The following is a 144,179-nucleotide window of genomic DNA, read 5'->3' as shown; positions in this document are numbered from 1 at the left end:
TGGTCCTCAACCATAATCCTGAAGGCTCCCGAAAGTATTTTTTAGTGTATTGGACAGATGATACAAGATAACATATGTCCATTTGTTATCCTTGTTGTGCTAAGCTCAGAGAACTAAGTATTTGTCTTGTCTCACAGCAACAATTTTTAAACTACCTGATTAGAGATTCTCATCAGTTCAGTTATAGTTTGTAGTATCAATGTACAACTAGTCTGTTTGAAAGATACAAGAACCTTGTGCATCAAACCTCCTTGAACGTAATGTACAAGTCCCTTCAGTATGCACAGGAAATAGTGCTTTGAGCTTAATGACATTTAAAACCTGGGACTCCCCTGGCTTCCTTTATAAATAAAGGCTGTAAAAATTAAACTGTTTTATATGCCAATAAAACAGCTTCACATGTAGGCAATGAAAAATGAAATGTGTCTGTTTATAAGCGCTCCAGGCCTGTGACCGAGAACAAAGGTCTGGGGAAAGAAAAATACAGCAGCTGATTTTGTATCTCTTTGCTAAGTGAAAGTCCTCACATAAGATTTAATAGAATCTGTTTAAAATAAGCACACAAATGTGGCCAACCTCAGTGGCAATGTAATGGACTGAATGAAAGTGGGTCTGCTTCAGAGGGTAGTTATTGGACCTACTAGAAGGCATTTCCTTAGCATAGGTGGAGGACTCTGTTTCTTGAGCGAAAGCACCTGGGTTCTAGTCTGTGCTCCTCATGTGTATGTGATCTATGTAGTGATTTTATCTGTGTGCAGCACATGAATTCGTTATAGTAGTTCTCTTCCCAGAAGGAGATCCAGGATTCAGTTTTCCCTTCCCGACATCAGCACGAGTATCATCCCTTGCTCAGGAAATATTGCTTTAAGTTGCTACACAGTGAGCCCTTTGTCCAATACCCTTCCAAGAGGCTCTGTTCAGTCATTCTCAACCAAGGGAGTTGGCAGCTGTCATGTGGGAACTTAAGCTGGAGGAAAATGGTAATCTTAGCACTCTCTTGGTAATACATTTGCCAACCCAGAGAGGAAGGAAGGATAGCCATATAGTGACGAATGTCTCCTTTCTATTTCTTTAGCTCCTTTTGTGGAAGTCACATATGGAGAAAATCATTACAATGATGCTGAGTGAAAAAACTAGATACAACCACAGAGTAGCATAAAATAATCTCCAGTGTCCTTCCTGAATATTTCCACAAAATGTCTTAACTAAATTGTTTATTGATAGATTATTCTTTCCAATATAGTGCCTGTTGATAACCCAGATGAGACTGGTTTGTCAGCCCTTCCCCTGCACAAACACTGTAGGAGATTCCTTGCCGTTTAGAATAGCAGCACAAGTTCTACTATTGATTACAAAGTCATATCGAGTGAAGTATGAAATACTCCCAGAGGTTACCCACCTAGAAAACATTGACACCACATAGAAAAGCTTTCTGTCACATTGCTAAAAGAAAAAGCTAAATTAACTGAAATCAGTTGCTGAGTTTAAAGAGGAAATATATAATCTATAGAATTTAATACATATGTTTAGATGCATGTCCTGTATGTGTGTGTAATAAAAAACATATCAGAAAATAAATTTATACAGCAAAGTCCTTCCAGTACAAATGTTGAACCCTAAAAGATCACCACCAGATGATCCAAAGCTTGCTATTTCAAATGCATAATACCACAATGGTTTTTAGGGTCTGATCCAAAGACAGCTGAAGTTAATTAGAATCTGCATTGACTTTGAAGGACTTGGAACCATCCCCTTTAAACATGATTACCAAGTTGGTTTAGTTTAATGAATGACACACTACAGTCACAAACACTCTGTGATTATATTAATGTATGCAACTTCCACTCACAGCATGTACATGTGAAAGTGATGGAGAGAGAGAAAGACATTTCCTTGTGGTTACATTGTGTAGTGATTATTAATGTAAATTGCTGTTATCTCCACATAAGAAGATGCAAGACAGTTTCCAGGCTTTCCATGCACAAAAGCAGCCAAACATGAGGGGATATTAACAAAGCCTTTTATCTCCTGCATATATCAGGCACCTACCATGTGGTTTTCCTTTATTAGCATACTCCTCACAATGGTACCAGAATGTGGAAAGAATTAAATACTTTTTTCAGTCTGTGTGTTTGCTGAGCTTTGGTAAACTGGAAAGTTTTATACACAAAAGACCTAATCCCTCAAATGCAAGCTATGAATGAGCTTTGAAGTTTTCAAAAGGCTCAGATTCTCTGTTGAGCTGGTTTTCTCTACCTATGCAAAAATAAAATATTATAGTTAGTCACTAACCGACAGCACCTACTGTGCTGTGTAAATTGCTGAACCTCAGGAGTGATTTAGAACAAATCATATGAAAATAAGTTATATACATAACACACTTCATTCTACAGGACAGTCAACGTGGCAAGAAATATGATGTAAAAAGTAGTTGAAGTGTTGACATTCATTATTTAAAACTCTGAAAAGTTTCTCACAGAGAAAACAAATTTTAAAATATTGAAACTATGTGGAACACACACAGATGGGAGATGTAAAAAAAAAGCAAATGCACCATGGATGAGCAAACCTAAAATCTGCAATAAAATTGAAAGTGAAACTCCTAACTGCATCCCTGCAGCTGAATTGAATTTCTATATATGTCTCCCTTAAAACAGTTTCCCATTGTTTCCTCATTTCTCTTCATCTGTTGTCATTGTTTGTTTATGAATACAGATGAGTACGAACCAAAACTCTACAACTATGTGCACCCAAATGTTGGGAAATCTGGATCCAGGTCTGAATTTAGGACTTGGACCCAAATCAGGTTATGCTCATCTACCTGGGTCCACAGCTCCCTTTCCCCTTCTAAAAGCAGGAGAGAGGACCCAGTCCCCTCCCTGATGAATACTACCCCCCAATTGCTCCTCATTCTTCTTAGCCAATCCACCTCCTGCATCAGTCTACTTTAACCACTGATCTGCCTAATGCAAGCTGCAATCCTTCAGTGGGACTTTAAATAAGCATCCTGTTGAAACTGATGCGTCAGACTGCAAGATTCTTAGGTTTGAGACAGTTTGTTCTCAGTTACATGGCTGTAAATCCAGAGTAACTACTTTAACTTCAGTGGAAGAGGTGTAGCCAAGAAAAAAGGGTAGATAAGAAAGGAGAGTGGCAGAGATGAGCCATAGGTACCATAGTGTCCCAAGGTGGGAGTACAGCACAGGTGGCAGCATGAAGAAAAGAGAAGGAAGGGGAGGGAAATGTGACACAGCAGGTAGAGAAGGAGAATGTAAATTCTGAGCAGCTGCTGTTTCTACTGCACCCCACCTAAAAGAGATAAAGCAGTGAGGGGCAAGAGTATGAATTCCAACAATGATAATAAGTTCAAAGCCTCCTTATGTGTATTTCCTTAGAAATAAGAAACAGTGGGATTTCTAGAGTGATCCTATAAAACACAACATTGATCCAGTGGTAACTAAAGAATCATAGCATGTAATGTATGCATCAAGAAAAACCTAGTACAAATAACTAAATAAAGCTAAATAAAAAAAATTCAAAGACCAAAACCCCTTAAACATGACACAAAAGGGTTAAATTATGATGAAAAGTCAGATGTGTGTGAGCTGGCACATAGGTTTATGAATGGGATACTAGCTTTTTATCTCCAAGCACCAAATCCTGGCCTATCCTTCTGTGCAACAGGGCGTCAGTCAGAATCATGTAACTCGGTCAGGGTCTGCCACCGCACAGCCTGTGTGAAGTCTGTGGGAGGGGAGAAATCTCTGGGGAGTGAAGGCCGTAATTCCACCCCTCACACACACTTCTACAGGCCATATATGGCTGTGAGGATGCTGGAGAACATCATGCCAAGCAGAGAGGTAGGGTACAGCGTGGGTAATTGACATATAGGACCATGGGGACCAGAGCTAACGTCTTATTGGAGCTGTCCACCAGGAAGAAGAATGGGCTCCCTGGGACAGAGATCAACCACCTCCCATCATGGCAATGGCGAACAGAAATAGACAGCCTCCCACATGGCCCTGCTACCCTCTGCCCAAAAGACACATTTTAAAAAAATATGCCGTGGGCCCCAGTCCTGGATTCTCTTGCTCCCCTCCTGTCAGTGACATTCGGGAGAGAGGGGAACCAGAATGTGCAAACAAGGAGAACTTCTGTGGGACTAAGCCCTTCTACTTAGGAGCAGGTGCTGGGCCTCTCTCTGCTGCTTTCTGATAAAGGTTCAAGTGCCCTCTGGATAAGGAGAGCCAGACTGCAGTCTGTAGACCTGGTGTCCCACGCTCCTTAGGGTCTCAGTAGCAGCCCTCCTGGTTTGGTCCTAAGGAACAGTTCAAATCTGGCTCAGTTTAGTAGTGGCTGGAAATCATTAACCTCTTATGAGTGTTAGGTGGCCTCTGTCAGATAAACTAATTTCTTAGTCTGGCTTCAATTTCTTAGTCTGGTGGGCCTAAGTACAGCTGGGATCTAGGACAGGAGTCTTAGATGTGAGGCCATGGACACAGAAATGATGACAAGGTTATTGCTTTTCCTTTACAGGGCTCCTCTATGTTAGGATCAACTTCCATTGAAATCAATAGTTGTCTTCCTATTGAGTTAACGAAGAGGTCTTAGAGTGAAAGGCCATTGATACAGCAATGTGGGCAGCTTTCACAGCCATTGCTTGTGCCCTCCCCATTCTGTGAATATATAAAAGACCTCATTCTCCAAAGCTGTCAAATTTGAGCTTTACTCTTTCAAAAAGTAACATAAGTTTGTGCAATACTTAGGCTAAGCTATGGTGCATGACTGGAATGAAATTACAACCTCTATTTTGAACATCCTCAATGTTATATTAGAGCGTTGTTTTGCTTTTGAACTGCCAATTACTCCTCTTCCCACACCCAAGACTAGAACACTTGCATCTGGAATCCATTATATCCAGAGTACTTTGAAGTGACTGAAGTAAGCTCAGTTTGTTTTGGCTCTCAAGGGCTCCTGGGCTCAGTTAGCTATGCAAAACTGCTGTAAGCTGCAAGGTGTTTTATTAATCAAAAACTGAAAGATAAAATATGAACAGCACAATTTATGTGCAGAACATAGTTTGTTTCTCTAGCCTCTCTTCCTTTATTTATATTAGTTCCAAGTCTAACCTTTCCTCCTGGTGAAAAATTCCAATTACACCTACAAAAAAAAATAACCCTTTTAAGTTTAATTGAATTGAAATAAACTGAATTATTTTGACATGTTCCCAAAAATAATTTTAATATGACCTTGACATGAGATCTTTGCCTTAAATTGCATTAAAATCAAACTGCAAACTGCAGCAGAACACTTATCTCAAACGGGTAATTCAAGGCAGGAATGGCAAGCAGCACTGCTGTGTTCAGATAACTTATTCCAGTACTGGCTTTGCTCCAGTATGAATTTATCTCTATGGACTCGATTCTTTAATGAATGCTGCATCCACTAGGAGGATGCATCCACCGCCTCTACAGCTCCTATTGGCCGCAGTTCCCAGCCAATGATAGCATTGGAGTGAGCGCTTGGGGCGGGGGCAGCACACAGAAACCCCCTCCCCGGGGCAGCAGCAATGTGCCAGCTGCTTGCAGGAGCAGTGCGGAGCAAGGGCTGCCAGGAAGCCTGCCTTAGCCCTGTTGCGCTGCCAGTGACTGCACTGGCTGGGGACCCCTGGGACCTTTTATACTCCCCAGTCTCCTGGGCAATTGCCCCCTCCTCCCCGTCAGCAAGCCTGCTTTCAGCAATGGGGACTGTGACACAGAAAGATGGAAAGTACTGCAGAAGTGCATTTATACAATGGCATTTAGCTATTTAATTATCTGCAGTATCTCTGACGAATCTAACAAGTTGGGTAGCGCAGTCTAAATGCCCAAACTGAACTTGAAGTAATAGCACATATCTTTTGTGAAGACCCTCCCTTGCCTTTTCCTTGTCAAACTCTATTTAAAATCACTATAAAACCTGAGAGCAATCAGTTTGGATAATCTGTAAGTTAAATGGACAACAGTGGGAGTTCAGCACCTAGGTGCTTTTGAAAATCTGCCTCTTTAGGCACCAAAATACCTTTGAATACATTTCCCCTAAGTGCCTAAGCCACTTTTGAAAATAGGACTTAGCTGTCTAAGTCACTTAGGCCTTGCAATTCTCAGCAGAGAAACACCTACATGACTTTAAAAATCAGGGCTTCTGTGCCTCTATTCCCCACCTGTACAATGGGGATAATACTTCCCTACCTCACATATGTGTTGTCATTGAAAGATTGATATGTGCTCAGATATTATGGTAAGGGGAGCCAACGGTCCCAGCTCCATTGAAGTCAATGGATGTACGTTAATTTACAGAAGCTGAGGATCTGACTCTGTGTTTATAGTAGCAGGTGGAATGAAACGGAGCAAATAAAATATCTACACAAGTTGAAAGTTGTTTTATGTCTTAAATTAAAGAGACATAATCTGGTTACATTTGGCCCAACTGTTAGCTGTTGTAAAAACAAACTTTTACTAAATCTTTCGAAATGTTTTCAAGCTTTTTTTTGTTTTACAAAATATAATGGAAGCATTTTTTTTAAACAAAGTCTCATTCAGCATTTGGAACCCAAACATTACAGCACAGTGCTACCCCCTGAGAACAGACAGATTGGATTAGTTAGAACAGGGGTAGGCAACCTATGGCATGTGTGCCGAAGGCGGCACGCGAGCTGATTTTCAGTGGCACTCACACTGCCCGGGTCCTGGCCACAAGTCCGGGGGGGTCTGCATTTTAATTTAATTTTAAATGAAGCTTCTTAAACATTTTTAAAACCTTATTTATTTTACATACAACAATAGGTTAGTTATATATTATAGACATTGGAAGAGACCTTCTAAAACGTTAAAATATATTACTGGCACGTGAAACCTTAAATTAGAGTGAATAAATGAAGACTCGGCACACCACTTCTGAAAGGTTGCTGACCCCTGAGTTAGAAGTTGATCAAAGTAAACACCAGAGTCTATTTTTGTTTGAGAAATGCAAAATGAGAAGAGAAATAGTATAAATGGTAAAAGTTAAAGTAGAATTTTAAGAGAGTACCCTAATAACCAGAATGGTTATCTGTTATGATAGCTGATCAAATATTATTTCAACAATATATTGCTGAATAAATTATTTGAGAAACATTTATTAACTAGCTCTATTTGTTGTAGCACATAAGGAATTATTTTCTCATATCTCCTTTTTTAACCTAGCAGTATCCTTTAAGCAGTAGGCACTTTAGAATAGCCCTGCAGCAAAATACTGGGGAGTTATTAGAATGAAAGCAAAAAGCTTTTAGATTGCAGGTGTGTGCTGAACTTGCATTGTGCTTAATATGCTGATAAATGTATCTTGTTAGGTATAGTTTTCTCTAGATAGATATTGACCTTTCCTTGGTTTTTTTAGCAGTAGCTTCAGAGTTAAAGCACAAGATAATTAATGGCACAACTAATCACACAAGACATTGCATGGGAAGTATAGAGGATAAAGGAATTAGGGCTAGAGTAAGTACAAATAAGTACCCTGTAGCCTTGTATATTACAAACATTGTGCTGGACTGACAGTAAAATTTGAACTATCCTTAGTGGAAAAAGACAACTTTGTTTCAAAACCAGATGTAATTACAGAGTTATTTCAGCAGAGTGCCCAATCCAGAAAGACCTATAGTGAGTGACCCCCTAGGGAGGCTCCTACAAGTTGGATTTGAGATGCTCACAGGACAGTATGATCAGCGTTGTTTGTACTGATGTTGCCCATGTTGTGGCTCTAGCTCTTGGGTTTCCAGGATACCCGTCTGTCACCTTCTTACTAAATTCACTTAAAATTAGAGCTGGTCAAAAACTGCAGGAAAAAAACATGAACTTTTTTTTTTTAAAGTTTCCGTGTCTATAAGTTCCTAGGGGACTGTGTGAGAAGTCATCAATTCTTTTCATGGGCAGTTTTGAAAAACTTTTGCAAACAATTTTAGTTGAAATTTCAAAAACTTTTGACCAGCTCTATTTAAAAATGTTTTCTTTCAGACCTAGTTAAATGTATGTTAAACAAGATTTGGTCATCAAAAATCTATCACTTAAAAAGACCAAGCTATGAATCTTCAACTCAAATGTTATTACTAGAGCTGGTTGGGAATTTTCCATTGGAATGGTTTTCCAGAGGAAAATGCCTTTTTCATAAAAAATTTTTAAAAAGTAAAATTTCTGTGGAAAATTAATTTTGCCTGAAAATTTTGATTTTCCCATGGGAAAATTGAAATGAAAGCTCCCTGGCTGCCTACCTGCAAGGCTTTTATCAATTTCAATTTCTGCCTACAAAGAGAGAGTGAAATTGACAAGATTCTTCCAGGCTGGCCAGCTGAAAAATTCCATTTCTGTTCTCCCCAAAGTGACATTTTCTAGAAATCTCTTTCCATGAAAATTTTTGCATTTTTGACTTTTCATCATGATCTGAGATGAATAAATTTAAAAAAAAAATTCTCGGAAGGGATTTCCATTTTCTGGCCAGCACTAGTTATTTCCATTATAACATGTAGATGTGAAAACTGGATATCCAGAAAAGGTGTAGACAGGCATCTACATATCTTTGAAAGCAAATGCCTCATGAAAATAACTAGCTATTAAACTGAATACATGTATAACAAATGCTGAGATCCAAGGTATCTCAAAAGTTGAAAATAAGATGAAACTATCTGGACCTCATGTTAAAAATAAAGCTAGAGCACTTCTCATGGCAGAGATGCCATTGGGCAGCTGGAGAAATACATAGAAGGGACCAGCCAAAAGAATCTCTCCATAAAACAGAAAGGGAAAACTTATGGGACTTGACATAGAACACATGCGAACAGTGGCCTAGGATAGACAGGGATGGAAGAGTCTTGTTTGTGAAGGAAGGATTCAAAAACATGTTGCCAGTATTTTAGCCAGGGTCTTCCAAAAAAAAAAGACCATATCATTCTCCTCCACCGTCAATAACAACAACTTAGCCTGTGATAAGCCTGTGTACAAACAAAAAACAAAAGAAATACAGATAACCAAGGAAAGATGCAACACTACTTGGCCAAATAACCTATATTATCCAGCAGTTTACTTGACTTATTTATGCTTTGTTGCTGGGTATATTAATAATGTTTCTGCTGAAAAATATGCTGGTTACATTACCAGTGGTGCAACTCCTGTTCCTTAGTGCAAAGCTGGGGGCAAAGAGGTATTTTACAGAGGTATCTTCACAGGTTTCATTTTAAAAAAAATCTGTCATTTAGTGCAACAACTTCATTGGAAAATATTTGCTCTTCTGAAATATTTTTAAAATCCCCCGAGGATAAGTTCTCTCTAGCAAGGAAGATTTAGCAACATCCAGAGAGGGGAGGACTCTAACAGAGGAAGAGAAATCGGACCAATGGTCTTCTCTTGGGTCGGAAAATTTTAACAAGGATCTTCCACCTGCCGCCTCCAGCACTTCAGTGAGTTAAAATTAAATTAAAAACTTGAGGCTAAATTCTCTGCTAGCATATAATGATGTAGCTCCATTGACGTTTGTGGAGCTGTACCAATTTACACCAACAGTGAATATGGACCTTGCATTCTTTCTGGCAATACTCTCCCTCAGCTTTCCGTCCAAACCTTTAATGTGAGAATATTGTACCTGGAGATTCAGCAGTATTATTGATTCAGTTAACCTGTCATTGTTAATATACACAAGAGATTGACTGGCAATCATTGCTAAAAGCAAACTCAGCATAATGACAAGACTGCTTGTCATTCACACAAGTTCATTGCCACAGTTTACCAAAAAAGGGCCCTTATACTGAAAATGCTCAGGAATATGCTGACTTCTCGAGTTTAGTGGGACTATTTCCAGAAGCAAAGTGTAGCTCACTGGATTGCACCCAATGCATTTCAAAACCAAAAGTCATATTCTGAACTCTATGGAATAAATCCCATTCTCCTTTATAAACAATAACTGCATCTATGGAATAAGCCCTTATCAAAAACAATTAGTTGCATGTGTGAAAAGCTGTGAGGCTCAATCAGTATTATTACTATATTATGCCTGTCAAATAGAGAGATTTGATGATTATATTACTGCATAATGTTTCTCTAAACAAAAAAATAAGTTCACTGTTGTAATTATTACAGATTTGTTTCTGATATTTATATATGATCTATAAACCTTATAAAACTTCCTAACTAAAAAGCTATTTTAAAAAAATCTCAGCTAATGATTGAGAAGTTAGGGGCTGCCCCTGCAAATGTGGCCTAGCCAAAGCATGTGTATCCCCACCGAATTCCCCACCCGGGATTCACTCAGAGTAGTGAGCTATCACCCACTAAGAAGTGACGGAAGGATTTGGCCCTTAGTCATTTGGTGATGAAGAGAGATTTGCAGGCATATATAATCTGGAATATTTTTTTTGCTTCTTAAAGATACCTGGGCAATTAGCCGTCATGTCAGTCATCACTGATGACTGAGAGAAAAGGTGGTCAGTGACAGGGAGTAGCTATTTATTTTCCCCCATGCCCCCCAACAGAAACAAAGTGACAAGTCCATAAAGGAGAAATGGGAAAGTCACATCTGGTCAGTCTGTGCAAAGAATCTCATTAAGAATCTCATGCAAAGTAGGGAAATATTTCTCTGAAAATGTTATGCAACTTTCCCAGCCTGTATTATATATAGGTGGCTTTCCAAAAGGAAGAGAAATACATACTGCAATTATGCATTTCCCTCTGTTATGTGTTATTTATCATGCATCTGCTTTGTTGCAAAATGGTGGGAGGGGATAATTTGATGCAGAACGTCAATCAAGCATAAGGAAATAATTAGTAGGAAATAAGTGCAGCTATAAGACTCAGACTCCAAAATACAGTTACAGATACAGAAATACAGAACAGGCTCTGAAACAAAGCTGAAAGACTAAATGGCCAGATTCTCAGCTGGTGTAAATTACACCAGTTTACTGGAACCAAGACCCTCCTTCACTGTCTGTCCTATTTTTCTTTGTACAAAATAAAAGATGGCAGTTCCTTGCCCACTTTATCAGCACCTTTTCTTTGCATGCAGCAAACACAGCAAAAAGGGGAAGCTGTATGCAGTCCGTCACCAGTCTGATTAGGTGGCTTACAAAGGTGCCATTTAGTACAACTGTGATAAGATGAATAGAAAAAGGGTGTTCAAAAGGCTTGTGTTTTTTTCTGACTGTAGGGTTGGCATTCTTTCCAAGACCTTTTCCCTGCTGCTTATCCAGAACACCTCCGGCAGCTCTGGGAGATCACTTCATCCAGGTGTCTGAAATCTCTGGGAAAACTCTGTTTAGCTCCAGCTCATCACTCATATTAGGCATGTCACAGCTCTCTGCCCACACTGGCCAGGCCCACACCAGGAGGATCTGGTCCAAGGTGATATCATCAGAATTCCAAACCATGTCAACAGCAGAGGTGCTGGGACAGGAGGGTCATGGCCCTCCCACTTTTAACTAGCCATAAGGGCGAACGATGATAGAGTGGGGAGGGAAGGAGCAAGCAGGGGGTGGAGTCTCAGGGAGAAGGGGCAGGGTAGGGGCTTGGAGAGAAGGGACAGATCCTCAGGGGGAAGGGGTGGCAAAGGGTGGTGGGGCCATGGTTTGGGCACCAGTGGCCCCTGCACTTTTAGGGACCTTCTTTCACACACCACATAGTTTTTATACATTTTTTCAAGCTCCTAACATCTATACTTCTTGAATCTAATGGCTCTGGACATCATATGGACCATGTAAAGACCAATTGCTTATGTCCTCAACTTAGCTACATTTCAAGTTTTTCAGTTCAGTGTGTTCCCACTAATCTCAACCAGCCTGAAAATACTGTCTCCAGCATCTAGCCGGTCACACACTTGTTTACAGTTTAACTTTGCATTCAAATCCAGTTATATACAAGTTTCCTCATTCCTAGCAAGATCTATGCCTACCTTCAGAAATAATTGTGAATGATAAATTCTTAGGCTCTTCTTTAGGCCATCTCACATATGAAAGTGGGAAAAGAGTTTATCTGATATACTAATATTTATTGGCAGAATGTTAACCAAGGGAAGGAACAAAGGAACTAGGATAAAACAATACCTGTAACAAAGAAATGATTTACTAATTAAATGCATAAAGTCATAACATCAAACATGCCTCTCTCACCACAGAAGTTATCTCTGAGAGCTGCTGTAATGCTCTTGGTAAAACAGTAAACAAAGATAAGAACATTCAGACATAGACATTTTTAACTAATTATAAACCTGTTGGGTTGAGAGTGAGATCCTGCTTTCTCGTTCACTGCCGTGTTGGCCTATTTCATGCACGATGAGCACAAACCAAAATCCCAGATCCAAACAACCCGAAACCCTGGAAGGTTCAGATCCAGACCCAGCTCTGCACTTTGCAGTTCAGCCACATCTGTGATTTTTGGCTGTTTATCACTACAATCACCTCTGGGGTGGGTTTTTTCTAGCAGTTAGTGATCAGCTGAGTGAATGACCCCCTAAGTCAGCCTGGTCCTCGAGGTGGTCATCGCCCTCTGCAGCCTGGCATTGCTAGGTCCTTCGCAGCTCTTGTTCATTTCTGTGGTCACTGTCACACCTTGATGTGGCTGGAGTCTGGTATAGTTGAAGCCAGACCTGGGCTTAGATTCTTTCCTTTCTAGGCAGCAGGCTGGAGGAATGAAGTGTGGGTCCAGCTTAGTCCCACATTCTAAGCGATGCAGTTCATTTTCATGAGAAATCATTTGTTTGGGAGAGAACTTCTCTCCTCCAGAGTCACTGATAGTGATGTTTCTAGGTCCAAGGAGCTTAGAGGTTTCTTTTCTCCCTAATAGCACTGGGCTGGATCTCCACACAAAAGAGCCATGGGAAGGAAAAGTCTGTGAAGCTCCCCTAGTGGAGATCATTCCACTGTGGCAGGAATGGGGAAGCTGTTTCCTCCTCCTCCTCAGCCAAGAACTAGTAGGTGCTTCCCCATGCAGAACTCTTATTTCTCAGGGCATCCAGGTGAAGCGCAGGACCACCCACTCCACCTTTGAGAGCCAACTTCCAGCTCCTTGGCAGCAAGGCCCTAGAGGAACCCTCTAAAACCTCTCCTCCCTGCCACTGACCCAGAACCCCCTTCGCAGGGAAGAAAGGTTCCATAGGTCATTGGGGAGTCTATAGACCAAGCAAAGCTCAGAGTGAATTAACTTTTCAGTGGATTCCCCACATGGGGGAGCAAGGGATGTTACAACTGGTGTCTCCCTGGTGGGAGGAGAGAGGGATGTTACAACTGGTTTCTCCCCATACTGGAGGGGCACAAGCTAAAAGGTAGGTGTGACACTGCACCCCATATTCTTCATAACTGTATGATTCTAATGTAATTACGATGCATCTGATACAAGATATGTCTTTTGAGGTGTCATTGGAAAAGTTATGATGTACTGAATATGGTTATCCTATTTGTATGCATGTATCAGTTTTGCATCTGAAGTTATAAATACTGACTGTGTATTTGTATTTCAAATGTGCTTACTCTGGAAAACACCCAGATCTAGCCTTTCAGGTACAACAATGAAGAAGCCAGACAGTGCTGATGATCCATCAGCAAAGACAATGGACCATGGAAGAACTTAGCCTTCCTGTAAAGATTTCAGCCAGCCTGTAAGTAATGGCTGTATGACTCGGCGGGACATTCAAGGGCATGTGAGCAGAGCACACAACACCAAACTCCATTTTGGTATCTGTATTTTTGCACAACCTGGACAGGGAACTAAGCTAGGAACAAAGGGTTCCTGCCATATGGAGAAGTTATATAAGGTGAGGTGTAACACCATCTCAGGGCCTCACTCCCACACAAGAGAACTCCTGGAAACACCTGAGGAACAAAGACTGAACTGGGAGAAGTGCTGGTCCAGGCTAAAGGGATTTCTAGCCTGTGTATGGAAACTTGGTGGACTGCTTGTATCATCAGTCAGGGTGATAGATAGGCTTTGAATTAACAATTTATCTAATATGTTACACTTAATTTGCGGTTCTTTTTGTTTATTTGCTAGGTAATCTGCTTCGATCTGCTTGCTATCACTTATAATCACTTAAAATCTATCTTTTTGTAGTCAATAAACTTATTGCTTTATCTTAATCAGTGTATTTTGAGTGAAAAATCTCAGCTCAGCTAACAAGGGCTGGTCTGCATATTCCTCTCCACATCGAGGAAGGGGAGAACGGGGTAATAAATTCATACTGGGTTTTTGCTCGGGGCAGGACAGTACAGCAATGGGATCCTAGGCTGGAGAACTGGGGATATTTTGGCTACAGTTTCTCTATTGTTGGTTCATGCAACTGCAACTGGGTGTGTGTCTGCCTGTGTGGATGCTGGTGGAAGTTTAGGACTAGGAGCAGTCTTCAGTTTGTCACGTCAGCACTGTGTGAGAAGGAACCCAGGCTGGTGAATCAGAGGGTTCAGTGGTATCCCAGTTCCAGGTGGTACCCCAGGGGTACAACCCATCACTGCAGGACACATGATCTCCCCAAATCTCCTCTCCTCCCAGCCTAGGACCCTGTGCTTTCCCAGCCCCCACCCCACATTACCAGTGAGGACGGGTTCTATCCTTCTGCTGCGCTGGCTCTTCCCCTTCTCCCCCCGACACATTCAGCAACTCTCCCTGGCAGCCAGGCCTGGGCAGGGAGCAAGACCCAGTCACTGCTCTGTGCAGCATAGCCAGCTGCCTAGGAGAGAGCCTGGGTGGGGAGAGGCAGCGGCTGGATCCCTGCCTGACCTTGGTTTCCAGGGACAGAGGCTGAGCATACTGGGGTTGGGGAGGACTGTAGCTCACTCGGCTGCTGTCCCCAGAAGCCAAGCCTGGGAGGGAGGCAGCCCACCACCACCGCAGCCAAGCGCTCTGGCAAGCAACTTCTCCCAGCAGCTGGAAGAGGCCCTGGTCCCGCCCATTCCACTGCCCACCTAGGCCAGCCTCTGGATGATATACATCTGCCTACATCCTGCCTCTTCTCTGCACATGGACTCTCAAAAGGCAATCCAAGTATGGTCCTAAAGAGGTAGCTGACAGCCCCCCACTCTTCTCCCAGCCCTCCTCTCTCACACATGTATCCGGGGGGAAGGGCAAGGTTACCATGGAAAGGGTCCTTTCCATGGGCAGCTCTCAGAGGGATGATCTGGCCCAATGATTCTAATGTGCAGAGTTGTCAGGAAGAGCCCAATAAGGTCTCAATTAGCTTTTGTTCCTTTTTCTAGTGGCTGTTCAAAGAACATGATGGCATTAGCCATAACACCACCACATGACACTGTCTTCCCCAGCACAGGGAAATAAGCTGTGCAACCTCGCAGTCTGACAGAGCTTGAGTTTATTGATTTACAGGGTGAGTATAAGGCCTGCATGTTCATTAGGCTTTTCCTAGTGGGGTAGGTTGAGTGGAGAGAGTCTTAGTCTGTGGTGTTGGTGGAGCTGGATGGGCCCAGTGTGTAGTATGACTGTTGAAACTGATTTTGTTTGTGCTGTATGTGTGCTTTAATTTTTAGTGTGAGAGTTAAACTGCCATAAGAATACTGAAGAAATAGAAGATATTAATCCGAATAAATGTGGGTGGATAACAATGGTCACAGGCCTCTTGTCATAGAGCTTTATGGGTTTGTGAGAGTCCACGTGAAGAACCCTTCTGATACTTCCTGTAGCCCTACGCAGCCCTCTTTTGATGCAGAAGAGAGAGAGCCCTTGACAGAAATCTTTCACCTATGAGCATCCATTTTGTAGTGCAATATCTCTTTGAATGCTCTGCATTAGTTTTGGAAATAAAATGTCCCCATGGCCTGTCCAGCCTTCCATGTCTAAATTGACATCAGACCATTTTTTTGTTCCCATCAAGCTGCACAGAAACAAGGAAAGGAAAAGCAAGAACCATGCCAAAATGCAATTCACTCATCCCGCTTGTCAACCCTGTGCAACCAGGATCTCTCACATTTCTGTAGGCAGCATGACAGCCATTTTATCCCTCGAAAGAAAAAGGTGATGAGCCAGAAAATGGATGAATTATAAGCAGGTGCCGACAATCCATGGGAGAACAATAGATGTGGTTCCTGCCATCCAATTGCATGTGTATGTGATGAGAAAAATATCAAACTTTTTGGCTGATATTTTTCTTCCCCTTCACTTTGAACTCCAAAAAAGAAAGAGCTCCAAGTTCAGAATTAATTAAAAATGGCCTATTTAGGGGTAGCCTTCCACAGCCGACCCTCTGAGCACACACAGCATCCATTAACATTTTACAAGGAAACAGGCCTGAAGTAATGTTAAGAAAATTAAATATGATCTTCCAGGTTGACTTTAAAAAAATGGTGGCACTCATGCGACTTTTGCTGCCATCGCATTGTTTGTCTGTTAACCCCCCCTTTCCTACTTGTGTCTGTCTTGTCTATTGTAAATTGCCTACTGCTCTGTGTTTGTATAATGCTTAGTGCAATGGGATGCCATTCTTGGTCATTCCCTAGGCACCACTGTAATAAATATGATTATCAAGAATAATTTAGGCTGCACTTTTCAAAAGACCATAAAAAAGTGAGGCACCTATTGAAATTCAATAGGAGTTGAATACCTCATACCTATCAACTCCATTGAAAATCCCATCCTTCATTTGGTAGCCATAATAGTCCATATTTTCAATGCTGTGTGTGTATTCATCAGATACTTATAAATACCAAATGTGCTCATACAGTTCAAACCACTGCACATGGCTAGTTTGATGATTAAGGGCTCAATCCTGCAGCTGGATTCACTTCACCGGACCCTATTGGCCAGGCAGTATAGCACTGAAGTTAGGGGTCTACCCATGTAGATCTGATTCCAAAATCAGAGTCTATCTTGCTACGTGTGCCATAAATATTTATTACCACGTAGATTGCATATTTTCACACATAACATAGGCACACGCAATTGAATGGACATAATTGCAAATGCTAAACTGTGATCATCCAACCTAATATACGGGCCATTTGATTGACTAAAATCCTATTACCGAATCATGATTTTAAAAGATCTATTTGTCTACCATTCACCAATTATATTTATTTAGGAACATTGCATTTCTTAAAGAACTAAAAGTAATCATTACTAAAAGCATGCATCAATGTTTTAAAAGAATTTTTTATATATACAGGATGCATGTAATGATATAAAACATATAGCAGAATAATTGATTTGACACTTGGATATACTGGCGTTTGTCTACACAGAGAAATTTACTGGCATAATTATACTGCTATAATTACACCGATATAAACCGCCCTTTGTGGATATTTTTACTCCAGAATAAGAGTCTCTATATGGGGAATTATATCCATATAATTATAGCAGTGTTTTTTTGCTGGTATGCTTCTCTGCATTGACAAACTCTTACTAAATATTGTTGGTTTTTTGTTTGGTTTGGTTTTGTTAGAGATTAACCAGATTGCTTTGGTTTGGAATATAAAATGAGGCCAGCAGATGTCAATATTATGCACTTGTTGTGGGCACCACTCTGTTATGAGTTTCTTACAGCGATCCACTGGATAAGTGTCAGGTTTTAAGAGATAAGAAATAACTGACTATCTGGTTTACAGATACATGTGGAAGTGCTTGGAGGTGTTATTTAGGCATTGGCACATAAACATTTTCTTTTGTGCCCATCTAAAGTTCTAGTATACTGTGTGATAAGATATTATAGCATCATGCTTGTGATGCCATCAGACCTTCCTATAAAACCCATTTTTTAAGTGTTTGCCTCTCAAACTTTTCAAATTGGCTCCACTGAATTGTAAATTGTAAGTGGTCCTTAAAGGGACCCTAACAGCTCATTTAAGTTTTCTGAAAACACCTGATTTACACCTTTCATTGAAAACTCTTTTCTGTTTGGACTTCAAATGCCCCTTCCACTTCTGCAACCCAAATATTGCAACACTCTGCTAATGCAGGCAACCAGAAAGTGAAACTGACTATGGTTATTTTTATTATCCAAGACAAAGAATGTGTGATAAAATTATTTCGGATTTAGTAACGTAGGGTATTAACAACAGTATATGTAAGGATGTTGTTTTAATGAGATTTTTCACCTGACAGTTAAAAAACAATTTACAGATAGGAAATTAAATTTTCTGTTTGAAATAATACATATTTCATTTTTAGACCCATCCTTAGTAATGCTTAATTCAAACAAACATTCTTGTCTTGATTACAACTTATCAGTTAACCATAAAATATTTCCCCTTCATGAATCTGAGACTCTTTTGTCATGTTGCGTAACTGCTATTATTCACTGAAAACTCAGCACAGTTACATGCCCATCAATCACTGCTTTTTATTCTTGATTTCCCCCCCTTCCTTCTCCAGGGTTATTGGTTTCTTAGTGGATGTGGAATATTGCATGACAGTTTCGTTTATATCTGTGTAACAATGTGAAACATAAAAATGTGAAATTTTTATTGTCTTGTAAAGCTTAAGGTACAGTACTTGCTACATATTCTTGCAGGACCAATACAACTAAACCCAGCTTCTTTCCAAACACTTATATGGAAAAAATGTAGATGACCTAATTAAGAGAACAAATTGAATTAATCTTAAAATTTGATGAATGTATTAGATTTTAGCTAGAAAATCTTGAGCAAAATCCTCAAACCACCCAAACTGTTCACCAATATACCATTGCTGTGATGAGCCAACCACGATATGTCTACACTATGAAATTAGGTTGATTTTATAGAAGTCGATTTTTAGAAATCAATTTTATATAGTCAATTGCATGTCCCCCCACAAAGCACATTAAGTCGGCGGAGTGCATCCACAGTACTGAGGTAGCATCGACTTTCAGAGCGTTGCACTGTGGGTAGTTATCCCACAGTCACTGCAGTTTTCGCCGCCCATTGGAATTATGAGTTGAGCTCCCAATGCCTGATGGGGCAAAAATATTGTCGCAGGTGGTTCTGGGTATATGTCTTCAGGCCCCCCTCCATGAAAGCAACAGCAAAAAATCATTTCTCGCCTTTTTTCCTGGGTTACCCATGCAGATGGCATACTACAGCAAGCACGGAGCCCGCTCAGCTCATCATCACCATACGTCTCCTGAGTGCTACTGACAGACACAGATCTGCATTGCTACACAGCAGCAGCTCCTTGCCTTTGCAAGTTAGCAGAGATAGTTAACAGTCTTACTGCACCGTCTGCCGCCATCTCCTGGTTGCTCCTGGCCGACCTCGGTGAGGTTAGTCGGGTGCGCCTAGACAAAAAAAGGAAATGATTCCAGGTCATTCTCTTCTTTAAGTTTCGTCTAATGGAAATTCAGTCCTGCCTGGAATATCATGGCAGCTGGAGGCTTCTGCCTCAGGCTGCTCTTCCAGATGGCAGCACTACGCGGTCGCACCTACCCCAGCCTATCCTTTGATCTCATGGTTCATGAAGCCTGGACAGTAGTAAGGGGCAGTTCAACTATAGGCTGAACAAGTGCAGAATGGTGGTAGAATGTGCCTTTGGATGTTTAAAAGCTCGCTGGCACTGTTTGCTGACTAGACTGTTTGCGATTAGATTAGAAGAGCACAGCAAGGTGCACTGCGCATTGCAGAGGCTTTGAAAACCAGTTTCATGACTGGCCAGGCTTTGGTGCGACAGTTGTGTGTGTTTCTCCTTGATGCAAACCCGCCCCCTTTGTTGATTTTAATTCCCTGTAAGCCAACCCCGTAAGCCATGTCGTGAGTCGCCCTCCCTCCATGAAAGCAATGGCAGACAATCGTTTCGTGCCTTTTTTGCACAGAAAACATACCAAGGCAAGCATACAGCCCACTCAGATCACCGCAGCAGTTATGAGGACTGTAAACACAACGCGCATTATCCTGAAGTATATGCAGCACCAGAAACTTCAAAAGCAGGTGAGGATGTGACAGCAGCGTGGCGACAAGAGCGATGAGGACACGGACACAGAGTTCTCTCAAAGCATGAGCCCTGGCAATTTTGGACACCATGGTGCTAATGGAGCAGGTTCATGCCATGGAATCCCAATTCTGGGCCTGGGAAACAAGCACAGACTGGTGGGACTGCATAGTGTTGCAGGTGTGAGATGATTCCCAGTGGCTGTGAAACTTTCGTATGCATAAGGGCACTTTCATGGAACTTTGTGACTTGCTTTCCCCTGCCCTGAAGCACAAGAATACCAAGATGAGAGCAGCCCTCATAGTTCATAAGTGAGTGGCGATAGCCCTTTGAAAGCTTGCAATGCCAGACAGCTACCAATCAGTCAGGAATCAATTTGGAGTGGGCAAATCTACTGTGGGGGCTGCTGTGATCCAAGTAGCCAATGCAATCACTGAACTTCTGCTATCAAGGACAGTGACTCTGAGAAATGTGCAGGTCATAGTGGATGGCTTTGTTGCAATGGGATTCCCTAACTGTGGTGGTTGGGCGATAGACGGAATGCGTATCCCTATCTTGGGACTGGATCACCAAGGTAGCCAGTACACAAACTGAAAGGGGTACTTTTCAATGGTACTGCAAGCACTGCAGGATCACAAGGGACGTTTCACCAACATCAACGTAGGATGGCCAGGAAAGGTACATGACACTAGCATCTTTAGGAACTCAGACTTATAGACTAAGGTCAGAAGGGACCAATATGATCATCTAGTCTGACCTCCTGCACAACGCAGGCCACAGAATCTCACCCACCCACTCCTGTAACAAACCCCTAACCTATATCTGAGTTACTGAAGTCCTCAAATTGTGGTTTGAAGACCTCAAGCTGGAGAAAATCCTCCAGCAAGTGACCCGTGCCTTTGTCTGTGTGAACAGCTGCAGCAAGGGACTTACTTTCCAGACCAGAAAATAACCGTTGGGGATGTTGAAATGCCTATAATTATCCTTGGGGACCGAGCCTACCCCTTAATGCCATGGCTCATGCAGCCATACACAGGGACCCTGGACAGTAGTCAGGAGCTGTTCAACTATAGGCTGAGCAAGTGCAGAATGGTGATAGAATGTGCACTGGGATGTTTAAAAGCACGCTGGTGCAGTTTACTGACTGAGTTAGACCTCAGCGAAACCAATATTCCCATCATTATTACTGCTTGCTGTGTGCTCCACAATATCTCTGAGAGTAAGGGGGAGACATTTATGGCAGGGTGGGAGGTTGAGGCAAATTGCCTGGCCACTGATTACATGCAGCCAGACACCAGGGCAGTTAGAAGAGCACAGCAGGGCATGCTGCGCATCAGAGAAACTTTTAAAACCAGTTTTATCTCTGGCCAGGCTACGGTGTGAAAGTTCTGTTTGTTTCTCTTTGATGAAAACCCAACCACTTGGTTCACTATACTTCCCTGTAAGCCAACCGCCCTCCCCTCCTGCCTTTGATCTCCGCTTGCTGAGACAATAAAGTCATTGTTGTTTCAAATTCACGGATTCTTTATTAACTCATCACACAAATAAGGGGATAACTGCCAAGGTAGCCCGGGAGGGGCAGGGAAGGAGGAAAGCACCAGGTGGTGTGACAGAGGAGGGAAGGACAAGGCCACATTATATTTCAAAACTTACTGAATGCCAGATTTCTGTTGCTTTGGAGTCCTTCGGAGTGGAGTGGTTGGGTGGCTGGAGCCCCCCCCCCACCGCCCAGTGTTCTTGGGCATCTGGGTGAAGAGGCTATGGAACTTGGGGAAGAGTGCAGTTGCTCACACAGGGGCTGCAGCGATGGTCTGTGCTCTGGTTGCCTTTCCTGCACCTCAGAAATACGCTGGAGAATATCAGTTTGATCTTCCAGTAGCTTAAGCATTGCTTCCTGTCTCCTCTCATCATGCTAACACCACTGATCATCTTGATCCCACCATCTCTCCTCTTGCTCCCACCATCTGTCCTCACATTCATTTTGTGCTTTCCTGCACTCTGACAGTGTCTGCCTCCAGGGATTCTCCTGGGCTCTTTCAGTGTGGGAGGACTGCATGAGCTCAGAGAACATTTAGTCACGAGTGAAATTCTTTTTGCCTTCTAATCTTCGCCAGCCTCTGGGACAGAGATGATACAGGGAGCACTGAAACATTTGCAGCTGCAGGAGGAATAAAAGGGAGAGTAGTATTTTAAAAGACATTTTAGAGACCAATGGTTAGACTCTTTCATGGTGAACCAAGATGTTAAAGTTACATAGCACATGTGGTTTCTTTGCAAGGTCGCATTTTGCCTCTTATATTGGAGGGCTTGCCAGTTTGGCATGAAGAGATCACACATGCAGGGCTGGCAGGCAACAGAATTTGGCTTGAAGGCAGACATGGTAAGCCACAGTCTTTTGGCTTCTTTAACCTTCATAATATGTGAGGATGGTTTCAAACAGCAGTGCCCTCATTTCCCATACCAAGCACCCGTTAGGTTGGCCATTTAAAAGGAGGATCTGCAGTTTTCAGGTTAACTTGCAGCACAAACCTAACTAAACCCCGCCCCCCCACACACACACCCAATTCTCTGGGATGATTGCTTCACCCCTCTCCCCACAGCATGGCTAACAGCGGGGATGATTTCTGTTGAGCCATGGGCAAACGGCCCAGCAAGAACGACCACCTCTGAATGTCCCCTTAATAAAATTCCCCTATTTCAACTAGGCATCCTCATACATGTTAACAGACTTTTCCAGTAGCTGTTATGGCCGCCAATGCATCCCAAGTCTTCAGGACAAATTAATCATTAAACACGCTTGCTTTTAAACCACGTATTATATTTACAAAAGGTACACTCACCAGAGGTCCCTTCTCTGCCTTAAAGGTCCGGGAGCCCACCTTGGGTGAGTTGGGAGGGTACTAGATCCAGGGTGAAACACAGTTCCTGGCCATTGGGGAAAATGGTTTCTCCGTTTGCTTGCTGTGCGCTATCTTCCTCATCCCCGAAATCCGCATCCCTGTTGCATGAGAATCCATTGACAGAGTCCATGCACAGGGGTGGGGTAGTTGGAGGGGCACCCCCTAGAACGGCATTCAGCTCATCATAGAAGTGAAATGTCAGGGCTCTGACCCAGAACGGCCGTTTGCCTCTCTGATTCTTTGGTAGCCTTGCCTGAGCTCCTTAAGTTTCACATGGCACTGTTGCAGGTCCCTGTTATAGCCTCTGTCCTTCACGCCCTTGGAGATTTTTTCAAATATTCCGGCATTTCATCTTTTAGAACAGAGTTCTGATAGCACGGATTCATCTCCCCATACAGCGATCAGATCCAGTACCTCCCATTTGATCCATGCTGGAGCTCTTTTGCAATTCTAGGATTCCATGGTCACCTGTGCTGATCAACTCACCACGTTGGCCAAACAGGAAATGAAATTCAAAAGTTCGCGGGGCTTTTCCTGTCTACCTGGCCAGTGCATCCGAGTTGAGAGTGCTGTCCAGAGCAGTCACAATGGAGCACTCTGGGATAGCTCCCGGAGGCCAATACCGTCGAATTGCATCCACACTACCACAAATTCAACCCAGCAAGGTTGATTTCAGTGCTAATCTCTTCGTTGGAGAGGAGTACAGAAATCTATTTTAAGAGCCCTTTAAGTCAACAAAAATGGCTTCGTCTTTTGGACAGGTGCAGTGTTAAATCGATTGAACCTACATTCGACCTAAACTCGTAGTGTAGATCAGGGCACAGATTCTACTAGTACCAACAAGGTCAGTAAATTTTCACTCTACTACTGGTTGGCTCATACCTATCAACTTCTCTGAGCTAACTAACTATGACAAAACTCACTTTCCAAACTGTCCAAATATTGTGATTGGATCTAGAAAATGGCTAGGTAATTTTATCATTAATAGCAAAATGTGTAGTAAATCAAGCTCCAGTAATAAGGGCTAACCAAAATGCATTCTTCAATTAAGTCAACTGCCTATAAGGGATTGGGGGATCAGGAAGGAATTGTTTCCTGTTGCATGTTCAGTATTGAACTACTGACTAGATGTGTTGGAGTGGGATGCTGGACGGGATGGACCAGTGGTCTGACCCACCACAGAAATGTCTTTTAAAAGCAGAATAGTATCAGTGTAGAATGGGTAGGTTAGAGCCAAAGACAGCTGTTTGTGCAAGCTATGTAAATGTTCTTTTCTAATGAATGGGTCACCATTAGAACTGGCCAAATAGTTAAAAGCATCAGGTATTTAAGTTAGGAGCACCTTTGTCTTGCAAATCAAACGGCCAAACAAGATAGCTAAACAGGTCAGACAAAGTCCTCAAGCTGGTCTTTGCAAAAAACAAAACCAAAAACCATCACTATCATCCCCCTTAATATCAATAACCTGTTCCTTTATTTTCTCTCTGGTTTTCAGCTGCATGAAAATTATCAAGGACTAAACTACAGTCCATTATGCTCTTAAATTATTAGGACTGGCAGGAATTTTCTTGCAAAATCTTAAAAGTTAGTAAAAGATCTTCATCAAGCTGAAATAATGAGAACCTTGACCCTGCATCTTCTGTCTCCTGTGTTAGCAACCTTCCGCAATGTTAGAGAAAGCTGGTTGGCAGAGCTGCTATGGTGCTTTCAGGGTAATTGTGTATTCTGTGGCTATCTTTACAGCTACAGCTGGGATACTTTTTTTTGTCCTTTTGCTCTCAATTAATGTAACAAAATCATCTTTCTGACTCTCATCTGATCATTCATGTCCTTGCTATAACTATTAAAAGTTGAAACCTCTCATCATTGTCTCCATGGTATAGGCAGAATTCCTGGTAGAAAAGAGGTAAAAAACAGGTATGGATCTACTGGAATCTGTCTTATTCTCCCTTCTTCCTCCCTCTGCTTTTGAATATGGCTGAAATATATTAAAATTCTACTAATATGCTTATATCCTCATTTCTGCTTTTCTAGACGAGAAATATATAATGGACTAAATCTTCAGCTGGTGTAAATCAGTGTAACTCACAGAGCTACACTGATTTACACCAGATGAAGGATCCTGACCTAGATAGTAAGAGAACAAACCTCCTAACTCCACCTGCATTCTTACAGCAAGTTTCCTTTTCTCCCAGAAAATGCAGTCTAAGATCCTTTAACCAGCAATACGCTATTCTTCCAGCACTGCTCTATTCATTAAGATGCTGTGAAAAAAAGCCATCTATTTCAATGGCTAGAGTGAATATTTTAGCATAATTGATACCCTTGAGTGTATTTACACAAGGCCCATAGAGCTAGGCAATATGGCCTAGTGGATAGAGCACTGGACAAGGACTCAGGATGCCTGAGTTCTACTGCTGGACTGCTGGGTGACCTTGGCAAGTCATTTCACCTCCCCATGCCTCAGTTTCCAGGTCTTTATGAAGGGAATAATAACGCTGGCCTCCTCTGTAAAGCACTTTGAGATCTATGTATGACAAGCACTATATGAGAGCTATGTATTTTTATTGTTATTATCCAAACCTTAGACTCAAGAGAGACCAGTTTGATAGCACTACTATTTGAAAATACCCACTTGGCAATTAAAGCCTCACTAATGAATGAGGTATTGACAGAATCTCTCACCACTGACAGCAAAATAAGGAGCCTAAATCCTAGATTGGGTTGGCCAATCTGAGCCTGAGAAGGATCCAGAATTTACCAAAGTTCATTGCCAAAGAGCCACACTAATATGTCAGCAGCCCCCCATCAACTACCCCGCCTCCAACCTGCAGGGCCTCCTGCCCACTGGCAGCCCCACCAATCAATGCCTCCCACTCCCGCTCCCTCCCCATACCTCTCACCTGCTGTGATCAGCTGTTATGCGGTGTGCAGGAAGCTCTGGTTGGGTAGGGGAAAGAGCAAGGGCATGGCAGGCTTGGAGGAAGGGGTGGAGTGGGGGCAGGGCCTGGGGCAGAGCAGGGGTTGAGTACTGAGCACTCCCTGGCACATTGGAAAGTTAGTATCTATAGGTTCAGCCCTGAAGTCAGCACCCGTGCAAGGAGCTGCATATTAACCTATGAAGAGCCACAGGCGGCTCCAGAGCCACAGATTGGCCACCGTGTCCTAGATTTTACCAACAAATTAATCCTAGCCTAATTCCAACATAAATAATAACCAGGAGCTAGAATATGCCTAGCCATAGAGGAAGACACTGTCAAAAGCAGGAAACACCGTGAGTGTCACCTGGCATAGCTTCAGGCTCCTAAAGGAAGGTGTTTGGGGACTTGCAGATCCCAAAGGAGCCTTAAGTGACACCCAGATCTATGAAGGCTGAAACCATCCTACAGAGACAGATCTCCTCTGTGCTTTGACCCACCTCACCCTTGGCATCACAGCTCCTTCAGCAGGACGGAGCCTCCCAGCCTGCATGGGGTCGGCAGGGGACAATGCCATGGAGAACACTGGTGCTCTGTTTCTGGCCCACCCCTACAGCTCTGCAACGAAAGATTCCATGGAGCACCAGTGCAGAGGCTTCCCCAATGGGAATGATGCTGCTCAAGAGATCCTGTCCTCCACAGAGGGTTCTGCCTAACTAGGATTCCTCCCTTGTGCAAGTCCCAGGCAGGATCAAAGCCCATGTAATGATTATGAACCTTCATCATTCACTGTGAACCAGACTGTGATACCCTTACACACAATAGGCAGGATCTTCCTCCACACGTAGCCCTGTTGATTCAGTGGAATTGCTTGTGGTGTAAAATAGTATTCCTCACGAGTACAGATGCTACAAACTGGTCCTGCTAGTGTGTTTTTCCTGTGTCCATTTCTCTTCCTAAACCTGGCACCCTTGTAAGGAAGCACTGAGAAATATCATATCCATGCAGTATCAGGGCTAATGAGCATGATGCACTGAGATATATAAGTAACTGCACTCCAACCATTTCTTTAATCTATGTAGCACCTGTCCCAAAATTGGCTCCCAGTAAAGTCAGTGGCAAAAACTCCCATCAACTTTGGCAGGGATAGCATTTTCCTCAGTGTTGGGAACTCTTTCCACTTCTCATTTCAAAGATCCCTATTATACTGCTGTAGCTGCTTTTGTGCAGCTACTTTAGATACAATTCCCAGAATGTATGAGCATTAGAAAATGCAGAAATGTTGAGCATTAGAAAAAGCATAAAAGTGTCAAAACCCATGAAGCTACTCCAATGGCTGGTGATACCAGAAGAGATTAAAACCAAGCAGAACATCCTGGGTAAATATGCTGTTGCATCATCATGTCAATAAAACTGAAAAAAATGTAGGAGGCTAGCAAATTGCTAAAGGCATGTTTGTCACATCCGCAACAACACACACCATCAGTGACGGCTCATTTTAAGTTCAATCTCTAAAATTCCTTCTAAACTCATCATAAAGTATACACTCTCTTGCTGACATTTAAACCAGAGCAGCATACTAATAAGTCCACGAAAAGACACAAGTTTTCAGTATCAGATTTGAAGCTTCTGTAGATTTAGTAAGAGAAACAACACCGATTTAATAGCAAGCTGCTTTGCCAACCTGTAATCATAGAAAAATCTAGCAATCTGATTACTGGCACGGAGTTTGAGAAACTGTGTGGTGGCTCAGTTCCAAAATCATTTCATGTTTGGTTTTTTTTGCTATTGCTTCCTTTAACAAAATTGGCTATTAGGCAAATAATACAAGATTAAAAACAGATTGGGCCAGATTCTCAGCTAATTTAAGTCAGTATAACTCCAGTGAAGTCAAAGCAGCTACACTAATTTGCACCTGACTCAGAATCTCCAGTTAGTTCATTTGCCTTATTTATTGACAATTCCACACACACGCATGGCAAAGCATGCAGAATTGTAATTTCCCTGAGCAGGTGGTTTCTGTGTCTCCTCCAAGCCCACAAATGCAATGTCTCATTTGCAACAATTAAACTACCTAAGCCAAATCTAATGTTCCTTAACAGCTGAAACTAATACAGGGTCTGGTGCAGGCTACGTATTACCACACTGCTTAAATAGAATATATAAATGGGTCTCTGTTGTGCCATGTAGGTCCAGCCCTACAAAGGAAGTTGGTTGGAGCTACACCACCACAGGAAGAGTTTTGCCTCCACCTCACCCCGACGTGGGACAGTGGGGCTCAGGCTGGCTCAGGCTTCGGTCCCCCCTCCTGGGGTCATGAAGTAATTTTTGTCAGAAGGGGGTCGCGGTGCAATGAAGTTAGAGAACCCCTGTGCAAGACACTATACAAACATGGAACAAAAGGGATGTTAATAGAGATGATACCCTCGATCACATTCCCTTCCTTGCACCACACTACTGATAACTACAACAGACTCCAAAACTATACTAAGCTCCCTCAATCAACCACACACCCACCACCAAATAATGCTTCACTCCCAGGAAAAGCCTGGGAGACCATACAGGTCTTGCAGTGTGAACAGATGTGGACTCCGGAGGAAGCAAATTCTGCAGTTGAAGGTCCTTCACTCTTCAAAAATTCCCTGGATCCATCAATCTCATGATTAAACTAGTAGAGTTAAAGGGACTGCACAAGAACATTCAAAATGATTTCAACTGCTGCAGAAGCAGCCAGGCCATCCCTGGGGTAACCATAGACCAAACCCACTCAATGGCCTAGAGGGTAGCACCAAATCCATGGCCCTCTGAACTTGAGGAAGTTTCATGTATGGATGTGGGGTAGTAGCTCAAGCCATTTTCTCATGTTAAACACCTGGTCTCAGTGTTGGCCAGATTAGCTCTTGTTTCTGGATATCAAGATTGTAGACGCATGGGCCTCATTAAAATATCAGCACGTACCATAACTTGACTTTAACATAGTATTTGTGATATTCCTTATATTTAGAATGAGTAATACCACAAATATATTGTTGGTAAGTTTAACTACCACAGTTGGCAAATATTGATTTTTATAGTAGCCACTACAACTGTTGTTCATTTTAAAAATATGATACATCTTTGTTTTCTAAAAAGACTTAGTCATGGGGCATTTGGTTCCCCAGCACAAGTGATTCAGGACCACGGAAGTAAACATTAAGTATGGATGTGGAAAATGGACTTTGCACATAGGAAACGCAGCAGAAGCAGCTATGTATAAAATTATTATCTTCATGGTTTGCAGGAAAGTGCCAAAAATCAAGTATAAATGGAGCAAATGAAAAAAGTGCTGATACCAAACTCTACAGCTCCACCAACAAAATAGATTAGAAGTCCAGACCTGAATTTTGACTTTAATGAGTTTCTCTATTTTGCACTGAAATGCCTTTTTACCCTGTTTCCCCCTAAAACAGAAATAATGTCCCTCACTATAGTTATATAGACCCACGAGCCTAAAGTTGAATGCTGTATTTACCCAAACAATCATAGGGTTTTTATCTGGGAAATTAGCCAAAAGCCAAATGTCTAGTGTTATTTCTAAATTGCATATAAATAACTCCTATAACTGCTTTAATAATGTTAATATTGCTGCCCCTGCTAGGATATGTTGTTATTTCAAAGTTGGTGTTTGATTGGATATGTTTCGATGTAAATCAGGAGCATCTGCCTTGTAGTTACTGGAGGCACTATAAATTTACACTCCCATAAGTGAGATCAGAATCCTGCCCCTTACATTTTTGTAATTTACAGAGTTCTCTGCAAATTACTTCCATTACCTTATCAAGACCCAGGAACCAAAATTCACAAACCATCCACTCTTATCATTATATCAGAAACTAGGTAATTCTTATCATTATAAAAGTGAATAAAGCAAAATTAACATTCTAATTCTGGGGCTACAGCCAATCACAAAAATAATTACCATGCACCTGTGTCCAATTTGTGAGGAACAAGAAAGGATTTAAAACTATATGCGCCAGCGTCCTAAATCCCAGAGTAAGATACTGTTATGAGATTCCTCACATTCCTCTGCTTTTTTACATTTTCTTATTAACTTCCAATTTTCCTTCCAGTATGTTCCTCTTTATGCCAGCCTTGCACTTAGGGGACCCCTGTTGCAGGAAGAAAAGAGTGTATTTAATTCTATGGGTTTCTAATTGCCAGCCTACAAACAGTGCAATGGATGGAAGTACACTGGCCTCCGGGTAGATAAACCCATTTTTTACTCAGATGTGGCACTAAACTATTAATCTTTCTAACCACAGAGCATAAAACACTCATCAACTGAGACTAATCTCTCTTGACTGTATTCAGGGCACCTCAGCTACTTGTGCTCAGGCTTCAGGATCAAAAACTGGTATGTTGTAGCTGCCAAGTTGGGATGTTAGCAGTGACTCTTCGCTGCTTAAATCATCCCTCTGTCTGCTCTGGGGCCTCCATCTGTCCTTTCACTCATGAGATCTCGCTGCAGAATTCTGAGACAGAACAGTGTAAGATTCTAGAGCAAGCAGCTCAGCGGCAATCTACAGGAATGAAGGGGAATGGGGACTGAGACCACTGCTGACGCTTGGGGAATCTCGCCCTAAACATCTGCAAAGCTACCTCAATATCCTCCTTCAAAACCCTCTTTAAAAAACTGTCCTTTGCCATGATACCTACAAAAAATTTGACAATGGTGAGGCTGCCTATGCTGTGAGGCCATTGCCCTATCATTCTGACCAATAATGTTTCATTGTTTTCTCGTTTTCCCCCATCTTTCTGTCTGCATCCATTGGTTTTCTCGTCTTATATTTAGATTTAAGCTCTTTAGGGCAGGGACTATGTTTTTGTACATCACCTAGCACAGTGGGGTCCTTAGTCCATAGTGGGGCTCCTAGGCACTGTGGTAACACAACTACAAAATAATAATAATGAGACTTACACAAGAACAAAAGCACAGCAAGGTGACAGAGACAGGAGACAAAAGTAATAGTTTGTGTGTGTTCATACACCAGTAGGGGCCCCACACTCCCCGTTATACAAGCAGGTCTGCATGCTGAGTAGCACTATTTTACAAGAAGTGCACAGGGCAGTGGTAGAACTAAAATCGGAGTCCTCAGCCGTCCCAGATACTTCACCTTACAAGGTGCCAGGTGCCCTCAAATGTCGCTGAAGTCAGGAGCTGCATCTTGTAAAATTCAGCTCTCAGTCTGCCAGGGAGACAATTCTTACACATTGGCTGAGGAAAAGGAGCATGGGCTTCACTAAGGTAAACACAACTGAGTGGCAGCTGTTACAAGGTCATTTCGGTTAGTATCCAGTAAAAGTCCAGGAGCCAAGAATTTCAGCTGGGGCAGCACAAACACTAATGAAATCCAGGCAAAACTTGCTCTGCTTAGTTAATATAGGGAGTAAGCCCACAGGAGAAACTATTAGAAGTATCCAAGGAGTTGGATATACATATTTAATGATAAAAACAGGGTGAAAATGCACTTATTCTATTAAAAAAGGGGTGTACCCATCTGGGTCTTCTGAGCTTCCTTCAGTTCAGTGGGCCTAAGCTAAAACCCATTAAATTTAATAAGATACTTTCCATTGACTTTAGTGGAGCTGGACTGAACCACACATTCCTTGGATGAAAGGTTTGTACAGTAATTTAGGCAGAGTTTGTTATGAAGCCTCATGTCTATTTTTCCCCCTTTAAAAAAATTAGTTGTTTTCTTCTTAATCAAATTCTTATTCTTGTATGGAAATTATTCACACTTGGAGGAACACACGTACACCTCTCCTAATCAAAAGACGCAAGCACACAGCAAACCAATATCTTGGCCCTTCTTCTATGGCTACATGTCCGTTTCTATAGCTTAAAATGAATATACGATGATGTGTCCTTTTTGTGCCAATGGGCTTGCCCTTAGTTGTGTCCTCTTGTGATTGCTCTCAGGAGAATGAGGGAATTCCTGCCAGCGTGGCTTCATATTTATTAGCACTGAAAAACAGCCACTTTCAATAAACATTCAAAGTATCTGGTCTTTGATGCACTTTAAATGGAGAGCTAATTAAGAAGTTCTTTAGCAGACAGTGTTGGTGATAGTCAATCTCCATATACTTTAAAATGCCCTTTTTTAGTATAGTCTTTTGCAAATGCTGAATTGATTTAATTTGTTTTATCTTGTTTTTTGCTTGCAGAGTAAACCCATTTAGACATTTTTAAAGGTAGAGTGACACCTTCGACAATGCTGTGCACCTGAGCTTTACTACTGAATGGCAACTTTGCTTGGAGGGGGGAAAGAATCTTTATTGCACATCCTTTTAACATTCACTATTTTATAAAAGGTGCATAAAAAAGTTAATGTCATTTTTACTTTGAGTTGCTAGCTCAGAGAGATGGGCCCAATTTACAAAGCTCAGATCCAGAACCAACACCGATGGTGTTCAGGTCTACGGTTTTGGTTTGGGCCCTTCATCTCTAGGATGTTTTGATTGAAAATATATTTATTTTACACATCTAGCTGATGAAGATCTTGGGGAGGGATTGTCTCTGCCTATTTTTCAGTCATTAAAAAATTAAGGTTAACTTTGTGTCATAAATACTACGTATTCCTCCTCTATTTCACCTGTGGGCACATTCAACATTAGCTATTTGGACCAACTCCTGCAAAGTGCTGCTGAATGAATGACTTATTCCAGGTGCTATTGACTTCCTGTGACCCTCCAGTCTGAAATGAGGGTGCTTGGTATCTTGTAGGTTCAGGGCTTTGTAGCTTCATTGAGGGGGCATGATTCTGGCCTCACTTGCACTGGTTTTACTCCATTGTCATCATTGAAGTTAGTCCTGATTTACATCAGCATCAGTGTGATCGGAATCAGGCAAGTCCTATGCTTTTTTTTTCTTCCTTCAGACGCTTAAAGAAAGGGTCTATTGTAGCAATTTACATTTTAAATCCCTATGCTTCAGGGTTACCCTAATTGATTCCAAAGATCTCACTAACAGAAAGCTCGACTCCCACATCAGACTGGGAAAACTTTGGTGCGCACTCTCTTTCATTATTTTCTTTGTGACAAGACTCTTATGCAACTTTTGCCTGGCTACTGGGTCAAGAGAGAGAGGAGTGACTATACAGAGAGCAAAGACAAAACATTCATGGAATAGGAAAATGACTAATAGGGAAATAGAAAACCACTCAAGATGACAAGAAAATAACTACCACAGCCCCTGAAGCCTAACTGAAAAGAAACAAGAGATGAAGTGTATAAGTTATTGTTCTGATTATGGCAGGGAACACTGGTATTTAGCAACTAAACTATTTTTAATTATGTTTACATAACTAACACAGGGCCAGTGCAACCATTTAGGTGACCTAGGCGGTCACCTAGGGCACTAGGATTTGGGGGGCACCATTTTCTTCAGCAGCGACCGCGGCGACCAGATCTTCAGCCACCCCGGTCACCACTGGCATTTAGGCGGAGCAAGGGAGTGCGGGGAGGGCCACCTGCAGCAAGTAAGGGGAGGGGGACATGCAGGGGAACTCCCCACCCCAGCTCACCTCTTCCCTGCCTCCTCCCCGAGCACACCATGGCTGCTTCACTTCTCCCACCTCCCAGGCTTGCAGTGCCTAAGCTGATTGGCACCACAAGCCTGGGAGACGGGAGAAGTGAAGCAGCCACAGCGTCCTTGGGGAGGATGTGGGACAGGGGTGAGCTCCTTCATTTCTTCCGCCTCCCAGGCTTGCAGCGCCAATGAGCTTAGGTGCCGCAAGCCTGGGAGGTGGGACAAGTGAAGCAGCGACAGCGTGCTTGGAGTGCTCGTGCACGGAGCAGGGGTGAGCTGGGGCGGGGGAGGTGCCTCAGGGCAGAGGGTGGGGGGATGGGGAGCTGCCGCAGGGTGGGCGCCTCAGGGCAGGGTCTTGGGGATGGGGGAGGGCGCAAGGTGGAAATTTCGCCTAGGGCATGAAACATCCTTGCACCGGCCCTGAACTAACATAATAGCAACCAGCTCCCCAGTTCAGAAGCCTGGCTTACAAAATGAAGAGTGATCTTTGGCCTCTGTAGCTGCTACCTCCTTCCTTATATAACAATAATAGCAGGCCTCAAATACATATCAGCAACAGCATCTCCTTTTTCTATTAACAGACAGCTTTCTTATTTTCCTTTCCCTTTTGAACAACGATTATTTACTGGTCTTATTGTGGGAGCCTGTAGATGCTGCCCTGAGAGTGGAGCCCCACTGTGCTCGGCACAGCACAAACACACAGTAGGAGACAGTACCTGACCCCAATAATTTTACCATCTCAATAGACGAGGCAAAGGCTGGGAGGGGAGAGAGAGGCACAGAGAAGTGAGGTATCTTATCCAGTCAGAGAGAAGGGCAATTGCTGAGTCAGGAATATAACGCATTTTCCTGAGTCCCAATCTAGTGTTCTATACACTAGACCACACTGCCTCTCATAAGTAATTTCACTACCAATCATCAAAAAGGTGAAGGAGAAACTCAACCATTTAGCTATGCCCAAGGTGAATTTAGTGGTCACACTGCGCAGCAGTGAACTGCTGGGGTAAAGTGGAATGACTTGCAAGCACCACCAACATAATGTCTTAGCCTTGCTGTACAAACTTGTGTTGATATTACTATGCTGCTCAGGGATCTGGAAAATCCACACCCCTGAGTGACACAAGTATACCGAAATCCCAGCATAGATAGCGCTGTCACCACTGTGTCAACGGGAGGGCTTCTCCGATTGACAAAGCTGCCGCCTCTCGGGGATGTGGAGTACCTACACTGATGGAAAAACCTCTCCTATCAGCATACGTAGTGTCTTCACTAAGCACTAGAGCACCTTAGAGAAGGTGACCAGCTATATTTATGTCTAAGGTTCTCCTTTTCTCTTCAAGGTGCCCGAGTACCAAGGAGGAAGAGAACAACAAAGATCTCAATACCCTACACGCTTCCGATTCAAAAGCAATCGGTCAGTAAGGCCAGTGAAATCCATACTGTGACACTGACCACAGCAGAGCCACATGGAGAAGGCAAGTAAGCAAACCTCAGAGAGAAGACAAAATTCTATAAAAGCCTCATTCTTGTATAACACCTTGTGTCCTCTCACAGGGTGGAAGCTAGTGTAAAATTATGTACAAGTGATGCCTGTATAAACAGTTTTTTCTGTGACCACGAAAATGTTTAGTTTCTCTTCATCTGGAAGCTCTCAGTGCTGGCTTACCAAGCAACGGGGTATGACTCACTTTACAGAGGTAAGCAGCCCTAACAGCCACCCTGACAGTACAAGATGGGAAAGGTACTCATCCTGCATTCGGGTTGACAGGCGGTTCTGCTGAATTCAGTTTGAATTCAAACAGTTTCCAATAGGCTGTTACCTTTTAGAATCCCCTTAGGCTTTAAAGGGCACTAATATCACCTTGATCATTTGCTTCAACTCATTTTCCCTTCTTGCCATGCCAGCCTTGGGCTGACCTCCTGTCATGGGTTCAAGATTCCACACTAAGAGCTGCTCGCTATTTATTGCGTGGGTGAGCTTAAAATGTTAAAGCTTATTTCACTACTTAACTTTGAAACAATGCCTTCTTATTCGTCTCAGGATGCTTTGCTTTTCTTCATAAATAATCAAAAGGGAATATTTCTGGTCTCTACAAGGAATTGTTTGACATGCCCGGTCAGACTTCAGTAACTTTGTGTCAGGTTCTTACTTGGGAGCTTTCCAACTCTAATAGACAAGATTCAGATGCGGCTTTGTGACCTTCCAAACACAAAAGCCCAGACTTCTCTGAGCTTCTCTCCCTGGGTCGGGTTTAATTGGTCTCTACAGTAGCTGTCACTGAATGCAGCTGGGAGGGCTACCATGGAGATTACTCATATGCGTTCATTAGCATGTGTGGAGAAAAAATCCTTTAGATACAAAAATAACAAATAGACACACTTGAAACATTTAGTACACATGCCTTCTGAGGGCCTGATTTTTTTAGCCTGTTGAAATCAATGGGCATCCTTCCATTGACTTGGATGGATGCTGGATCAGGTCATTGTTTCCTTACTATATGCTCAGCTAGCTCTGCATAGTTTAAAAAAATAAATGAGTGTGACCCTAAAAATCCCTCAATGTCAACTGGCAATAGGTTCACTCTTTTGTAACAGTAACTCCTGATAGTCCTAACACACTACTCCCAATACATTGGATAAATACTATGAAAGCAAAGAGGATCAAGTGACATCTCAAATGAAAGCTTATGTTGTTACCCAGCTCTGGAAATGCATCTTTGGAGATCAAAGTCAAGCTGTGCTCTTCATGACTTATGCAGAAACCAAAGCAGTGGTAATGTCACTGTTTTTCTCCAGGTGGTGTTAGGAATAAATCAATGGGCAGATAGTTCCTCCGTCTGATATATGATTGACACAAACCAGAGTGCTCTTACCTAAAATTACTTTTTATTAGATCTTAAGCACACACACAATCACAGTAGGTTCAGAGCACCTTATACCTTTATATTTACCAATGTTAAGATGGTTTCAAGGAGTCAACAGCCAGGCTTCCGGGGGACCCCTTCTTCCATCTAGCTGCTAGGGAACGTAGGGGTATGTCTACACTACGGAATTATTCCGATTTTACATAAACCAGTTTTGTAAAACAGATTGTATAAAGTCAAATGCACGCGGCCACACCAGGCACATTACTTTGGCGGTGTGCATCCATGGTCCGAGGCTAGCATCGATTTCTGGAGCGTTGCACTGTGGGTAGCTATCCCGTAGCTATCCCATAGTTCCCACAGTCTCCCTCGTGCCTTGGAATTCTGGGTTGAGATCCCAGTGCCTGATAGGGCAATAATCATTGTTGCGGGTGATTCTGAGTACAGCCTCACCCCTTCCTCCGAGAAAGCAGCAGACAACCGTTTCGCGCCTTTTTTCCTGGCTGAACTGTGCAGACGCCATAGCACGGCAAGCATGGATCCTGCTCAGATCAATACCGCAATTGTGGACGTTGTAAACACCTCACGAATTCTCGTGCAGTCTATGCTGAACTGGGACCTGCAAAGCCAGGTGAGGAAGAGGCAGCGGCTATGGCAGCGCGGCGACGAGAGTGATGAGGACATGGACACAGAATTCTCTCAAACCGCGGACCCCTGCACTTTGGAGATCCTGCTGGTAATGGGGCAGATTTTAGCCATTAAACACTGATTTTTTGCCTGGGAAACAAGTACAGATTGGTGGCACCGCATAGTTTTGCAGGTTTGGGATGATTCGCAGTGGCTGCGAAACTTTTCGCATGCGTAAGGGCACTTTCATGGAACTTTGTGACTTGCTTTCCCTTGCCCTGAAACGCCAGAATACCAAGATGAGAGCAGCCCTCACAGTGGAGAAGTGAGTGGCAATAGCCCTCTGGAAGTTTGCAATGCCAGACAGCTACCAGTCAGTTGGAAATCAATTTGGAGTGGGAAAATCTACTGTGGGGGCTGCTGTGATGCAAGTAGCCAAAGCAATCATTAAGCTGCTGCTAAGAAAGGTTGTGACTCTGGGAAACATGCAGGTCATAGTGGATGGCTTTGCTGCAATGGGATTCCCTAACTGTGGGGGAGCAACAGATGGAACCCATATCCTTATTTTGGGACCGGAGCACCAGGGCACCCACTACATAAACCGCAAGGGGTATTTTTCAGTGGTGCTGCAAGCACTGGTGGATCACAAGGGACGTTTCACCAACATCCACGTGGGATGGCCAGGAAAGGTTCATGACGTTCGCGTCTTCAGGAACACTACTCTGTTTAAACAGCTGTAGCAAGGGAATTACTTCCCAGACCAGAAAATAACAGTTGGGGATGTTGAAATGCCTATAGTTATTCTGGGTGACCCAGCCTACCCCTTGATGCCATGGCTCATGAAGCCATACACAGGCAACCTGGACAGTAGTCAGGAGCTGTTCAACTATAGGCTGAGCAAGTGCAGAATGGTGGTAGAATGTGCATTTGGCTGTTTAAAGGCTCGCTGGCGCACATTACTGACTCGCTCAGACCTCAGCCAAACCAATGTCCCCTTTGTTATTGCTGCTTGCTGTGTGCTCCACAATCTCTGTGAGAGTAAGGGGGGACCTTTATGGCAGGGTGGGAGGCTGAAGCAAATCACCTGGCCGCTGATTACGTGCAGCCAGACACCAGGGCGATTAGAAGAGCACACCACGAAGCGGTGCACATCAGAGAAGCTTTGAAAACGAGTTTCATCACGGGCCAGGGTACGGTGTAACTGTTGTGTTTGTTTCCCCTTAATGAGCCCCCCCCCCATTGACTCATTCCCTGTAAGCAACCCACCCTCCCCCTTCGATTACAGCTTGCTTAAGGCAATAAAGTCACTATCGTTTAAAAATCATGTATTCTTTATTAAAAAGTCATTATAAAAAGAGGGAGAGAACTGACAAGGTATCCCGGGTGAGATTTGGGAGGAGGATAGGAGGGAAGGAAAAGGCCACTAAAAACATTTCAATGTAATGACAGGCTTTTGGTTGGGCTATCCACAGGGGTGGAGTGGGTGGGTGCACGAAGCCTTCCCTCACGCGTTCTTACATGTCTGGGTGAGGAAGATATGGAACATGGTGAGTGGTGAGGGTAGTTACACAGGAGCTGCAGCGGCACTCTGTGACCCTGCTGCTCTTCCTGAACTCCACCAGACCTCGGAGGATGTCAGTTTGATCACGCAGCAGTCCCAGCGTTGCATCCCGCCACTGCTGATCTTCCTGCCTACACCTCTGATCTTCCTGCCGCCACCTCTCATCTCGAGCGTCTCTTCTATCCTCACGTTGGTCCCTCCTATCCTCACTTTGGTCCCTCCTATCCTCACGTTCATTGACATCTTTCCTGTAATTTGATACTACGTCCTTCTACTCATTCAGATGAGCTCTTTCATTGCGGGTCACTTCCATGATTTCCAAGAACATTTCGTCTCGCGTCTTCTTTTTCCTCTGCCTTATCTGAGATAGCCTTCGGGATGGAGTAGGGAGGCTTGAAAAATGTGCAGCTGCATGAGGGAGAGAAAAAAGGGAGAGAAAGTATTTAAAAAGATACATTTTACAGAACAATGGTTATACTCTTTCACAGTGAACAACATTATTCACCTTACCTAGCACATGTGATTTCACTACAAGGTCGCATTTTGCATCTTAATATTGAGTGCCTGTGGCTCTGGTGTTACAGATCTCACAGACACAGGCCTGGGCATCAGAATTCAGCTTGCATGCAGCCATGGTAAGCCATTGTCCTTCGGTTTCTGCAGCCTTCATATACCCAGTGCCCTCCTTTCCCAAATACCAAGCAAATCCCGTTCAATGATGCTTCTTTCCTGTTAATATGCAGCAGCAGAAGACACATCCCCCCTCCAATTCTGTGGGATGATGCTTTACCCCTCCCCTACCGCATCGCTGGTATCATGGAAGATCACTGCTAATCACCCCCCTTCCGCCCCCCCCATTGCATGGCTGGTAGCAGGGAAGATCCCTGATAGCCAAACGCGAAAAAGCTCAGCGTTATTCCCCTCCTCCCCTCCCCCCGCTTGACTATGTGCAAGGAAGGATTTCTTTTAAGCAACAGGCAAACAGCCCAGTAGGAATGGCCATCTCTGTCCCCTTACTTAAATTCCTGAATTTCAACCAGGTTGCCATGAACGATATCACTCTCCTGAGGATAACACAGCGAGATAAAGAACGGATGTTTCTTGAATGCCAGCAATCACCGGGACAATACGCAGTTAGGCTTTGCCATGCAATGATACCCGATTACTTGCTACATGCATGGCATGGTAAAGTGTCCTACCATGGTGGACGGAATAAGGCTGCCTTGCCCAGAAACCTTCTGCCAAGGCTTTTGGAGCACCTCCAGGAGCACTTCATGGAGATGTCCCTGGAGGATTTCCGCTCCATCCCCAGACATGTTAACAAACTTTTCCAATAACTGTACTGGCCGCGAATGCATCCCAAGTCTTCAGGGCAAATCAATCATTAAAAAACTCTTGCTTTTAAACCATGTTTTATATTTACAAAGGTACACTCACCAGAGGTCACTTCCATGGCTTCACTGTCTGGGCAATTCCGTCTAGGTGAGAAAAAGCTCCTGGCTGTTAGGGCCAACAGAGTGCTGTGTTCTCTCTGCAAGCTCGTCCTCCTCTTCCTCCTCGCCATCTTCCCCATCCACAGAATCCTCAGCCATGGCTGAGGTTACCACCCCCACCTCGGAATCCAGGGACAGGGGTGGGGTAGTGGTGGTGGACTCCCCTAGACTTGCATGCAGCTCAGCGTAGAAGCGGCATGTTTTCGGCCATGCCCCGGACCGTCCGTTTGCTTCTTTGGTTTTCTGGTAGGCTTGTCTGAGCAACTTAACTTTCACTCTGCACTGCACTGAGTCCCTGGTGTGGTCTTTCTCCATCATAGCCTTGGAAATTTTTTCAAATATTTTTTCATTTCGTCTTTTGGAACAGAATCCTCTCCCCATATAGTGATCAGATCCAGTACCTCCCGTGCGGTCCATGCTGGAGTTCTTTTTCAATTCTCAGGAGACTGCATTGTTACCTGCGCTGATGAGCTCTGCGTGGTCACCTGTGCTGATCAGAGCTCCACGCTGACCAAACAGGAAATGAAATTCAAAAGTTTGCGGGGCTTTTCCTGTATACCTGGCCAGTGCATCCGAGTTCAGATTGCTGTCCAGAGCGGTCACAGTGGTGCACTGTAGGATACCGCCCGGGGGCCAATACCGTCGATTTGCGGCCACATTAACCCTAATCCGATATGGTAATACCGATTTTAGCGCTACTTCTCTCGTTGAGGAGCAGTACAGAAACCGATTTAAAGAGCCCTTTATATCGATATAAAGGGCCTCGTTGTGTGGACGGGTACAGCATTAAATCGGTTTAACACTGCTAAAATCGGTTGAAACGCGTAGTGTAGACCAGGCCTAGGTGTTAAATCCCTGCCCAAGGAAAGCTTCCTCGGACTGCTCCAAAACACGTTCTAACTAAACTTTTTATAAATTTTCTCCAAACAAAGTGCATAAAACTCATAAAATCCCCTAATAGGCTAACAATTTCCCTAGCAACATACAATAACGATTCATTATTTTACTTATCAGCAAAGCATTTCTAGTCATAACAATAGTGAAACTTACATGTCAAAGGCACTTAAAACCAAGGCTGTGCAAATATTCTCTCTGTTTTCATGAAACCTTAATTGCCTATCCTAACCTCCCATTCTGATAGCAAAACTGAAAACATGCAGTTGCCTGCCCTTGCCTTCTCGGGGTCCTAAAAAGATTTCGAGCTTTGTGATATTTGACTTTCAGCTGGCTGTGACTGAACATACAAAATGGCTGACTGCAGCACTGTCAAATTCTGGGGTACATGCAGGGATGTCAAATTCAGGGGTGAAAATGTCCCGCTGATCCTCATGATCATTGTGAGATGGATGGATGGATATTTAAGCAGTTGTGTAAATACTTGTTAGGGGGCTTATTCCTTCACCCTCTCACTTTCCTGGTCCTTCTCGCATGAACAGGGAGCAACAACACCCGAAGTCCAGAGGTGCAAACAATTCGATGTTTATTGGGGTGAACTTTTAGCAAGCATGTTTCCGGTTTCCTTAGTGAACCCCCCTCCCAGCTCTGACACCACAGAGCCTTGCCTGTGTCCTTGTTTCTGTTCCCATTCCCTGTTCCCATTCCCCCCTTTAGCAAAACATGATCCGAATTCCCACACTCCCTTCCCTCAGTCCCTGTTCCCATCTCCCCTTACTTCCTGATTAACTGCGGACTATATAGTAAAACTTGAGTTCTGCTTAGCTATACCATAATCAATCATTTTACTGAAATTTAACTAACTAATCCTAACATATTGTAACGTGGTTATTTAATCAGTTATAACCCACAACCTTAATTGGTTTACAACCAACAAAATTAATTATACAGCAGACAGAAACAATCACAGAACCAGACAGAAATTTATACAACCAAACAATAGGGAAGTGGAGACTACAGTGATAGAACAATACAGAAATGAGAATTTCACATCCCAGCTATTGATAAGTGAGTGCCAGACAGAATGCTATTAAACTAAGTTTCCTTTTACATCTTTCAGCCTCTTCTCTTTCTTTGGAGGTGATAGGAATATCAGAACAGGATTGTATTCCTAATAGCACCTTATTTCAATGTGACTAGTTTGGAATGTGAGGATGTGACCGTTCACTTCCCAGTAAGCCTTTTGACTTGGTACCCCACCACATTTTGATTAAAAAACTAAAATGATACAAAAATTAACACGGCACATATTAAACAGATTAAAAACTGGCTAAATGATAGATCTCTAAAGGTAACTGCAAACAAAGAATCATCAAACAGATGCATTTCTAGTAGGGTCCCACAGGGATTGGTTCTTGACCCTATGTTAGTTAACATTTTTATCAATGACCTGGAAGAAAATATAAAACCATCACTGATTAAGTTTGCAGATGGTACAAAGATTGGGAGAGTGATAAATAATGAAGAGGACAGGTCATTAATACAGAGCAATCTGAATTGCTTGGTGAGCTTGGTGCAAGCAGATAAAATGTGTTTTAATATGGCCAAATGTAAAACCAGACATCTAGGAGCAAAGAATAATTACAGGATGGAGGACTCTAGTGACTGAAAAAAAAAGTGGGCATCATGGTGAATAATCAGCTGTGCTCCCATTGCGACACTGTGGCCAACACAGCTAATGCAATCCTTGGGGGATTAAATAGGGAAATCTTGAGTAGGAGTAGAGAGGTTATTTTACCTCTGTATTTGGCACTGGTGTGACCTCTGCTGGAATGCCATATCCAGTTCAGGTGTCTCAACAAGGATATTTTAAAATGGAAGAGGGTTCAGAGAAGAACCTCAAGAATGAATGACTAAAGGATTAGAAAATATGCCTCATACTGATAGCTTCAGCTCCTTGAGTCATTCTAGTTTAACAAAGAGATCACAGTCCATATGTACCCTTCTTGGGGAGCAGAAATTTGATAATAGAGGGCCCTTCAGCTAGCAGATAAAGGTACAGCAAGATCCAATGGCTGAAAGTTGAAGGTAGACAACTTAGACTATCAGTAAGGCACACATTTTTAACAGTGAGGGTAATTAACCATTAGAACTATTTCAGGAAATTCTATGGCCTGTGTTATGCAGGAGGTCAGACTAAATGATCACCATGGTCCCCCTCGTCTTATAAACTGTCTTACAAATTGGTTGTAAATACTTGCAAGACATAAAATTCCTTTGGTATTTTATTTTAAAGAGAAGGCATAAATCTCACTCATCCAGCAACATCATAAATTCTTATAGACCCTTTTGAGGGTCTCAAAAAATTCATGTTAATAAATTAAGTCTCAGAACACACGTGTGGTTAAGTATTATCCACAGTTTATAGGGGAAAAAATTGAAGCTGGAGCTTTGGGTGACTTAACCAAGATGACCTAGTCTGTTGCAGCGCAGAGAACATAGCCAGCTCCTGGTGAGTCCCTCGTAAGAACGCTTGTCTTCCCCTTCCTCTTTATTAACACTTAATAGTAATAGTCAACTTAATAGTAATTCCAGATAAACAGCACTATTTGTTATGTCTTTGTACAGTGCATAACCCAATGGGGTCCTGGCCTACGGCTGGGGGTCCCATACACTATCGTAAAACAAATAATACCTGTATTTGTATTTATTATTTGTTTCTGATGTTATACCGTGCTGACCTCATCACCTGATAGGGGTTGTCAGGGTTTCCTCCCCACTCTGAACTCTGGGGTACAGATGTGGGGACCTGCTTGAAAGATCCCCTAAGATTATATTCCACCAGTTTAGGTTAAAAACTTCCCCAAGGCACAAATTCCTTGCCCTGGGATGGTATCGCTGCCAACACCAAGTGAGTTAGACAAAGATTCAGGAAAAGGACCACTTGGAGTTCATGTTTCCCCAAAAATATCCCCCAAGCCCCTTCACCTCCCTTTCTAGGGAGGCTTGAGAATAATATACCAACCAAATAGCACAGACCAGACCCTTGGGCTTTTAGGACACTAACAATCCAATCAGATTCTTAAAAAGAGAAGTTTGTAATAAAGAAAAAAGTAAAAGAAACACCTCTGTAAAATCAGGATAGAAGGAAATTTTACAGGGTAATCAGATTCAAAACACAGAGAATTCCCTTCTAGGCAAAATTTTAAAGTTACCAAAAAACAAACAAACAAACAAAGGAATAAACCTCCCTCTTAGCCTAAGGAAAATTCACAAGCTAAAATACGAGATAATCTAATGCATTTCCTTCCTATTACTTACAATTTGTAATCCTAGATGCTTAGTTCAGGCATGTTATGGCTTTAGGAGATATATTTTCGCTGCCCTGGTTCCTCGCTGACCCAGAGGGAACAACAAAGAGAGACAAAACAAAAACCTTCCCCCACAGATTTAAAAGTATCTTCTCCCCTCATTGGTCCTTTTGGTCAGGTGCCGACCAGGTTATTTGAGCTTCTTAACCCTTTACAGGTAAAGGAGGGATTTTATGCTACCCTTAGTTGTATGTTTATGACAGGGGTAGAAATTAGTATTTAACGAGTATTTAGGAGGCTCCCAACTTCCACTGAAATCCCTGGAAGTATTTAGACTCCTGAGGATCTGGGCCCTTGGCACTATTTCTGCCATCATTACCTCTTTCATTTCTCTCATCACAAGACAATGAAAATCAGTTAAAGTCAGCTTCACCTTTGACATTATTCAGTTTTACTTTCAGGTTTTCTGCCCTGCCATCCTTAGATTATAGATCTGACAAGGAGAAGCCAGTTTAGAATTAAAATGCATCAGCACATTTCTATTGAGCTATGGTTTTGTAAAAACTTGTTAAGGGCACGTTTAAAGAAACGATGTTCCCTGAACTCCGTAATGTGAAGAGAGCAAAATAGAGAGACATGACAAATCTTTGAGGCATTTAGTTATATAACCTTCACTAGCTTTTTATTTATCTAGAACAGTGAGACTCAGACTGAGACTCACGAGCAACAAGTGGCTCTTTGCAGCACATGATATTAAAACACTGTGTGATTTAATTATTAACCAATCTAAGTGATTAAAAAATTCAGATGCTTTTACTATGTTATTAACCAATTACAGTTGATAAAATAATGATGCTTGGACAGTCATTTTGCTGTGAGAATAATATATACACACACTAAATATTTCCCCTGTTGTATTGTTTAAGTATGAATATATAGTACTATAGTAGAAACAATGAATTCACACTACTGCAGCTTTTTGGGGTAATGTGGTTCACTAATTAGGCTCCTGGACCATGGAGTGTGAGTAAAACACTCACTCTGTATTGCCCTCTTCACCTAAACAAAATGCAGATAGCTTTACTGTGGCTATTGTACTGTTCGGGGATACTTAGCACTACTGGAATTAAATAAAGTAGAAAAATGTCCATTTATTAAAGACAAAAGAATTTCTCATTCTTCAACTTCAAAAGGCATGCCACTTAGAGAACTTAAAATTGGCTCCCTGATCAATAGAGAGGAGTAAACCTGCTGTCTAACCAAAGAAACCAATTACACAGTGGCTGTGCAGAAGCCACAGGAAGAACTGGGAATGACACACACTAATCAGCTCATTTCCCCTCTACTATTTACCTGCCAATCAAGAGGAGTTAGTGTTGCTAATTCTGAGAACCCATCCTCTGCAAAAGGCCAAGTCGGTTGAGAACTATGGCACAAATGATATCTGTACACAGCAATAATGAGCAAAGCAGAGAAAGAAAAGAAAAGAAAGAGGCAATTAGTTTTAATAGTACCAAAGGTGTAGGAGGAACTTCAACCCCAGCAGCTATTAGTGCAATTAGTAAATTAAAGCTTCAAGAGGCAGCATGAGCAAATAGAGTACTGGACTGGGACCCAGGATTGCTGGTTCCATTCTCTGTTCTACTACAGACTTCTTGGCTAGCCTTGGGCACCTCACTGTCCCTTTCTGTGCCCATTTTCTCTCCCACCTATTCTCTGTCTTTTTCATTCAGACTGTAAGCTCTTAAGGGCAGGGGTGTGCTCTCGCTCTCTGGGTTTGTACCGTGCTTAGCATCACGGGGAGGGCGGGAGGGAGAGAGAGAGAGGTTGATTTATTCTACAGCCTTAGCTAACAGCCCGGGGCAATTGACTTTTAGTTCATGCATTAAGCTCCAGATGCCCCACGTACCACTTACTAACAACCTTACTCTGAATATTTTGATTATTCCATTGTATGGCCAAGATTTCATCAGAGCAGACAAATAATAAATTATAAATTGATGCATAGTATTTTGGCATCTACTGTAAATTCAGATGGGATCTTCCATGATGGGTTTTCCAAAAGGCTGTTGCACCAATACAATTAGACAGGATGCCAGCCATTAACAATATGTTGCACTGATTGAGGGGATCAGAACTATATTCCTAATTCAAGTGAAACCATATCAACAGCTATTGCTGAGGCAGTACAACAGCACATCTCATAGGAAAAAGTTATTCTGAGACTTTCATTGAATTTCAATTTGATTGTGTGCACAACCCTTATTGGTGGCTTCCTAGGCTGAATAATCAAATTTTACTTGCATGAATTGTCATGAAATGCAGATTTACGTCTGATGACTCAAATATTCAACACAAATAAATGTTGAACTGTGCATTCAGTTGGGATATTTGAAATGTATGCTGTGCTGATTAGTTATGTATGTCATCTGGAAACAAAACCTAATACCGTTGCTACAATGTTACTAACCAACAGTGCAAATATCAAAATCTAAATCCTGAATATCTAATTAAGTAAATAAATACTTACATTACAGGAATGCCCAAATCTTCAGACTACAAACTATTTCCAAACTATTTTTATTGGGGATGGGGTAGAAGGGAGGAAGATACCATCAAACGTTAGAAAATTATTTTAATGAATAGATTCCAGAATTTCACAGGCTGCTCACAAACTTTTCAGGAACTGGAAAAGATGAAATTAGAGAGCAGCTTTTTTAGTGTGAGTTCTTAGCTCTAACCAATAGTTGCTCTTAATACTAAAAATCCTTGAAGAATTCCAGCCGTGCATACCGAGAAAAACTGGCGGAATCTTACTGTCATTAAAAGTGTTTAGCTTGTAAACTTCTTGGTTCAGGGACCTTCTTTACCAACTTCTCTTTAAACCATCATTCACATGCTTAGCACTATAGGCTACCAACTGTTCCACATCTGGTTGTTCTCCCCTCTCCTCCCCTCCAACATTGTCATTTCACATAGTCATTTGCCAGTTATTTTGTTCCAGTTGTGTCTTTTCTGGAACTGAAAATAAAGTTGGTTATACCTCCAGTGAACATTTTCAGCAATTTCTCCTTTCAGTTCAAGTTACAGACTTAAGTTCACTGAATTATTTTTGGTTAGTCTTCTGCATTTCATTCCTTTTTAAAAATATTCTCTCACCTTCCCTGCTTAAATTCTTTATTGCTGAATGCCAACATCATCCATATGGTAGCAGTCTCTGAAATCATCCCTTTATTTCCGTACTGGCTTTCTTACATTGAATGCACTAATTGGCTTTTTACCATCCGACTTTCAACTCTGCCTGATAAGATCTTGCTCCACTAAACCATCTTCTTCACTTTCTCCCCTTTCCCCATTACTTCTGCCTAATATATTCCCTTCTCATTAGCTTTTTTCCCCTTTTTGGTTTACCCTAGGCTGCCCATATAGATGGGAAGACTATTTTAAAGTAACATTTCACCCAACTTTACTTGCTATCTGGGGAAGCACCTTTCAAGACTAGCTGCCAGATCCTCAATTGCTGTAAATTTGCTCTTAACACCAAATGAGCTAAGCAGATTTACAGCACATGAGGATTTGGCCCATGAATGCAGTTTCAGTTAGCTCTGTGCTTGCTGTACACTTCCCGCATTTATTTAGCATCTATCCTATTCACAGCCATTAACGTCCACTCAGGCTATTTTTTTAAAGCATGAGCACATAAGTAATAATCTGTCTAAGAGCAACTGTAGGAATTTTTCAGCTGCTGAAAAAAAGCATCAGAGGTTTCATAAACAGTCTCCTTTCAATGATAAAACACACTTGCAAAGGAAATAAGTGCCACTTTCAAATTAGTCACGTCATACCTTGCACGTTTGAGACTTACGTATTGGGGGTAAAGACATAACCCTTTTCTGAATATTTGTGAGCAATGATTCATTAGTGATTTAGCCCTACTCCCATCTCCCAGTTTACTGAAGTAAGATCTGCATTTCATAGTGAGCATTTCAGACTATATAGTCTGTTGATAGAAAGTAACATCATATGGATCTCACTCTATTTTTAAAGTACATATCCATTTCCCTGGGTGCTTTCACAATAATTTAAAATGCAGAATATTAAAAAAAAATCAAGTTAATAATATAAGGAAACATCCACACTTAATAATTGTGGCATATTGGCTAGATCCTGCAACATCTGGAACAAATCTTATGGAATTAACTTTACTGAATTAAGTTAAATCTTATTGAATTTGGATTACATTGTATTAAAGATGCAGTTGTGTATGTGTTATTCTGACATTGTATGCATCCTCTCTAGGAGAGGAATGCTAATGTACTTCAGCCCTTTACAGCCATTGAAAGCCATCCCCCTGGAGAAGTACACAGGTACTAGTTCAAAATGGATTCTCCAGAGACCGACAGACAAAGAAAGGGTTTTTTGGATAAAATAGCCTGGTTTTAAATTGGCTCAATGTTTTCTTCCTGTTCCAGCAAACAGACAGGACTTCTGGTCCACAGAGGGCCCAATCCATAGGGTAGGGTCAGAAGAACTGGACCTGCTGAGGCCCCATAAGACTGGATGCTTTATGTGAGCTGAAGTTGTGATAAACTTGTGACCATAAAGGAACCTTTGGGTTTCAAGGACTGCTTCTGCTGAGCTGTTAGATTTGGGGTGATCTCTGGTAAGGTTAAGTAGCATGTGTGTAGGTTATTTTATTTTTAATATGTTTTCACCTTAATAAACTAGGCTTGCACAGAAAGAACTGTGTGCTAACTTATAACTGTTGACAATCACTTTCTCAGTCTCTGAAGGGAAAGCAAGTAGGTATGCTTGGGCAACCTCTCTCTGCTGGGAAGAACATAGTGAAGGCAGAGAACTGTGCAGTCTGGAAATCTCAGTCAGAAGGGAGTGAGACATGGGTCTCCACCCAAGGAAGGCAACATCTGGAGCTGGAAGCCTGAAAGTGGGTGCCCTAGCTGGACCACAGAGAGGGGAAACAGGTGCAGATGCCCTGAATTCTGATAATAGTATTAAACCTAAAATCCAGATCTCTTACTATCCACTTACCTTTAACTCAACTCCTTCCTCAAATGCCTGAATAAAAATACAGGCAGACTTGACGGTTAACAAATCTGGGTTTCATCCCACTCTCCAAAGCATCCTTCTTTTCAATCCCCTTGGGGGAAATAAAACAAACCACCACACACATTGCTATTTACCATTACCCTTTATTAAAGGCTTAAACTGGGTTTCAGTCCAGACTACTGTTGCTACTCAACTAAATCTGAATTAATTTTCCCCATCTAGGATTGTAATACAGTTAAATCTGCATATAATACATCAACTGCATTCATCCCAACCACTAGTTTTGCAAATCAATCAGAAAAAGCAATGCAGTTTTCCTCGTTATTGATTTTTGAAAATCAGGATCGCATGCGTTTCCCCTCAGTCTTCTGGTTTCTTCTCCAGTTTTCAGAGACTTTTCCTCAGAATATTTGTCAGCAGTTCAATAAATGTATTAGCCAACACCCTTAACAATATGCCCTTTTTCTTTGTAGCTATTTTAAAAAGATTTTCTAATTTTTCAGATTTCTATTGTTTTTCTGATCAAGCACAGGCCAAAGTGAGGGTGGCTGAACCTATGAACTGTGTGTTTGGGTGGGTTTTGTAGAACCAGGAGACTTACGGTTTGTGATTTTGCACTGGAGATGTCACATGTGGTTTGACATAATGAAATTGGTGGTAGATAGCCAACCCATTGCTGCAAAGATAAAGTTGTCTGTGGAACCTTACCTATGCATTTCCTGGCATTCAAATGTTTATTTTAAAAGTAACTACAATATTCTTAGCTACACACTTGGTTACTATGGTAATCAGCGACAATAAAAAACCCTACAGTAGAGTCTATTTTTCTTCCTTAAATTGATAAGACTTTACAAACTTAAAATTTGCCAGGGAACTCCCATAAAATTAATTATTTCTATTTTCCCCCCCAACACTATTTTTTAATAATAATAATAAAAATTTGGTTACTTTTGAAATAGTACTCACTCAGAAGCCAGCACCACCCTAATCTGGGTGAAGGAAAAAAACCCCATTAATGATTAAGCTTAGACACAAGTATATACTGTAGGAATGTGCTGGTGCAGAACAAAGACAGGATATGCCCGTAGCATTTTAGTAAACTTTTATAACAAGTCATATCTCTATTTTTTTAAATTTATCTTACACTTGCCTTATTCTATTATTCCAGCTCAATACTCAAAATTCTAACTTGGCAGCACAGCCAATGAGGAACGTATGACATTGAGTGAGTATGTGTGTGTGTGTCTCTGTGTCTCTCTGTCACTTTAGGTTTTTAAAAAGAAAGCTAGTTGCAACCTTTACTATTAAGTTGCTACCTCTCCATGGCTTCATGGTAGTATAAGTCATTGAAAGCATATTATACCAGTTCATCGGGGTAGTGATTTCCTATTCACTTCTAGGTGCAATAGGTGTTGACTTGTAATCTCTTAGGTAGCCAGGAAGGCTAAGTAGACCACTATCTCCTGTGTGCTGCCAGGATTATTGAGGGCACATGAAATGCTTAAGGTATCAAACCTCCCTTTTAAAAAATTTGAGGGGGTGGTGACCAGATATTCATTGTGGAATGAATTCAATTCCTCCAGCAGTTTGACAGCATTAAAAAAAAAAAAACAGCTATAAGAGTGTTGCCTAAGGACTCAAGAGACCTTGGTTCCTTCCTAGCTCTGCCAATGGCCTGCTGGGTGATCTTGGGAAAGTCACATCACCACTGTGCCTCAGTTTCCCCATCTATAACAACAGGGATACTGCCACTGACCTCCTTTGTAAAGCACTTTGAAATCTTCCAATGAAAAGCACATTATAAGTGCTAGATATTAAGTTTTGTACTTTCATTCACAACTTTGTTAATGGACAAATTTAAAATAAAAGAATCTAGGGCTTACGGGCCAGATTTTCAAATAAATTACGTATGCAAATTTGTCACACTTGCATGGACAAGTTACCATGACTGAGCATGCCAGTGTGAATACTGCTTGATTTGCATGCAACATTAAATGCCTAACTTGTTGGAAAATCTGGACTAAGAACTCTAACAAAGTTTATCACAGCAAGGCACCTGCTGTAGTGTTTTGGCCAAGATTTTAGCACTGTAAACCCCTGTGATTTAGAACCTACAGCTATACAGATTGGCCTATTTAATCCATTAGATTGATATTTATATTAAAAAAAGACTCAAAAAGGGTCAGGTGATAGGAGGGATTGAAGAAATCCACCATATGCTGTTTGTAACAGCAGAGAAACATAGTCAAGGTCACTGATAATGGATAAGTAAACAAGAATATCATCCCTCAAATGCTGAATATTTGTGCATTGTGAGGAGGAGGTTAATCAGAAAGTGTTTTTGTAGATAAAGAAGGCCCAAAATAAATAGAAGATTGATCATAGTATATTTAAATTATTTAGACATGTAATGCAATAATAATGGACAGAGTTTTTAAAGAAGGAAACTACTTGAGAGTGGCAGAGAGCTGGATTTCTTAATCTGTTGATCAATGCACAAGATCAGAAGATGTTTTAAATTTAAGCTCAAGAAAGAACAGGAAGAAATAAGTGTAAATTTTCAGTACTATGGGAGACTCAGTAGTAATTCTCTGTTAGAGTTTAGCTACAGGGACACTAATCCAAGTTACAGTGTTAGCTCCTTCCACTACTTGCCCTGGCAGTGGATTCTGTATGCTGTGAACAGGTGGGACTGAGTGAATAGAGTATCGCACAAATGGAACCTTTCTGCAGGTGCATTTAAAATAGTAGCAAATGGTGAATACAAGACACCAGAGTAAAGGAACGTTACATACTACGTATGAAAAGAAATTGATTGAAATTGACTATTTTTAAAAAACAAATCTATTAAAAAGTGGTGTTAAAGAAATATATCTGAATACAGAGCAGAGCTGTTCAGCAAAGATAGCAAAAATAACAGAGAAGCAGCATGCATTACCTGGAAACTTGAAAAAAAAATTGAGAATGGAATCTTAGCATTCCTTGTATCCTTTTCCTTGGGATTTTCAGAGTAAAAATTGGGGATTTAAAAAAATATGTGCTGCAAAACGAGTGATTTTTGCATTTTTGCTCCATTTTTCAACATCTTTGGAGACTGGAAATTATACAATTATATCATCACTTCAACATTAGGGCTCATATCCTCTATACTTACATTCAAATTATTAAAGCTAATTTTTCCTCCCTTTTCTTTTTGCAAAAATCCATGTCACCTTTTGTATTTTTAAACAAGTGCCTCGATGATCTTTAGTCCACCCTCTATTTTCAATGTCCCCTTGCCAACACACTCAGCATTCAGGACCAATTTTAAGAAAATAAAACATGGACACACAGTAAGGAAAAAAAATAAAAGGAAACTTTACGGGTCCTGCTTCCATATGAAAAGATATGTTAGTATCATCAGAAAAGCCTCAAAAGTCAATAAGTCACCAAAATCAGACCACCTACATCCAAGTCTCTTAGCAGCATTAAGGTTATTTCTAAGGAAAATTGCAACAGGCAAGTTCATACAGGTCAGATGATATAGCTGAAAACTATACAGAGACCAACAGGCTTCATATGACCCCAGAGGACTGTCAAGAAATTAAAGCCCAATTAGTTATAAAGCCTTTTTCTCCAACTTTCTGTTTGACATCAAATGCTGTAATAAGTACAGAGGCAGGGCAAGAAAAAAAAACCCATAATTTAGAAGGGCTGACATCATACCTTACTTAGTAAAATTCAGACACAGTACAGCCATAGAGAAGGGCCTTAATGAACTAAACACTAGGAAACTAAACGCAGAGAAACAGAGAAATAAAGTAAAAATAAGCAATTAATTTTAAAGGCTTAGGGATTACTATCAAGTATTCTAATATTAAAGTTTCAATATTACACGCTATTGTGCCCTTTCTTGGAGCTAAATTATTTCTAAATTTAAGTAATGGTGCCCAAATACTTTGGTGATGGCCAGCTTAGAAGTGTGTGTGATTTCTGTATCCTTGTCAGAAGCAAATGGTGCTTTCATCAGAGGACAATGGATACAGAATTAGGGAAACATTACTGAACTAGGTTATTAGCTTAAATAATACTTTCAGATTACAATGACAACCTTTGAATTATTAGATGGGTAGTTCAGTTCAAAGCTCATAACAGGATTTGAAGAAGTGAGAGAATAGGAATCTAGTTCAGACTGACAAAACAAGTGATGTAATATGCTGAACTGGAGAATATTAGGAAGGGATTATGGAGGTGGCAGATGTGTGTGTGAGCCGACTATGTAGGTATAAAAAAGCAGTGAGGTGGTATAGTAGCCGTGCACTAGGCTGCACAAAAGAAAAGAAAATCAATATTACAAGGTGAAGATGAATTTTATTCCATTGGGTAAAATATTTTGGAACAATAGTAGTGGAAAAGCAAATGGATTTTTATTTAAAGAAAAGTACATGGAGCCCAATCCCTATCTCCATTTAAGTCCATGGAGTTTTGCCCTAGATGTAAATGGAGCAGGATGAAGCCCATAATATAGAGTGCACCAAATATATTGTCTTGAGGATAACACTTTTATAATAAACTTTTTAAGTGGTTATATGTTTATTATTATTCTGAAGGAGATTTTCTACTTCAGCAACAACAACAACTAGAGGTCCCAATCAGGAACAAGGCCTCCACTGTGGTAAGCACCATACACAGTCCCCACAAAAAAGCCTCAGAAAGCTTACAGCCTATGTAGCTAATAATCCAGAGTTCTAAAGGAAAAACAAATATTACAGGAGTCAGTTATAAGGTAATATAACGCACTCTCTTGCCAGTGCCCTTTGCTTCCCATAGTGCATTTTCTAGTGCTCTGTTTCTGCCTAGATTTAAATGGCTGTTCTTCTCTGACATTATGGGGTTCCATGTTTATTGTGTCTCTGACTTGCAGATCTTTGTCCTTCGTTTACGAGAAAGGATATTTTTGCCTCTAGAGAGTAACTCTGAAAATTGGATTGGAAAAATCAATCTGGGTTTTCTCTCTTCTTCTACATGATTAAAGTTTCTGCTGGCCAAATTATATCCCACTCCCTCCAAAGGTCTGTACTGTTGTGCATCACCAACATAAATGTTTACTAAGACAAGTTACAACATGGAACAGAATCCAGCTTGCTATTTCAGCAAAGCCAACAGGATTTAAAAGCAGAAACTTCTGTCACTGCAGTAAGCAGAAATGACTGAATGCATACAGAAGAAAGCATACATACAAGATGATTAATGTGCAACTTTTAAAACAGTCACTTTTCAGAATATAATTCACATTTTAGGTGGTTCAAATGGTGGTGATTCCACATAAGTCTAAGATTCCAGTCAGAATTTTTTACCCTGAAATAATTGCTTATCTCAGACTATCAAGACAAAAGTCTTACATTGCTTGGAATTAAAAATAGTTAATGGATTTAAAATATCCAAGTTCAAAAAATAACATATCTGTTTTAAGTGACTAACTGCTTAATCTGTTTTCAACAGTAATTTCCTTTCACAGTAATGAACAAATAATACACAAGCAAAAAGCAAGCTGAATTCCCAAAAGCATATTCCCTTAGATTCAGAGTGATAAGTCATATCAAACACTCTCTGGACATTTTTTCATTAAATTTATTTAGTTTGCCTTTATGTACTCACTTCTACACAAAGTACACATTCATCATTGTTGTAGATTTTTGAAAACCGATACATCTTTCATTCTTTGGTATTTTATCCAGCACTATAGGCTACATGATCTGAATACCAATTATAGGGGTCTGAAATCTGTTGGGAAACTTATCTTTAATACAGGATTTACTGAAGGGCTTGGGCTTTTCCACTCATTGTGCCATCAGCCAAGAGCCTGGTCCATCTGACATATCTTCGCAAAATTTATTCTACCTTAACAAAAAAAAATTGAAGGGAAACTACTGTACTAAGTGTAATCCTGAATATTCAGAATGGGAGAAGTGACACCAAAAGCAAACAAGATCCTTCTCATTAAGTGAGAGAAGGAAACATTCACTGTTGAGATAAGTACAAAAGCTTGCAGTAAAGATTCATTGGTATTGCAGTATCTTTTAATTATACTAACCAAAAATATACACCCAAAAATGTGCATTTTACATATACTCAAAAAAGTCACTGTGTTCCATAAGAACTTAGTATGTAAACATTAGCAAAATGTCCTTACTGCAGTAACAGAAGCAAATGTTGTCAGCACTATAGGTTAAGTAATTGCATTAAAGATGCTGCCAGAAGAAAGCTACAGAAGCCCAGCGTTCAGAGACACTAATCCAGAAGACCTCACCCCATACAACTCCATTGATTTCACTAGATGAAAATAGAATACGGATCACAGACCTTGGCATTGGCTGTTACATTTAGCTCCAACAAGCTTGAAAGAGGCTCTACATTCACATGCCTGAGTGAGAGAACTTAATTTTCCGAGGTCAATGTCATGATTTTAGTTCTCAGGTAGAGCAGACACCAGGCTGCATGAACAGTTAATTACCAAAATGAAATGTTGTTTGACTCATCCCTCTTTGTTCGCTACATCAGTTACATTCCAAGAGATGTGAATGCTGAACTAGCTGTAACAAATCTCTATGTTTTCTACAACAAAAGATCATTTTATCTCCAATGCAAAGAAGTCAGAGAGTTAAAAAGCTTTTATAAAATCTCAGCATTGAACCCACAGTAGTAAGAAAGTCATTCTGGCTGCTGGTTTTAGCAAATACAAAAGGCTTGATGTAAAGCAGCTTATAACTAAAATTCACATTTTGTTTTTAAAAGTGGAAACGCATTTTTAAAAAAAAGCAAATTATTGCTGTCTCTCAACAAGTCCTTTCTTTAATAAAGAACATACTGCCTTCATAGAAAATACATGTTTGACACCTACAGACAAGGTAGCTCAAGAAGAAAAATAATAATTTGCATGCCATGAATATTTCTTCATTGGTCAAAGTTTGGCAACAGTACAACTAAATGGTGTCATTCCAATTATGCTTCCCAAACTGTGGTGCTGATAATTTTAAAACCGTGAAACAATCTTGAGTGAAACAAGAAGGCATTATTTAAATCAAAGAGCTCTGGCCTGAAGAAAAAAATGCCGTTGTAATTCAGATTCTTGTCATGTGTGACTAGAGAAATACTGGAGGTTCCTCAAAATGTGTTGTCAGCAAGCCTGTTGGAACATTAGGTATGCTGTGCAGAGAAAAACAAAAACAAAAACAGGAAAGGTGAAACTGAACTTCCTTGTCTTGCAGTAGTACTACTATGTTAAAACTAAACACACTAACGTTCATTTTCAAAGAGAAAAAGATTAACCCCCCCCACTCACCTCTCATTTTTTTATAAAAATGTAATATCCTAAGGTCTATTTCCCCATTCCCCTCCCCCCCAAAGAACACCACCACGAACAGGATTCATTCTGATGACGGGAGTTATGATTGCAAATTGGGGTGATGGGAGTACTGCAACGTTGCACTAATGGGAGATTTATGTTAATCCCCCACAATGATGATTGAATTTATTCCTAAATATCAACAAAATTGAGCCCTTGATACTGGATCTTGATTTCTGATCATGGGATCACTGTACAGTTGGACGAGCTACTGTGCCCATATGTGTAAGCATACCCTTTAACTCATTTTATAGGATGTGCGGGGGAACTGAATACAAAGTTATATTAGCTTAAGTATTGTGCACTTTGGAGGACCCATTCTAAAGTACTAAAAATACAAGTAGGGCATAAAGTTGCCTGCAAGAACTCTCTGATTACAAATATTTAGAGGGCACAAAAATGACAAGCAAGTGCAAATAAACACCAAGCATACAAAGTAACATATTATGTAAAAATGATTAAATCTTAATGCAACATACATTTCTATTCAACTAGGCCATACCGGCTATACTTCTGTTATTCTAAGCATGCAAACATCCTACAAAAAATCCTGTGAATTTTACAATATTGTTTACCAAAGAGTAACTTCAAGATGACAAAGCAGAATACTCATGTTAGATGAGAGGGCTGGAAGATATTTTCCCATGGTATAAATACCTTTGGTCACAGCTGACTGCCAGATCTTGGAAGCTACTCACTGATTATTATGGCAACCAATCCCAAGGATAGCTAATATTTTTATTTATTTATTTATTTAATCACCAGCCCAGATGAAAAAACAAACAAACAAAAACAAAAAAAGCTCCACCACTGGCCCAGCCTTGTCAAATAACATCACACAACTACACTCACGCACTCACGCCTCCTTGGACACTTCATACCAATTGCTCTCTTTCCACTCTCACACTTCACCATCAGCTTCTGTATTGCACTGATCATTCCGTAATTCACTCAATAATCACCTCCTACCTCAATTACCAGCCTCCTAAATTTAACTCACCCCCATTCATCCCTCTACCCACTGAGCAGCATTTCACTTAATTCACCACTCTTTGCTCTCTCCATCTCTAGCAGTATCTTCTCTAATTTTACCACACCACAATTCAGTTTCCCAAATCTACTGTCATTCAGCAGAGACTTTTCAAAACTATACTGGCCATCTCAGCCCCTCAGGCTTCTCACAGCTGCCTCAGCATGTTTCCCTAACATAGCAGCTACAGCACCAGTTGCACTCATCAGTACCTGTTTTAAAGAGGGTTGTTTTTTGGTTTTTGAGTTTTTTGGGGGTTTTTTTGCAACTATGGGAAGAATAACTGCCTAGATTCTGCAGAATATGACTGGTCATGCTGGCCTGGGAAAAATGCTTACTTTTCCTAGAGGAGCAGGATTTCGCAAAGACTTTTTAGATAGTACAAGCAGAGAGATATTTCTTGTCTCTGAAATAAAAATAACAAATGTACCAAAGGGCCTGGATTGTTTTGCCATCCAGGACATTACTATTTGAAATGTGGTTTCACATGTTTGCTGGCTAGCCAAGCAAGGGATGGGAGAGCTCTCAGCAACTCCTGAAGCTGCTGCAACTGTACAGACACTCTTGACTTGCTCATTAGCAAACAGCAATAGACTGTGATATATTCTACATCCGTGCTCTTTCCCATGAGTGTTACTGTGCGTGCATCTTAATGAAAGAGTGTTCCAGCCTGCACACCAGAAACTAGGAATGAGTTTGTTGCAGAATGATTTGCCACGAAACAAACAAAAAATTATGTAGGGTTTAAAAACAGCCATTCTGTAGTGAGAACAGGTGAGTAAGGATTTTAACCTATAAGGATATACTATAAGAGACAAAAGCCAAGAGTGCAACATTACAACTATGATGATGTGAGATGCTGTAGATGGCATTTAACGATTGATATAAGCAGTTGTGTTGCTAGGCAATAGTTTCAAGTGTGTTTTTCCTTTTTACTTTGATACACTTAAAGTGCAGTCAATCAGCAATGACATACTTCAGTGGAGCAGGACTGACACTAGGCTGGTACAGTAGCCAGTTTAACTGATTGCCAATGGGGGTATTTAGTACACTAGCAGCAGGAACATTCTGTAACAAAAATCTATTAAGATTGTCTAGCAGCAGTACAGGCATCTGGGATACTCCTATAAAAATTCATATACTCTCCCACAGATTGAGTATTTTGACCCCCATCTGTGCTTTTAATAAGGAAGGATACTGTCCTCTCTTGATTTTCATGCACTTCTGAGAATGAGGAAAACATCAATAACTGCTGTCTAAAGGGGATAACTTTCCAGAACATTCACACAGAATGTCAGCAAGTTTTCTGGGAGCAAAGATGATTTCTCTCTCTCTATTTTAATACCTCCACGTCCATAATAGTCAGTGCCTGACAATGGTAGCATGTACTGCTACAGCTGCGTCGCCGTAAGGTCTCCTGTGTAGCCGCTCTATGCTGACGGGAGAATGTTCTCCTGTTGGCATAATTATACTATCTCCAACGACCAGCGGTAGCTATATTGGCAGGAGAGCGTCACCCACCAACATCGCACTGTCCACACTGGTGCTTTTGTCAGTGAAACGTATGTCAGTAAGGGGAGTGGTTTTTTTCACAACGTTGACCAAAAAAAGCTTTTCCGACAAAAGTGCCAGTGTAGACAGTCTGAGTCACTGCCAAAGAGAAAAACTATTTGTTTCATTAATTTCTACAGCTTGGTTATGTCTTGGTTGCTTTGATTTTAACAATTAACACAAAACCCAGGAACAACAACAGGATGGTAACCAAAATGATATTTCCATTATCACCTTGAATTCAGACTCTGGCTCCTAGTGCTCAGTGGCAGAAACTCTCAGAATGAGGACCCTCATTTGGGATACTTACTACTTTAAAACTGCCATGTACTGAAGATATTTTTATTCTGAGATGCAGTTTATTATTTTGGTTCCTTTTAAAATGAGCTAGTGTCTTTTGGGGCAATTATTTATGCTGCAATTCTCAAGCTGTATTGCCTGTATGTCTATATTATGTATTTGCCTGGGCAGAACACTTTAGAACATAAGTAATTCTACTCTTCCTATCCTCTCCGTACTACACACATGCATAACTTTCATCAGTTGGTGGAGGATCATTATAGCCAGAACCACAATTCACACATTGCAACAACATTACACACTTTGTAACCGCTTTCTTTACACTGTAAGCTTTGATGGGAAAAGAAAAAGAAAATGGTCTCCAAAATCATGTTCACCAAATTATACTAGGATTTAAGTGCATGCAGTTTATATGAGGGCAAAACTTACAAATTCAGATATCTACACATCAGTGTTGCGGCTGTTCTGGACTGATATTCATAGTTCTATAGATTTCTTTGAGAAGTAGCAAAGCTGTGTCTTCAGATTCCCTATGAATAAAAAGGGTCTGTTAGTTGTTTTTTATAAGCAACATTCTGTTGCTTGAGGCAAGTCCTAGGAGTTGTTCAAATATTGCACAAGCCCCTCTCATATCTTTTCAAACATGCCAGGAGGCAACTGAGTGAGAGAGAGGTGTAATTATGACTGATTATGATCTATATTAAAGGATGTTGCACTCTAAAAAATGCTGTCTATACATTGCCAATACACAGTTAAAAATGCAACAGAAATGATGTGGTTGCTCAAATATTTACAAAGAGATCCAGCATACAGGTAATCACCACATTATACCATGATAAAATAAGCAGCAAACTTTCAAGCAAATGGATCAATGCCAGGGTTTCCTCCTCCTGAAGGTCTGGCTCATTTCACTGATGTCTTCCTGAGAAAACTTTTTAATATGAATTTTTGGGTATTACCCACTATATGCTGCACTGATTAGGTACTTTAATATGGTTTAGTCTATTAGAGTAAAAAATCTTTAGATAGAAAAAGTAACTACAGACTGCCACCTTGTGGAGAACATAAACTACACATAAATATTAATAAACATAAAGATAAAAAAAATCCAGATAATGGGGGCTTGTGCAAAAGAACTCACCACAGGAATTTATTATTGATTAGATTAGGGAAACTGAACCACCAGAGCAAACTGTTGATACAACACCTCCTATGCAATCAACTATCAATTCACCACCATGTAAACATTATCGACATTAAAAAGCCCCATGAGATATTACTTCAAGTCCTCTGGTTTAACCACTCGACAACATTGCCTATTTCTAGACATAATTTCCATTATTTCTACAGAGGTTTTACTTTCCAATAGTCAGAAGACATTTCAGTGTAGGGTGACCAGATGTCCCAATTTTATAGGGACAGTCCCGATTTTGGGTCTTTTTCTTATATAGGCTCTTTTTATCCCCCACCCCCATCCGAATTTTTCATTTGCTGTCTGGTCACCCTATTTCAATGGCACCTGATAACTAGTGCAGTAAGCTACTTGTGCTTCTATTATTATAAAAATTATAGTAAAACCAAACAGTACTAGTTTCACTCAGCAAAAAAAAGGCCAATGTTTTGAAGGAACAATTTTAGTTTACTTTTGTTTTTCCAAATACCAACTGGTCTTTGCAACAAGAGAAAAAGATACAGTTAACTAATCATTTGGCAGTTTGAGGATCAGTTGTTGTTCATGTCGTACACAAGTCATGTTAGCTATCACATGCCATTTACATACATGTCAATGTCATCCCACACCCCATGTCTATTCAAACGTACTGTTTGTACTGTGGTAATAAAATGCACAAATCTAAGATACACAAAAGTGAGAAATTAAGTATGCATAAGAGGGAACATAGATTGGCACCTTTTTCCTTTCAACGGGTTATTGCTTCTCATGCAAGTCACTCTATATCCTGTACCATCTGAAATGCATGAAATTAGTTTTTGGGTTTGTTTTTTTTTTTAACTATTTTTTAAAATTCAAAATCCAGATAATGTAACAGTGTTTTGCATGGCCAATCACATGATGGGGGAATTGAAATTTCCCTTTTTATATCCTAAAACCAGCTTTGAAACCATTGTGTATGTCAGCAGTAAAAATCATAACAAATATCAAAGCTTTGAAGGAAGATTCATTTGTGGCAATTCTTTTTCTTTATGTTAAAATTTGATGACTGAGCATTAATATCCTGCAGTTTTTCATTCTCACACAATAAAGTTTTGCTACTTATAGTGCTCTTTCATCATCTCTTCAGGAATGGTTTCATATGAAAAGCTGTAGCTGTCAAAACAAACATGGTGTCCTTGCCTACCCTTGAAAATGATCTTTGCTACATTTATCTTTTTTGTGTACCAAGTTCAGAATAGGGAGAAAGTCAAGGCAAAGCATCATACGAGAGATAAGAATGTACATTTGTTTCTTCACAGAAAAATAGCAGTTATTTCAGAAAAAAAGGATAATGCTACCAAGATAGGTGCATACACTTCTGAGAGTGACATTCCAAGATAACCCCAAAGAAAAAGACTGGTTTCTAAAGAACTGGCTGATTTCAGAATACCAGGGATCTCACACACATTCTAAAATATCAGCTGAAACTCTAAATGTAGTCAGTGCAAAACATGTCACCTGAAAAATAAGTCATACTAGAAATAGTACTATTCATCCAGGTACAACATGATGTCCAGAAAGAGAAGTGTTGGCCATTTAAATAGCAATGAAAATCATTCTCGGCTTGTGCAGGAGCAGAGGTGAGTGGAGGCTCATGGTGGCAGATGATTAAGGATGCTGTTATAAAAGGTTGAAGCTAAATTCATAACATGAGATTCAATTGAAGTAGTAATGTCTTCAGAGAGACTAGCCAGATGACCTAGCAGTTGGATAACCTAAGTAGAACGTCTCTGAGTGATGTGTACAGAACTTCATGTGGCTGAACAAAGCCAATACTCTAGGTTAGAAGAGTCTGAGGCTTGAAACAGAGGCTGATGTATCTTTGCTAAGGTGCTGATTAATAGGACCTGGAAGTTGTGGGTCAGCCAAGAAGTAGCATTTAGACATGGCTCTCTTGGACGCAGCCTGATCTAACACCAGTGCCAAAAGAAACAAGCAGCTGACATGAACGGTGGTTTAGCCAGCTTTAGGTAAAATCCAAAGGACCTTTTAATATTGAATTTGATACAAAAGATCTTGCTAGTCACAAGAAGAGAGAGTGGCAGATGGTTTGATTAAATGTGGAATACTATGAGTGACCAACTTATACTTCCAAGAGAGTGTAAGGGGTGGAAGTTATTCTGAGTCTCACTCAGAGAGAGTCAGTGCTCCTCAGGAATACAATTTCTCAGTGCTAGTTGCCCACACACGATAAACTCTGTCTCCTTCACATAACAAGCAAAGAACATGTTCACTGTAATGGTTTTCTTTTCCACAAGGCTGCAAAATTTGGAGAATTAGAGGAATATTTCTTCCAAAAAGACAAGCTGATCTACATTACATAGCTGCTACTCATTGGCTATCTTAGGTACTAAAATGACCCCAATGTAAGAGGGCAAATATAGTGCCAATCTATAAAAAGGGGAATAACAATACCCCAGGGAATTACAGACTACTCAGTTTAACTTCAGAACCTGGAGAGATAATGGAGCAAATAATCAAGCAATCAATTTGCAAGCACCTAGAAGACAATACAGTAGAAACTCAGAATTATGAACATCTCAGGAATGAAAGTTGTTCATAATTCTGAAATGTTTGCAACTCTGAACAACGTGTTATGATTATTCTTTCAATAGTTTACAACTGAACACTGACTTAATACAGCTTTGTATGTATTTGTATGTATAATACAGCTTTGTATGCTGCTTTCCGCCTTTTTTTTTTTTTTTAAGTTGTTTACTTTTAACAAAGTACTGTACTCTTTATATTTTGGTCTCTGCTGCTGCCTGATTGCATACTTCCGGTTCCAAATGAGGTGTGTGGTTGACCGGTCAATTCATAACTCTGAGGTTCTCCTGTAAAGTGATAAGTAAGAGTCAACACTGATTTGCAAAGAACAAATCACGTGAAAGCAACCTAACAGCTTTCTTTGAAAGGATAACAAGCTTGTGGATGGGATAAAGTGGTAGATGTGATATATCTTAACTTAGTAAGACTTTTGATACTGTCCTACATGAACTCCTCATAAAATAGGGGAATACAGCCTAGATAAGGCGACTATAAAGTGGGTGCATAACTGGTTGGAAAACCATTCCCAGAAAGTAATCATCAGTGGTTGACAATCAAGTTGGAAGGGCATATTGAATGGGGTTCTGCAGGGATTGGTCCTGGGTCTGTTCAATACCTTCATAAAGGATTTAGATAATGGCACAGAGAGCACACTTACAAAGTCTGCAGGTGATACCAAGCTGGGACAAGTTGCAAGTGCTTTGGGGGATAGGTTTAAAATTCAAAATAATCTGGACAAACTGGAGACATGGTCTGAAGTAAACAGAACAAAATTCAATAAGGACACATGCAAAGAATTCCACTTAGGATGGACCACATTGCACACATACAAAATGGGAAATGACTCCCTAGAAAGGATTAAAGATATAGAAAATATGACCTACGAGGAAAGATTGAAAAATCTAGGTTTGTTTCATCTGGAGAAGAGAAAACAGAGGGGACATAACAATTTAAGTACATAAAAGATTGTTACAAGGAGGAGGGAGAAAAATTGTTCTCCTTAACCTCTCAGGCTAGGACAAGAAACAATGAGCCTAAAATTGCAGCAAGGGAGGTTTAGGTTGGACATTAGGAAAAACTTCTGTCAGGGTAGCTAAGTGCTGGAACAAACTGCCTAGGGAGGTTATAGAGTCTTCGTCACTGGAGGATTTTAAGAACAGATTAGACAAAAACATCTGTGAGGAATAGTTTAGTTATTACTTAGTCCTGCCTTGACATCAGGGGACTGGACTAGATGACCTACTGAGGTCCTTTCCAGTCCTTCACTTCTACAATTTTACCGTGTTATCTGAGCACTGCATAATCTTTATTCCTCTTCACAACACTCCCTATAAGGCACGGAAATGCTATTATCTCCATTTGACAAATGAGGAACTGAGGCAGAGACTAAGGGTAAAAATTTTAAAAGCACTTAGCTGACTTCAGAGCCTAAGCTAATTTGTAAGAATCCCTTTGAGTTTGGTTTTGAAAATGGTTCTTTGGGACTTGCCCAGGCTGACAGTAGCCTGTATAGATTCACCAAACCCAGGTCCTCCCAAGTGCCAGGTTAGATTCTTAACAACTGGGCCATTCCTCCTCTTTGTAGTACTGTATCAAAGGCAACCTTTCTTTAAACCATTGTGCACCAGCAAACCCATGCCAAAATTGAAGGTACGTACTCATTAGTAAAAATCCAGCATAGCTTGTATTGTTTCTAACCTACTCCAACAGATATCCCCCTTTCTACTACACCTGATCAGGATTTTTCTTCGGTATGATACTGTGCAGAACACTGCTATTTCTATCAAAATTAAAAAATAAAATAAAATTAAAAAAAGCCTGGAAAATTAAGCTCTATAGCATGACATTTGTCAGAGTGATCCTCCGAATTTTCATAAAGAAAATGCTAGAAACAAACAGCAGCATTCTTGTTATTGTCACGCTGGTCGCAGATAAAACTATACAAAATAAGAGGAAGAGAACTGGTAATTAAGTAAATTGAATTAAATATATATAACTACATTGGAAAAGCAAAATTTATGGAATAACAAAAGAATATGTAATTCTTACCAATAACACAAGTGACTCTGTAGAGCAAAAAGGTATTCATTGAAACTTTCTATTGGTTTTTCCTGTAGAACATAGTCAATACGGCGTCCTCCATTTAGCATCCCGACCTTTCCTAAGAAATCCTCATCCTTCGAAAGATCTGGACTTTCGGCACTCTTTTCAGCTAGAATTGATAGTTTTAATGTTGAAGTCAGTCATAAGCTCAACCCTTTATTACTGCTTGATTCTATGACTATAAATGGATGTCACCATTTTCTACATTAGTTTCTGGGAAGACAGTAGTAGCCTCAACTCAACTGTGGAATAAAACACAAATAAGTCCTTTGCTGTTTTCTGTGTGGCTTATTATTACAAATGGGGGCCTCGGTTTCTTTTTATTATAAATTTAAATAATAGTGCAACCTTGAAGCCCAGAGTCTCTGCAAGACATTAGATAGGTAATTAAGAACTACGTCTCACTATCCATTCATATGGTTTCATTCTATCATGCAGCAGTATGGCTAATAACCATAAAAATGAATTGTTTCAATCTGTTTCTGCAGCAGCAATGACCATCCTTAATTGATTGTGAGAGACCAAGGAAGCATTTCTTTATTCTACTCAGAAATAAAAAAGCATACAGTGGTAAATAATACCTGTCAGAAAAGTGATAGCAGGCAGGAATCAAGCCCCCAACCTCCCAAGAGATTAATGTTTGTAGAAGGCAATATCTAATACTTAGACACAGTGTTCATTTCAGTTTCACCACATCCACTCTTTCTGACTCTTGTCTTATTACTCAGCTTGGCCTTCTAGGCAGTAGAGCTTAATTAAAAAGCAGAAATCCCACAGATGTTAAATATTTGTTTACTCATTTTTCTTACAAAAGAGTGAAGGCAAGACATTTAGAAACTTGCTCTTGACATCAAGCTCAATTGTAACATTACACTAATCAAAGACTCCTTTGAAGTAGATGCTATTAAAATTTAATTTAATAAAAGGCAAAGAAATATAGTACCAAATACGAAGTATAACATATTAAGAATCTGAAAAAGTATGTTTTCCTAGACAAGACCAGGGGCTGCTAATAGGGAATTTCGCAAGGGAGCTCTCCAGGTGAAGGAGGAGCAAATACAGCATCTGTGGGGTAAGTGACCGTCTGCAATGTGTGTGTTTGTTTGTGTTTGGGGGTTACTTGCAGTGTGCAGAGCTTGTGTCTGTCAGTCTGTTTGTTTGTTTTGGTTGTTTGAAGGACAGCGTGCTGTAGCTGGCAGTTGGAGGCTGAGCTACAAAGGAAGGTTTGAAAGCTAGAAGCCTCTGGTAATTGGCTGAGCCTTAACCAGTGGGCAGGGCATTCACTCAGGCAAGGGCTTTATAAAGCCGTGCACAAGCGACCGGGTCTGCTAACAGGGAGTTTTGCAAGGGAGTTTGGAAGGGGAGTAGGAAGGGAGCGGGGGTCCCTTTTCGGTCCTATCCGTGACCAGTTAGTCCCTTGAAAACCTATAAACAAAACTACATTCAAATCCTCTCCCTTTAAAGCAGAGCAGAGCAGACAGGGAGCTGCAGACAGGGGAGTTCAAGAGGGAGTTTGACAGAGGGAGGCTTACGATGGTTAGGAAGACCCGCAACACCTGTGGCAGCACTGCTTCTGTCTCCTCCACCTGCGCCTGTAGCCAGACAGAGCACCAGAGCTTGGATGCTTCTACCCAGATTCTGGTGTGGTTTTGCAAAGACTGTAACTTGCAATTTCCACTGACTGATATCCAGGCTGGGGGGGCATCCAATGTGAATGGTGCCTACTGGTGGAATCTCTCAGGCAGCAGGTGGGAGAGCTACAGGAGGAGGTGGCTAGGTTGAGGAGCATCCATATCCACGAGCAATTTCTAGACAGTGTCCATGTGAAGACAGCTGAGGCAGCTGTCCCAATTCACAGGACTGCTGACACACCACTGGTGGAGGAGGAGATGGCTCAGGGTGGACACTGGCAGCTGGTTACTTCTGGCAGTGGGCAGTGTTCCACCCCTGCTGCGAACCCTCCTGCCGTGGTAATAGGTAACCGTTATGCTCTTCTTGATACAGGAGAGACGGAATCACCCCCTACAGTAAAGGAGGAGAAGCCTTGTACCCCTAAGGCTGGGAGGTCTGCTGCCACCACTGAAAATAGGAAAAACGTAGGGTAGTGGTGGTCGGAGACTCTCTGCTGAGGGGGACGGAGGCACCCATCTGTCGCCCTGACATTTCATCTCGGGAGGTATGCTGCCTGCCGGGGGCCCATATCCGAAATGTTACAGAGGCATTGTTGAGGATTATCTGGCCTTCTGACTACTACCCCATGCTACTCATCCATGTGGGCACAAATGATACTGTGAGGTGTGACGCTGAGCGGATCAAGAGTGACTACAGGTCTCTGGGAGTACGGGTGAAGGAGTTTGGAGCGCAGGAGGTATTCTCTTCGATTCTTCCTGTCAAAGGTAGGGACCCGGGCAGAGACAGATGCATCATGGAGGTGAATGCCTGGCTGTGAAGATGGTGTTGCCAGGAGGGCTTTGGCTTCCTCGACCACGGCATGCTATTCGAGGAAGGACTGCTAGGCAGAGATGGCGTTCACCTTTTGAGGAGGGGAAAGACCCTATTTGCAAACAGACTGGCTAACCTAGTGAGGAGGGCTTTAAACTAGGTTCGATGGGGACAGGTGAGCAAAGCCCACAGGTAAGTGGGGAACATGAAGACCTGGGAGATGGGTCAGAAACAAGAGAGAGTGCGGGCTATAATGGCAGAGAGAAAGGACGGTCAGGGCAAAACTGGGAGGTAAGATCAAACCAGTATCTTAGATGCCTATATACAAATGCAAGAAGTATGGGTAATAAGCAGGAAGAACTGGAAATGCTAATAAATAAATACAACTATGACATTGTTGACATCACTGAAACTTGGTGGGATAATACACGATTGGAATATTGGTGTGGATGGGTATAGTTTGCTCAGGAAGGATAGACAGGGGAAAAAGGGAGGAAGTGTTGCCTTATATATTAAAAATGTACACACTTGGACTGAGGTGGAGATGGACATAGGAGACGGAAGTGTTGAGAGTCTCTGGGTTAGGATAAAAGGGGTAAAAAACAAGGGTGACATCATGCTAGCAGTCTGCTACAGGCCACCTAACCAGGTGGAAGAGGCTTTTTCTAAACAACTAACAAAATCATCCAAAGCCCAAGATTTGGTGGTGATGGGGGACTTCAACTATCCAGATATATGTTGGGAAAATAACACCGCGGGGCACAGACTATCCAGTAAGTTCCTGGACTGCATTGCAGACAACTTCTTATTTCAGAAGGTTGAAAAAGCTACTGGGGGGAAGCTGTTCTAGACTTGATTTTAACAAATAGGGAGGAACTCGTTGAGAATTTGAAAGTAGAAGGAAGCTTGGCTGAAAGTGATCATGAAATCATAGAGTTTGCAATTCTAAGGAAGGGTAGAAGGGAGTACAGCAAAATAGAGACAATGGATTTCAGGAAGGCGGATTTTGGTAAGCTCTGAGAGCTGATAGGTAAGGTCCCATGGGAATCAAGACTGAGGGGAAAAACAACTGAAGAGAGCTGGCAGTTTTTCAAAAGGACACTATTAAGGGCCCAAAAGCAAGCTATTCCGATGGGTAGGAAAGATAGAAAATGTGGCAAAAGACCACCTTGGCTTAACCACGAGATCTTGCATGACCTACAAAATAAAAAGGAGTCATCTAAAAAATGGATACTAGGTCAGATTACAAAGGATGAATATAGGCAAACAACACAGGGATGCAGGGGCAAGATTAAAAAGGCAAAGGCACAAAATGAGCTCAAACTAGCTATGGGAATAAAGGGAAACAAAAGCAAGAGGAAGACCAAGGACAGGGTAGGCCCACTGCTCAGTGAGGAGGGAGAAACAGTAACAGGAAACTTGGAAACGGCAGAGATGCTTAATGACTTCTTTGTTTCAGACTTCACTGAGAAGTCTGAAGGAATGTCTAACTTAGTGAATGCTTATGGGAAGGGGGTAGGTTTAGAAGATAAAATAAAAAGAGAGCAAGTTAAAAATCACTTATAAAACTTAGATGCTTGCAAGTCACCAGGGCCTGATGAAATGCATCCTAGAATACTCAAGGAGTTAATAGAGGAGGTACTGGAAAGTCATGGGAGACGGGAGAGATTCCAGAAGACTGGAAAAGGGCAAATATAGTGCCCATCTATAAAAAGGGAAATAAAAACAACCCAGGAAACTACAGACCAGTTAGTTTAACTCCTGTGCCAGGGAAAATAATGGAGCAAGTAATTAAAGAAATCATCTGCAAACACTTGGAAAGTGGTAAGGTGATAGGGAATAGCCAGCATGGATTTGTAAAGAACAAATCATGTCAAACCAATCTGATAGCTTTCTTTGATAGGATAACGAGCCTTGTGGATAAGGGAGAAGCGGTGGATGTGCTATACCTAGCCTTTAGTAAGGCATTTGATACGGTCTCGCATGATATCCTTATCGATAAACTAGGCAAATACAATTTAGATGGGGCTATATAAGGTGGGTGCATAACTGGTTGGATAAGCGTACTCAGAGAGTAGTTATTAATGGCTCCCAATCCTGCTGGAAAGGTATAACAAGTGGGGTTCCGCAAGGGTCTGTTTTGGGACTGGCTCTGTTCAATATCTTCATCAATGACTTAGATGTTGGCATAGAAAGTACGCTTATTAAGTTTGCAGATGATACCAAACTGGGAGGGATTGCAACTGCTTTGGAGGACAGGGTCAAAATTCAAAATGATCTGGATAAATTGGAGAAATGGTCTGAGGTAAACCGGATGAAGTTCAATAAAGACAAATGCAAAGTGCTCCACTTAGGAAGGAACAATCAGTTTCACACATACAGAATGGGAAGAGATTGTCTAGGAAGGAGTATGGCAGAAAGATCTAGGGGTCATAGTGGATCACAAGCTAAATATGAGTCAACAGTGTGATACTGTTGCAAAAAAGCAAATGTGATTCTGGGATGCATTAACAGGTGTGTTGTAAACAAGACACGAGAAGTCATTCTTCCACTCTACTCTGCGCTGGTTAGGCCTCAACTGGAGTAGTGTGTCCCGTTCTGGGCACCGCATTTCAAAAAAGATGTGGAGAAATTGGAGAGGGTCCAGAAAAGAGCAATAAGAATGATTAAAGGTCTTGGGAACATGACCTATGAAGGAAGGATGAAATAATTGGGTTTGTTTAGTTTGGAAAAGAGAAGACTGAGAGGGGACATGATAGCAGTTTTCAGGTATCTAAAAAGGTGTCATCAGGAGGAGGGAGAAAACTTGTTCACATTAGCCTCTAATGATAGAACAAGAAGCAATGGGCTTACACTGCAGCAAGGGAGATTTAGGTTGGACATTAGGAAAAAGTTCCTAACTGTCAGGGTAGTTAAACACTGGAATAAATTGCCTAGGGAGGTTGTGGAATCTCCATCTCTGGAGATATTTAAGAGTAGGTTAGATAAATGTCTATCAGGGATGGTCTAGACAGTATTTGGTCCTGCTATGAGGGCAGGGGACTGGACTCCATGACCTCTCGAGGTCCCTTCCAGTCCTAGAGTCTATGAATCTATAAGATCAAATTGCAATTAACTAAATATCTAACATTTCTAATATTCGTTTGAGCTTTGATGTTTCAAAAAATCTGAGATTAGCGTACTAAGAAAATATCCATGAAACATCAACCTACCTTCTACCACTTGTTTTTCTTCTTCCTCTTTAATTTGATTAGCTACCTTCTCCAGTTCTGCTTGCAGCTGAGTTGAAGAGGTATGAGCACGTGCAAATTCATTAAGAGTCTGCCAAGCACTCTTCAAAGAGCTGATAAAACCTTGTTTTAGATCTGATCCCATACGAGAGAGAGAATCTTTCAACTCTAAAAAGATCACAATATCAGGATTATTAGTGAAAATATTAAGTGAACACAAATTTTTTTTTTTTAAGTACTAGCCAAAGGCACCAATTATTGATGCATATGCGCCCAGGCCTCTTATTCCTTTTGATTAAAAGACGACATAGAACACAGCATCTTCATTATGAAAGCAGTATTTGCCACCCATATTTGAAGTAGATGCTGTTAAAGTTTAATTTAATAAAAGGCAAGGAAATACAGTACCAAATACAAAGTATAACATGTTAAGAATCTGAAAAAGTACGTTGGAAATGGCCACTTCATCCTAACCAGACAATTTCTTCCTAGAGCTCCACAGGAAGTCAGAACTCCCTCCAGGTCTCTGACAACCTAACTTGGGAAAAGTTCCTTACAGTCCTGAAATGTGTCAGTTTAACCAAGAGCATGTGAGTTAAACACAAGAGTCAAGGCTCCAATCCGATTGACGCCCTAGATATTACTACTGTCTCAGTAAGTACTGTATCTTTTCTTGGTTACTCCACAGTGACACCAAGTAGAAAGGCTGGCTAGCTCAGTAGCATGAGAATCAACGTCCACCCAGGGTAGGTCTAATTTTTCAACTATATGTGGGAGTGGCAGCGTTGCAGGCACTGGGGGACCGAGTTGGGGATCCAGTTAACTTGGCTACTACTACTTATCCTCAGAATCTTAAGAAGTTAATATGAACAGGACAATTACCTGCAACTATTAAAAATACACCTCCCATTAGTGAAGTTACTAGTTGATGACTGTTAGCCTTAATTAACAAAAGGGCAAACATTTTCAAAACTAAACAAAGACTGTGGGTGCTCAATTTGGACACTTTAAAACAGCCTGATTTCAGAAAGCGCTGAGAACCTGCCCTTTGAAATTCAGCCCTTTAAAGCATCTCAAGTTGGGTCCACAAGAAGAAAGACACTAAAAATCATTAGTCTCTTTTGAAAATGTTGACCTACAATATTTGATGCATTAGAAAATCATAGACTATATATATACAGTAAAATATACATATTAAAAATATTTTACCGAGATGAAGTCTTTTTCTGCCTTTGTGGTGTGGAATGAGAACCGGTTTTATGTCCAAGTCTGGAATAATCATAGGTTCTACCCTATAAGCTACTGGGTCAAGCTGCAAATAAAGAGAAAGCCAGAATAACTAAAATTATTTGACATTTAACAATCCAAAACTTTAGTGACATTTCAGTTAAAGAAACCTGTTGACAATTAGTGAAGACAACTTGTAGATTCTCTCTTTTTCAGTTAACTCAAGTGAACTAATATTTAGTTAAACTGTAAATCACTGCTGGTTCATTAACACAAATGAGTGTTTTTTCTCTTTGATTCAGAGACTCTAGGAGAGGGACATGATAGCAGAGATGAACATTATTTTGCCCCAGCTCTTTAACATAATACATCCATTGCACAAAGGATCTCTCTTGCTACAGAATTAACAAATATCAGTAATCATTCAAAACACCCCCAAAATCTTGCAATACACTACTCAACTGTGTTGAAAGCAACAGAGTCAAGATAAAAACTCAAATTTTCCCCAGTTGTCAGTATTTCATATAGCTGGTATACTGGTTGGTAACATGACAAGATGGAGATGAAGAGAAAGATAAATCTATTGTATTTTACAACAACAATAAAGCGTTTCCAAATCTCGATGTGAACATTAGAAGTGGAGGAAGACAAAGAGCACTCTAAAAGTCAGATGATAGAAAACAGATTCTCAATAAGATTATTATTTTGGCTTTGGAAAGTGAAGAGGGCAGGTGGCAAGGTAATTGGGCTAGGTATTAAGTACATGACTTGCAACCAGCTACTTATTTTCTGTAGAGGTTCAGAAATAACCAAGGGTAATTGCAACTGTTTTAAAATTACTTTTGGTGTGTTAAGAAGTTCAAATGCAGTTTTCCCACCTTCCTTTCATCTAAATTACTAGAAATCCAATCTCACAGGTACTTCACACTCACTGGATGATAAATATTGAAGAATCCTTTGCAGGTAGGAAGTCTATAGTTCTCATCAATCTTCTCCACTCCTCGTACAGAAAGAAACACCCCAATTGGAGAACCCAGGGCAAAGAAATTCTCTGGTTCGAAGTCTAGCACACTGTAAGCCACAGAAACCTAGCAGCACAAAGTAATCAAATCAAATAAATGCCACCTCGAATGTCAGGCAATTCACTTTAAGCCTAACTAAAAAGGAAAAAGATGGTGACTGACTCAGCAAACATCCAACAACCCGGTAGTTTACATTGCAGGGTGGCAGATATTTGCTGGGATATTCTGCCCATATGGCTTACATAGAAAAGCCTTAGAAAGGCACCTTAAAAAACTTACAGGAAAGTACATGAGGATAAGTCAAACTAACAGGAAACATTTCAGTGTACTTTTTTAAAATAAAACTTTAGATTAAAAACAGATCATTTAAATTTCAGGTCTACAATGATGCAGAACAAAGGTAATGTGTAAGCATCCAAAGAAAACCCAAATGACCATTCAACATCATGGCAGTCCATGGGGCTGTGATTTAATGTAGGAGACCTTGATTTGGGAATGGAGTCAGTCCAAGCCACTCTGAGGGCATAAAATTAATTGTGGTGGCCACATTACTGAAAGGAAAGCCTAATGCTAACTTTAACAAGACCTCCCATGCTTATAATGAAAAACAAGAAATTCCCAAGTTCTTTTGCATGACTAGAATGAAATTGGATGTTTTTAATTTTGTTGCTTTAATATACAGCACTGTTCTCAAATAAGATGTTTTAATTAACAATCTCACCTGGCCAGTACCAACTTCAAAATATTCATAGTCAATGTTCACAGAAGAAACCAAGGCACCAACAGAAAGTTTTCTCTTCGACCGCTCATGCAGGCTATCAGGTTCTGAAGTGGCCACAGAAGTAACTGCTTCTTTTGCTTTCTGTGCAGCTTCCTGAGTTTGCACTGCTTTTTTTTCTGCTAATGCTTTTTTCTTTTCCTATTGAAACAAAGTTATCAAAACCAGAAAAAGTTTATTGCTTTGGCAACTTTTCTCAGTCCCTATCTTGGGCTTTCAGATGTACCAATTTACATTTACATAAATTACATGCATTTACAATTGGTCTGTTTCAGATGCCAGAAAAGCATACACACACCCCACCCCACACACCCTTGTTTGTTTGTTTTTTGCCTCTTTCTACCAACCTTCCTTATGGAGCACTGTGAGAACCTGCACAGAGCGTTCTAGGGCACAACTAGCATGAACGCTTGCAGGTAGCCAAATAAAGTACCACAGCATGAAAACTCAGAATATGTGCCATATGACTCAATGAAGCAACCACCACATTCCTTGATTCTTCTAGTTAATGGTAACTGGTTGCCAAGTCACTGAATGTGTTAACATTTATTTTAAGTTTGTGTTAGGAAGAGTGACAGAAAACTGATGGATAGAGGAATTCTTTCATCTATCGTCAAAACAAGTATTGTTTATAGCATGAAATCAGTTCAATATTTGAATGAGGCAGTTTTGTTCATTCTCATTTACAAAAAGCACAGAAAATGATTACTATGACAATACCAGCTTATAGTAGAAGTGATAGAAAACCTGAGAGTCTAAGTTATAAAATGATTAAACTGCAGACCACCTCATTCTGAATTAAGTGCTGTAAGAACTGATACCAATACTGAGCTACCTAGAATTAGTTGTTGGTAGCAATCTAGAATATTGTATTATAAATGGATTTTCCCACGGAAGACCAAGAGCTATTCTCGAGAGTTGAAAATCAACCATTTAAAGGAGGAAGTAATTTGGCATTGCTATTGAAAAGAAACATTTTTCACAAGCACCAATTAAAACATAATCATTAAATAAGGTTATATTTAGAATTAGTATTAAAAAAAATTAATAGCGAACATGCAAAAAAGATATAAGCATTAATCAGGGAAAGGACTAGGGTAGAGAGAGAAACTTTCACCTCTAAGTCATACTTTCAAATCTATTTCAGACCAATAGTGACCACAAGACACTATCTGACTGCTGGTGGGAACCTGAATTCTATTGGACTTTCAGTTGGACTTAAGCACTTCTGAATATTTTACCTGTGATGACTAACATATTTCATATATTTTTCTGACAGTATAAAATATAGGGCTGCCAAGTGATTAAAAAAGTAATCGCAATTAATTATAGTGTTAAACAATAATAGAATACCATTTATTTAAATGTTTTTGGATGTTTTCTACATTTTCAAATACATTGATTTCAATTACAACACAGAATACAACGTGCACAGTGCTTACTTTTTATTTTGTGCAAATATTTGTAATAAAAAATAAATATATAGTATTTTTCAATTCACCTAATACAGGTACTGCAGTGCAATCTCTTTATCATGAAATCTGAACTTACAAATGTAGAATTATGTACAAAAAGTAACTGCATTCAAAAATAAAACAATGTAAACCTTTGGAACATACAAGTCCACTCAGTCCTACTTCTTGTTCAGTCAGTTGTTCAGACAAATGAGTTTGTTTACATTTGCAGATAATGCTGCCCATGTCTTGTTTATGTCACCTGAAAATGAGAACAAGCGTTCACATGCCACTATAGCTGGCACTGAAAGATATTTATGTGTCAGATGTGCTAAAGATTCATAACCACCATTCTAGAGGACGTGTCCATGCTGATGATGGGTTTTGCTTGATAACGATCCAAAGCAGTGCATACCAGCGCATGTTCATTTTCATCATGAGTCGGATGTCACCAGCAGAAGGCTGATTTCCTTTCTTGGTGGTTGGGGTTCTGTAGTTTCCGCACTGAAATGTTGCTCTTTTAAGACATCTGAAAGCATGCTTCACACTTTGTGCCTCTCAGATTTTGGAAGGCACTTCAGATTCGTCAGAAACCTTGGGCTGAGTGCTCTAGCTATCTTTACAAATCTCACATTGCATTTTGTCAAATCTGTAGTGAAAGTGTTCTTAAAACGAACAACATGTGCTAGGTCATCATCCAAGATTGTTATAACATGAAATATATGGCAGAATGCAGGTAAAACTGTGCAGAACACATACACTTCTTCTCCAAGAAGTTCTGTATCACAAATTTAATTAATGCATTTTTTTTTTAAACTGGCGTCAGCATGGAAACATGTTCTGGAATGGTGGCCGAAGCATGAAAGGGCATATGAATGTTTAGCATTTCTGGCATGTAAGTACCTTGCAATGCTGGCTACAGAAGTGCCATAAGAACAGCTGTTCTTTCTTTCAGGTGACACTGTAACATTATCACCCAGAAATGTAAACAAACTTGTCTGTCTTAGCAATTGGCTGAACAAGAAGTAGGACATAGTGCACTTTTACATTGTTTTGTTTTTAAATGCAGTTACGTAACAAAGAAAAATCTACATTTGTAAATTGCACTTTCATGATAAAGAGATTGCACTACAGTATTTGTGAGGTGAAGTGAAATACTATTTCTTTTGTTTCATTTAACAGTGCAAATATCTGTAATAAAAAATAATAATACAAAGTGAGCACCGTACCCTTTGTTTTCTGTGCTGTAATTGAAATCAATATATTTGAAAATGTAGAAAAACACCCAAAAATATTCAATAAATTTCAATGGGTATTCTATTGTTTAATAGTGTGATTAAAACTGTGATTAACTGCAACAATTTTTTAAAATCACAATTTTTTTTTAGTTAATCATGTGAGTTAATTGTGATTAAATCAACAGTCCTAAAAAAATATTGTTTGGCTCTAACTTTGCTGAGCATAGTACCTTTGGAAAGAAAGTTACTATACCTGTGTGAAGTATGGATTTAAAAAAAATTGGCATACCTACTGAGTTAAGCAGTTTTAAAGCAGAGACTGGTTTTATATTATGCAGTATTGCAGCGAAAGGTTCATTAATACTGCCCACAACGTCATTCACACAGCTTTTAGGTATTTAATAGTTGAAGCAGAAGACTGTTTTTAGTGACATGCTGCATAATCCTTCTATGTGCAGAGAGCTTCTGACAACCTCTGATGTGGCAATTTTATGCATGTTTTATAGAGAAGTATTGAAATCATTTGGGCCATTACATAACAGTAGAGAATGGTACATAATAATAGAAAAACAAATAACGTTAAGTAATGCCAATATAAATGCATTATAAAACCATGCACATTTACCTGTTTGGCTGCTCTGTCTTTTACAAAGTTGGCAATTTTCTTTCTTGGTCCAAGAGGTATACCCATTTCCTTCAGGTCATCAACTGTACACATCAGCTGGGAAAAAAAAATTATATATATATATATATATATACATACACACACACACATATACATACACACACACACACAGAGAGAGAGGGAGAGAGAGAGTGCACACGCACACTTCTTACTTCTTAGTGACTTACAGAAAATATGTCTTAAAAATTAGTGACGTAAACTCAAATAGCGCAGATTAAGATTTACACAGAATTAAATAAAAATCAAAGAGAGTGTAGGACAACAACAAACATAAATAACAGGAGACCAACCTACTGAAAGTGTTATGGATTCATATAATATTTAATCTTAAGTATACAACACATACAATTAAAGTTTCAATTTTTAAAAAAGCTCTTCAGACCAAGTTCTAAAGCAAAAAAGATTGTCTGGCTCCTGACGTCAACTTAAACTGTTAAATGTACCAGAGATTCCATATCAATTCTCTCCTTTTCAAATGTGTCGATATATTCTGAGACACTGAGCATTTCCAGAGCCTTTTGTAAGGTTGGATCTTCATCCTCTACATCAGGATCACAGGGCTCCTCACCAGGAGTAATCATGGGCGCCAAGGAGTTGGTATTCTCTGTCACCTTGAGAGAAGATTAAAGCAGCACAATGAGATTGACAGAGTGAGGCATTAGCAGCAAGCTTCAGTGAACAAATATATGCTAAACCGTATTTTTTAAATATCGGTAACATTTGAGCATTGTTACTTATCGTAGCCTCAGGGCTTTAAAGAAAACAAATATCAAATATCAACATCAAATTTTCAACCAATAAGAATGGACTGACCCTAAATGAAAATATTTAAAAGGAGACTAAAAGTGACAATGGGGTTCCAGGAGTTTTGAATCTCCATGGTTTACACATCAACTACCCTCAAGGTTAAAAAAATAAAAAATAAAAAAAAAAATCTACCTGCCCTCACTCTCAATCTGAGACCTGAGAACTAAAGTAAACGGACTCCTCCTCATGTATATCCATCTTTACTCACAAAGTTCTTCAAGCCACTATTTTACTTCTCTTTTGCAGACAGCTTTACCTCACTTTCCCTACTTGCTCAATGCCATAGAATCTGTAACAGAGCCAATGTTTAGAACTTAAAAGTTTCTGGGTCCCGGCCCAATGCTTAAATCCACTAGACAGAACCTCCATAGACCTTTAAGTTTATAAGGTACAAGAAACTTCAAATATAGAGACTACAGACACACACAGACTGATTATTCTTAGATTGCATTTTTCCATTAGTAAATTAAAATTTACTATCACATCAGGTACTGTGTTAAACTGATAAAAGTTCTGACAGCTTGAGAAACATCTCCAAAAAACCAGCAGAGTGAATTCACCTCAAAATTCAGGTATGCAAGTAATACCTGCTTGTCACGAACAACTGTATCATTCACAAGTCCATTAGCAGCAGTGGGAGGTCCAGAGTTTCCTGATGAAGTCAAATCTTTCTGGTTGGACAATATGTCAAATAAAATTAAGGCACCTGGAGATATAAATTGTTTTGAGTAAATATTCCAGTTTTCTTGATCCAAAATCTCAAATAGGACTTCTTGGGGATGGCAGTGGCTAGAGGTAGGGCGCAAAAAGTTCATTTACATAATTTTACAGAAAAATTAAAAAACAAAAAGAAACAATGTTCAGATACGACTTAGATAATGTTTTCACCCCTCAGCCACGAACACTTATGTGAGAATTCCTAGCATATAGAAATTGCTTAAAGCTGGTTCACTTGATCAGCAATTACAATAGCCAACATCCCCTTTACTCATTACCTCAGGTTACGGACTCTTCCTAGAGGCAGGACTGGAGAAACTGAGCCCAGACAACACAGCCAGGAATTCATAGCTTCATAATACCCATAAGGCACGCATAGTAGGATAGTATTTATCCCCATTTTACAACTGGGGAAAGCAGGCATGGAAGATAAATGACTAACCCATTGTCGCGTGTCAAATTGCGTTTTTAAGACTAGACTAGAATCCAAGTTTTTTGACTCCCATCTCTATGCTCTAATCTCTAGATCATAATGCCTCTTAAAAATTGAGTATTATAACCTGACTATATTGATATTTTGCATGAGTAGCCAACAACGCTCCAGAAAACCATTATGGTCCATCAGGCCAGCTTTCCCCATGTTTAAACGTAGTTTGCATTTTTCTCTATCTAGCAATGCTATTTTGTCCCAGAAAGTAAACAGATATATTAGTAGATTACCTAAACTGTGCCCAGCAACAGAGACTCCTCCTTTAAAGTCTGGGTTGCGACTCATAAAAAGTGCATGTAGGCGGTTCATTTCCAGGCCTACTTTATCCACAATGCTCTGACAGTAGGTTGGGCTGTTGTAAAACAGTATATCAAGCAAGGTCTCATTGGTGAAGTGGCGCAGACGTCCAATGCTTGGCAAAGTGATTTTTTTAATATTCCTGGTGGTGCAAAAATTTTAGATGTAGAATGATTATTTTAAAAGTCTTTATAAGAGCTTTGCAATTCCTTTTTTCCGTAGTTTTGAAGGTTTAACCATCTGGCAATTAATTCAGAGTACCCTAACCATAGCAGTCAAGTTCTCCACACTGCTCAAACCAAAATAAAACTTTCTGGACTCATCTCAAACTCATACATAAGTGCCAATACCTTCTCTTTAAATTGTTAGTGTATTTATTTCTATGTTAAGGAACTTATATCTCTCTCAACCTTTTATGCCATGTCTAGGTTTAAAGGAAAACCTGCGATATTACTTCATTACAGTTTTGCCCTGTTGCCAAGGGTGTGGGGATGAGGAGAAACGACTGCGTATAAAAATAGGAGGTAAAATGAAGTACAGCCTCCTGACAGCCTGCACCAGAAAGGAAAGAGAGAATACAGCAAACAGGAAGGGAAGAGACAATAAGAATAGGACTACAAATAGGGAGGCTACAAATGAAGGACAAGCGGTGACAAGAGGAGAGGTTAATATTTAAAAAGACAATACATATTAACCCTCTTTACTGCACTCAGCTGTAGAAATGATGAGTGAAAGATAATTTATTCATTATCTTCCCTCCTATTCGTGATCATGTAACATCTCTAACAACAACTAACACAATTGCTTATGTGGAAAAGAAACGTCAGGAAAATATTATTCTATTATCTCTTAATGAAGTCTAGCAGTTGGAAATAAGGGAAGTCAGCACTATGTGATCATCTAGCTTGTTCTAATCACCCACTGCTTAGAAACTTCTCAACTAAAACATTACAGAAGAATCATTCTATTGTTATCAGACCATGTTTATCTATCTTGCCTTTATGGTATGTAGTAATTTCTCATTCATTTTCCTTAACTCTATTAAGTACCGTATTATGCAATTTGTATGAGAGACGCTGTGCATAGTGGTACCGTACTGTATACAGACCTGTCTACACCTGTCGCATCCCCATGTAGAGAGCTATGCCAGTGAACCGGTAGGAATTCAACTCTGCTCACTTTAAGTTCCTCTAAAGACTTCTTAAAATGAGTCTGCAACAGTTTCAGAGACACGGTCCTAAAATCATCAACTTGGGAGTGGTGGGAGGGAAGTAATGGGAATCAGATATTAATGTCAATCAAACAAAGGCCTAACACATGATTTCAAATATGTTTCTCAACTATACTGAACATTTTTAAAGTCCTCTTTCCCCATTTAATCATTTTTCTTAAAGAAGTTACCTACATAAGCAGTTTTTGTGAAATGTTGTATAAGAAAACTGTCAGGAAATAGTTAAATATCTAGTTCAAAGTTGTATTTGGTGTATCCCCAGGTAAAACCATATTTAGTTCCATGATCAAATATATTTTTGTGGGGTGTTTTTTGTTTTGATTAGAATAAATATGGCATATAAATTTATTAGGCAAAAGTCTTACCCTAAATGTTTAAATTGTTTCAACAGTTATACAGGAACTTATAAAAATATGAGTTTAGTGTTGAGGGACTCATAGCAATAGCTAAAATTATCAATGATCGTTTTGAGGAAAAACCAATACTATTTTCCATTTTTTGGTTTCTTTCTCAAAATAAGAAAATATTTGCCGTTCTTAAAATTAACACATTGTTCAAACAACATTTCAAAAGCAACATAAAAACTGTCTATACCACATTAAAGAATTCAATTAATGAAGAGAACGATAACCCAAGTTTAAATACTTAAGAATAAATCTATGATTAAAGACTTACCACATTCAACAATGCTTCTAAATCGCAAATCACACACAGGACCTATGCCATGAACCATGAACACTAAATGGTCTATTTGAGACAGCTCTCCTATAAAAAGCAAAAGAACAAATAATATTAGTATCTGATTATGCTCACAGTGAGGCTGTTTAGTCATGTACTTTTATATAACAAGTATTTAGGGGTTAGGACAGGACAGCAATAATGTGGCCCAGGATACAATTTCACCTACAAATTTTCTTTTATAATTAAGAAAATCCATTTATTGCCACCGCTCCAATTTTACTTAACTTTTCCTGTCTATATTATTTACTGCAATGCCAGTGTCATTTCACATGCAAGAAAGTGTGGAATTACACAGTTATATATATATATGCGCATGCCTCAGAGCCTGCCCATCTATGGAAGTACAGTGCAAGTTCAAAGAAGTGAACACTTAAAAGCAACTCAAGCACCTCAAACTGATGACCATGTTGGGTCTTTTGTTCAAATGGGAAGAAAAAGCTGTAGTTTCAGACAAAGCAGTCTAAGATTTATACAATTAGCACAACATTACCAGTAAGATTATACTCTCACACTGTCTATATCTATTAGCAGAAAACTAACTAATGTTAATTTTCAAAAAACTTTTCAGAATTATGGGACGGAGTAGCCTAAAAATCCCAGAGGCAGATTTAGGAAGCCGATTTAACTGTGAAAGTGGAAGATTTATTTGTAGGCAAGGAGCAACTCACTGACCCTTACAAAAACAAACAATGTTCTCCAATAATACGCAATGACGGTTGCACTGATAACACTTGCTTGCCTCTTGGTTGTAAGAACGGCACTCTCCTGGAAACACTGTCTGCCTGACAAATATATTGGGGCAAAGAACGATTGTTTTGCAAAGCTTTGATCAATCTGATTTATAAACCACAGGCAAAAAAAAAAAAAAAGAGGGACTCTGGAGGACTCTCCCACTGCAGTCCACATGCGCCCTGTCACATACCATCAGGAATTTCATCATGATCATCATCAATGCCACGCTTTACCACCCTTGGCCTTGTCTGACCATCTTGTGTGGTCCCCCATTCATCTGGTACAGCAGAAGGTTGGAACTGAACTATAACCTGAAAAGAAATATATCGTCTAATTTTAAACAAGGAAAACTCATTTTCTAGTCTGTTTATCTGAAAATTCCGGCCTTGGAATGTACGAAGGTACTGTATGTTTTAATATACCTCTTCTCATTCACTAAATGTATCCCTTGTGACTGACTCCAATACATTTTCTGCTCTTGGCTACTATGATTCCTATGCTTTATTGGGTGAGTGGCTAGCCGACTAAAACTAAACTAAAACAAGACTTAAGTAATTCTTGTTGGTTTGGGGGAAGTAACTAGACAAAATAACCTTTGCCAAGTTGTCTTCCATAATTGGGGGAAGTTGGCCTGCTGATTGGTTCAGGATTGCAATGCCCAAGAGTACCTTTCATACTTCGTCATGTCCACACTTGGTTAGCACGTTAGATATTTTTCTGTCAGGAGACAGACCTGACAATAAATCAGTCTCAAAGTGACAACATTACGTATACTTTTTCACATGGGGCAATATCTTAAGTCAATTCAGAAACCTCAGCTAGCACAGAATTCAGCCATCTGCCTACTTACCTGAATTTTCAGCTAGAAGCATGGTACATTCCACAATCTACATTGGTTTGGTGCAATTTAAGGTACAGGTTTTAAACTAAACAGCCCATAATGGCTTGAGTGCTGCCTAACTGAAGGATGTGCTAGCTGAAACATCATAGCTTCTGTTATATGCAGTGTTGTAGCTGTGTTGGTCCCAGGATATTAGAGAGACATAGTGGGGGAGATAATATCTTTTATTGGACCAAATTCTGCTGGTGAGAGAGACAAGCTTTCAAGTTCACACAGAGCTCTTCTTCTAGCCTGTGTTATGCAGGAGTTCATAGTACATGATGACAGCGGTCCCTTCTGGCCTTAAGATCTATTGAATATCTCCTCACATGATTCCACAATAGCCAAGGTCAGCTGAGCTGACAATCCCTTATTTAACCACTAGGGAGCTGCTGGCAGGTATTCACAACAAAAGGCCTTTGACTTTAAAAGTTGCCCCACCTCCCCAGTGGCCTAAGAACATCCAAGTGTATTGAATTTATGGTTACATTGCAAAATCTCTCAGGTTTTAGAATGGAGGATGATTTTTATTATTTCTGATAGTTTGTTGAGGTAAAGAGAGTTTATAAATATTATTTTTAATGTACACACGCCCAAAGCAATGGATAAGTGCAGTTTTAAAACTCCACATGCTAAATTTGCATACAAGTTATGCCTTAACTGTACATAAAAGCACTGAACTCCATGCTACACTGCAAAGACCTAAAAACCAGATAGTTAGCATTACCTTAGGATTATGCATAACAATTGTTTCCCCATTTGGAAATTCAAGTCGCCGGTGCCACTGATTCGTAGTTACAGCTTTTTTATATTCTGCCTGCAACAATAGACAAGTTAGGTAAAACCAGTATGTTTGTTTAGACTAACTACATGTAACATGCCAATTCAAAAGTTAGGGCTTGCCTACGTGATGCACTAGGGCACTCCAGCGGGGGTGTATATTCTCATGTGCACCAGTGTGTCACATATGACCTGTGTGAACCCCGTTGGCACGCACTAAAAGTTCCCTAGTGCATGGTGATGTAATCCTGTTTCAAACAGCACTATGTCAGTGTGCACTAGGAAACTTTTAATGCATGATATGCTGGTGCACCACCAGAATTTACAATTCAGTTGGTGTGTACTAATGTAGTATTTTTCAATTACTGGTCTGTGGACTGGTGCCCATTCCCGAGATCTCCCTGACACAGTTTAGGAAAGCAGAAAGCTAGTCCCTGGTATCAAAAAGGTTCAGAAACACTGCACCAATGCACCAGGTTGACAGGTATTTAGAATATGCTAGGTCACTACTCGCATAATTTTATTTACAGTAGGGAAAATGATAGGGATATATACACTATAATGTGACTCAAGTTATAATCTGGCAACTGCATAAATATATTTTAGGCCAAAAGCACAAGGGGACAAAAGTGAGTCTTAAAGTATCTTACGAAGCCCCACTTTGTGCATGAGAAAACACTAATTTAGCCTCTTTCTGTAATATAATTTCAACCAGGAATGTAAAAGCTTTCCTAGAAGAGAGGTAATAGCTCAGAATTGTTAGGATAAGTTCTTAGTTATGTTTACTTAAAAGTAATACTGACCTCTAGCTTCTCACTGAAATCCTCAGTATAAGGAATAAACCTGCTATCTTTGTCTCCCTTATAAAACCATGTACATCGTCTGACTTCAGATGGCTCTTCGTCCCAATATACAGCTTTTCTTAGTCTGTCATACAGGTAAACATCATAGCGCCCCCCATCAGTGCTCAAAACCACGCTCTCAGGATCAGGTTGGACTAGAATACAAAATTCATGTTTTGTCACAATAGTAATGTGTGCTTTCCTCTTTTAAAGCTGTGAAAGAGATTAGCATCATGACTGACATTAACCAATTAAAACAGTAATGAACTCTGTTCAAAACCCCTGCCTTTATCTCTTTCATTATAATGTATGTACTTCTCCACACTTTTAGATAAAGGAGTGAAAACATTTTCAGGAGTGACAGCTTGGAGGTACTTATTTTTTCTGTTGAACAAAGGACAGTAATGAAATACTAGTGGGGAAAGACCTGTTTAGACATACTGTGGTGTGTCACTTTCTCCAGTTGTTCCATTATGAAATTCAGTAGGCTGAGAGCAGAGTAAAATATGCTATTATCCTGATCTATGAAGTAAAGTGTCTCAAAGACAAGGATTCTAGTTAGTTTCAGATGCATGCTAGTACACTGAAGTGAGTGGAGTCTGTGGAAAAGCACAGCACCACAGGATGGACAGAACAGGAAAATGAAAACAGACCACAAAAGGAAGGAGGGAAAACAGGAGAAATAATATGAAAACTTAGAAGGCATTAGAACAACAGTGAACAGGCAAGTTCCTCAATCAACAGTAATGTAGTTGCTAGAAATTCTCTACATGTTATACAGAGTACAAGAATACTAATTCTGTATCCACCTCTCAGATTCAATTATCTTTCTTACTGTAAGTGTGTAACAAATTGAGCCCTGAAAGTTTATTCTCACTGCTTAGTTATGTGCAGCAGATCCTATTCGACTCAATGGTATTTTGCAGAACCACCACCCCATTCCACCCTAATCTTCACCCACAGATACCTAGAATCAGCTAATAACTTCCATTTTTTTCATCAATAACTATCCTACAAAGTTGGGCCATCAACCTGTAAAGGCTAATATATCAAGATAAGTAAATCCATTTGAAATCACACTCTTCTAGCATTGCTACTTTCTAATAAAAAGGTCTTTAGTGGGAGTGGAATGTTTTGCCATATTTCTCATTATAAATTTGTTTCTATCAGATCCTTGAAAATAACTTCTTAAGAAATTGGTCAAGTTTATATCTCCAATTACTGGAAAAAATAAATTAGAGACATGGTTATCAAGACGGATAGGGTTAATCATTAGACCAACCATCTCTTTTCTGAAAGACCACTCTGCTCTATCATCTTCAACAGGGTAGATAAAAATCAATTATTTAAAAAAAAATCAGAATTTTTTACTTAAATCGGATTTTTTTGATAAAATGCTTTTTGAGGAAAAAACCTATTTAAAGATTGTTTTAATTAAAATACATTATAGCTCAAAGATATCTCATCATGGAATAGGGATTATAAATTCTAATTCTGTAGTATGATACGATATATTAATGTAATGTTTAAGAAAAGTTTTGTAAATATGTTCCAATCTTATGGGATTCCAGAGGCACCTGTACAGATTATTTAGGTTAATCTTTCTATCTACACAATTGGACTCAGTGCTCAGTCTAGAAGATACCATCAGAGATGCTTAGTTTTGCAGTTCTCAAACTGTGGATTTGTGTCTCTAAAGATAACATGCTTGTTAACAGCAAAAATGTTTTTAAATAAATAAATAATACACAGAGGTGAGAAATAACAAATCTGCAAATTTGAGTACACAGAGTCAATCCCTTACCTCTCTCAAAGTGCAAAGTTTCAAAAAGTTCAATGAAAAGAAGATTGTTGGGGACAGAATAGATCTGGACAAGAAGTCTGGAGATAAATGTGAGAAGGGAGGGACAGGCAGTAGAAACAAAAGTGAAACTGTTTGAGCAGCATATTCCAGAAGGCTTGAGGTCTTTCTGAGTGTACCGTTCATTGATTTGAGATCTACCATACCATTCTCTCACCAGAAGGGAAAACCTATACTGGCAGCAGGCCGTAAAAGAGACCCAGTTTGGGAATAAGAACCATTCAAGAACTATATGTTTATTGATGATGTTTTAAAGAAAGTCACACCAATGAACTGATGGAAGTCACTTAAGCACTTGGATTCAGAGACTGTTAAAGTGATAATCTCACTTTTAACAGCAGTAGCTTCTTCTTCCAATGTAGAAAGAATATTTTCTTCCTTTGGACTAATTCATTCCAAATTGAGAAATTGTTTGGGGCCTGAAAAAGCAGGAAAGCTTGTTTTTTCTCTTCCAGATTATGAACAAACAGGAAAATGAAGGTGAAGACGACTGAGTTAGCGGCAGAAGCCAATATTTTAAGTTTCTCATGTTCACCTGGCTGACAGTCTATTTAATTTTTGTGGGTTTTTTAAATACTTAATTTAAAAAATTGTTTTATCTAAAATAGTTAACAAAAACAAACCTGATTTTAAAAAACCTGAATGTTTAACTACATTCAAAAATTCATATGCTTGTTTTGTTAAAATATTATGTGTTTGCTGTTTAAGAAAAAATCCAAAATACATAATGTTGTTGTTTTAAGTATCAGAGGAGTAGCCGTGTTAGTCTGCATCTGTAAAAGCAGCAAAGAATTTAACAGACGTTTTGGAGCATGAGCTTTAGTGGGTGAATACCCACTTCGTAGGATATTTTTGTTTTAGTTAAATAAAACAATTTAAAATGTAGGTCTGGTGATGTTCTCCTCTTAGTACAGCATGGCAAGAAAATCGTCCAAATATTAATGATTAATCTGTTGAATTGGAGATTGTTCAACTCCCAATGACTTCATAAATATCTGCTTCAATTACCTTTGGTAAATAAAATAACCAAACAATCATTCATGTTCTGATATAACTGTAAAACTAATCTGAGAAGTTTTCAAAATAAATCACTTAAAAAATGTATAGTGTGTACATCTATCTCTGAGTTGTGAAGAATATGTTTTAAGGTTATAACAACCAACAAGAATGCACTTTTATGTAGAAATCCATGATTAAATCGAGTCTCCTGACTAATGATTTAAATCATGATTTACTGTATATACCGTTCATAAGCCAAATATTTTTGGTAAAAAATTGACACATCAAAGAGAGGGGGTAGGCTTATAAATGGGACTACACCAAAATTTGATGATTTTAAACTTTTATGGAATTATTGAGTTGAATATCCAATACATGGTTGTTTTGTTTACCTGGAGTGCACAGAGTCCCAGGCATAGAGTCCCTCAGCTCCCTGTGGCCATGGTTCGCTGTTCCCAGTCACTTCCACTAGCCACTCACCCCAGCTCCCATTGGCTGGGAACGGCAAACTGTGGCCACAGGGAGCTGAGGGGCTCCATGCCTGTGAACGCTCCAGGTAAGCAAAACAGCCCAACCCAGCGGCTTAACCTGATGCACTGGGAGCCAAAGTTTTCCAACCCCTGAAATATAGGGTCAGCTTTTGAAAGGGTCATACTGTTTTTCCTACTTTTACTTATCCATCTTGGGGACTTGGCTTATAAACGAAAGGGCTAGTGAATGAGTATATACAGTAAATGAAATCCACCCTGATCTTCAACCCAAAAAGACTGATATTTTGCCCATCCACAAGAAGGAAGATGTAAGGCAGAGCTAAAAAAAATATAGTGCATACAATCACACAGAAATGCAGCACAGCAAGTTTGTTATTGTGGGATGGTTACTTATATATTAGATCTGTAAGCCTCAATAGTAATGATGACAAGTAGCAAACGTCCAACCTAGTAAACCTCTGGATTAGTAGGGGGGGGAAAAAAAAAAAAAAAAAAAAAAAGGATTGGTTCAAGTTTACTTTCTCAGTATAAGCCAATACCCAACATTCTCACAGCATTCCTTCTTCATCTTTATAAATGAGCCGCAGAACCCCTGCATCTATCTTCACATTCAGTGGCATGCAACCACAATGTAAGAATAAGATGTAAAAAAAGTTTCACTGCTTACCAGAGTTATAAACTTCTTCTAGTGTTACAGAATCTAGAATGCTGAATGGCATCCATATTTGCTTGTATTCCACCTCCTTGCAGTAAAACCAGTGAGGCTGAACTGGTTCATATTGGTTCTGTAGCAAAATAGGTGGTGCCTGCACCAGTGGACCTGCAGGTCTGGAAGCTTGCAGTGCTTGTGATGGTGATGGTAGTGCCAGCTGTGAATGAGGAAACTGAAAATACACGAGTTTTATTACAGATGATTGAAATATCTCTGTCTCAAATTATGTTTATTGAGTATATTTTATATTTCATTTAGGAGGTTATTCTCACTTGTCACTCTCACGTGCTCCCCTTTCCAAATTATTACCTTTTTGGCATACAACTTTTATATACAGGATCTCCATCTGATGGTGTTTTTAAAATCCATATCATTTCAAGTTAAAGATATTTTTCTGTTCTCAGAAAAGATGGATAAGTAAAAATGGCAAAAACGATGAGACTCTTTTTCTCAGAAAAAGTAATCAATTAAAACTGCTGAAGTTTCAAACTTGTTATGGCCTAAGTGCTTTCCTTCATTTGAAAAAGTTGTTTTAAAATAAATGTTTGAAGTTTGAAAATTCAGGCTCAGCATGTTTATCTTTCCTATGGGTACCATATACATACCTATACTCTGTTAGCTGCTCACTTAGACATGGATACACCAATGCAAGTGTTCACAGCTAATTTCAGTGAGTGGCTTGTACTTGTTGGGTTCAAAGAACACACAATCTGTGTCCCCAATCCTGCAAATGAATCTGGACAAGTGGATCCTTACCCCAGTGACTCAGGAAATTTAAGTCCTGATTCTGAGAAGCTCTATGACTCTAAACTTGATTTGGGCTCCATAGGAGTTGTGGATTCTGATGACCTCTCAGGATCAGGCCCAAACTGCAAAAAAGGAGTTTTTCCCATTGCCATCAAGGGGACCACAGATTTCAACCTCGTGTTAATGTGAGAAAAGGTGGCAAAATCAAACACCCAAAAAGTAAAAATATTTCAAATTCCAAAAGTTAAGGTTGTTCAGGCATCATTAACTTGGCACTATTACATATACTCATAGACAATTATCTTTCTATTCCTCTTTCCCTAGTGAGCAACAGAGGCAGGAAAATTTATGTAAAATATGTTTAACCTAACATCATCCCTTTAAAACTGAAATCATTCTGACTACCAGCTTGTCCTCCAAAACCAAAGGATTTTTTAAAAAAGCTATCCTGAGAATCACAAGAGCTAGAAACTAATGTTTTTCACCATATGAAACCCCGGAATTCAGAATTTTATCTGTTACATAGCCTAGCTGTTAAAATCAAGTAGCTTTGAAGACGTCACTTAGTAGATCAGTAAACTTTCCCAAAGCAGTGGTCCTAGATCAGTGAAGACATTTTGATATCAGAGGTCAAAAGGACTCAAGATTCTCTTACTCTGTTGAAGGGTAACATGAAGCAGAACTAACACAGAAAATTAAGACTATGGTTAGGGAAAAATAGAACAATCTGAAATAATTCTATATTAACACCAAGAAATCAAAGATCATTCGCATACCGGTGACAATGATCCTGGAGGGGTCGGATACATGTGGATAGGTGGTACAGAGGGTGGTGTCTGACCAAGCTGGCTTGGTGTCTGACTCTGCTGCAGCTGTGGTGGAGTTATGTAAGGATTAGCTCTACTGCTTAAGGTGGTATGGCGATATGGGTTATATCCTTGCTGCGATGTTCCATGAGGTGGAGTAGAAAAGTTTGCAAGTGGGGGACAACTCTCTGGAGGAGTCTGATAAGCCCTGATTCCCACCAGGGAAGTAGGTGGTGCACTAAAAGATGACTGTGGCTTCGGAACACTTGCCGAAAAAGCATTCTGCCCCTCCTGTGATCCAGGCAAGAGTGGAGGAGAAGTTAGAGCCTTGGAGAAGGCTGATGGTCCAACAGGTGGTGTCACTGTTGTTAAGGGTGGCTGCCCTATGCTTCCAAATGGATCATTGCTAGTAGGTACTTGGGAGAAATAGCTAAAAGTCTGTGGTGGATTAGGAGTAGCAGAAGTCTGACCCAAGAAGCTGTCTTCTTCTCCAACATCTGTGGAATCATCTGCAATGAAACATACAGCAATGGTTAATGGAGCTATTCTAAGGAATTTTATCATTTGCTCTATAGTCAGAAACTGCTCCATAACAGTATAAACTATTTCCAATATTTTGCTTATCTTAAGTGTTTTGGCAGAATTTAGGCACGTTCATGAAGGTTAAACATGCCATACAGTACAAGGTAGTAAATCTCCAATAACATTTGATTAATTTTATAGTCCATTTTAGAAACACACAGACAAAGCAATCTGAGTTAATTAAAAATCCTAGCTTGTTAGCCTTAGATCTGAATTCCTCTTATTTACAACGGGCTTATCATACCAACCCAGGTGTACTTGCACAATACAAAAAATTTAATCAAGTAGTAAAAAAACGACATTATAAAAACTTCACTCCCTTTTATTTTCCTTCATCTGCAAAAAGAGGACCATTTGAACTCATTCCACCTCCTAAGAAAAGGCCAGTATAAACAGATGTGCATGGAAGGATGACTTACGCCGACTTTATTGTATTCCAGGGGGAAGCAGGTTCCAAAGTACATGAACATTTTGGAGCAGCTTGGCAAAAGCTCCCCCTTCCCACAAGTCAACAACGTAACTCTGAGATGAGTTTGTAAACAATTAGTGACACGGTTGGCTCTAAATATGTTTAGTGTCCACACCACAACATAGTTTACACTCCATTAATGGAAGTTGCTGCTAACTGCATGACACCCCTACCAATGTCCAATTGTTTTCCTGCAGCCAGGTCATAACATTTATTTTATTACATTAGACAAGTTGCTTAACACAGCTTGTATAACTGATTGGCTAGTCCTCCATCCTCCCAGCTTTCAACATAATGTTGATGGTGTTGCTTGGCCTCTGCGCACATAGCACAAGTCCATACTTTCCCATCAGCATGGATGCAAACTTGATTAGGTAGTCAAGTAGCTATGGACATGGAAAAAGGTCAGTGTAGGGTAGTCTTGTGAAACATGATGGCACAGATACAATTTAGTCATAATGAACATGCCAGAGCCTCATTACAAAAAGAACTGTAACACTACTGTAGTCATAGCCTAATCTGGAGGGTGATGAACTCAGTCCTCTCAGTTTCCCCAACTTTCTTTCAAGTAGCACTACAGACCAGAAGATTACTCCCACCATTATTCATTACTCTGCTGCAGACTTTGCTTGCCTCTGACTGATTTTTTGGAAAAGGCAAGGCTGCTAAACCCACCAAAGCAATTGCATAGTGTGTGGTTCTCTTCTGAATGCTATACACATTTTTTTTTTTAAATGCACCCTTTACTTCATTGGCTGTAGGGAGCAACCCCTTTGATAGTAGCTCCTTAGTTGTTTGCACACTTTCCTTGATTTCTTTAACACATATTATATAAGTTGGTATCTTATACTTTGGATTTTGGACATCACAGCCTGCAACTAAAAACTCCCTATTCCAATAAAAATCCAGATCTTTCCTTTTCCGAGTTTCCTCAGAAAAATACTGATTATTTTAAAAAAGAAGGTCCATGCATCAGATATGCCCTTTGCCACTGAGATATGGCAATGTACTACTCACCCTTGGACTAAGCTATGCAATAGCTAAGGAAGGTGAGAGAAACCTTAGATTTTTAAATATCAAAAGTCTTTTAAGTAACAGTACAACAATACTAAGAGATGAAGCTGGACACCACTCTGCAGGGTATATTTGTTGGAGAGAGCTGTGGGAGAAAGAAGAGACACAAACATTCAGTTGAATATTTGTTAGCCTTAGCAGAGGAGTGAACAACATAAGGAACAAGAAGAGAGGAGGTAAAAAGGAGCAAAACAAGGGACATTTTTGCAGTCTGGTTTCCTGTACACTAGGCTGGCAGTTCTGAAGAAGCCCCTCTGCCTGAACTTGGCATGATAGGCTTTAAAATCAGAAGAATGATCATTTCAATACTCCATCTGATCTTTAGATTTTTCCTATTTTCCAGCTGATCAACTCTCATCAGAAACAGGGCCCCCATGCACTCTGCTTTGTGTAAGTACCCAAGCTCCACTCTATTTCTGTGGTCCAAAGCCAGGTGGTTGTTTTTTCAGGAATGATCCACCAATTACTTGCCCCATCTTAACCAACATCAACTCTAAATAGGGTGTGTCTCAACTGGAAGGCTGAGAACCATCACATAAGCAGGAGATATATGTGAGCATGCCTCAGATAGATAAAAACTTATAAGACAAGTAAGTATATAAAGAACCTACAGTGAAAGACCACAGTAACCATCATACCAGATCAGGGCAGTTGGTCCACCTATTCAAGTATCTTATCTTTGACAGTGACCAATGCCAGTTAATTCTGAGGAAAGAACAAGGAACCTCACAATAGCCAGTTAGAGAATAAAGTATGACTGTGAAATCTTGCCTCTAGCTTCCTTATCTCCCTGCTTACTGCAAACAGAATAATTAATTTAGTTCCCTTTTCCTTCACTGTATGGCACTGACTGTAAGGCCATTTTTTTCCCTCGTTGGTAGGGTTTCAAGATCAACTCCAAAAGTAGCATTTAGGGACATTCCCTTAGAACAGGCCATGCCAGAAATTCATTCTGTCCCTGCCTTAAATACAAATCCTGAAGGGCTCCCACCAAACAAGTTAGTGTGTACAAAACTCACTAGTAAAAGTCATTCAGTGTGTGACTGTATTTGCATAACGCCTAAGCCATCTGGTTTTATGTGGGAGTTTGAGAAGATGGGAAGCAAAATCTCCTTGCCACCACACCCAAACACAGAGACAGAATGCAGGTCTGTAGTCTCTCCACCCCATCAGTGCAGTGCAGTGCAGTGAGGGCCCCAGTTCTGTTTAAACCTTCTATGCAAGACTGGTGCAGAAATGAGTGCTATGTTACAAAGGGAGTACAGGAGCTCCCACTCTGGGCAGCCCCAGCAGAGGGCTTAAGTGGCATGGAACCTTGTGCTGATGCTCTGCATCATGTGAGTTTCACCTGCAGTGAGTACATAATAATAACTTGGACACTGAAAACAATTATAAATCAAAGGCCAGACCTTCGTCCCCCATAGCCCCTGCTTTGCAATGCTCCAGCAACACAAAACAGGGGAATTACCAGACACCTCAGAGTTAGCTTAGCTAGCCCTCACATGTGTGGAGAACATCTAGAGCATGGTCTCAGCATTGTTGCACTTCAGCAATCCCTGGCTCGTAGAACAGCCCCTTGAAGGCTGTTAGCAGCCAACACAATTTAGAGAAACAAAGACTGTTCTAAGTTACACTGGGAGCTAAAAATGACCCCCTAGGCTGTAAGGAAAAATCATTCCATAAAGCTACTTTTGCTTCCGCTCCATTCAACCATAGACAAGAATGCAGCTCATATATCGGCAGCTGTTTGCAACCTCTAATAACAAAGATCTATTTGCAGCCAAGATAGGTCACAATATGACAGAGCACTGACGGAATGGAGGGGAATCCACTGATATCCAAAGAGAAAAGACTGATTCTCAAAGGCAGCTGCCCTAATAATTTTTTTAAAAAATACTACACGGTAACACAACCAATTGCCATCACTAAAGTAGGCTGTACTGAAATGAGTTTCTTCCCATTATACAAGAGTGACATTATGTATTGTGGTTCCAGGCTACTTCATCTGCATTTGTGAGTTTCTCTCACCTTCGTTCATTATATTACGCACTTCCAAAATGGAAATAAAAACCAACCAAGTATGTCAACCACTATGTGGCGAAGGCCAAACTGCATTTTTAATTAAGGCATTAAGTCACGAAGTTATGCTTATATACTACTCTCAAATCATAAGATAATACCCACTTACGCCAAATGAAGTTTACCAAAAGATCCAGGCCCTTAGTTACTAAACCTAACCATTACATTTAGCATCACTAAATCTCAATGGACAAAATGATGCAGGGCACCTTCAGGTATGCCTTTCTATTCTTTCCATCCTTTTCTCTTCTGTTTTTCATCTCTTCTGCCTCAATTTGTGTGTCTGTCTCCTTTGTCATTATGCTGTACTCTTGAATTTTTATCCCTGTTTGTTAGCAAAGAAATGAACTTGAAAAATTCAATCCACGAGTTTCCCAGTAACTAGTACAGATTAGAAAGTTTTGCCTGTAATTTTCTGTTTTCCTCTGGCACTTTACAAGCATTGTCAATGAAGTGGATTCATTGAAGTATATTAACTTCCAATCCAGCCAAAAGGAACTAGGAACTCAACTATGATTACCAAGATAAACACTATTTATGTGCAGTCTGTAGATGTGTAACTTTGACTTTGAAAACTCCCATAACTGTTACATTTTTGATCTCTAGGTTATATTTTTAATTCCTTATCACAGGGGCGGGCAAACTTTTTGGCCTGAGGTCCACATCAGGGAACAGAAATTGTATGATGGGCCATGAATACTCACAAAATTGGGGTTGGGGTGCAGGAGGGGCTGCAGACTCTGAGGATGAGGAGTTTGGGGTGTAGGAGGATGTTCTGGGCTGGGACTGAAGGGCTTGGAGGACAGGAGGGGGATCAGGGCTGGGGCAGGGGTGCAGGAAGGGGCGCAGGTTAAAGCTGAGGGTGCAGGCTCTGGGGTGGGGCTGGGGCTCAGAGGTTTGGGGTGCAGGAGGGTGCCACAGGCTGGGATTGAGCGGTTTGGAGAGAGGGAGGGGGATCAGGGCTGGGGTAGGGGGTTGGAGCATAGGGAGAGGCTCAGGGGTGCAGGCTCTGAGCAACATTTATCTCAAGAGCGGTGCAGCCCTGACCCAGCACCCCGGCAAGAGCGGGGCTGAGCTGTGTGGTGCAGCCCCAATGCAGTGCTCCAGCCAGAGCGGGGCCAAGCCACATGGTCCAGCCCCGACCCAGTGCAGGGCTGAGCCGCACTGTATAGTTCGAGGGCCATAGCTTGTCCACCCCTGCCTTATCACATGTAAAATATAGACTATTATGAACTATAATAATTACTGATATTGCAGAAAAGACAAAGACATTTCAAACTTTTTACCAAATACCTACAAGTAAAACACCCGACTATTATTCCTTCCAAACAGTGCTGTAGATGAGACCTAACACGTCTTTCTATGAAAGACAGGAAACAAGTTCCTGATGGAAGGTTTGGGGGTTTTGAAAGCAAAAAATTGCTTTCATTTAGCTTTACTAAACACTAAATTGGTGTGTCAAGACAGGCTGGCATTTTATATAATATGCAAATAATATATTAAAAGAAAAAGGGATGGACCACAGGTTCAATTTTGTTCACATATTTTATATAAAACTATACTGCATATTAACTACACATTTCCTTTTCATTTGCAGTTTTCATTGTATAACAGAAGCCATGGCCACATCCCCAGCTGCGCCATCTGAGCAACAATAGTAACAGAACTGCCCCATCTTGGGATCCTGTTGAACTCATCTCTGCTCCCAATTAAGACACAGATTCTTTTATCTGCAGCTGGCCAAGAATCCCTATTTACAAACTAACTGAGGACTTCATAAAATTTAACGCCTCAGAATTACAGCAGGCACAGTTTAAAAGTTGCAGTACGACACACTGCATTGCTTTCTTCTTGTCCTCCATACCACCACAAAGTGATTTCCAATACATCAAAGGCAATGGAACATAAAAGAGATGTTGACTTGTTTTTAATCAATATCATTTTCGTTATATGCTTTTTTTTCCTGTGAGGGAAAATGCTCTGCATAACTGGTCATTCATAAGACAGCTGCTCATAAAAATAGAGATTCTACTGCATAGCCTCTCCTCTCAGATGTGGACAACAAAACACAACTGCTGGCCTTTGAGGGTGTGATAGATTTATGAAAATATGTTACTTCCAGCATTAGCTGTCAATTCACTTAGTGCAATTCCAACTATTACCAACTATAATAACCTAGATGGTTTAGGACCGCAAAGGTTTCCTCTCTCGTATATCTTGCTGTGAAAATTAAGGCTCTAACTCAGAAACTGTTCTGTGCATGTGGATCCCTGTGTGACAACTCAGCACACCCTTATTCATCTCTGTTACATAATTAGGATATGTTTTGCACAAGGTATGCCTTGTGACATATCACTCTAATAGTCTTAATCTGCGAGACATTAATATCAGGTTGGATTGTATGTGTTATCATAGTATGCGAAGATAAGCTAGGTTATGTGTCACTGAAACATGTTGTGAGGTTGAAAACACCCACAAGCAGCTTTTCAAGTACAACAGTAAAAAGGCCAAACATTGTTTATAGTTAACTGAGGAAATGCACATAAGCACAAGGATTACCCCAGGAAATGTGTACAACAGAAACCTTTCAGAGATAGCACTACACACTGGGAACATTTGACCCAGGTCACAGCAAAAGAGCTTTCCAGCAAGGGGAAGAAGATATAAAAGGGGGAAATGACATCATGATGGTATCACCTTCTCCCTACAACAATATACCTGAAAACACCTGAGGAACAAAGACTGAACTGGGGGAAGTGATGGTCCCAGGCTAAAGAGATTTCCAGCCTGTGTATGAAAACCTGGGAAACCAAAGCTGCAAAGCCAAGGCAGCTTGTGCCTTAAGAACCTGCCAGCCTATTTATCAGTCAGGGTGAGAATTTGTTGATTCATATCCTATCTACCTAGTATGTTAAGTTCAGTTTGTGATTTTGTTTATTTACTAGGTGATCTGTTTGCGATCACTTATAATCTATCCTTTTGTAGTTGTTAAACTTATTTTATCTTTTAATCCAAACCAGTGTGCGTTTGACTAAGGTGTCTGGGGTCAGCTTGGTTACCACAAATGTGCACGGCCCTTTCCACATTGAGGGAGAGGCGAACCAGGTGTTAAACCCATATACTGGCCAGATTTGTCCACGGCAGGACAGTACTGCTCTGGGGTCCTGCGTTGGGAGGCTGGTGGTTAGAGAACTTGCACGTGACTGCAGCTGGGTGTGTCCCTATCTGTGTGATTGCTGGTGAAAGTGCAAGCCTGGAGGGCTTTGCAGCTTGTCACAGCAGCACAGTGTGAGAGGGAGCCCAGGCTGTGGGTCAGAGGGGTCAGTGGTACCCCAGTTCCAGGTGGCACCCTGGGGGGAACTCGTCACACCCTGTGATGTCAACGGGACTATGCATAGGTTCAAGGGTCCATGCAGGCAGGGCAGCAATGCTGTATCCATCAATTCCCAAGGTTGAGCATGCAGAAGTCAGCCAGTAATATGCACCCTCACTAGTAACTCCTTGCTTTGGAATTCATTCCAGCTGGAAATCTGTGTCTGACCAACTTTTAAAGCAAAATACAAAGTGTATCTTTGATCAGGCTTGTAGGGTTGGAAACCCATTACTAGTTAGATTCCTGGGTGGCGAGCTTCAAAAATCTTACCCTTTTAGGCAAAGTGGTTCAGTAGCTTGCAGTCCACCTGCAAATTTATTTGCATGACTGGGATATCAAAAGCGGCTGGTGCTTCAGAGGAAAACCTTGTGTAGCTGCATTGAAGTCAATAAGTATTGCACAGATGCAAGAGCCTGTCCACATGGATGTACTTAGAGCACCAGGACCTTAAAATTTTGTGTATCCTCAATTTTTTCACACAACTCCTTATGATGGCTGATAGGGTGTGGACCTCTTCAATATAAAAATTTTATTAGAGTTTATGTTTAAATTATATAATACACGAGTTAAGAAAGGAGTGTCTATACGTCTGGGTATAGTGCTTAAATTGTCCAAAAGTACAAAATTTGGTTTGAAAGTCATAAGATACACATAGTATGTAATCTGCAGTATCCCAAATTAAGATCAATAAATTCAGCAATACAGTTAAAGTATTAGCATCTAAATATTTGGGTACATCACTCATAGAAGGTTATACTAAGAGTAGCTTGTGGAAAGCAAATATAGCAATGAGTGAAGATTGTCCCACACTCATTGAGAATTTAGGATAGGTTGTCCCTTAGAAAATACAATCCATCAGGGAAGAACAACTCTACCCCAATATAACGTGAAATCGGATACAACGCGGTAAAGCAGCACTCTGGGGGGATGGGGCTGCGTGCTCTGGCGGGTCAAAGCAAGATCGATATAATGTGGTTTCACCTATAATGCGGTAAGATTTTTTGGCTCTCGAGGACAATGTTATATCGGGGTAGAGGTGTATTTCAGTTACTTTCCTGACTTTGCTGCTCTCCAACAAAAAGAGAGGACAGTAGGTTGTCTGTTAAAGGACTATGCGCAAGTCTGCCATACACATAAAATTCGTCTAACCCATACGTAGGGCAAACCTCTCTTTCATAGAGAGTGGGGTTTTTGTAGTTCCTGTACATATGGTATTAACTTTAATACATTAATAAATATAGTGAGCTGTAGTACTGTTGGAGCCAAATCTTAATCTTCCAACCTAAGTGTGCTTAAGTCACAACACTGTATGAATGTAATTTACAAATATTGATTTCCAGGGTATTTTTTAAAAGAATTAGTTTTTGATTGATGACACTTTCAGAAGATCCATATACTACTGAAGTTATTTGAAAACAAGATTTAAAAATCAAATAAATGCACTAAAAGCAATTGATTGTGCAGATATTCGTCTGGCACATTTTTAGGGGGCTATATAGGTAATAAAAAAACTACAGCTCTCATGCAGTTAATTTTGCAAGGAAATTAAAGTGTACATGCTGAATGAGCTATTTGCACTGGTTTATAGCTTATTTCTCAACTGATTACATTCACACTTGTAGAGAAGGGAAGATATGGGACAAGTGCCTGAGGACTACTTGTTGTACAAAGCTGGAACTTTTAAAGTAAAAACATTAGTTATTCTTGTGCATGAAAGCACCCAAACAATTTGTAATAGCTCAAACAAGCACTATTATTTTTAATTAGGTAACTGACAAAAGGGAAAAAATGTTTCTTCCTCAAACAGCACCCTCCCAAAGCTACAGCAAAATGACACACTCCAGGGATGAGAACATGCGTAAGACATTTCAGCCCAAAGAGAACTTTTCCATAAAGTTTTAAGAAACTGAAAAAACAGGCTTGAAATAAAAGTTAGCACTGCAGCTTTACTACAACGTAGAGAACCCCACTATGAGACGGCGGTTAAGACCAAACAACAACTTAGTTTACACCAGGGAAAGTTTTCTTTGAGCAGATCTGGTGAATGAAGTCTGCCGTCTTGTTGCCCCTGAGAAAAGAACAGGACATACAGTTCCAGGAACTACTACCACAGAGAGACTAAGTGGAAAAACGAAAGGAGAAATGGTTTCTCCCCTCTGACCACATATAAGGTGGTACAATTTACCCTGATGTAACAGTAGGAGGCCCTTTCAATGGAAATACACACCCCCCTTTAATTTCTGCTCTTCGTGCTAACCCTAGTGAACATGGTAAACACATATCTCTGAAGGAAATGAAGATCATGAAAATGAAAGATCCAAAGCAAGTTTTAGGGAGCAGCTCTTCACAGGGTTTTTATTCATGGCACAAAAATCACATCTGTGTGTCACAGCACTGGATGCTGCAGGACATCACTGCTGAAATAGGGGGAAAGGGTAGCAACCTGTACAAACACAACACTAGACAATAAAAATGGGAGCTGAGTGGTCACCTCCCCACTGTGCTGAACCCCTGAGTCCATCAACCACAACCCCACCTACCCCCGACACTTTCCCATATCTCCTACTCCTCACCACCACCCCGACACCATTTCTCCCACATAGGTCCCATCTCATCCCCCCTTCCCACCAGCTACCCCCAACTCCGTGTTCCCTCCACCAGGGCCCCCTTCTCATCCCCCTAGGTACACCCGACACCGTTCCCCAGACCAGGGCCCCAAGTTCATCTCCCCGCTACCCCACCTGCTCCAATGCCTTCCCCCACGTCCACCTCCCCGCACCACCATTTCTTCCAACAGGGCCCCCATCTCACCCCCACCATCACAGCTACCCCCAACACCGTGGTCCCCCCTCCCCACCACCAGGGCCCCCATCTCACCCCCACCATCACAGCTACCCCCAACACCGTGGTCCCCCCTCCCCACCACCAGGGCCCCCATCTCACCCCCACCACCACAGCTTCCCCCAACACCGTGGTCCCCCCTCCCCACCACCACAGCTACCCCCAACACCGTGGTCCCCCCTCCCCACCACCACAGCTACCCCCAACACCGTGGTCCTCCCTCCCCACCACCAGGGCCCCCATCTCACCCCCACCACCACACCTACCCCCAACACCGTGGTCCCCCCTCCCCACCACCAGGGCCCCCATCTCTTCCCTGCTCCCACCAGCTACCCCCACCTCCGTGTTCCCCCCACCAGAGCCCCCATCTCACCCCTCTACTGCAGCTATCCCCGACCCTTTCCCCTCCAGCAATGCCCTCAGCAGCATCCCCCGGCCGGCTGCTCCCTGGCAGCCGCACCCCCGCCAGGCCCCGCGTACCTGCGTCGAGGAGAGCGGGCCCCGGGGGCGCAGCGGGGGCCTGGCTGACCGGGATGAAGGGCACAGTGAAATTGAACTCGGTAGCCGAGGAGGAGAAGAGCAGGTTAGTGCCGCTAGCGGAACCAGGCCCAGGCGGTTTCGCGGCGGCCATGGCTGCGGCTCTTCCACGTCTCCTCCCGGGGCAGCGAGAGCAGCCAGCGCGGCCCTCCCCGCCCTTCGCGCTGCCCGGCTCCAAAATGGCGGCGCCGGGACCCGCCCGCACCTCACGCGGCAGCGTCAGGGTGAGAGGGGAGGGGCCGGCTGGGCTGTCGCCATTGCCGCCGCGGGAGGCAGCCTCGGCAGGAAGTTCGGGACCCATCTCCGGGAGCGGGCGGGCGCGTGGTTGCGGCGGGGCGCAGGGCCCCATCTCCGGGAGCGGCAGGGCTGGGAGTGCCGCCTAGCGCCTGCCCCGGCCCGCGCGGAGCCGCCCGCCTCCTCCGCAAGATGCCGTGCGTGGCCGACTGGCTGAACAGCCCCCTCAGCATCGTGCAGGGCATCTTCGGTGAGGGCGGGGCGCCTGGGCTGCCGGGGGAGATACAGCGGGTCGGGTCAGGGCTGCGCTCCGGGGGGCGGGCAGCGCTGAATAGCGGGGCGCACGGGGCGGCTGTGGGGAGGGGAATCAGTGGGTGAGCGCCGGGCCGGGGAAGTGGGGGAGTTGGGCCCTGAGGGGTGCATGGTCTCCATGGGGGGGGGCGAGCCGCGGGGATTGGGGCGACTCTGCCCGCTTGGCGGGGAGCGGGGCGGGGCGGTTTGGCGGCGCACGGAAGGAGTCGATTAACCCAGCAAGGGAGGGCGGGGGCCAAGCCGGCTGCAGCCGTGGGTGTTTCTGGTGCAAGACCGAGTCTGGAAGCGGTCACACTGAGGTGCAGAATCGCGGTGGGGGCTGTTTTGTGCCTTAAAATAACCAGACTTAGAGAAGTTGGGCAAGGGGCATGTTGGGGGAGGGGTGTTAAAAGTGCCAGGCTAGAAATGTTGTGTGGGAGAGCTGCTGTCTATAACTAACAGGGCTGTCAGGCAGCCGAGACAGCCTGCGGGGGACAGATTTCCAAAAAGTCTCGTAACACAGCAAAATTATTTTCTCACCAAAGACTTTAAATACAGCTTTCAATGAAGGGGTCACCTTCCTAATGGGAGACCTGACAGGGCAAGACATGCACATTCACTTGTGCCCAAGATGTGAATACACCATTACTTACAACAGTCTGTTCCTTTTGCATTAATAATCCCACTTTGCAACAATTTCTCCTCAAACTTACTCTGAAAAGATGCATTTGGAATGCAGTTTCTTCATGTTTAGATGTCTTGAATGAAACCTTTTATAATGTTGAAAAAAGTATTGCAAGACTAAGACAGTTCATGGGTGCTGTTAGGAAGCGATGGCTGAAGTTACTGAATCTGAGTCTGGTGTAATACTATCCAAATTTTACCATGGGCTCATCTAGTGGGGAAGGAGGAGGGCTGCCTCACCATACAGGAAAATAGGGCTATGCGTTATCAGACTTTGCTTGAAGAAGCGACTCAGGAAATCATTGGACACTAGGAGATATTTAGAGTGTGAGGAGGTGAGGGCAGCTAGAAGTAAAAAGGAATAATGACGGCAGCTACGGTGGACTAGAAAGGATCTAATTTCAAGGACTTCCTAATGAGGTACATGTACATCACATATACTCTGGGACCCTGTCAACACTGGACTCCAGTTTAAGAAGTTATGCTTTTATTTATGTCCCAGCTAAGAAGATATGTGTAACAGTTGAGTGAGCTAGTAGGGACAGAGCCAAAGCATGTTGGGTGTTTCTTAAAATGTATTCTTGTCCAGAATTATAAACATTCTTCTAATAAGCTCTAGCACCAGCCAGTCAGTGTTAGAAGCTGCATTTTGAAAAATTGTACTTAAGCTCTGTTTGATGCCCAGCACTGCAAAGACCTTAAAACGAGGAAAAATTCCTATGAAGTTATATCCCCCTGCTGGTACCAGGTATATAATTCTCAACTACCAGTACCACTACTTAAGGACATACCAATGAAGCTCTTGATTTTAACCAAAAGATAATTCCCCGATTTCTTAATGACTGGAATAGGAGCATGTGCCGAAATAAACACTTCCCAAAAGTATGATCATACATGACAGTAAGTAGAAAGGGTAACAGATAATCCCCCAGCTCTTCCTAGTGGTCTCTAGTGTATTTGAAATCCATCTGAGCTTTTCCCCACCTATATACTAGCTATATTTTCCTTATCTCTCTGTTAAGGTTGTAACAGAAAGATGAGAGGAGACAAATGGCATCAAGGTTGTTATAATATACATCTGTGTAGGGATAAAGTCCCATTAAAAATCAGTTCACATCAGCATATTCAAAATGAGTGTCAAATTGCTCATAGTGCTGGTCAGAATGTGGAATAAAAGTCCAGTGTACTGTACTATTGCTATTATTAATGCAGTTTGTTTTCTAGCTCAAAATGGTCCAAGTCCTGACTGGGAGAAGAAAGTAACTGAATACTTTACAGAGAAGCTAAAAGAAAATAATGCAACTAACTGGGTAAAGTTGATTGAATTGTTTGCGGTTTTTTCCATCCTTCCAAATCCTGCCGGCTTGTTCCTCTATTATAGTGACTTACTGTTTTTTGGGAAATGCTTCGTGGAACTTGCTCATACTTATCTGAAAGGGACACTGTGATTCTAGGCCAAAAAAATGGTTTATATTAAAGTTATTTAAATGTGAATAACTGGTACACAAAGCAAAATATATAAGGATCTGATCCAAAGTGTGTTGAAGTCAATGGAAGTGATTTCAGTGCACTTTGAATCAGGACCTAAACTCCTGAATGCTACCTAAATGTGCTCCATTAGGTGGCAGTAGCTGACAAATGCTATCCTCTGTTGTATTTGTATAGGCATTAAAATCTGCCCTGGCTACTTGTAAATTGGAGATACATTTTTTACTCCAAATGTTTGTGGTTTCCTGCAACATAGCATCTGATTGGAGAACCAGCTGTTGTGACCACTGCCTTTCAGTTCAGTTAGGAAAGTAATTCACACCTCCCACTAATTGCACCCTCTTGTGCCATCCAAATTCCTGTGTTGTGTTTGGAAATCGGGTTACCACATTCTCATCTGCAAATGTAAGGTGCAATACAACTTGATTCCTCAGAGTATGGTTCTGCTCTGAAAGATGACTACAATTGACACTACTTCTATATTTATTGGCCCTCAGGAACTTTCAGGTCAAATCTGCCCATTTGAATGATAGAAAACATACTTTCCCAGCCTGGAATCTGAAAATAGTTACTTTACTGTCTTTTGCATCAAAAGATTTTGCAATTGGAAGTTAGTGAACAATTTTGTTGATAATACACAAGAAGGAATAGAATTTTCTCCCTCTTACTCTGTTGGTCCAATAGAGTGAATAGTAATAAAAGGATTAAAAGTAGTAAAACCTTGTTTGCTTATTTTAAAGCAAGCAGATCTGATTCAAAATAAACACCAGGCTTGATATTTAGTACCATGTTTTACATGGTAACTTTTCTGATTATAACCATATTTTAATATGGTTACTTTTCTCCAATCTGGCAATCCATCCAAGACCTGATTTTTTTCAAAATCAAATAGACTTCCCCTATAGCTTGTGCTGCTGTCATTCAAGTCATGTGGAATTTGGTTTGCCTGGACAACCCATGTTCTTCTCTTTCCCATTGTCATGTCATCCCATATGGAAAAGCCTCCCTTATCTTAAAGGAGCCCTGTGTTTTGGCTGCTTTTTCTTGGCCATTGGGAACTGTGGATGTTTTGATAATCAGAAGTGTTATATGCAGTATCTTACTTGTTTTAGCAGTGACATGGCTGTATTCCCTTCATGTTTCCCATTACTCAGAGTTGTGCTGTTCCCATATGAAAATGAATAAAAATAAAGATTTTTGTAAAAACCTTCTGCATGATAGGTGCATCCTGCAGTATGTGAAACTTTGCACTTGTGTTACTAAAAAAGAAAAAAAGGCAGCCAGACCTGGTGAGATGGAAAAAAGTCACTGCCTTATGGCATGGAGTGGCCCTGGAATGTTTCTACATCAGCTTACCTCTTTTCAGCGCTCCTCAGTAATTTTACTAAGGCTTTCTTGCAGCCAGTAACTCTTACCAGCCTAGCTTCTTATCATAAACAAGTCCAAAACCAAGTCCTCAAAGTCCAAAAGTTAAGTCAGTATATTGAAAGGTCATGTATTAAAGTTTGTGTATTCATCCTTTCCCATACTTCATCAATCCACTCCTAGGTCTTTCTATCTGGAGTCCTTCCTGCTTTGGCAAGCCTCTCCCAGCCCTTCCTAGCTGGAGTCTTTTCTCCCTTGGTGTCTCAGGGTGTCCTACAGAATGCGTTTGCTCTCTGCATTCCTCAGGGTATGGCTACACTCCAAACTTCAAAGCACGGCTGCGGGAGCGCTGCCGCGGCACCGCTTTGAAGTTTGGAGTATAGTCGCAGCGCCAGCGCTGGGAGAGAGCTCTCCCAGCGCCAGCGCTGGGAGAGAGCTCTCCCAGCGCTGCACGTACTCCACATCCTCATGGGGTTTAGCTTGCAACATTGGGAGCCACACTGCAGCACTGTTTACACTGACGCTTTACAGCGCTGTATCTTGCAGCGCTGAAGGGTGTTTTTTTCACACCCTGAGCGAGAAAGTTGCAGCATTGTAAAGCGCCAGTGTAGCCATGGCCTCAGCCTCTGCTTCAGTCTGTTTCTTCTCCTGGTCTCTTGCTACTGAGGCTGCTCACTTTCTATCTCACAGCCTGGTTGGGTCACATGACCTTCACTTCCCCAACCTAGGGAGGAGGGTTAGCTGTGTTACAGGTAGGGCAGAGACCCCATCTCCTTGTAAAGGGCCCGCCTTCCTGTGACAGTGACTTTACTGTTTTAATTTTCTTATTTAATAAAATTCATAAACTATGATGCTTCAAAGGAGCTTTTACAAAAGATAGGTGATTGAAGATAGTGCAGGTATGGAATTAGTGTTATTCCTGTGGGTATTCTGTGCCAAAAAAGTGAAAATACTGCACACCATATTTTAAAATTCAGCAAAATTTTTGAAATTTTATTTGTCAAATAAATGTGACAGCTCCAGCATGGCATTGGGGAGCACACGCCTTGGATGCACAGGGGTGGGAGATCACTGCAGCTTCCTCCTGCTAAGGACACGGACTCAGCGGTGAGGCTGCATCCAGCCCTGACACAGCACAAGGACCGGGCCTGCCCCAGAAACACCCCAGGCCCTGCACCTCCCTACCAGATGCACCAGGTGTGAGAAGGCAGGATCCAAGTGTGGAGGGATCCAGGTGCAGAGAGGATCTGGGTGAACGGAGGCTTGTTGAGGGGGTTCTGGGTGCAATGGTAATGGAACTGCATGTGGGTGCAGGGAAGCAAAGAAATTTGCAAGGGACATAAATTCTTCTCCTACGCAGTGGCTCAGAATTCCCCCAGGAGTAATAGTGTCAAATATATCAAAAAGGGACATCAGTTGAAAGTGAAATCTGGTTCAAGAAACACTATCAACATGAATTTTTTTTTTTTAGTTCAACAATTTTTAAAAAGTTTTCTGATAAAATGCTCTTTAAACAGCATGTCTTTAAAATTCGGTGAAATATTCGTACAGTGTTTTTCCTACGCCCGTTAAGGTCCAAGAGCAGCACTACTAAAAATAGGCCCACCTCCAATGCTTCTTTCCTTCTTGTTCAGCTTCACTTTCAACTTTGCTCTTTCCCAGGCTTTGATGTAACAGCAGCAGGGTATAAGTGCAACTGACCCTCACCAAAGCTGTTAAACTAATTATACACAAAGCTGTCAAATGGCCAAAGTAAACAAACTGGAACAACATACAGAAATATGCTTTCTCTAATCTTCTAATTACAGTAATCTCAACTGTTACCTGTAACAACAGTAGGTACAAAAATTTCAGATGGAAATGTGATTTACACAGTTAGGTTAAGACAGATAAGCCAAAAAATAAGTCTCATAACTGACTACCTGGTGAGCAGACCAGGGTGCTTAATCTTGCTCACAATAATGAAGTGATTGAGGTAAATAATAAGGGGTGCTGGATGATCTTAGGATAGTGACAGCAATATTGGATGGTATCTCTGCATTATCTGATTTCCTTCATGGTGCTTAGGAGTATTTTATATATCATATTTAAAATAAGGTCTAATATTAATTTGATGTTTGTTTGTACTTTTTATAGGTACCATCATTGAATGATGTCCCCCTACATTACCTGAAGCCCAACAGTTTAGTGAAATTCCGCTGCATGGTTCAAGATATGTTTGATCCTGAATTTTACATGGGAGTCTACGAAACAATTGACCCACATACTAAAACACGTGTAAGTAAAACACTGATGAACTAACTTTTTTGGGTAAATGAGATGAACTAACTTTTTTTCATTCATGTCTTTACCCTTCACTGTCTACTGAACTGAACCTCTTGAGTATTCAAAGGCTGCACAACATTAGTTCAGTTTCAACAGACTCAAGTGGCATTAGGGACATAACATTTTACTATATTTTTGGTTCTTATCTGCCACAAGTAGATAAAATTGTGGAAATTATAACAAGCTGTTTTGTGGGATCCATGGGAATTGAAATGAATCCCTTCTCTGTTTAACAGTAAAGTTTGCGTAGTTATGTTTTAGGAAAGATTTTAGCCTAATGACTTAGTTTCTGTTATCAACAGGAATTCAAGATTTTGAAAGGAACAGAATTATCATATTGCTTTTTTTGGCAGGTTTTGCATTTTGGTAAATACAGAGATGTAGCAGAATATGGGGTAAGTTGTGCAAACGCTGTACAATGTAAGTACTAGCACTTAATTTAGTATATTAAATTTGAGCTTTTCATTCTCTTCTCCTCCTCCTCCTCCCTACAATGACCTCCAAGAAAATATGCAATGAGCCTTAAAATGAATTAAATCAGTTGATTTCCCTTTCCTTGTCAACAAGGTATCATCTCTACCACTTTCAGTGTTATTTTTAAAGATCAATGTGGACAAGACTTGTACCTACCTCTTTATCCTTACCTTCTCTGCTTCCATTTTTCTATCTTTAAAATTGTGTAAACCAGGAATGTTGTAAAGATTGCTTGTCTGGAAAATGCAGTTAATATGAAAAGTATTGTATAAGTGCAGTATTCATAATTTTTTCAACCCTTCAGCTCAATTCTTGGAAATATACAGCTCTTGGGATTCAAAGTGAATCCCAGGTTTGGGGAGCAGTCCTTGTTGCTCATAGGTCTTGAACCATCTCCATGCCACTTAAAATTAGTTTTGTGTTGTTAGTTTTGTGATGTTAGTTGTGCCCAATAATGAAATTTTGGCCAGTAATCCCGTCAAGAAGTTAAAGCACTGGCAAAGCACATTCCCTAAATGAATATACTCTTAGAACATTGATAGTGAAGTCAGTTTCTTTTTTTTTTTTTTTTAAATAGAAGAACTTTATTAGTGCTAGAATTGCAATCTGTTACAGAGCATTGAAAAACATTGAGGCTTACATTTTGTAAAGTAGAATGGATGTGAATTTATGGTTATAGGCAGGTTCTGCAGACTTAAGTCACTCTTACTGTTGAGGCACACAAGTGTGGTAGAGAGATTCCTAGGGAAATTCTGCACCACTGTGCATGAGCAGAATTTATGTCCCTTGCAGAAAATGACTCTGACTGGGAAGCAAAGGGAAGCCACAAGAGCAGTGATTTGACTCTCCCCAGCAGTATGTTTCAGGTGCTCAGGGAAGGAGACAGAGAAGTAAATCACTGTGGGTCAGAGGGTGAGACTGGGAAGACCCGGCTAGTGACTCCTTCCTTGCTCCTGGCTCAGCTGCTAGTCGTGGCTAGGCTGGGAAGGACAAGACTTCCTCTTCTCCTGCACGACATCTGGGGCTGGGTCAGACCCTTCACGAGTTGCAGGAATTGCTGCAAACTCCCCCTGCCCTACTTCCTGACATCGCTCCTCCGCTGCAGGGGGAAGGATCACTGTACAGGGAGCTGCTCCCCCATTTGCCCAACCCCTGTGCATCCACACCCCGTCATACCCAGTCCCTCCCACTGAGCCTCACCCCTCTGCACTCAGAACCCCGTCCATGAGCCCTACTCCCCCAACTGACCTCCAACTGAGCCTCACAGACCCCCCTTGCCAAGCTCTGGCCCCGCACACGCAAACCCCCACCCCCACTGAGCTCCAACCACCTTTACCTGGACATCCCTGCAGAGTCCTATTACCATTGCAGCCAGAATCCCGCAACAAGCCTCCGTGCATCCAGATCCCCTCCGCACTCGGATTTCCCACTGAGCCACATGCATGCAGATTGCCATATGCAGAATTCTCTCAACTCACATCTGGATCCTGCCTGCTCACACCTGGTGCATTGAGGGACAGGACCTGGGGTATTTCTGGGGCAGGCCCGGTCTTTGTGCTGTGTCAGGATTGGGTGCAGCCTCGCTGTTGAGTCCAGGCGGGGAAGAGGGGGGGAAGCTTCAGTGATCTCCCACCTCTGTGCTTCCCAGTGCCATACTGGAGCCTCCACATTTATTTGACAAATAAAATTTGGAAAAATTTTTAATTTTTTGGTGCAGAATGCCCTCAGGAGTGTAGAGAATAACTAACTAATCACTCTTTCTTGCCATACATTCTCAAATAAGAATGATTTTAAAAAATGTAAGCTTTTCGACATTGTTCATGCAATTGCATTGAGATTGCATTTGAGACCAAAGAATTAACCATTGCATTGTTGACCCATAATAAGGGAATCCTTTAAAGAATGATTACTACTTCTGTCCACAGGGGTTAAAGTAGCTGAAAGCACCAAAAAATTTCCATTCATTTATTGAAAGAATTTAACTCTATGCAAAAATTGTAGAAGAATACCTTTTTCTTATGGCACCAAAAATATGGTCTGGAAGATTAAACAAAATGTGGAAAACTTGTATGGAGTGCAGTTTAAAATTACCAGTGGATTGTGTTCAGGTTTTCATAGTCTTAGTTTTTGTGCTTTAGATAGTAAATTGTTTCATTAGGAAGCTACTTCTTGTAACTCATTATGGCTAAGTACATAATTCTACTGACAAAGTAAGGTAATGACTTAAAAACAAATGTTCAATGTTAAAAATGTGAACCTCATAATTTATTATTGATATCCTAGCCTCAGCAGGAAATGGATTTAAACTCCTCACAAATGGTCACTTCGGAGAGACAGACCTTCTACTGTGTGCCAGTGCCTGGAGAATCAGCGTGGGTGAAAGAAATATCCTTTGTTCCAGCGTGAGATATGTTAATTATGAAAAATGTATTTAAAGTACCTTGTACTTTGAGGGGATGAGAGGGTGATTCCTTAACTTAGATATGTCTCATCAAAGGACAGCACCATAGTACAATTTGCACACCTATTGTAATAGTATCTTATCCAACAAGATAGCCAGGCTAATAATATTTGAATAATGCTACTTGTGCTGGTTGACTTTTTTCAGATTAGTATGATGGTGTCCTTAATTCTTAATCTTACGCATATCTTAGTGCAAGTCAGGCTCGAGTTAGCCCTTCAACATCCTACACTCCAAGTCGCCACAAGAGGAGTTATGAGGAAGATGAAGATATGGAGCTGCATCCATCTAAACAGAAAGAGCAGCATATGGGTAACATTTGATATATTGATAACTGGTCATTTCATTACCATTATGAACTATTTATGTATCACAGTGAGTCAATAGTGTTATCCCAGTCTTGATCACTATGCTGGTTGAACTGTGAATGGAAACAAATGGGAAAACCAGAAGTTTAACTTGTAAATTACTGCAGGATAAATGTTGCATATGTGACATACGATTTGTTTTCTACTGCTTTTCAAAATGCTAGTATCTTTTGGTTGCTGTAGTAGTACTGTAGCTGCTGCGTGAATGGCTCCAGGCACTGAATTTATTTCCAGCTCTGTCACAAACTTCCTGTGTGATCTTCAGAAAGTCACCTCATCTCAGTCTCTATTCCCTATCCATAGAAAGGGGATAAAACAGATAATGGAATTGTCAATTTAAATTGTAAACTCTTTGGGGATAGGGATGGTCTCTTATTACATGTAGCACTTAGTAAAATGGAGCCTAAATATCAGTTGGGTCTGCTTTACTACGAACAATAATCTAGGTCTCAAGAACTATCCCACCTTCCCTCTCTATCTCCAATGACAGCCCACCCCTCACCCCACATTTTAAAGGAATATAATTGACTTGCATTACCTGGAACTGTCTTTTGCCCTCCGAGGTTGGAAGGGAAAATGAGGAATGCCAGGCATTTGTAGTCCTCTGAAAAAAGACCTAAAATCCTTTGATTTTCTGAAAGAGTGGTATTTCCAAACTGGCAATGTGATGCTTAAAGAAAGATTGAGTCAAGACAAACCTCCTTGGCTATATATAGGTCTCCAAGATCAGCAGATTTTCATGCCTAAAATCCTATATATTCATCATGGTGTTAATTTTGGCAGTAGATGTACAAATCTTTTATTTCTGTGAGGGACAATAAAGTAATAGTTAGTAGAAACTACTGCTTTGTTGTTCTTCCAGGATCCCTTTTTAATTCAGCATGCTTCTGGATTGCTTTCTGAAGGAAGGAAAAATTTTTTTGATTTGCTGTTATGCTTAAGTAAGCTGTAGAAGGCTGTCATTCCTTTATGTTGCAGGGAATATAGATGATATCCATGGGTGTGGCGAGCCAAAGCGATTAGAAACTGAAGCTTCTGCAGGACATCAGCTAATCTCCCCAAACTGCTCCCCTCCACTTGATCTAAACTTTCCACTGCCGGGAGAGAAGGGTCCTGCATGTCTTGTAAAGGTAACCAGACTATGGAGATGATGACCAAAGTATGAGGGGATAGATTAGGGGTGGGAGAGAGAATCCTGAACCTGGAGCAGTTACAGTAAAACCTATATTATCTTGAATGTGTCCTCAAATAACAGCTGTCCTGTTTTCCTCTTCACTGCCCATGGGGGATATTAGAATTGCTAAGATCAGTGCTGGTAGGTGTTAAAGCATATATATTCATAGCTGCACTTGGCAAAAAGAGTTCTCAGTTCAAGACACCCAAGTGTAAGGACGATGTTGACTCATGGACTCTTGAGTAAGTTTAAGATGCGCTCTTTTAGCGGAAAAAGGTGTGATGAAGCAAGAGGGAAACAATGCAATGTTTATCACTTCATATTTGAAATAGTTTCCTGTTGATTAATATCTAATGCTGACTAGGAAACTGAAAGCAAGTAAAACTCATCTATTTTGTTTCTGTATTTAATATCCCATTCTTCAGCAATCTGATTCTGCATTTAGAAATTCATCTTTTAATGAACAAGTCTAGAATATGGTTGTTTACCACTTTGGCAGAAGAAGGCAGATAATGTAAATCCTACAAAAGTAGCCAGTAATTTTTCCAGTCTCAGCATCTTAAAATTTTATTTGGACAGGCTCCCAGCACAGAATCTCTTTAATCTACAGTTGTCTACTGAGATTTCTGCTCTTGTCTGATGAATGACAATCCATGCTGTCCTTGTTCTTGCAGTGCATCATTCTGTTCTGTCTGCCTCCCTTTTATCATGCTATCTCTGTGGCAGGTCTATGAGAGATGGGATAGTTTCAAAGTCAATGATACTCTTGAAGTGTATGGCATTTTGTCTGTGGATCCAGTGCTCAGCATAGTGAACAATGAAGAGAGGTAAGGCTTATGCTGTGTTTCTGATCTGCAGGGATTTATGAAGTTAAAAAGCAAAATGTGCTTGAATGGTTGTGCCCTAAAAATTAAGAAAATGTCTAACCATTTGTCTGAGCATTATTCTAAAAATGCTTTTTGCCTAAATCAAAGGTAATACTTGTGAAAGGTACTGGATTGACAGCCCTGGCAACTGAATTTCTTTGTCCACAGAACAGGTACCGCATGAGCAATGGCTGTACATATTTCCCAGACTACCCCAGTATCAAACAGAGGTATCAAGTGTTAGTACTGGAACAAATTTATAAAGAGGACAGGACCAAGAGATTTGAAGGAACTTCAGAATGATGTGGGGGAGTTAATGACACATTACAATTAGCTTCTATAACAAAGAACAGTAAATGTGCCTTTTTTTTTTTCTTCTCCCAAGTTCTGGATAATTCTTGGAATTAGACTAGAGAAACTTACTTCAGGACCAGGTAAATAGACTACCTATACAAGTATAGCCAAAAAAAGATGGTCCTGTAGACAGGCAGTGAAAATGATTGGTGGCATGGAAAGTCTTCCATATGAGAATATGAAATAATTAGGACTGTTTACTTTACAGAGGAAGATGTATAGAAAATACTGAATGGTGTAAAGAAGTGGTATCAGATGTTCTTATTTACCCTCTCAGAAAACAAGAACAAGGGAACCTCCAATTAAATTAAAACAGGTTCAAAACTGATAAAGGAAAATACTTTCTTTTAATGTAATGCACCATTAATCTGTACATATCACTGCCACAGATTAGATAGGTAGAGAGACCAAGAGGTTAGTAAAATCTAAAAAATTGATTAGACCTCTATATAAAAAAATCACTTTTTTCAAAGTCAGGGTGGCAATCCTTTGACCCTTCCACACACTCCCCCCACAACAGCTTTGGGACCCCCTGCAACCCTCTTTTGTGTCGGGACCCCACGGTTGCAAGACCATCTGAAAATGTTAAATTGACCAACTTTAAAACCCTTTGGCCATGAAATTGATCAAATGGACTGTGAATTTGGTAGGGTTCTAAAGATTAATAATAGATTATAGAGCCGTTCACTTCTGTCTCTGGTGCAAATCCAGTCAAAGTCAGTAGTGACTGAAGTTTGTTGCCATCTAATGTCTGTCTCTTTGTTCCAGTGTCCATATCAAAATAAAAAAACTAAAATAAAAAACCTGGGGCTACTTTTGGAAGGCCTCAGAGATTGAGAATTGAATAGTCATGAAGTCTGACCTGTTTTCTCACCTCAATGGGTGGTTTCTCCAAGTTAGGGTCAAGGCACACTAATGGGGAATTTTGACTGCATCTGCACTACATGTTCTGTAGCTATATAGAAATTTTAAGTTTCCAAGACTGATAATCTGGCAATCTTCTGGAACTCTCTATCCACACAGGATAGACTTGACTTTACAAAGTTGCTTTATTTTCTCAACTGTTACAATGTCTACATTGAGTACCTGCTGAACAGAAACCTGTTACCACAAAGAATACTTAACATCCCTCATTTAAATGGTGGAATGATTTAGGGATTTGCTTCCTTTACCAAATTACAGCCTGTATACTCCAAATATTTTCAGAAATATAGACAGCCTATATTGTGTAAATCCAATTTAGTAGTTTTATATTGTCAGTGTAAAGGATTTTCATGAATTTTGTATTTATAGTCTTTTTATAAATACTTAAAATATTTCAATTAAGCTTTTATAATTAAAATTGATAATCAATTCTATTAGTTTAAATGTAGTCTTAAGTAAGCTGAAGCCGGGAAGGGATGTCGCTTGTGTTTATGTGTAACATTATTGGAATAGATTCCAGATTGATTTTGACAACAGCAGGGGAATTTGCATAGAATGTCTTTAAGCTCAGTTTAATTACGACATTTACTAGGGAGAACGCATCACCACTTGATCCTATGGAGTGCATGGACACAGTAGAAGAACAGAGAGTACACAGTCCTCCTGCCTCATTAGTTCCCAGAATTCATGTGATTTTGGCACAGAAATTACAGCACATTAATCCATTATTGCCTGCCTGCCTTAATGAAGAGGAGAGTAAAAGCTGTAAGTATCTGAACTGCTGAATGGAACCTTACATTATCACAGATTAGTTCACTCTGGACTGCATTGTACTACTTATTATTATAAACAAATAATTGTTGGCAGGAAAATGCAGCAATGGTAGAGTCTGTTTAAAGTGGACTCAGAAGGGATCGGTCAGCTGCATTACTTTATACTCAGCTGCCTCAGACATGGTGATAAGTGTTTTAGGAAGAGTTCCTTCTGAAGTAGTCATGATTAGAGACTTCATTCTGTAAGCCTCAAAACCCAATCTACTATTGTACAAATTGTAATATTTATTCATTTTCAAATGAGGAATCATTTTATTTTTGAACATTTTACTTTTATTAAAACTTAGCTAAGCAGGTAAATCTGAAGTATGTAGACGCAGGATTACCTTGTGGATATAAAATATATAATGAATGTCTGTACTATCGAGCTTAAAGGGAGATAAGTTTAAAAAAAAATTATGCAACTAGTTGCCCATTTGATTGTTTTTGAACATTCACCACAAACTGTGGCACGTGCTTCTGTTTTTCTCCTGTTGGTATTTTTCCTCTCCATCTGTGTGTGTCTCTTGGACTCTATCTGTGAACTTCCACAGCTTCTAAAATGACTATCAGGTGGAGTCCTGTATAGCTATTATGTTTGACTCACCTTAAACCTTTAGGAAGTTGTAGAAGGCAGTTGGTTTTGGAACCAAATGTATAATACCATTTTCAATTAAAAATCTGAAAGGGGTTTCCAAGGGCATGTTGAGCAGATCATACTATTCCCAGGTCAGTAGTTATTCAACAAATGGATGAGTGGGTTTTTAATTCCTACTCATATTGACATTTTAATTTTTAAAAATCCTACTTTTGTTGTGCAGTTGCTATGTTGCATCCATCTGAGATGGAGGGCAGCTTCTTAACCGTCATTAATAATAAAACTCTTGCTTGTTTCCCAATAATGTTTGAGAGTAAACTGGCATTTCTAACCAGAGCTAATTTTTTTAGGCCTTGTTTTATGAACTATATTTTCTTCTACATAGACCACTTTTCTATTTTGTCATTAAAAATCTTGACATTCCATGAAATTAACATGCAAAATAAGTTACTTAAATATTTATATAAAGGTGGCGATTAACATTATTGAACATAATTGAACATTAAATGTTATATCAGAAAAACAGTTTGGAGGTTAGAGCAAGGAAGCAGTGGGGAGCTAAATTGGATCATCCTTTGACTTACCACATTTCAGTTTTTGTTTGACAGAATATAGTTCCTGTTCTTATTTTCATTATCTTCTCATCCAGGAGTCTGTGGCAGGGATTGGAGGAGGGTTTTCTTTATGATCATATTGAAATAGTTGCACTGAACTTGTGAACTGGGCTGGAAAAAAAATGCATAATTCTGCAAGACACACTTACTAAAATGAGTACGTGAATGTAGCAGCAGCATAGATCTATGACTCAATTTGCTGAGTGAGTAACTGCTGATTCAGACAATATGATCTGCTCAGCATCATCTTGGAAACCCTTTCATATTTTAAATTGAAAGGTGTATTGTACGTGTGGGCTTCAAAACCTGAAGCCTTCCACAGCTCTCAGAGTGTTTAAGCTGTGTCATGTATGTCTATATAGAACTCCACTTGATAGTAATTTGAAGAGCTGTGGAAAGTCTCCGATGGCAGAGTCCAAAGAATAAACAGAATACATACATATTGGAGCCCAAAAAACAAACAGAACACACACGCAGTAGAGCCCATAGATATATGAATCTATGTTGCTGCTACGTTCACTTACTAATTTTGGTAAGTGTCTTGAGATATGTCTGTTGTTTTTTCCAGCCCAGTTTACATGTGGGAAAGCTGCGGAAATAACTTGCTGTTTGCTGAAGGTGACAAGCGTTATTTTGTTTTGAGTCACTCTAATGGAATTTAAAAAAAAAAAAAAAAAGCCATGAAAGCTCATAGACTCATGGTTTAAAACCAAAAAATGAAAGTTGGGGAGTCAACTGGTCCAGGAGCCTGGCAGCCTTGAGGGTTCTCAGGGTCTAGGCTCTGTGGCAGGGAGCCTGGCAGCCCAGGCTTGAGCAGTCTTCTCAGGGTCTAGGCTCCTAGCTCTGCAGCAGAGAACCTGCAAGCCCTAAGAGCACCCAGTTGGGTCCAGGGAACCAGCTGCCCTGAGTTAGAGAGCCCAGGAACCAGCTGGCCTGGGATTCTGGAAGCCCTGGAGTCCCCTATCCTGGGTCACTCAGCATGGCAAAGCAGGCAGCATAACTGCCTGGGAGCTGCAGACCCTGGAAGTCCTGGGTTTCCCACTCTAAGGAAATGAGCATATTGGGGGAGATCAGCACATTCCCCAGTCCTGGAAGTTTAGCTGCTGGTGGCTAAAATTGACATTCCTGTCAGTTTTACCTATAAAATTTACCAGACTGGTCAGTTTTATGGCTGCTGCCGGACCTGAGGAGCATATGGTGAACACTTCAGTCTCCCTGGTCATTCTATAACAGATTTAAAAGTCACTATTCTTGAACAAAAAAACTTCAGAACAGACTTCAAAGAGAAACAGCAGAACTAAAATTTATTTGCAAATTTAACACCATTAATCTGGGCTTGAATAGGGACTGGGTGTGGCTGGCTCATTACAGAAGCAGCTTTGCCTCTCCTGGAATTGACACCTCCTCATCTATTATTGGGAGTGGACTACATCCACCCTGATTGAATTGGCCCTGTCAACACTGGTTCTCCATTTGTGAGGTAACTCCCTTCTCTTCATGTGTCAGTATATAATGCCTGCATTTGTAACTTTCACTCCATGCACCTGAAAAAGTGAGGTTTTTTTACCCATGAAATAACTCTGTTAGGCCTTGGCTACACTGGAGAGTTGCAGTGCTGATAGTGGCTTTACAGCGCTGCAGCTTACTCCCCATCCACACTGGCAAGGCACATACAGCGCTGTATCTCCCTGGCTACAGCACTGGTTGTACTCCACATGGACGAGAGGAATAAAGACAACAGCGCAGGTGCTGGAGTGCCAGTGTAAACAGTGATTAATCTTACTATGGGGTAACTGACCCCTGGAATTTTCCCATAATGCTTTTAACTAAAGAACTCTCTTTGTTTTGTTATGATGCCTCTCTTTGTTTTGTTGTTAACTCAGGGCTCCCAGAGCTGCTTATCTAAAAAACAAACACAGCAATTGTTTGCTCGAGCAGAGGCAGGCAGAGAATGTCCATAGCTAGTGTTTGCTTGAAGAGACAAACAGCACGGTGGGGGTGGAGGGCGAGGGAGTCCGTGGGAGCAGCTGCTTATCTGGCCTGAAGGCTATTTGCATTTAAGAGTGAATGAGAGAGGAGTGGGGGAAGTGGTCGGAATTTGCAAGGCAGCTGCTGACACAGTGTGGGCTCCAAAAATCCCCACACACACTCTCCCCCCGCCCCCACATGCTCCCTGTCACACTCCACCCCACCCCCCTCTTTTGAAAAGCACTGTTGCAGCCACTTGAACACTGGGATAGCTGCCCATAATGCACCACTACCAACACTGCTGCAAATGTATCCACACTGCAGCGCTGGTAGCTGTCAGTGTGACCACACTGCAGTGCTTTCCCTACACAGCTGTAGGAAGACAGCTTCAACTCCCAGTGCTATACAGCCGCAAGTGTAGCCAAACCCTTAGTCTTTAAGGTGCCACCGGACTCCTTGTTGTTTTTGTGGGTACAGATTAACACGGCTACCTTCTGATACTTGACAAACTCCAAATGTTCATGTGGTGCCAAAATGAACACTTTATGGAATTTGTGTCCTGGGTAAATTTCAAAACAGCTATCTTTGGGTTTTTTTGGAATGAAACCAAATATTGAAATTTCCCCACAATATGGAAATTCTGAGTTGACCAGCTCTGCTTATGGCCAACTCTGGTATGCCTGTGACTTGCTTTCTTGGCTGGTAGACTTTGGAGATCTATTGCAAAGCTGCTTAATTTGATCTTTTGGGAGAGTCTTTACAGCTTTGTCTCTCCTTAAAGGACTGCCATCTCCAGTCCTGAGAGGCTGGGTACACCACGTGTTTGGCTGGAGTGAAGGCATATGGAAGGGAAATGGGAATGAACCGCATCCTTGGAGTAGTGAAGTGAAAGGAGAATTTTGTGTTCCCAATTCTTGCTGAGGGGCTATACTTGGATACACTGGTGCTTGCTGCAAAAATTCTAAGAAGCAGAAATATTAAAATTTTCCATTGACTGGTATATTTGGTAACACTTTAAACATAGCTTTGGCCTCTGCATTGAGAGGATTGTGGATTGATAAATGATTACTTATCTCCCTTTGTTTTTGAGTATTCTTTAACGTTTAAAATCACCTTTGATTCCTTATTTGTTGGAAAAAAACGGTTACTCACCTTTGTAACTGTTGTTCTTCGAGATGTGTTGCTCATATCCATTCCAGTTAGGTGTGTGCGCGCCACGTGCACGTTCGTCAGAGAAACTTTTACCCTAGCAACACTCGGCTGGGCGCCCCCTGGAGTGGCGCCGCTATGGCGCTGAATATATACCCCAGCTGACCCGGCCACCCTTCAGTTCCTTCTTGCCGGCTACTCCGACAGTGGGGAAGGAGGGTGGGTTTGGAATGGATATGAGCAACACATCTAGAAGAACAACAGTTACAAAGGTGAGTAACAGTTTTTTCTTCTTCGAGTGATTGCTCATATGCATTCCAGTTAGGTGATTCCCAAGCCTTACCTAGGCGGAGGGGTCGGAGTGAGATGTGGCAGTATGCAGAACCGCTGCGCCAAAGGCTGCATCATCTCTAGATTGCTGGACCAGCGCGTAGTGCGAGGTGAAGGTGTGGACCGATGACCAGGTCGGTGCATGGCATATCTCCTGGATAGGCATGCGTGCCAGGAAGGTGGCTGATGACGCTTGAGCTCTAGTAGAGTGCGCTGTGAGGTGGCCCGAAGGGACATGAGCTAGGTCATAGCATGTGCAGATGCATGCAGTCCCCCAGGAGGAGATCCTCTGGGAGGAGACTGGCAGACCTTTCATCCATTCCGCGACTGCCACGAACAGTTGGGGAGACTTTTGGAACGGCTTTGTTCGCTCAATATAGAAAGCGAGTGTCCTGCGTACATCTAAGGAGTGTAGCTGCTGCTCCCGCCGAGAAGAGTGGGGCTTCGGAAAGAAGACCGGGAGGAAGATGTCCTGGTTGGTATGAAAGGCAGACACAACCTTAGGGAGGAACGCCGGATGAGGGTGCAGTTGCACCTTGTCTTTATGAAAAACAGTGTAGGGCGGGTCCACTGTGAGTGCTCTCAGCTCGGAGACCCGTCTGGCTGATGTAATGGCCACCAGGAAGACTGTTTTCCATGATAGGTACAGAAGTGAGCAAGTCGCTAGCGGCTCAAATGGTGGGAGCATTAGTCTGGATAAGACCAAATTGAGATCCCAGGTAGGGGCAGGGCGACGTACGGGGGGATAGAGACGCTCTAGGCCCTTAATGAACCGAGAGACCAAGGGGTGGGAGAACACGGAGTGGCCACCCTCACCTGGCTGGAAAGTGGATATAGCCGCTAAGTGCACTTTCAGAGAGGATGTCGCCAGGCCCTGTTGCTTCAGGTACCAGAGGTAGTCTAGGACCGTGGGAATCGAGGCCTCCGAAGGAGTAACGCCCTGAGTTGCGCACCAGCAAGAGAAATGTTTCCACTTTGCCAAGTACGTGGAGCAGGTGGAAGGCTTCCTGCTGCTGAGGAGAATATGCTGAACCGGAGCGGAACAGCGCAACTCCGCTGTGTTTAACCATGCAGGAGCTACGCCGTGAGGTGGAGGGCTCGCAGATCTGGGTGACGAAGCCTGCCATGGTCTTGCATGATCAGGTCTAGGAGGAGAGGGAGGGGAACTGGGGTGTCCACGGACAGATCTAGCAGGGTGGTGACTATCTGGGCCATGCAGGCGTGATCAGGATCAGATGAGCTTTGTCCCTGCGGAGCTTTAACAGGACCTGTGCACCAGGGGAAACGGAGGGAAAGCATACAACAGGTGGTGTCTCCACAACAGGAGGAATGCGTCTGTGATCAACCCCGGAGAGAGACCCTGAAAGGAGCAGAACTCTTGGCACTTCCTGTTCGAGCGGGAGGCGAACAGGTCTACGAGGGGAAATCCCCACCTCCAGAAGAGCGAATGGATGACGTCCGGTCTTATTGACCACTTGTGACATAGAAAGGACCGGCTGAGCCGGTCTGCCAGAGCATTCCAGACCCCCAGAAGAAAGGACGCCACTAGGTCTATCGAGTGGGCTATACAGAAGTCCCAGAGTCGAATGGCCTCTTGACACAGGGGAGACGAGCGGGTCCCTCCTTGTTTGTTGATGTAGTACATGGCCGTTGTGTTGTCCGTGAACACCGAAACACAACGGCTGTGAAGATGTTGCTGGAACGCCTGGCACGCAAGGTGGACTGCTCTCAACTCCCGGACGTTTATATGGAGTGTCAGCTCCTGGGACGACCAAAGGCCCTGGGTACGCAGGTGACCTAGATGGGCCCCCCAACCAAGGGATGACGCATCCGTCGTTAAGGTCCTCAGCGGCTGTGGATGGAATGGCATCCCTGCGCATACCAGGGATGGAGTTAGCCACCAATCGAGGGAGCGGAGGGGGCTGGGGGGAACTGTCACCAGGACGTCTATAGGGTCCCTGCCTGGGCGGAAGACCAAATGGAGCCACGTTTGGAAGGGTCTCATGTGGAGTCTGGCATACTTGGTCACATGCGGCCATATGCCCCAGGAATCTGAGGCAGGTGCGAGCTGAGGTGATTGGGGAGGCCTGTAAACCTCGTATAATCGATAACGATCGCTTGGAAGCGGGGCTGAGGCAAGTAGGCCCTGGCTTGAGTGGAGTCCAGCGTTGCCCCTATGAAGTCCAGCCTTTGTGTAGGGACCAGGGTGGATTTCTCGGCGTTGAGGAGTAGGCCCAACCGGGAGAATAGGTCCGTGACTATATTGACATAGTGTCGTACCTGAGATTGAGAGGTCCCCTTGATGAGCCAGTCATCCAGATACGGGAACGCATGTATCTGTTGCCAGCGGAGGTGGGCGGTGATGACAGCCATGCACTTTGTGAACACCCTCGGGGCCATGGAGAGGCCGTAGGGGAGGACTGTGAATTGGAAGTCCTGGTGGTTGGCCATAAAGCGGAGGTACTTCCTGTGTGGTGGAAAGATGGCAATGTGGAAGTACGCATCCTTCATGTTAAGGGCGGCATACCAGTCTCCAGGATCCAAGGACGGGATAATCGTTCCCAGGGAGACCATGCGGAACTTCAGCTTGAGCATCCATTTGTTGAGTCCACGCAGGTCTAGGATAGGTCTGAGGCCTCCCTTGGACTTGGGGATCAGAAAATAGCGGGAGTAAAACCCCTTTCCTCTCTCGTCTAAAGGTACCTCCTCTATAGCTCCCGCAGCGAGGAGAGATTGGACCTCCTGTAGGAGGGTTTGCTCGTGAGAGGGGTCCCTGAAGAGGGACCGGGATCGGGGGCAGGAGGGCGGTGATGAAGCAAATTGGAGGTGGTATCCTTGCTTCACTGTGCGCAGGACCCAAAGATCCGATGTCAGTTGGGACCACGCCAGGAGGAAGTAGGAGAGACGGTTGGAGAAGGGAGGGAAAGGATCCTGTCCTGAGACTGGTACACCGTCCCCGGGCGCACCTTCAAAAGTTGGACTTGGTGCCCGGTGGTGCCTTAGAGGGCCCATGGTTTTGGCCCCCTTGGGGACCGGACTGGTGTCTGTGGCCACCCTGCCCGCGCCTCCTACTGAGGTCCTGCCTCTGCCAAGGTGTAAAGTACGGGCGGTGTGCTTGGGGCCTGAAGGGTCTACGCTGGGTTACAGGGTATGCATTCCCAACGAGCGCGTGATGACTCTATTATCCTTCAAGCTCTGCAGCGTGGGATCAATCTTTTCTGAGAACAAACCCTTGCCATCAAAGGGTAGGTCCTGGATGGTGTACTGCAGCTCGGGAGGCAGGTTAGAGACCTGAAGCCAGGAGATGCTTTCTTTCCCTTCTCCAGGAACATGTTGAATTCCTGGCGTGAGTGCGGGGGTAGCAGCTCGGAGAACCTACCCACTTCTGCCCAAGTGTTATAATTGTATTGGCTCAGTAGAGCCTGTTGGTTGGCCACTCGGAACTGTAGGGCCCCTGTTGAGTACACCTTACGACCCAGGAGATCCATTTGTCTGGCCTCTTTGGACTTTGGGGCCGGCGCCTGCTGGCCATGTCGCTCTCTTTCGTTGACCGACTGGACAACTAAAAAGGAGGGAGGAGGATGAACGTATACTCATACCCCCGAGAGGGTACCATGTACTTTCTCTCAACTCCCTTTGCCGTCGGTGGAATGGAGGCTGGAGACTGCCAGAGGGTGTCGGCAGTGGCCTGGATGGTTTTAATGAATGGCAGTGCGACCTGGGTGAGAGCATCAGCGGTGAGGATGCTCACTACGGGATCCTCAACTTCCGGGACCTCCTCCACTGGGAGGTTGATATTGAGGGCCACTCTGCGAAGGAGGTCCTGATGGGCCCTGAGGTCTATCAGCGGGGGCCCTGATGATGAGATCCCTGCCACAGCCTCATCCGGTGAGGAGGAGGATACCCCGGGAATGAGGGGGTCCTGGATGGCCTCCTGCTCCTGGGACGGTTCCTGCTCCAGCTGCCCCGGGGAGTCCGGCGGATGTGTCGCGTGCTCTTCCAACTCAAGCGGGGGGGGGGGGGGAAGAGAATGGTGGCCTCTGGTGCCCGATGTTCTGAGGCAGCAGAGCGGGTCTGGACCAGGGGGGCACCCTGGGCTTGGTGGTACTCCCAGGGTGTCCAGAAGGACCACTGCTGAGGTCCTATGTCCTGCGGCCGAGAGTCCTGGAAAACCCCCATAGGTACCTCCGTATCCTGGTCGTAATAGCTGTCCGCCTGGGAGGATACGGACGTGTGTCTGGACGGCCATGGTGGAGCAGAAAAGCCTGGAGCTGAAGTTCCGACTGATCTCGCACCCCTCGATCGTGGGGACCGGTGCCAGTACACGGAGCAGTACCGAGAGTGGGACTGGGACCTGCAACCGGCCCGGTGCCGGGAGGTCGACCGGGATCTTGAGTCTCTTCGCCCTGACCTGCTCCGGGAGGTATGGTGCCTGGGACGGTGCCGGGAACTGGAGCGGTACCGCGAGTAGCAGGTTGGGGAGCGAGAGTCCGACCGGTGCCGTGGCGGGGACTGGCGCCGGGACCGAGAGCGATGTCGAGAGCAGGAACGATGTCTCGACTCAGAGCGTCTGCAGGATCGTGATCTTGAGCGGTGCCGGTCCGCTACGCTGACAGACGACGGTCTGGTCAGGGTCGGCTTGCCCATGGACTGTAATACCCGCACCGGCGGTAGGGGCGGTGCCGCCTCGGTGATGGCGATCAAGTCCCTCGCCGCGGAGAAAGTCTCCGGGGTAGATAGCAAAGTGAGCTCTACCGCGGCCGGTGCCGGGGAGCTGTCAGATGCCAGACTCAACGGCCCTCGTCGGGCTGGAGTTGACGGTACCGGTTTCGGCTGTGCTGCGGCAGGTATTGGTGCTGGGTGGTCAGACTTAGGTGCAGTCTCTGGCTGCAACGCTGGTGTTGCCATCTGACCCTTCGCCGTCTTCGACCTCGGGGAGAGGGAGCGGCGCGGAGTTGATTTTGGTGCCGGTGGTGGCTGGTGCCGGGAATCCTTAGGCGTACCGGCGACGCCCGGTGCTGTAGGGGTGCCTCTGCTCACCGACTGGCTCGTGCTCGGTGCCGAGGGCAACGGTGTCAGGGCCGCTTCCATTAGGAGCTGCTTTAACCTAATGTCCCGCTCCTTTTTGGTTCTTGGCTTAAAAGCCTTGCAAATTGGGCACTTAGCCGGTAAGTGCGATTCCCGTAGGCACTTCAAACAGGAGTCGTGGGGATCTCCTGTCGGCATCGGCCTATGACAGGCCGAGCACTGCTTGAAACCCGGTGAGCCAGGCATGAGCTCCGGCACTGGGTGCGGGGAAGGGGCTACCCCCCGAACCCCGCAGCACTTACTAACTAACAACTATAACTATAAACTATAACTAACTCTAATGAACTATATATATATTGTGTATATATATATATATATATATATATATAACAGTTAACTACACTTTGAATATAACTAGAAGAGCGAGTAGCTAGGGAAGGTGGAGGTCAGCTAAGCCGCACTCCACTGTTCCAACGACCGACACGGGTGGTAAGAAGGAACTGAAGGGTGGCCGGGTTGGCTGGGGTATATATCCGGCGCCATAGCAGCACCACTCCAGGGGGCGCCCGGCCAACCCGCCGAGTGTTACTAGAGTAAAAGTTTCTCCGATGAACGTGCACGCGGTGCGCACACACCTAACTGGAATGCATATGAGCAATCACTCGAAGAAGAATAGCTTGTTCCATATTGGTAAGCATAGTAAACCCAGGAGTGCAAATGCTGCCAGAGGAGATTAGACAACATTCAAGCCAAACTCTGTTTGTATCAGTGTGAGAGAAACTTTGATAAAATAAAAATAACTTTCTCTGAATGTGAGAATTTATATGCTCCTGTAATTCCCAAGGAGCAAGGAGATAATATACCACTTCCTCTCAGCTCACTTTTTTCCTTTAAATACTTCAAATGGAAAATAACAGTCAAACATTTTGGTTGTGATGCAGGAATAAACTATAATAATTCAGAACGAGTCTATTGTAATTGGGCACATGTAACAGAGGCTGACAATGTCAGGTGGAACTTCTATATACATTACCTCTCGGTTTGTATAATATACCTTAGGATCTTCTAAATAAAATGTTCAAAATAAAATCAAGTAATGGCATTCAGATATTAAAGTGTGTGTGAGGGGACAGATAGGCATGCCATAGAAATCTGTATAATAAGTAAGGCAACAGTTTAGCTCTTCATTTTCCTGATGTAACTGTTTCTATTGCAGGCAAGGATAACCGAGATCATTAATGTCTCATTTATTGTTGTTCAAATGACAAAAGACTTGAGCCAAGACTTTCAAAAAACAGGAGTCTAAAAATAAATTTGTCAAAAGCTGTTTACTTGGCTCTACGGATAGTCGGCCAACTTGTTTAGGAACCTTATTTCAGATTTCAGCTTTTGAAAATTTTGGGCCAAACTTGTAAATTGTGCATATAGCTGGTATCTGTTACTATACTATTGCCTTCCTACTTCCCCCTCCCCTTATTCAGGTTAATTTAGATTGTTAGCTGTTTGGGGCAGGAGCTGTCTTAGCATTGTATAACACCTAGTACTCTGAGCTCTGCTCTGATGGAGGCCTCAGGGCACCACTCTAAGACAAAACAATTAAGTTGCATGAAGTTATGATCAGAGTTCAGGAATGGTGTGGCAAAAAGCAAGATACAGAAAAGCACAGCAATAGAGCATAAAACAACATAGTGAAAAAGACTGAACTGAATTTGCGTAGTCTAGGAAAGAAGACCCATTTGAGTAAAATTGCTCTAATTAGATACACTAAGGCCTGGTCTACACTAGAGGGGATCGATCTAAGATATGCAACTTAAGCTACGAGAATAGCGTAGCTGAAGTTGATGTATCTTAGATCGACTTAGAATCACTTACTTTGTGTCCTCGCAGTACGGGATCGATGGCCGCCGCTCCCCTGTCGACTTTCGCCTCTTGCTGAGCTGGAATTCAGCAGTCAATGGGAGACCGATCAGGGATGGATTTATTGCGTCTATACTACACATGATAAATCGATCCCCAATAGATCGATCGCTACCCTCCAAATCAGCAGATGGTGTAGATGTACCCTGAGTTTAAATAGAGGGCATTATTCCATCTCAAATCTGCAGAGCAAGGAATAATGTCCTGAATCTAAAACAGGTAGGAAAAGTCTAGCTAAATGAAAAAACTTCACTCACAGAGTAGTGCTGTTCTTTTCCACTCACCATTCCCAATGTGTAATATTGCAACATAAGGTAAGCCTCATTTGAAGAGGAGGGGGAACAGATGCGGGGTATTTCTGACACTAGTCTTCTGCTTTGTCAGTTGTGTCTAGTTTTATGATGGAACTTTCGCCACTTAGAGCAGAACTGCTTGGATTCCTCACTCATGCACTCTTAGGAGACAGCTTGGCTGCTGAGTACCTTATATTGCATCTCATCTCCACAGTGTAAGTACGTAGATGCCTGCTGAGAACACTTAATGTATTTCTTTTTAAAAATATTATCTGCTTATTTTTACCGGTCTATCAGAGTCTATGAATAACTTTTTTATGGTATAAGCATTTATATTCCAGTAGTGCCCAGGGAGGCTCCAACTGAGGGGCCCCATTGTATTAGGCACAAATGCAGAGATTATTGTCCACTGTCCAAATAGATTTTAAAGAAGGCTAATTATAAAGCTTAGTATTTTCCTAGCATTTGAGTTGACAAAGTCCCTCCCACTTCTGTTCCCTCTCCACCTTTTTTTTAATTCTGTCTTTAGATTAGACTAAAATCTTCAAGTGATATATATGAAAACAATGCAGATGTCATGTTTCCTATCTAATCTCTTCTCTGTGTGTGAGCAGGACACGCTGTTACTACATTTCCATTAATAATTTAGAGCGGTGGTTCTCAGCCTGTTTACCACTGTGGGCTACATATGCAGCTTTGTGTTTATGTGGGCCACATCCATACAATATATATACTACGTCTACATCTATTTAAAAATAAATAAATAAATAAGGTTTAGGATTTGTTATATGATGGCAATACCATTCAAATCGATATAGTACCTTTCATTTCAACACTGGCAAATGTCTACCAAGAGCATTTTAAATTAGCAAAATAAGTCAAAACATTAACTGTTAAAATTAATTAATTTACTGTAAGGTATACATGGCATATTGCCACTCATTTCCATGCTGCTGCAGAGCCTGTCTGCAAAGATAGGTAGCCCTGTCTGGTGTGGGGTGCCTCCTTAGCCAGGGACTGTCTCCCATTCACATAGTCCCTTCTCATACTGCCTCCCCCCCCCAAACAGCGGAATGCCGCCCATCACCCAACCCCCCTGGGACTGTCCCCCCAGCATCCAGACCGCACCTCCCCCCCACAACACTGGACTGGCCCTATCCAGGGAAGAAGGACACACACAGGGACTGCTCCCAGTCCCCCTACCTAGATTCTATCTCCCATACACTGGCAGCATCCCCCTCTTAGAGTTGCCAGGTGTCCGGTTTTCGACCGGAAAGTCCGGTTGAAAAGGAAACCTGACAGTGTCTGGTCAGCTCTGCAGACTGGACACTAAAAATCCAGCTTCCAACCTCCACCACCGGGGGCAGGAAGAGCAGCAGCTGCTGTTACAGCCTACAGCAGTGATTCTCAACCTATTTACCACTGTGGGCTGCATTTGCAGCTCTCTGTGTTAAGTGGGTAGCATCCATGCAATATACAACATGTATGGCCCTGAGGATGTCATATGGGCAGCAGCTGTGTGCTGACTAGGCCACAAGCAGCCCATGGGCTGCAGGTTGAGAACCACTGGCCTAGAGGAACTGCTCTCTGCTCAGCTGCTGACTCCTTATGGAGAGAACTGGCTGGCTCTGGGACCTGGCTCCAGCCTCTCCAGTGAAGAAGTAGGTAGTGGTGGGGAGAGTGGGAATCCTGTCTGTCCCCTCTACCCCACTGTGCTCCAATTTCCCCCAGCCCCTTGCTCCGGGGACCAGTCACCCCCCTCAACCCTATCATGCTCCAATTGCCCCTGTCCCCTTACTCTATGGACCAACCCTTCCCGCCCCCCACATCCCTCCTGTGTCCAGATTTGGGCAGGCAGGCTCGGCAACAGCTCCTCCCAGCCTGGTTCTGCAGGTGGCAAATGAGTCCTGGGGCGGGGAGTGAGTGATGGGTTGAGGGGAGAAGAGCAGGCAGTGCCTGAGGAAGAGGTGGAGCTGGTGGCAGGGCCTCTGGGAAGGGGCAGTGCAGAGGTGTCCTGTTTTCTGCAATTAGAAAGTTGGCAAACCTCCCTGTGCCTCAGGCCCCTGCACCTCCCTTCCTGCAGCCTTAGCCCCCTGCACCCTCCTCCCCATGCCCACTGGTCTCCTACTTCGGCTGCACTAGCTCAGCCATTCAGCGTGCCCTGCCCACCTGCCTCTGTGGCCTTAGTGCCAGTGATCCTGCTGCAGTGGGTCACTGGACCCACAATTCTGCAGGGTGGGGAAGCACTGAGCACTCTAGTCTCCTGCTGATGCTGCAGGGCCCAATCCTGCTTGCGGGGGGGGGCTGATGTCACTGGGCCTAATCCTGCACCACACCATTTTTGCGCAAACACGCCCCTCCACTGACTCTGTGCCCAGCACAGGTACGCCTCCTGCCTTGCCCTAGTTACAGTGCTAAGGATGTCAGAGGTCTGTGCTGATTGGGCCGCAAGTGGCCCGTGGGTTGAGAATCATTACTTTAGAGAATGACTGACATTATTTTTTTTTGATTTATTCTTGTTCATTAAAAAGTTATCTACATTTTCAAAAACCACTAGTGATCTTAATTGCCCAACTTAAGATGCCTTAAAAAAATAACCTGAACACCAACTCTCTAAAAGTCAGACTTTTGTAAGGTATGTCCAGTTGAACATCCAAAATCATGAGTCACCCTGGAAAATGTGAACCTATGTACATACACCTGAGAGAAAAAGCAGTTTGTGTGTAGCTGTCAGGTATGTTGCACTGAACAGCCCACAGTGTTGCTGGTGTGATACCTGGCCAATTTTCAAATAGCTTATTTGAAGATCAGGAATTTCACCCTAGTATCCGGCATCTGAAACCTGAATATATGGTAGGCCTAGTAAACTTCATAATGGCACAAAGAATGCTTGTGTAGATAGGACATTTTATGGTCTAAGTGGAAATCTGTTTTCATCATTATTCTAGTGACTCTAACATTCATAGAACATCAGGGTTGGAAGAGAACTCAGGAGGTCATCTAGTCCAACCCCCTGCTCAAAGCAGGCCCAATCCCCAACTAAATCATCCCAGCCAGGGCTTTGTCAAGCCTGACCTTAAAAACTGCTAAGGAAGGAGATTCTACCACCTCCCTAGGTAACCCATTCCAGTACTTCACCACCCTCCTAGTGAAAAAGTTTTTCCTAATAGCCAACCTAAACCTCCCCCACTGCAACTTGAGACCTTTACTCCTTGTTCTGTCATCTGCTACCACTGAGAACAGTCTCGATCCATCCTCTTTGGAACCCTGTTTCAGGTAGTTGAAAGCAGCTATCCAATCCCCCCTCATTCTTCTCTTCTGCAGACTAAACAATCCCAGTTCCCTCAGCCTCTCCTTATAAGTCGTGCTCCAGCCCCTTAATAATTTTTTTTGCCCTCCGCTGGACTCTTTCCAATTTTTCCTCATCTTTCTTGTAGTGTGGGGCCCAAAACTGGACACAGTACTCCAGATGAGGCCTCACCAATGCCGAATAGAGGGGAATGATCACGTCCCTCAATCTGCTGACAATGCTCCTACTTATACAGCCCAAAATGCCCTTAGCCTTCTTGGCAACAAGGGCACAGTGTTGACTCATCCAGCTTCTTGTCCACTGTAACTCCTAGGTCCTTTTCTGCAGGACTGTTGCCTAGCCACTCGATCCGTAGTCTGTTGCAGTGCATGGGATTCTTCCGACCTAAGTGCCAGACTCTGCACTTTTCCTTGTTGAACCTCATCAGATTTCTTTTGGCCCAATCCTTTAATTTGTCTAGGTCCCTCTGTAACCTCTCTCTATCTGCCAGCATATCTACCACTCCTCCCAGTTTAGTGTCATCTGCAAACTTGCTGAGGGTGCAGTCCATGCCATCGTCCAGATCATGAATGAAGATACTGAACAAAACCAGCTCTAGGACCGGCCCTTGGGGCACTCTGCTTAATACCGGCTGCCAACTAGACACTGAGCCATTGATCACTACCCATTGAACCCAATGATCTAGCCAGCTTTCTATCCACCTTTATAGTCCATTCATCCAGCCCATACTACTTTAACTTGCTGGCAAGAAAACTGTGGGAGACCCTATCAAAAGCTTTGCTGAAGTCAAGGAATAACATGTCCAGTGCTTTCCCCTCATGCACAGAGCCAGTTATCTCATCATAGAAGGCAATTGGGTTAGTCAGGCATGATTTGCCTTTGGTGAATCCATGCTGACGGTTCCTGATCATTTTCTTCTCCCTGAAGTGCTTCAAAATTGATTCCTTGAGGACCTTCTCCGTGATTTTTCGAGGGACTGAGGTGAGGCTGACTAGCCTGTAGTTCCCCGATCCTCCTCCTTCCCTTTTTTAAAGATGGGCACTACATTAGCCTTTTTCCAGTCATCTGGGACTGCCCCCGATTGCCATGAGTTTTCGAAGATAATGGCCAATGGCTCCGCAATCGCATCCGCCAGCTCCTTTAGCACCCTCGGATGCAGTGCATCCGGCCCCATGGACTTGTGCTCATCCAGCTTTTCTAAATAGTCCTGAACCACTTCTTTCTCCACAGAGGGCTGGTCACCTTCGTCCGCCCCCAACCTCCCACTATGCTGCCCAGTGCAGTAGTCTGGAGGCCGACCTTGTTCATGAAGACAGAGGCAAAAAAAGCATTGAGTATATTAGCTTTTTCCACATCGTCTGTTACTAGATTGCCTCCTCCAGTGAGTAAAGGGCCCACACTTTCCTTGACCACCTTCTTGTTGCTAACATACCTGTAGAAACCCTTCTTATTACTCTTAACATCCCTTGCTAACTGCAACTCCAAGTGTGATTTAGCTTTCCTGATTTCACTTCTTCATGCTTGAGCAAAATTTTTATACTCCTCCCTGGTCATTTGTCCAATCTTCCACTTCTTGTAAGCTTCTTTTTTGTGTATAAGATCAGCAAGGATTTCACTGGTAAGCCAAGCTGGTCGCCTGTCATATTTACTATTATTTCTACACATCGGGGGTGATTTGTTCCTTCAACCTCAATAAGGATTCTTTAAAATACAGCTAGTTTTCTTGGACTCCTTCCCCCTCACGTTATTCTCCCAGAGGATCCTGCCCATCAGCTCCCTGAGGGAGTCAAACTCTGCTTTTCTGCAGTCCAGGGTCTGTATTCTGCTGCTCTTTCTTGCTTGTGTCCAGATCCTGAACTCGACCATCTCATGGTCACTGCCTCCCAGGTTCCCGTCCACTTTTGCTTCCCCTACTAATTCTTCTCTGTTTGTGAGCATCAGGTCAAGAAGAGCTCTGCCCCTAGTTGATTTCTCCAGCACTTTCACTAGGAAATTGTCTCCTACACTTTCCAAAAAACTTTCTGGATTGTCTGTGCACTGCTGTATTGCTCTTCCAGTAGATATCTCGGTGATTGAATTCCCCCATGACAACCAGGGCCCGTGATCTAGTAACTGCTGTTAGTTGCCTGAAGAATGCCTCATCCACCTCATCACCCTGGTCTGATGATCTATAGCAGACTTCCACCATGACATCACCCTTGTTCCTCAGACTTCTAAACTTAATCCAGAGACTCAGGTTTTTCTGCAGTTTCATACTGGAGCTCTGAGCAGTCATACTGCTCTCTTACATACAATGCAACTCCCTGACCTTTTCCTTCCTGCCCGTCCTTCCTGAACAGTTTATATCCATCCATGACAGTACTCCAATCATGTGAGTTATCTCACCAGGTCTCTGTTACTACAACGACAGCATAATTCCTTGACTGTGCCAGGACTTCAGTTCTCTCTGCTTGTTTCCCAGGCTTCTTGCATTTGTGTATAGGCACTTAAGATAACTCGCTGATTGTCCTGCTTTCTCAGTATGAGGCAGGAGTCCTCCCTTGTGTTCTCCTGCTCATGCTTTGTCCTGGTATCCCACTTACCTCCAGGCTTTGGTCTCCTTCCCCCAGTGAACCTAGTTCAAAGGCCTCCTCACTAGCTTGCGAAGATGCTCTTCCCTCTCTGTTAGGTGGCACCCATTTCTGTCTAGCACTCTTTCTTGGAACACGTTCCCATGGTCAAAGAATCCAAAGCCTTCTCTCCGTCACCACCTGCATAGCCATTCGTTGACTTCCAGGATTCGATGGTCTCCAACTGGGCGTTTTCCTTCCACAGGGAGGATGGACAAGAACACCACTTGCACCTCAAACTATTTTATCCTTCTTCCGAGAGTCGTGTAGTCTGCAGTGATCTGCTCAAGCTCATTCTTGACAGTATAATTGGTGCCCACGTGCAGAAGCAGGAAGGGGTAGTGATCCGAGGACTTGATGAGTCTCGGCAGTCTCTCCATCACATCGTGAATCCTAGCTCCTGGCAAGCAGCACACTTTTCCGTTTTTCCTGATCAGGCAGCAGATAGATGACTCAGTCGCCCTTAGGAGGGAGTCCCCGATCACCACCACTCGCCTCGTTCTCTTGGGAATGGCGGTCATGGAACCACCATCCCTAGGACAGTGCATCTCATGCCTTCCAATCAGTGGAGTTTCCTTCTGCTCCCTTCCCTCAGATATATCAACTAGTCCATTCTCCGCATTAGTACCTGTAGAAAGAATATGAAAACGGTTGCTCACCTACATCTGCACTGCTGGTACATTGGCGCTCCTCTTTCTTCTGGAGGTTACATGCTGCCAATTTTCTTCATTGTCCTTCTGTCGCCGCTGTGCAGCCTGCTCTGATTCCTCAGAATGTTGTGCCTGTAGAAGCATACCCTGACGTCCGTCCAGGAAATCATTTTCTCTTATGCAATGCAGGGTTGACACTTGTTTCTCCAGACCCTGAACCTTCTCTTCCAATATGGAGACCAGCTTGCTTTTTGTACAAAGTCGCTTCTGTCCTGTGGAAGAAAGACGAACGTGGCACATCCTGTGCCAGTCAGAACAGCCGATTGCTCACCATCCATATTACCTTCCTTCTAAGAGCTTCCTCAGCTGTTGCAGTAACTACTCAGAGAAGCCTGCAAGATGGAAGCTTCAGTGGGTTCTCCCCAGGCGAACTCCGTTAGCCTCTCTGCTGTTCGCCGCTCAGCTGGTTCGCAACTGGCTGCTTTTCTGTAACAATCAGGCCCACTCAAGGCCCACCTGGAACAAAGCACTCCCAGTTCACACTTTTCAAACAATCAGGCACATGGTCAAACTGACAAATTGTCTCCGCAACAAACGCTCAGATACTCACCAACACAGCCCCCTTAATGCACCCCTTTGACGTTTTGTGGTCAAGCAGGCATTCAGCCTCAGTTCTCCAGCCAGTCTTCTGATGGTCTGCCTAGCCTGCAGTGCCTTCTGAGGTGCAGAAACGATTACATCATCTGCTGTTTCTGCCTGTCATTTCCAACTGGGCAGGACTCCTTTTTAAGCTCGTTAAGCCCTTTTCTGCCTTGGTGGAAGAGTGTGTGCCCCATGACATTAGTCATAATTAGTCCAATTTCTCATGGTTCGGTCACTAATCTAGTGTTAAAGGTCATAGATAAGTTGATATGAGATTGATTTTTACATGTGTGAGCTACCATCTGTGTATAGTGCCGTAGTACCCCATATGTTCTAATCCTGTGTAGACACACAGGAAAACAGTCACTGTCCCCAGGAAAGAAAAAGATGTGAGAAAAGGAATGACATATAAGCAAAGTGATGAGGGTTATGGTTCACGCACAGCGATGAGGGTTATGGTTCACGCACAGCTTGGGCCTCTTCTTATGGGTGTATTTTGATTATAGAAAGTTTTTCGGACTTACTGGGGTGCAGTCCCTGTATCAAGTGTTCAACTGATCGATCTTTTTTCTTCTAGCTATGCGAGAAGAGATGTGCTTCCTCTGGGAAAATTCACAGTCAACTTGAGTGGCTGTCCAAGAAATAGTATCTTCACAGAGCACATATACCGCATTATCCAGCAGCTTGTTCCAGCAGTAAGAATGGCATTAATATGCTTTAATGGATTTATGATTGTGCAGTGATTTTGGCTGTAATGTTAATTTTTGTTTTAAAAATACAGTTAAGTTCGGTTTGAGGCAGGTTCCTGATCACTAGTTAAAGGATAGCCCAACAACTAAAATGAGAGTGGAACTTTCATCCTAGAAAGAATCTAGATTTCTCCCTCCTCCCTTCCCCCCAGTGACCACAAATTCCTGATGGGTATTCTGCAGAGAAAACAGTAATTTGAACAGGGACCGTATTGACTGGTAACTTGCAGTACTGCATCACATTGTACTGATATTCCCATAGCTATATATAACTATTTTAAAAAACTTAACTCATCATAAAATTGTTTTGTCTTTGAAATCCTCTTTCCCTTTAAGAGCTTTGGAACTTGTGATTACATAAATCTACTGTGTATTCCATTTAATTGTCCTTATAATTTTGTATGTATTGTGGAATTCTAGACTTAATGATCCTATTAAAGCAGGATACTTTTACCTAACAAGGCAGGTGGAGGAGTGGGGATTTGCCTACTTAGCTAATAATTTTCCTTGTTCTTGGCAGTCCTATCGTCTGCAGATGACCATAGAAAACATGAATCGCTCACGATTTATACCACACAAGGACTACACAGCTAACCGCCTAGTCAGTGGAGTATTGCAACTGGCTAGTAACACTTCCCTTGTGATAGACGAGACCCTGCTTGAGCAAGGACAGCTGGATACAACAGGTAGGCAATGCTTTGTGTTCCTGTCTTCCCTGTAAAACTTTGACCTAATACATTATAGTGGACTGAATTAGTACATTTCAAGACACAGTGATGTTAATTATGTGCCAATAGTTAAACCTTTTAATACATTTTAAGCTATGTGGGGAAAAACCACTTTGTCCATCCAACGAAGTGGGTATTCACCCATGAAAGTTCATGCACCAGTACGTCTATTAGTCTGTAAGGTGCCACAGGACTCTTCGCTGCTTTTACAGATCCAGACTAACACGGCTATGCCTCTGATACTTGACACTTTGTCCATGGATATCACAACTGATTCACATCTCAGACTAGTTTGCTGTCAGTCTTTGGCTTTGTTATGTGGAGTTGCGTGTCTGATCACTGTTCAACAAGGCAGTTGTATTTTATTTCTCTTATTTCTGCTTTATTGTCAGGAAGCATCTGGATATTTTGTTTTAGTTAAAATATTAAATTTAAAATATGCTAGGTTTCAGGTAAATACTGGTAGCTCTAAATAGAGCTCCTAGAAGGGGTGAGAAGAGGTATGTAATTAGGAATCTTTTCACCTGTAGGTGAGCAGTTAAAATCTAGGAGAGGGTGCAAATGACCATTGTGAAATGAGCTGGTACTGCTCAGTCTGATTTCTTAGTTCATCGGTACTTGCATTGCAAAGAACACCTGGACAACTGACTTCTTTGGCGCTACAATAGAAAAGGCCAGAAATTAAATGAAGCTGTCGCCTGAGCTGCGGTCGTGCCCCATAAGAAGTGGTCTTTTCAGGTCTTGGGTTGGTCACAAGTAGGGCGGTGTGGGGAACCTTACGTTTGTCCTTTTGTATAGCACCTTTCCTGTAGAAAACAGAACCACCCCTGGCTGCATAGCTGACACCTTTGAGCACTGAAGTCACTTAAGGTTTTTTTTCTTTTTTTTTTTCCCATTTGAAAAGTGAATGCTGTGTGGGAACAAGTAGTTTTCATTTGTGTATTATGGATTTCCAAAATTCATCTTGTAAACCGTGACTTGTTCTGTGTATCAGAGAAATGTAGGACTGGAAGGGACCTTAATAAGTCATTTAGTCCAGTCCCCTGCACTGAGGCAGGACTAAGTATTATCTAGACTATCCTGACAGGTATTTGTCTAACCTGTTCTTAAAATCCTCCAATGATGGAGATTCCACAACCTCCCTGGGCAATTTGTTCCAGTACTTAGTTACCCCGACAGGAAGTTTTCCTAATCTCTAATTTAAATCTCCCTTCATGCAATTTAAGACCATTACTTCTTGTCCTGTCCTCAATGAATAAGGAGAAAAACTTATAAAGAGGAGGCTGATAACAGCCTTTTATGTATTTGAAGACTGTGATCATGTCCCCCTTCAGTCTTCTCTTCTTCAGACTAAACAAACCCAATTTTTTCTTCACAGATCATGTTTTCTAGACCTTTAATCCTTTTTGTTGCTCTCCTCTGGACTTTCTCCAGTTTGTCCACATCTTTCCTGAAGTGTGGTGCCTAGAGCTGGACACACTATTCCAGTTGAGGCTGAGTAGAGTGGAAGAATTATTTCGTGTGTCTTGTTTACAACACTCCTTTGTATAAAGCAATGAATCATAACCTAGACTGAGAGGGTAGACTTAAGGGAGTGAGGCAGGGGAATAAGGGTTCAGGTAGCTGGGACATACACTTGGGGTGCTTATTCACTTTTCTCCCCCCTCCATCTTCAGGTAGGGGACATCAGGTTGGAACACAAGATCAGATAAGTAAAGAGAGCAAAAGCAATGTGTCTACAAACCCAAGGGGGCCAATTTTGAATTGAAGCACAGATGAATAGGAAGCCAGTGAAGTTGATTAAAATAGAAGAAGCATCTTAATCAGCCTTATATAACAAGAGTATCTTGTCCCTCCTGGAGCTTGTAACATCAAAAACAGTCCTGATGCATGATCTTAAGTTCCACTGTTAAGAGATGCTCTAGTCTATTATAGACCTCTTTTCATCTTCTTTACAAGCATTAACAGTGGAATAACCAGGAACCTTAAGTGTTAATTTGTATATTTTGAACAGTTGAGACCAATGGCCAGACACAGTGTAGACAATTTTAAAACTGTACAGAAGTAGCCAGTTTTAGATATCAAGTTGATACTGTGTTGCTGTAATTAACTAAGGAATGGAGAGGGGAAGGAAATTATACACAGCTTACCAGCCTTTTTAAAGAGTTCTAAATGACTGTCTGCTGGACTGCAAGATACAAAGCATTTGGCACAGGTGGTGGTCAGGAGAAATCTGATTTTTATCAGCTAGGTTTCACTATTTCAACAAACTATTTTTAAACTAGAAGTTTCAATTCCTTTTTTTTTTTTTTTACTTAGTCTTTTCTGGTGGTGTGGTTTTTTGGTTTTGTTTTGTTTTTTGGAAGGAACTTGCTGTAATTTTTAAAATAAATGCGTTTGTTTGATTTTATTGACTCTAGCAGAAGTCTGGGATAACTAAAGATTTTAGTCAGTTCCTCTCTCCCATTTAATCTTTCTGCTGTTCCTCATTTTAGTTGGCCGGCCTAATACACCTTTTACACAATGAGGCATTATTCTTCTCTGCTTGGATTCCAAAAGTGATTTGTTCCCCTATCCCCAAATGTAAAGTGTCAGTATATTGCCATTTTAAAAGTAATGCACAAACAGAGGGGAGTGCTGTAGAGAATCTGTCAAAAGCTGGTTTGTTTTTTAATTTAAATGTGTAGTGCTGGTTTGACAGCCCTGCACAGTGAAGTTGTACTTAGAATTGGAGCAACAGGGTCAGCTATAGTGGAAGCTATCCCACATCGACAAATGGGCCGAGTACAAAAGAGTATTCCACTTTAGAGTGAGAGAATAGTTCATGCTTGGTGAGTTGTGTTTTATGATGTGATATCAGCTCTCCAGGATTTGGTCCAAAATCACCAGTTACTTCATTTAAGCCCTTGGATCTGTGTTTTCACACTGAACTACTCATGGTATCTGAAGATCTTTACTATTCTGGTCACTACAGACCTTCAGGTGTAGAATCTAACCATCGATGGAGTAAAAAGGCTCTTAAAGCTCATCACCAATCCGCTAACCTTTATGGTCTTCCAGAACTTCCCAAGAGACAATAACACCATCATGCTAGGCTTCTCTAATTGACTTCTTCATTTTAGAGAGTGGTTTGTAATAGATTAACATTGTTTCCCGTTTCATTTGGCAAAACATGGATTATTCTGTGGTTCCTAATGCAGTTTAAAAGTAACATGATGACTTAGTTTGAGCAGCAGCAATATCAGACATGCCTACTTACTTATAGCTTACTGAACTTATACAGCCAGTTTTGGAGAACAAATTGTGGTTTATGAATGTCATGAAAAGGTCTGTTTAAATTCACTCACCAGCTCAGCTATTTAGGGCCAGTGCAAGTGCATTATGATGCACATGATCAGCATTTGGATCCCGAAGCTTGCCGAGTTTCCTTGATGCTATGAAATGTCACTCCAGCAAACACTGCAACCTCCTTCCATGCTAAAAGCGTCTTCTGTCTGACTAATAACGATATTCATGAATGTTAGAAAGGAACGTATTCCATCTAAACCTGCTGGAGCGGGTAGCCTCAGCCTATGGCCTTTTGAAGCTAGGAAAAATGGGTGTGTCTCAGCCAGTTCAATTATTTCTATACATTAAAAGTCCAGTATCTCACCTCTCCTTGGCTAGAAACTGGAGCTTTATGCCTTTGTCAGTGGTGCTAGGTAAGCACTCCTGGTCTTGCATGATCCTGCGATATGACTTGACAGATTTGTGTGTGTGTGGTTTATTTGGAGGGTGGGGGAACAAGTTGGTACAGAAAAGGTGTGGTTCTGAGGCTTGTGTATTTAAACTCCAAGGCCCTGATCCTGCACCCTTCAAGTGAGTCCACTGGAGTGTCTATGGTCTCTAGACTTTATAGCCATAAAGATACCAAAAAGTCAGAACTTTTAAAGCACATTTCTAAAATATACAGAATGCACGCTGGTGCGGTTTGGAATAAAGCGTTAGCCATATTCATTTGGGATGGCCTGAATTACTCACTTGTGAGTAAGGTACCCATTCCAATCTCATGTTTAACTCTTTCTGATAACCACAGCCTTCTTCCCTCTAACAAATTTTGCATAAATTTCTACATGTTTATAATCTTGACCTTTCCCATAAACTACACTAATATTAGGGCAGGTCATCTTTGTACCTGAAATCCTTCAAAGGCGCTGATTTTGTGTAGCACCTCAGGTTATTTTAGTAACCAAGTTGTTTCCACTGTGACCAAGTAATCGTTTCTGCTAACTGCTAATTAAAACCTGAATGAAAAATCTATTTCAACTCTGGCAATTGTTTACATCCAGCTGTCAGCATCTGTTTTCTTGCTTTTCTAGGTGTACATAATGTGACAGCACTGGGTAACCTGATAACTTGGCAGAAGGTGGATTATGACTTCAGTTACCACCAGATGGAATTCCCATGCAATATTAATGTACTTATCACTTCAGAAGGCAGATCACTCCTACCGGTATGGCAAGGTCTTCTTGAATTGGGGGATAATTACAGTTGATAGCTGCTTAATGAAAACCAAGCATGTCATTTCCAGAAATGAGTGATGTCCAGGAAATGATCTTGTTGCCTTAAGCTGCATAGACAAACTGCTGACATGGGTTAGTGTTCCAGCTAGTGCATCTAGAAAACCTGTATTTAGTGACACTGGCCTGCAAAAAAAAAATTCAGTGAAAGGAAAAACTGACATTTCTCTCTCTGTGGCTGCATGCTGTAGAAATGATAGCAAGAGGATGAAAAATGATTAGAGTATATGGGTATTTCTGGTAATGGAAAAAGATTGTAGATGCAGATTTATTATAAAGCAATCTCATTCCAGCCCAATAACTATCCTTTCCTGGTTATGGTGGAGAGAGCTCCCTCTCACATTCATACTGAAAAGAATATGACTTCGGCTTGTATTTATGTATGATGGATTATGTAGAGATGTCTCCAGCTGTTTGAACAACTAATCATACTGTGTACTACTTGTCTTCACCCTCTATGTACCGAGCCTTTGCTCTCTTGGCTGTTGTGAAATTGATTCCTGTTCAAAGCAAAAATGCTCCCTTCCAAAGAAGATTAAAACAGCAGTAGGGGGATTTCAGACAGGGGGTTCTTCAGGAAAGAGGTTTTTCATTTCTTATTAAATTGTTATTAAACGGATTTTATCCCGTCTTCATCAATAACATGGGGTGACACTGACGTCCACCATTGTAGTGGAATCATAAGTGTGTCTGACTGGAATAGAACAGCTGTGAATGGGGAAAGGGATGATGTGCAACCCTTCTTGTTTCTCAGTCAGATTGCCAGGTCCACTTACAGCCACAGATAATTCCCCCAAACATGGAGGAGTACATGAACAGCCTTCTCACAGCAGTGCTGCCATCCATGCTGAACAAATTCCGCATCTACTTAAGCTTGCTGAGGCTGTTGGATTACAGCATATCTGATGAAGTGACCAAGGTATGGAAGGCTTCTCTTATACCAACACATTATATCAACTTGTCCCTCCACGAGGGAGAAGTAATTGTGTAGCTGTTGGAACAGCTAAAGTACTACTTTCCTATCTGTAATTGTACTTAACTCCATGTGGTATTGGACTCCTTTGCAAAGGATAAGGGGCTGCATTTTCTTTTGGGTGGACTTCTGTCCCTGAGAAGGGTTGCTGATGCTCAGAGCACTTCAGCAAAAGGCACAAAACTATGACTTATAAAATTGGTAATTGTAAAGCTTTACTCCCTTTAAAAGATCGGAGACTTGATGCTAAGGCAGGGGGGTTTTCAACCTTTTTCCTTTGAGTCCCCCCCAACGTGCTTTAAAAACTCCACAGCCCACTAGTGCCACAACAACTGTTCTTCTGAATATAAAAAACAGGGCCCGCATTAGGGGCTAGCAAGCAAGGCAATTGCCCAGGGCCCCACAAAGTTAAATTGCCCAGGCTTTGGCTTGAGCTCTGGGTGGTGAGGTTCAGGGGCCCCAAGAGTCTAACAGACTTGCTTGGCAGAGCCCCTGAAATCTGCTCACAGCGCCCCAGGGGGCCCTAACCTCCTGGTTGAGAACTGCTGTTCTAAGGCACCTTCTGAAGTACAGAGAGCAACCATTTTACTGCCTTTCAGGCAGAAGTAGCTGTGTAGCTTCCCTAGCAAGCAAGGCTGAACCTAGCCTCCCTACCTGGAGTTATCCAAATCTTGCAAGAATTTTAGAATCTCAGGAAACTAGGATTCTTCTTCATGTTGTGTTCACTGCAAGAAGCTTAATCCCAACTACCCACCAATGTATTGTCTTAATTCAGGCAGTAGAGGAAGACTTTGTAGAAATGCGTAAGAATGACCCTGAGAGCACAACAGCGGATGACCTTCACAGAACTCTTCTTGTAGCAAGGTGAGTAGCCTTATAACTAGTGAATCAGCTTTTTCACTAGTAAGAGCTGCATGTAATCGCCTCCCAATGACACTTGTATAATTGTTTGCCTGCCTCTCTTCAAACAATTGCAATATGTGGGAGTGTTGAAGAAAATAGCATAGGCAGGAAGAGCAGGGACAAGTTAAGTCCATTCCCATTGATGGAATGGTCACTTATACAGCCAGAACTGGTCTATGGCTACTGAACAGGGAGGCAGACTCTTCCTCCCTACTCCCATGTCAAGGACTTCTGCTTACTTCCCAATTGGGGCTTTACCACCCTTGAGTGCCCCAGCCTGCTCCCAGTACCTCACTGGAAGGTTGAAATGAGAATGTGGGAGACTTTACTGCTAGTAAGAGAAATTATTAAATACCTCTTACTATTTTTAGCTTAATAAGAGGTTCTAAAGCACTGACTGCTGGGATAAAGTGTTGGGGGGGGCATGGGTGTTAGTTCATAATGGTTGCTGACAGCTGCTTGACAGTTATGTAACTTCCTGTTGTAGTAGCGCTATTTCCTCTTAAGCTTTGGCATGAGAAAGAAGGTATCTGTATGAATTCTGCTATTTAACTTGTACTACTTTTGCCTACCCAGGTTTCTCTCTCTCAGTGCTGGGCAGACAACACTGTCAAGAGAGCGGTGGCTAAGAGCAAAACAGCTGGAAGCATTACGTAAAGCCAGGCTCCAGCAACAGAACTGTGTCAGTGGAAATGAACTTTAATAATTCTTCCTCCTATTTTGCTTACTTGTGACTATGAAAATGAGGTCTGTCCTAATCCTAAGTGGAGCCAGCACTAAGAATAGGATACTGTTTATACCAGAGTTTCTTGTAGATAATTTATACCAAAAAGTTATGGACACTTACCCTTGAAACCTGAACCCATTTAGTTTATATGGGGTTCAGAGCTAATGCAGAAACTTACTGATTTTATGAAACTTTTTGGAGCTTGTTTTGTAATTAAGAATTAATAACAATGAGCAAATTGTTTGATATTAAAAGTTTAATACTGAAATTGTGTAAACCCATTTCCTTAAGTGTAGAGACAAGTCTGATCACATGTTCTAGAGCTACAATAGGGTTGATTACTTCACCTTGCTTTACAAAACTCAGGTTGTTCCACTCCCAGCCTTGGTGCTTGCACTGCAGCAGACTTATTTAAATCATGTGACAAGAACCAACCACTATTTTCTACACCCAGAGGAAAAAACCCCTCAGATGTTGCTTGCAACTACCATGATTGTTGCCTGAACTAATAGGCTTATTTTCTGATAAATATTTGTAAAACACCCTCCAAAGGGGAGAGTAAAAACTTTCAGAAGATTACTACTACTGAAATACTTCTGTATTTCGGCCTTTACATAACTTATTTGACTCAAGCACATCCTGTAAAAATGACTGTTAAAAACAAATGGTAGAATAGAGCAGTGAAGTCCACCTGGAGAAGCCAGAACCCCTTGGTCCCTCTGGCCCTAGTAATAAAGTTCTAATTTTTGCAAAGGGCATATCAAATGCATGACACCCAGATGGTGGTGCAAGTTACACTTTTTATTCTTGCAAAACCAATCCAGTGTTTAAAAAAAACGCATGACTACCTCACAGATAATCTTACAAGATGGGACAGGACTTCATTTTGAAACTGTAACTGGCAAATTGGGGTCTCTTGTAGCACTCATGTGAGACAGATTAATTCAAAGGGCTGCTTTTCACTTAATCATGGTTGAGTGGTGCTTGCAAGTGTAGTTAAGTGCTAAATTTCATGAAGTTGAACAAGTGTGGCTGACCAAGAAGTATATGCTACATCATCCATTTGCCTTTGAGAATACAAAGAACGAAACATACCTTAACTGCAGTGCTCCTGCTAATGTATATAAAGAATAACTTTATACCTAATCTATAACTGTTGGGTTTAACCATGAAGCTTCCAAGCCATGAGAGGAAGAGATTGGAGGTCTGGGTGAAGGAGGCAACCA

The 144,179-nt window shown here is 41.8% G+C and overlaps 2 protein-coding genes across 5 annotated transcripts; one reads left to right on the top strand and one right to left on the bottom strand.

Moving 5' to 3' along the window:
- Positions 1 to 54,648: 54,648 nt before the first annotated feature.
- SEC23IP (SEC23 interacting protein) lies at positions 54,649 to 101,564 on the bottom strand. The gene is made up of 19 exons (XM_030570862.1): positions 101,330 to 101,564; positions 90,402 to 90,940; positions 88,834 to 89,050; positions 84,777 to 84,970; positions 83,921 to 84,010; positions 82,504 to 82,624; positions 81,516 to 81,605; positions 80,718 to 80,859; positions 79,543 to 79,751; positions 78,693 to 78,811; positions 77,742 to 77,909; positions 77,239 to 77,334; positions 73,865 to 74,062; positions 73,054 to 73,209; positions 72,104 to 72,206; positions 70,877 to 71,062; positions 65,169 to 65,331; positions 59,789 to 59,889; positions 54,649 to 56,279 (listed from the first exon to the last, which is right to left on the bottom strand). Exons 1-18 carry the CDS (start codon positions 101,478 to 101,480, stop codon positions 59,808 to 59,810), a joined length of 3,024 nt encoding a protein of 1,007 aa, XP_030426722.1. The 5' UTR covers positions 101,481 to 101,564; the 3' UTR covers positions 54,649 to 56,279; positions 59,789 to 59,807.
- Positions 101,565 to 101,660: 96 nt separating this feature from the next.
- MCMBP (minichromosome maintenance complex binding protein) lies at positions 101,661 to 143,221 on the top strand. Of its 4 annotated transcripts, none has more exons than XM_030570865.1 (16): positions 101,661 to 101,870; positions 103,808 to 103,905; positions 107,585 to 107,725; positions 108,127 to 108,168; positions 110,531 to 110,632; positions 110,891 to 111,020; positions 112,064 to 112,206; positions 112,977 to 113,077; positions 114,987 to 115,159; positions 127,195 to 127,318; positions 134,892 to 135,009; positions 135,584 to 135,749; positions 140,150 to 140,283; positions 141,105 to 141,269; positions 142,099 to 142,187; positions 142,803 to 143,221. In XM_030570865.1, the coding sequence occupies exons 1-16, from the start codon at positions 101,813 to 101,815 to the stop codon at positions 142,927 to 142,929; spliced, it is 1,911 nt and encodes a 636-aa protein (XP_030426725.1). In that variant the 5' UTR covers positions 101,661 to 101,812; the 3' UTR covers positions 142,930 to 143,221. The 4 variants fall into 4 exon arrangements, with proteins under 4 accessions (XP_030426725.1, XP_030426726.1, XP_030426723.1 ...); XM_030570866.1 differs by having other exon boundaries at positions 101,662 to 101,870; positions 103,820 to 103,905; positions 112,055 to 112,206; XM_030570863.1 differs by having other exon boundaries at positions 101,662 to 101,870; positions 112,055 to 112,206.
- The last annotated feature ends 958 nt before the right edge of the window (positions 143,222 to 144,179 follow it).

The sequence above is a fragment of the Gopherus evgoodei genome, chromosome 7, assembly GCF_007399415.2.
Source record: "Gopherus evgoodei ecotype Sinaloan lineage chromosome 7, rGopEvg1_v1.p, whole genome shotgun sequence".
Classification (NCBI taxonomy): domain Eukaryota; kingdom Metazoa; phylum Chordata; order Testudines; family Testudinidae; genus Gopherus; species Gopherus evgoodei.
This window is presented reverse-complemented; position numbering and strand designations above follow the sequence as displayed.

Bases quoted from the DNA above. Each gene is read 5' to 3' on its own strand.
- SEC23IP (XM_030570862.1), bottom strand. From the start codon at position 101,480: ATGGCCGCCGCGAAACCGCCTGGGCCTGGTTCCGCTAGCGGCACTAAC. The intron at 79,752-80,717 runs GTCTGTATACAG...TTGCACCACCAG, and splicing joins GATGCGACAGGTGTAGACAG to GAATATTAAAAAAATCACTT. The intron at 74,063-77,238 runs GTAAATGTGCAT...TTGTTTCAATAG, and splicing joins AAGACAGAGCAGCCAAACAG to GAAAAGAAAAAAGCATTAGC.
- MCMBP (XM_030570863.1), top strand. From the start codon at position 101,813: ATGCCGTGCGTGGCCGACTGGCTGAACAGCCCCCTCAGCATCGTGCAG. The intron at 107,726-108,126 runs GTAAGTAAAACA...TTTTTTTGGCAG, and splicing joins ACCCACATACTAAAACACGT to GTTTTGCATTTTGGTAAATA. The intron at 115,160-127,194 runs GTAAGTATCTGA...CTGCTTTGTCAG, and splicing joins TGAAGAGGAGAGTAAAAGCT to TTGTGTCTAGTTTTATGATG.